Raw genomic sequence first — 143,427 nt, 5'->3', positions numbered from 1 at the left:
TCAGCTCTTACACTCACCTCCTGCTTTTCCTGACTCACTCTACCTCTTCTGGTAGCTACTTTAAAACACCTTCCCAGACCCTGGCCAGTGCTCAGTTGGTTTAGCATCATCCCATGGACACGGTGGGGCACATGCTCGGGTTTCAGGCTCAGTCCTGCAGAAGGCACCCGATCAATGTTTCTCTCTCACATTGATGTGTTTTTTTTTTTTCTCTCTCTCCCTCACCCTTCCTCTGTCTCTCTAAAATCAATATAAAACATATTTAAAACAAACAAACAAACAAATAAAACACCTTCCCGCTCTGGACCTGGGAGTTTCCTCTAGACCGGGGAGTTTCCTCACCTGTCTAGGACCAAAGAGCACGTGGAAGAATTGAGAAGGAATGAAACCCAGCTCCAAAAATTCCTAGTTTGTGATTTTAAGAAAGTCACTCCCCCATCTGAATCTCAGTTCCTCATCTCTAAATGGAGGCATGTGACTGGCCATCTCACGAACCTTCAGAGCAGGGCTCAAATTTCCCTGATCTGGTATTTCGTAGGACAGGCTCAGCAAACTCTGGAAACCTTGCCTCCTCCCCTACCTCCATCCCACCCCACCCGGACCTCCATCCTGGCCCACTCTTGTTAATATTTCTCTTTCCAAGGCCTCAAGGAGGCAATTTTCCCTGCCAAGAACCTTCTAGATTTGTCTTCCAAACCCTGACTGCCAAGTCACCTCACCTCAGTGTTTCTGACAAGGAGAAGCTGAGGAAGAATCGGACATTGGTCAGAGAGGAGGACAGGGTCAGAGGATGGAGCTAGCTCACTGCCCAGAGGAGGCAGGTGTATAAGGACTCTTGTTATGTGTTCTTCATCCATCTATGCACCCATTTCTCCATTTGGCCAACACATGTACATTGCATGTCTCGTGTGCCAGGCATGTGCTACGGATGTAATGTGACAAGACAGATGTGGCAATTGTCTTTGAAGGCATGTTGCTAGACAAAAAGTTATGTCCAAACAGTTATGAAAAGTGCCATGACGGGGATACAGGGACCCTGCCCAGGAGCATTTCAACCAGGACTTGAGTCAGATGTGAAAATTGAAAACTACTGTGGTTGTTTTTCCTGTGTGTTTGCAGGAGTCCCTCTCTGTTCCAGATATCGATCCTTTGTTAGTTCTCTAGGTTGCAAATATCTTCTCCCAATCTCTAGTTTGTCTATTAATTTATTGCAATTTCTTTCCTATATGTTTTGCATTTTTATGTAGTTAAAATGTATCTATATTTTTCTTTATGGTCAGTGCTGTGTGTGTGTGTTTAAATAAACCCTTAGTTTTTCGGAGGCAATAACTTTTTTTTTTTAATATATTTTATTGATTTTTTACAGAGAGGAAGGGAGAGGGATAGAAAGCCAGAAACATCGATGAGAGAGAAATATCAACCAGCTGCCCCCTGCACACCCTCTACCGGGGATGTGCTCGCAACCAAGGTACATGCCCTTGACCGGAATCGAACCTGGGACCTTTCAGTCCTCAGGCCGATGCTCTATCCACTGAGCCAAACCGGTTTTGGTGGAGGCAACAACATTTTTCTCTGAAATTTTAAAATATTGTGTAACTATTTTCTCTCTTTTCCGCATCCAGCGTGGAAAGAGAGTGGGTCCAATTCCTGAGTAGAGGCAGCTGGGGATTGAGAAATAAAAGAAAGAGACAAGACACAGAGATAGAAAGAAAAGCTGAGGCCAGGTGGACTGCTGCCCTCTTCTGATGGGAGACAGTGACCCAGAGCTGATGCAGCGTGTTTATTTTATACCCCCAAATACCAGGAAGTTTCACCAAAAGGTCAAGATAAAGGAGATTATTTGCATTCTTGAGTAGGCCCTGAGCATTCCTGGTGCTAGGCTGGATTTAGATATCAAAACCCACTTCCCCACACCAAGGGCTGAAATGAAGGTAAAGCTGACAACACCCTTGCCCTTTTGGCAAGGTGTGTTCCCAGGGCATGGCTTTGCCTTCGCCACTGGGTTCAGCTGACAATAATTAAAGAATGCCCATGTGCCTCCCCAGGGGGCCCTCTACATATTGTCTTTGTCTTTAGGTCACTTACCCATCTATTACATGGTGTGTGTGTGTGTGTGTGTGTGTGTGTGTGTGTGTGTGCACGTGTATTAGGAATTTAATCTTATTTTACTTTTTGTATGAATAGTCAGTTTCCCAGAAACACCTTTTTAAAAATCATAGTAAAGTTCATGTAACATAAAATCTACATTTGTAATGGTTGAGCCATTTCTAAGTATACAGTTCAGCGGCAACTAGCACATTCATAGCTGTGCTATCTAGTTTCAGAGTGTTATTCGTCACCCCAAAAGGAAACCCTCATTCCCTCTCTCCCTCCCCAGCCCCTGGCAACTACTTATCCGCTTTCTGTCTCTGTGAATTTGCCTATTTGGGATCTTTCATATGAATCAAATAATAATATATGGCCTTTTGTGTCTGGCATCTTTCACTTAGCATAACGTCTTCAAGGTTCATCCGTGTTGTAGCATGTGTCATTGTGTCAGTATTTCATTCCTTTTATGGCAAATACCATTGCATTGTGTGGATGTATCTCATCTTGCGTATCCATTCATCAGTTCATGATCATTTGGGTTGGTCCCATTTTTTGCTACTGCAAATAGAGATCCTATGAGCAAGTCCTTGTGTGCACAATTCTTTGGGGTCCAGCATCACTTGCTGAATAGTCTGTTCTGATCTGCAATCCCACCTCTGTCCATCCTGACTTTCCACAGAGGTATGGGGCTCTTCCTCGGCTCCATGCTCTGTGGCACTGGCCTAATCACCCACCCGGGCACCAGCACTACTAGTGCACTGCAGGTTCATTGTTAGAGCTGCACTGTTAGGGACGTCTTGAGAGCTGGTGAGCACGTGCCCAGGCTCCTCCCCCTGCTTTGTCATAACTGTCTCGATTCAGTTGGGCCCTTTGCTCTTCCCTATGAATTTTAGGAGCAGCTCATCAAGTTCCACAAAAACTCTGTTGGGCTTTGAATTTTTAGGTTGATTTCAGGAGAACTGCCTTTTTTTTTTTTTTTAACTCATTCATTTTATTGACCACGTAGTTTTAGTTTTAAACAAGCTATATCTGTACTCTATGAAGCTACTCAGTTTACATCATAGTTTACATAGTTTACATACCGACTAGGGCTGAGAATTGCTATTTTCATGATGTTGAAGCTTTCTAGAGCGCGCGCACGCGCGCGCGCACACACACACACACACACACACACACACACACCTCGGTGTTTTTCCTCCACCAGGACTTTTGCACATGACTCTGCTTGGGTTGCTCTCCCTCAACTCTTCACCTAGTGAGCTACTCCATCCCATCTCAGGGTCCTCTGCACCCTGCGTTTCTATTGTCCTGAGATCATTAGTTAGGGGTTCTGTTATCATCATACTTAGCTGGTTAATATTAATAGAGGAAGAGAGCGAAGGGAAGTCAGACATTGTAAGCATGGTTACCTGGGAGCTTCACCGGGGATTAACACCCTCCCTTCCCCCTTCCGGTACTGGATTGTTGCGGGGAGAAGGGAGAGTAGGCAGATGTGCAGTAGAAGTTGGGGTGATGCAGGGGAGTTGCTTGCCTGAGGGTCTAGCCTGGGAACAATGAATTGGCTAGGGGTGGATCCCATCAGAAGCCTGGGAAATCTTGGAAAGTTAATTGGTTAGTTTGAAGAAGCTCCTGGTTAAAAGCCTAGACAAGGAGTTCTCATTCCTTCTCTCTCTTTCTCTCTCTCCCCACCCCCTCACCCATGCATTCACCCATGCATTCACACATTCTCTCTCCTTAGCAGATGCATGGCCTGTGGCTGTAAGGACTCCACACACAGGAAGCTGGACTGGACTGGACTTTAAAATAGAGCAGAGACTATGGCAGGGGCCTTTATTCTAGATCTGCTGAAGACATGGTGGGATTTTTCCATTGTGGGGTGGAGGGAAATGGGACATTTCCACCCAAATAAATATTGCTCATCCTCCCATGCCAGTCTCAGGAAATTCTTTTCCTCTGGATATCACAAGAACTCCACTTCCACCCTAGCTGGTTTGGCTCAGCCTGTGGACTGAAGGGTCCCGGGTTTGATTCCTGTCAGGGGCACATGCCCTGGTTGCGGGCTCAATCCCCAGTAGGGGGCGTGCAGGAGACAACCGATCAATGATTCTCTCTCATCATTGATGTTTCTATCTCTCTCTCCCTCTCCCTTCTTCTCTGAAATCAATAAAATAAATTAACACACACACAAACAACAACACCAAAATGTTAAAAAAAAAGTATGTTTTTTTTTAAAAAAGAAAAAGAACTCCACTTCCACTGATAACAGTTCTTAGTTTAATGCCTGAGCTGTAGGCTCCTCCAGGGCTATGACGCTATCTCGCTTGTTGGCTTTTGTGTCCTCAGCTTGAAGAACAGGGCCGACAGATAGCAGGATCCCAATAAATATTGGTTAAAAGAACGGAGGAGGTACAGGGAGGAAAGTCTTCTGGCCCCAGAACACTTTGGCCATACCTAGAGGGACGGTAAACAAAGTTACTTACCTTGGCATGCCTTGGCTTTCTTTTAAATATATTTTATTGATTTTTTACAGAGAGGAAGGGAGAGGGATAGAGAGCTAGAAACATTGATGAGAGAGAAACATCGACCAGCTGCCTCCTGCACACCCCCCACCGGGGATGTGCCCGCAACCAATGTACATGCCCTTGACCGGCATCGAACCTGGGACCCTTCAGTCCGCAGACCGACGCTCTATCCACTGAGCCAAACCAGTACCGGCATGCCTGGGCTTTCTTTCCTGGGATGTGATTAGGGTGTGCTGAGGACTACGGTGAGCTCTGATATGTGTGAGACATTGGAGCAAAGCCTGTCCAGTGGTCAAAGCTACCTGTGTTCACTGACCTGCCTTCCCCCTCCACAAATACTCCTGTAGGCGCCAAAGTCTTTCCACCATCAGTTTTCTCATTCCAATTTTACTTCTCCCACAGACTAGTCAGCCCCATTTTGCTTTATAGGCAAATGAGCCTCAGAAGAGAAGAATAACGTATCTAAGGCTATAAGCCTTTAATTACTGACACCAAACCCAATATATATAATCTTTAAGGTGTTTTCTAGCTCACTCAGTCAATAGAATTGCTAGTTAGATTTTGAGAACTATATGGCTCCTCTCAAAACAAAACAAAAGAAGTCCCGACCCAGTGTTGACTTAAATTATGTTTATTTTATTGTTACTGAAATATAAACCTAAAATTAAACATGAAGTCCTGTCACTCACAGTTCTATAAACAAACCATAAAACCAGAACACATCTTCTAATACAAACATAACCACAAAACCAATAAAATCCAAATTAGCAACATCAAACTAATGTGACTGACCATGTGTTGCTGAAATCAAGACCATGACATCAGGTTTAACGGGAGCAGAGTAATGTCTTTACATGTTTTATGTTTCCTGTGTCATCATATTTGATTTTGATCATGATGAGTACCATCACTTGAGCCACTGTCAGTCATTGTTTCTTTTTTTTATCCTCACCTGAGGGGAGAGAGAGAGAGAGAGAGAGAGAGAGAGAGAGAGAGAGAGAGATCCTTGATCAGTAGCCCGAACCTGCAGGCAACTTTTTGGTGCATGCGATGACACTCTGGCTGGGCAGTCATTTTTTCTTAAAAAAACACACAAACAAAACAAAACAAACAAACAAACAAAAAACTCGTTTATAATTCAGTTTGATGTGCTGAGCAATGTAAACAATACATTCTCAAATGCGATGATGAGAAATGGAGATAATGCACTTCCTATGACATCGCTCAGTGCATATTTACTGCGATACTCACTATTAATGAACTATTACAGTTGTGTTCACCAAGGACAATAAAGGCACGATTTATACTCTAGCAAAGGACCCATTGTGCTCACTGTTATGGCGTTCCTCGTTCCAGAGGCGCTATGTGGGCCTATTCTCCCATCTCCTTCCTTCACTGCACCCATCAGGAAATTTCACTCTCCCAAGCCCCAACAGGACACCTGGCCCCCACGGGCCGCCGTGCATCCTTCACATGTTCGATCAGTTCCTTTCTTTTCTTGTTAGCATGAAACAATAAAAATTAGTGCGGACGAAAAAGGGGCCACATACTAAACCTGACAAGCTCAGGGGAGGCCTGCATGGGGGCCTTACAAACTCAGAGACCTAAAGTAACCACATAGGATGGTCTGAAAGTAAAACTTTCTAACTAAAAGCAGTGCATGGTGGGTAGTCATGTCCTAGGCCTGTATTTTTCCCTAATAAAGGTCAATCTTCACCTTAACTGAGCCTGCCTGTTGTCTTTTTTTTTTTTTTTTTGCTTCTACAATGATAACAGTAACTGGAATATCAAAGTAATTCCCTTGCCCCCCAACCACACTCCTACCCCTCAAAACACAACCACCTCACCAGAGCAGAGACCACCAATCTCCTCATTGTTATTATCATGCTAATTGCTGTTAATGAACCTATATCCACCTATGTAAAAAAAGTATGTTTTTACTTTTATCCAATCCCAGAGATGTTCCCCACTTTGCTTTCCCCACTCCCCCTAATCTATCACCAGTGAATTTCACGTAACCCCTTTAGCGCCTCTTCCTTTGATTGTTTATGTATAAAATAAGGTGCAAAACGGCCATTTTCCGGAGCATTTTCGCAATCTGTTGAGAGTTTGCTTCCCTGGCAATTGTTCTCGGCTCAAATAAACTCATAAAAATTCTTACAGGTTTGGATGTTTCTCAAGTTGACATTATTCATCAGGCCCATGCTCTGCTTCACTTTTCCTGGTGTCAACTTACAGTCCCAATGCACTAAAATATTTAAGAAGCTAATCTCCCAGTCTCCGAAATTAATGTTCAGTGGAAATGATCCTGGCAAAAGGAAGTTTTGAATTTCCACCAGTAAACAGAGGGTCCTGAGCCCCAGGCTGGGGCTGAGATGACTGTTGTCCTCCCAGCTAAGCGAGGGCAGTCGCATGTGCCTACATCTACTCACCAGAAGTGGATGGCTGTCACACTGGGCACAGAAGCACCCGCTCTGAAATATACATAATTTTGTTCCCTCCGAGACAATTGTTGTGGAGAACCCCAGGGGGGTGTGGGGAACCCAGTTTGAGAAACTCTGGGCTCCCAGATCACTAAGTCAGTGAACAAGTAGGGGCAGGACCGCGCTAGGTGCCCGGGGGAAAAGCCCCTCACTTCCGGAGCTCAGGGCTCGGGGGGCCCCGGCGAGGAGCGCTCGAGCCCGCCCGCCCGCCAGTCGGGGTCGGCCTGTGCGCGCTTCCTTCCCCAGGAAACAATGGTGGCGCGGACCTCCCAGGCTCTCCGCTTCCCCCGAGCGAGGCGGGGCGCCGGGGCGCTGAGGCCACTCCTCGCAGAGCAGGGTGACAACAGACCCCACCCCAGCCTCCGACTCCCGTCTCCCATCCCCATCCCCACCCCCACGCCACCACGTGCAGGCCCGAGGGGGCAGAGGCCCAGCCACCGTCGCCGTCTTTTTTTTTTTTTTTTTCTGCTGGTTTCAGGCTTTTTTCTGCCTGAGTGGAATGAAACAAACACCCTCTCCGCAGCCAGGCCGTCAGCCTCGCACCCACCGGCAAAGGAGCCCCGGCGTGGTCGGCGGCTCCGCTGTCTGTGTCCGGGGCGGGACCCGCTTTGCATAAATAGCCTCGGGCGGTGCCGAGCGGGGAGTGCGCCGCTCGCTGCCGAGAGCTCCCCGCTCCTTCGCGCCCCAGCCCGTTGCGCGCCGCCCGCTGCCTCGGAGGAGAGCGCCGGGCGTCTGGCCGGAGCGCAGGCGGCACACCCGCCGGGCTCGGGCGGAGGCGGCCCGGCCGCTGTTCGCACCGCCGAGGGCGCCCCCGCAGCCGGGAGCCGAGGCGTGGTCCATCTCCAAGCGCGCCCAGTTCTGCGGATCAGGTGGGTCCCACGGGGTCGCCGCCCGAGCCTCCCCGAGGCCGCGAGCGGGGCCCGGCCCGGGGGGCGCTGCGGACTGGGGCGCGGGCGGGGTGGGGAGAGGAGAAGGGCCCCCGCTCCGGCCCTGCCCGGTTTCTGCCTTGATTGCGTCCCTGCTTTTGTTCTCGTCGCTGCCTTCCAAACCGGACCCCGTCGCTGTCCTCATCCGGTCCCTGTCGCTGCCTCTGCCCAGCCTTGCAGACTGGGGCCTCGGGGGCTGCGGGCCGAGGTGCCCGCACCGGGTCCGCGGGGAGGAGGCGGGAGAGGGGAGGCTCGGGGGTATGGGCAGGACCGCCGAGGGAGTCTCTGAAGCATTGAAGGGTCTGTCCCCGTCCCTGGGGCAGGAAGGAGACATGGCTCTTGCCCAGGACTGGATGGGAAGAGGATGGCTCTGGGAAGAGGAGCTTGGGCGGCGGAGTGAGGGGCGCCTGAGCTCCGGGGCGCAGGGGCGCAGGGGAAGAGGTGAGAGCTCGCAGAGCCCAGCGCCAAGCCAAAACCCCGGCATGCGGAAAAGTTTCAGACTTTGTAACTTTGGCAGCGAAGGGCCTACGGCATTTGGGGTGATGGGAGGTGAAAGGGCCCCTTCAACTTCTTCAGATAACCCCGTTCTCACCCGCAAGGGACACCACCCCACGTTTGAAAATGGCAGAAAAACAGCTAAACAGAAGGATTGCACAAACTCTTGACAGGCGTCCAAGAAAGAGTAAAGTGGAAAAAAATGTCAGGCGTGGGCAAAGAAGAACAACTTGAGATTCCCCAATCTTCCGGCAGGGAGGGCGGGAGGGAGGGAGGAGGGCCGTGCGAGGGTGTCAATGCCACTCTTCCCCGCAGGGAGGAACCCAGGCCCAGGCGACTGCTCTGGTGGCTTCCCTGGTCCCTGGCCCTTCTCTGGCTCCTCAGTAGGCAGGCGCCTGTGGCCTTCTCCATTCACCTGGAAATAGGTGTGTCTCCGGAGGCCGGAGATGCAGGGAGGAGCCCTCCTCCCTGCCTCCTAGCTGGGAGATGCTTTGCCAGACACAGCCTCAGTTTCCACAACTCAGGGAAAAGGAATATTGCTCTGAGTAAGGAAATGCCAAGTGTGGAGGGGCGCCTGTGTTTGGGGCGTGGGGGAGAGGGTAATAGGAGATGGATATTCTTTTCCACTTCTGTGCTGCTTTGGCTATGCTAAACCCTTGTTTGGAGTTATCTCTGGGTGTATCTTGCCTCCCCTACCAGATGGGGGGGCAGGTGCAAACCCCAGTTATTGTTCCAAGTAACAAGTGTTTAATGATGGAATAAGGCAGGGTGGAAACAGGGAAAGAGTCTCTAGGGTTTACGGGTCCAGGAGATTTCAATTGGTGCTTCTAGGATCCTGGCTCAAGGACCAACACGGTGGGGGAGGGGGGCCCTGGGGGCAGGGTTCTGGCTTCCCTTCTTTATATTGGAAAACCCCAGGGGCTGTTTTGCTATCAAATTCCTCAGATCCAGCCTGGATAAACTGAGTCAAGAGGTGTGCAAAGTGATTTGGGCAAGATCCTCCAGTAGCTAGACCGGATCTCCTAACTCAGTGGTCGGCAAACTGCGGCTCGCGAGCCACATGCGGCTCTTTGGCCCCTTGAGTGTGTCTCTTCCACAAAATACCACGGCCTGGGCGAGTCTATTTTGAAGAAGTGGCGTTAGAAGAAGTTGAAGTTTAAAAAATTTGGCTCTCAAAAGAAATTTCAGTCGTTGTACTGTTGATATTTGGCTCTGTTGACTAATGAGTTTGCCGACCACTGTAGGACCTGACTTTTAGGTGAGGGAGTACCTTTCCCTGGCCGCTGTGCTCTAAGCCGTCATTTCTCCAGCTCACAGCACCAGCTCGCTTAGGACCCTAACTCCAGGGCCCAAGGGTTGCCTCCTTACCCTTCTGGCAGAAGAGGCCAGTGAGTCTCATCCTCTGAGCTTTTCCAGGACTTTAGGGGGACCTTCATATGTGAGTTGGTTTCATAGGCTGAGGTGAAAAAATAAAAAAAGACTTAGGTTCCTCAGGAGCTAGTCAGCACGCTGCCCCGTCTTAGCCCAGCCCAGCAGGGTAGGGGAGATAACATGAACCCATTTCACAGTTGAGGAAGAGGAGGTTCATTCATGGGTGTTCAGCTCTTAAATTGCAGCCGAGTTTGAAGGCAGCTCTGTCTGGGTCGAAGGTGTGTGCCCTTCCGTTAAGTCATCTCTTATGATGGCCAGAAAGTGGCTAATGGACAGATGTTCTCAAAATGGGGACAAGGGTGCAAGAAGAGTGGCTGAAAGGGGGCAGCATTAAGTGGGGGGGACTGGGCACTTATCTAGGTGCATTCATAGTATAAATATAATTGTATTTGAAATGAATGCTTTCTACCCTTTATTTTTATTTTAGCGTTTATTTTACAGATACTTTAAAAGGATTTTGCCCTGGCCGGATATCTCATAGCTCATTTGGTTAGCGTATAATCCCATATGGATCCCCATCCTCCCGACCCCCGTCAGAGCATATGTAAGACTCAACCAATGAATGCATAAATAAGTGGAACAACAAATTCTCTCTCCCTTCCTTCCTCTCTCTCAGATCAATCAATCAATAAAGTTTTTAAAAAGTATTTTATTTTTCTACTTTTAAAAGTGTAATTTATGTACAATAAGATCCACAACTCTGAAGTGTTTAACAAGTTTTGACAGTTATTTACACGTTTGTAACCACCACCCGAAATAAGATATAAAATATTACATCATCCTAGAAAGTTCCCATTTTCAATTAATTTTCCCTCTGCCCTTCTAGGTAACCACTTTCTGGTTTTCTCACCACTGATTAATTTTGCCTGTTCCTGGACTTCATGTAAATGGAATCATACTGTATGTCTCACATCTGGCTCATTTCACTGGACAGAATGTCTTTTAAATTCGTCTGTGTTGTTGGGTATATGAGTAATTGGTTCCTTTTGGTTGCTGAGTAGTGTTCTATTGTCTGAATGTACCATAATTTGCTTACTTAATCTCTTATTAATGGACATTTCGATTATTCTCAGTTTGGGCTGTTATTTCGTATAGAATTCTTTTGTGGACATTTGCTTTTTCCTAGCAGTAAAATTGTTGAGTCACAGGGTATACCATAGCAATGTATTAGATGTGTGCTTATTCCACATCCTTGACAAGAATTGGTATTGTTAGTCTTTTATTTTGGCTGGGCAGTGGTATCTTTACCTTTTGTTTCATGATGGACTTTTAAGAGTTCTTGGAGAAGACAACATGAGCAGGGGGCAGATATGAAATAAGATGATGGTGTGGAGGCTGCTAGGAGCCATGACCTGGGAGGGAAGCAATTAAATGATGGTTGGAACTGTGACCTTAGGCATAGGAATTTCTGGCTTAGGAGAGCTCTCTATATTACCTGAGATTTAAAGACCTGGTATTTGTATTCTGAAAACTAGGCAATTTCATCCAGACTTATGGCTTTAAATGATACCTCTCTAACAGTCATCCTTATCTCCAGTTCAGATCTCTGTTTTGGGCCCTCAGCTCATTGTTTAACTGCCATTTGTGCATATCTCTTCTTGAATGCTCAAAGGCAAAGTCTGAAACAGAATTCATTATCTTTGTTGGTTTTCTGTCACTGGATAAATAATGGAACCACTAGCTGAGAGACTAGTAAATAGGAATGTTTGAGGTGGGGAGATAATGAATTTACTCCCAGGCTAAATTGTGCTGAGCAGTCGAGGAAGATGAGGACTGGAAAATGCATTGGGCAATTTGGGGATTACTGAAGTATATACTGAGAGCAGTTTCAGTGGAATGTGGGGCAGGCAAGCTAGATTGTTGATAGGTGGGAGAGGAAAAAGTAGAGATGGTAAGTATATTCAACTCTTTCCAGAAGTTTGAGAAGGTCAGGAGAAAGATCCACCTGTAGCTGTAGGAAGACAGGATGAAGGAAATAATTTCAGATGGAAAAGACAAGTGAGATATGGGCTCGGGGGGAGGATTCAGTACAGGAGAGCGAAGGGACGGCCAATAGAGCAATAGAGGAGCAGGAGGGAATGGAGAGGGCTGGCTCTGAAAGAGGATGGCTGGTCCCCACCTCTGAGATCAGATGTGAATGAATGGAGATAAGAAAGCTCATCAAAATTCCCTGTTGACTCTCCATATGCACAACTAATCATGGCATGTAAGGGTTCTTCACCACCTGCTCCCTTAGCCCACATATAAAGTGTGTATCAGTTAGCTCTTAGTGCAGCTATGCTGCAGGACAAATAACCGCCTGAGTCTTAACTTGTGCACGCCAAGGTTTATTCATGGTTCACATTGCATGACAGCTGTAGGGCAGTTGCAGCTGCATGGTTTCTGTGGCCCTGCTCCAGGTGCCAGCCAGACAGAAGATCTGCTCCATTTGCCTTCTCATCACAGGACCCAAGCTGAAGGAGCTATTTGTTATTTTTGTGGTGAGAGCTGGAGAAAGAAGGAGGTGATGTGATACCTCTTAAAGCCTTCACTCTGGACTGGCAAACTGCCACATTTACCCATATTCCATTGGTCAAAGCCAGTCACTTGGCCAAGTCCAAAAATCAATGGGTCAGAGGTATATACTCTGCCTATTGGCAGGGAATGATACTTGGAAGCCATAATCCAGTTGACCACATAGATTTGTTAATAACTCTCCTCTCTAAAGGAATCCCCATCACAGCCTAGGCTTTGGTACAATTGTCCCCGTTTCCACACACAAGGCAATGCCCTTTCAAGTCTCTATATCTTTGCACACATGGATCCTCTGTCTGGGAGTCATCCTCCTACCCTGCCTTCCTGAATCTAAGTCATAAAATCTGTGACCTAGTCCAGTTAATCCTACCTCTTTACCAACTCTTCAAATCGTTCTTTCGCTCCCATCCCCACTGTTCCTGCTCAGTTGAGGTGCACCCCTCTCCAGCCTAGCTCTCCGCTCTATGCCCTCCCCATTCTCCACTCCAGGCTCATGTCTTCTAGTACATCTTGTCACCTAAGTCTTCTTTCCAGACATCAACTGATTGGGTTTTTCAGTCTTTCCAAGCCTCCCCTCTGACCTCAGGATAAAACATATATTCTGATAGGTGACATTCAAGGTCCTGAATGAGGTGTTCTCTACACTTCTCGTCACCCTCATCACCTCACTCCTTAGAATTTCTGCTCCGGCCTCAGGGAACTATTACCATTCATGAAACCCTCTCCAGGTTTTATGCCTCTGGGCTTTCCTCTCTGTGCTTGGAATGCCCTCCCTATCTCCTCCCCAAACCCACCTGCAGATTCCTATTCATCGTTCAAGACCCAGCTTCATCATCATCATCTTTTCGAACCAATCTCTTCATCCTGCCTCCCATGAATTAGGACTCCTCATGCTCCCCCCCAGCTCCCTGGGCATCTTCCAACACACGCCCCCAGTTATATTCTGTTGGGTTCATTGAGCGGCTGGAGCAGAGGGCACCCTGTGCGGGACCACAGCACTCCTCACTTGACCCCCTGTGGTGAGGAAGTGTGGCTCTGGAGTCCCACTGCCTGAGCCAGCCTCCCTCAGGACTGTCAGACCTGGGACAAGGTGCCTCACCTGTAGCCCAGGCTGAAAGGGCTGCTGACAGGAGCTTTCCTTTCGCTCTGAGAGAGGGAGTCCGGGTGAGTTTGTTTGGGAAGTCAAAGAGTGGTGTATGTCTGGTCCATGGACTGAAAGCAAAAGGGTTATCATTTAGTATATTCAATCCAGAATTATTTCTAAAAGTACTTCAGTTCGGAGTTGTGGAGCTGGGTGAAAAAGGTGAAAAAAGTAAGAAAACAAAAAACCCTCAAAGACACAGATAGCAGTTTGGTGATTACCAGAGGGGAAGAGGACGGGGGAAGGTAGAGAGGGTAAAGGGGAGATAAATGGTGACAGAAGGAGACTGGACTTGGGATGGTGAACACACAATACAATACACAGATGATGTATTATAGAATTGTACATCTGGAACCTATATATTTGGTTAACCAATGTCATCCTAATAAATCCAGTAAAGCCCCCCAAATAATAATTTTTTAAAATGTCCTTCAGTTCTAAAAAAAGGAAGTAAAAATATGTCATCTAAATCTCCAGCTAAAGAGCTGATCTGTTCAGCTTGTCCAAGTCCAGGGTGGAGGCCAGAGAACTCGGACGCATGCCGTCCAGACCTGGCTGCGGGGCGTGCCCAGACGAGCTCCTGGGGGTCATTGCATGATTTTTACTGTCAGAGAGCATCTTATAAAGGAGACGTGTTGGTGGCAGCAGGCTGGAGATCGGAGGCTCAGTGCTCACATTTCTGAGCACCCAGGAAACCCCATGCAAGCATTTGCAAGGGAGCTGGGGGTAGGGCGTGTGCTTCCTGTGGTTCTCTGAAGCCATGTGACCTTGGCAGATGTGAAAGGCGGGGAAAAGTATGGAGTTGCCACTTGGGCCAGGTCCTAACTGAGAGAGGGCGTGATCTGAGATGGAGGAGGAGAGCCCGGACCGAACACGTCTGGGAAGTCGGAGGAAGAGAGGGTTTCTTGGTGCATGTGGTCAGCTTGGTTGAATGTTGTCATGAGGTTGGATGAGAGAATGGGCCCTGGGATAGATCAGCTGGTGGCTATGGGTTGACAGCAAGACCCTGGGGGAAACAGAAAAATAATGATAGGATTATTAATATTAGAGTTCTCTGCACTAGTGGACAGGTTTTTTTTTTAATTAAAAAAAAAAACATTTTATTGATTTTTTTACAGAGAGGAAGGGAGAGAGAGAGAGTTAGAAACATCGATGAGAGAAAAACACCAATCAGCTGCCTCCGGCACACCCCCTACTGGGGATGTGCCCACAACCAAGATACATGCCCTTGACCGGAATCGAACCTGGGACCCTTGAGTCCACAGGCCGACACTCTATCCACTGAGCCAAACCGGTTAGGGCATAGTGGACAGTTTAGAAAGTGAGATCATAGATCCGTCTTGCTTGAGCCTCACAAAAACCCCATGAGCTCTGTAAATTGGGAGTTGTTTTACTAGTACATATGGCGATACTGAGGCTTAAAGTTTTAATGTTTTGGCCAAAGTCTTTCAAGAATGAAGTGGCAGAACTAAGGCAGGAGAGCCCTGTTCTGACTCCAACCATGGTGTGGTTTGGAGACTCGGGTGAGGTGCAGGGGGTGGGGGTTGGTTTCGAAGGTGGAGGCAGCTTCAGAGAAGATGCTTGGGTACAGATCCATGCCCAGCCCAGGAGAGGGTCCCTGCCTGGCGCTGCTCGAACAGAATTCAGTCAGCGAGAGCACAAAACAGCAGCTGGAAGAGGCTGAGGAGAGGGGCTGGGACTTGTGATTAGTTAATAGAGCTAATAAGTGTTTTTAATTCCTTCCCGGTCTGGGTGCTCTTGTCTTCAGGAGCCTTGCTTTAAGTGCCCTGGACTTGGCCCCTCATAGGGGGGGATTCTGAAAAGAGCTCTGAGCTGAAAGTGAGCTGATCTTGTCTCACCCCGTGCTGGTGCTGCCCGCGATGGGAACTGTTGCAGCCTCAGTTTCCCTGCCAGCAAAATGGCACGAGGCTGTGATCTAGCGAACGTCTCCCTGAGCAACACCTGCTATTAGACAGCAAGTCCAATCCTGTAGGAAGTGAACACTGAAACTGAAAGCCTACGAGGAGAAGCAGCTGTTGCGCCTGGAGGGATCCCACGGTTTTGGCCCCCACTCGCCAGCTTGGGCACCAGGAACTGTGGTTCTAGAAAAGGCACCTGTTCCAGAGACTCATGTCTGAATCCGATATTTATTCAACATTCACCGAGCCACCGTCATAAATTCACTCACTTATTAACGTGCCCGGAATTTACTGAGCACCTACTATGTGCTGCGCCAGAGACCGGAGACGTAGCTGTGGACAGACACAGTCCCTGCCCATCCAGGGGCTAGGATTTAGCTTGGGAGATGGTCATGAAACAACCACTTGCACAGCTGGAGCAGTGAAGGACAAGGGCAGAGCGGGTGTCACAGGGGCCAGACTTGTTGGGGGAGGTGGTCAGGGAGAGCTTCCCTGAGGAAGTGACCTTTAAGCAGAGTTAGAGGGAAGTTTCAGGCAGAAAGAAGAGACTGAAAAACCTGTCATTCTGACATTCCCCTGGCTGTTGCAGAAGCCAGGCGGCCCTGATGGCTGGAGGGGCACAGCGAGGACACAGAGGAGGGAGCAAGCCTAGGGCGATGGGCCCGTTGCCCAGAGGGGTGACTTTGAGTTTGGCAGCAACTGCGTGCAGAAGTGCAGCTGCCCTCTTCTCTCCTCCCTCGGGGAAACCACGCGTCCTCAAGCAGCTGGCCAGCTGCCCCTGAGAGGAACTTGCTTGGCATCTGTGGGGAAAGACAAGACACTTCTCAGAATCAGGGGCAGGATTTTCTTTAAGGGGCAAATGCTCCCTGAGAGCAGGGACTGAGTCTGGGCTTGCTCTCCTTTGACTAATTCTGTGGTTGTCCATAGAGGAGACAGCCTGGTCTTAGTCAAGTTACTGCACCGCTGACCCTCAATGTTCTCATGTGGGGTTTTTGTATAGCAAATTTTTACATGTTATTCCGGAGCTGTGCAAAGGAAAGGAGAACTACTATTCCTGTGTGCAGATTTAACTGCGTGCTTAGGAAGTCATTCTGCAGCATGAAAATATTCACTAACCATTTGGGTTTGATATATGCAGCAGCCGGTGAGAAGCTGTCCTGGTCAGAAATCATGGTCGCAGGCAACAGATGGAGATTCCAGCTCACTGAGGCAGAAAGGCACGCATTGGAAGGATTTTTTGGTTGTTCACAGTCTCCCTGGGACAGCTGGAAAACCAAGCTGGCCAGAACCACTACAAGTCGGGCAGCAGACAACATGGTTAGGGGTTCGCAGGGGAGCTAATTATAGATCGTGCTGCCATGGAGCTCCTGCAACGTTTCACCGGCATCCAGACCTTCATGCCACTTCCTTAGGATGCAAAGCTGCCGACTGGCCGGGCCCCGGTCACTCGCCTGCATTCCGGGCGCACCTGCGTCGCTCTGCTCTGGTGGTGGGAGGGGGCTCCTGGCACTAAGCTCAGCAGTCACCAAGCCCACCAAAGCCACCAGAAACAGGGGAGCCCTCAGTGCCACAGAATCCTGCAGGTGTAAAGAGAGTCCCAGAGCTGCAGTGCAGGAAGGAAGCCTGGGGACCGCTCAACCTCAATATTCTCATGTGTACAATGGGCTGGTGTGGATTTTAGAAGTAATTTAACTGCCTCCTGCCTGACATGTGGTACTATTAAATGGCACCACTGTTATCATCAGTAGTAGTGAAAATAATAATAACTTCACTCTGCTGCTAGGAGAACAGTTATGTCCTGGAGGAAGGAAGCCCAATGTGTGCCAATCTAGAGGAATTCAGAGGGGACCCTACACATTTATAAAGAGCTTCTCTCTAGCGTCCCTTTAAATCTTTACCTCCTGTGGATACTCACAGTAGGATTTCATTGATCAAAAATAACTACATGAATGAGCCACCATCTTACAGACCCTTGATAAATAGTGTTGGAGAGATTCTTTGGTAGGAAGAGACAGGCCTGTTTAGAGTTCCCAGATTTGCTTCCTCATGGTGGAAGCCTTAAAAAAGGAAGAGGAAAGTTCACGCCTACGTGACCGGAGGCTCCGTCCCCCCACACACATCTCACGCCCTCCCTCTGGAAGCGCACAGACTGCCACAAACACGGGGCCTGGGTTCATGCCGGAGGCCGGTGTGCTGCTCCTCGGTTCATGATCAGCTCTTTGAAAAATGAAAGCCCCGAAAGGTGGTAGTTGCCATATTTCATAATATAAATATTTCCACCATAACCAGTCTCGAGCTGCGGCCTGAGGAACCGGGAACATGCTGTTATTTTCCACTCTGGTTAGATGCAATCGGGTTCAGTGACCTCAAGAGTTTACCGTGTCGTAAAACTATTAGGAAGCGATGAGTTTTGATGATTACCTTTGTTCTTAATAGAATTCATTTAGCTGTGAGTTTATATAACTTAATTTTTAATAATGGCTGTGCAAGTTTATATAATTTAATTTTTAATAACGGCTGTGTTTAACAACCTGCTTGCCAAATTCCTGAAAATTTGACAATTGGCCCTTGCAAGCCAGCATGAGCCAACTCCAGCACGTGACCGGGTTGGGAGGTCCTTGGGGACCCCGGAGAGAAGCCAGCACAAATAGGCCATCCCCAAACTGCAGTGCCCCCACCTCACCGCTGTTGCTATAGCGTGTTCGTGTCTTTTATTTGCTTTATAACCCCTTTCACCACCTAAAATTATTTCCTTAATGATTTGTTAAATTTTAATGTTATTTATTTGCCAACGAGAATGCAAGCTCTGTGAGAACAGAGTACTTCCCTGTTTGGTTCACCACTGAACACTTAGGCCCTCAGTATCCATGGGTTGACCCAGTGAATGGAGGTAGGGCAAGGAGCCTTCAAGGGTTCAAACCCTGCCTCCGCTCTAAAGTACACTTGCTTTGAGCCCTTTTCTTCATCTGTAATGGGGTTTGAGCAGAGACCCCCAGCGTTCCCTTCAGCGACAAAAAGTCTCTATAACTGGTAAAGACCCTCTATGCAGCACGGCCAAACATCCTCCCCTGAGCATCCTCGAGGGTCGGAGCAAGCACACTGGTTCTTAGGTTTTCCTCTTTTCCCCTGTGGACACTTTTAACACAGTGCAGATGGCTTCCCTGAGTGTCCCTGCCTGTTCCCTGTGCAGCCTCTGGGCTGTCCCGAGAGAAAGCCAGGCCCTCCCAGCCTGTTCAGTGGCAGCAGCTATTGGGAGGCCCAAGGTGCCACTGGGTGGCATGCTCTACCTTGAACGCACTGGAGCCAAATGGGGGGCCCTAGCGGGCAGGACAGTGTGTCCGTGGGCAGCAGGTAGAAGGCCAGTCCTTTCCTCCTTCCTTTATTCCTAGTGCTCCATGGGCTGATACTTTGGTAAAATACAGTAAGAATGAATTACTATCCATTTCTGTGCCTCCCCGTGGAGGGGCAGACAGCATCTGTCTGAGCATCTGTTGAGAGGCACACCCCTGGGGTCGTCCCTTGGGGCTGTGGTCAGGGCTCCTTTCATTCTCACAGCAGCTGGCCTGGCAGAAGCAGGTATTGGAGTCCCTTCTCTTTGCAATCTGGGCTGGCACCCAGACCTTCCCCTTGAGGACCCAAGGGAGGTGGTGCCACCCACATCTCTATGTTCCCAGGGGTCGGAGGCCAACAGTCCTGTCAGCCAGAATTATCTGTTGGGTCCGAGATGACTGGGTCCAGCCTCCTCTTTATCCGAGAGGTCCAGGGCAGAGGTAGCCACAGAGATGCTACCGGCCGGCATCTGTGTCTCACTGCTCTCCTCTCCTCTCTGAAAGGCCGTCCTCTCCTCGGGAGCCGGGGATGGGCCGGACCCTCCCTCTGCCACTGAGTCTGGGTGTGGCCTGAGGCTTCGGCCCGCGAACCTGGGGCACATCACAGGGTTTTCTGCCTTCCGCTATAGTTTCGTTTCCTGCCTTGTTTGTCTCAAACCGAGATTCAGATGTGCCTTCTCTGAGGGGTGGGGCTTGGACCTGGTCTACGGGGCTCTCCTTGCCCTTCTGCAGGTGGTCAGACCAGGAAAGGGACCCGCTGCCGAACCAAGAGTAATTATAAAACAAAAAGAGCTTGCGCTTCCTGGGCACACTCACTCCAGATGCTATTCCGGGAGCTTTACAGGGGCCCTGCCTTTTCGTCAGTGTTACAAATGAGGATAGCGAGGCACAGCAAGATTAAGAAATTTCCCAGGCCACATGGTAAGGGAAAGGTTTGGGACTCAGACACGGGCAAGGAGATGGTGCCCTTCGCTATGGCACCACGCTGCCTTCAGAGAGAAAACATCAGAGTGGGGGGAGCGGGCACAGCCCCAACTTCAGCCCCCTGGGAAACCCAGGCCCAGGGCGCGGCCGGAGCTTCCGTAAGGCCACAGGGGCTCGCTGGAGCCCAGGAGCCCTGCACCCCATCTTCTGCTCTGTCTTGCGGTTTCACCACCTTCGATCAATCATCAGAGTAGAAGTCTGTTCCTCTGCAGGGGCTGGAAGGTAAACCCTGTGAATGCACCAGGGGGACAGTGGCCTGGGAGGCCCAGCAGGTACCAACAGCGCCCTCCCCACACACCGTTTGTGAAAAGTCTTGGGCATGGAGTCCTGGCTTTAGCTGCAAAGTTGAGAAACTCTGCTCCCCCATCGGTGCCCATGCTGCAGAGAAACTAGCAGCTGTGCGGCTCCTGGATGTCACTTCCTGTTTGTGTGCCTGGACTGAACTAAGAGCTCAAGGTGTAGGGCAAGGGGAGGGTGGAGCCCTCCTTGTAGGAATTGCGATTGTTAGAGGCGGGAAGATCCTAGAAGATTGAGCCCAAGTGTTTTGTTTGATAGACAGGAAAACTGAGGCCCAGAGAATGTAAGAACCTGTCCTGGGTCACACAGCGTGCTGGAATCACAATGGTTTGGGGTTTGGTTTGGTTTATTTTCTTTGTTGTTGACTTTTTTGGTGGGGAGGGGTGGATGATAGAATCACAGACTGTGTGAGCTGGCAGAAATCTAACAAGGGCCCTAACCACCTCCCATGTTTCAGACATGAGAGTCTGAGAAACGGGGTAGAGGTGGATGGGGAAGGTAGTACTTCCTTAAGACTATAGAGTTGGCCTTTGAATCAATGTTTATGGAATCAACATACAACAAATACCATGGATTCTGTGACTCAGATAATCACACATGTGCATCCAGATAGCGGTCAGTGCCCTAAAGGACAAGAACAGGGTGCTACCCAGGAGAATTGGGAGGCCCTGGGGAGACTCCCTTAGGAATGACCGTGTGGCTGAAACCAAAAGCACAGGTGGAGGGTGAATGGCTATAAGGGGGGTTGGGAAAAGGTGTCCCAAGAAGAGAGGGAAGAGCATGTGCAAAGGTCCTGAGGCAGTATTCTCATTTTGTAGATGAGTTGGGAAACCTATTGTTTTTACAGGAAAGAGGCAGGAGGTAAACAACTAACTAAACAAATGAGTTAGTGGCTGAGCTGGTATTTCCGGGACATCTCCCCGGCCCACGCCAGGGGACTTTTAGAAAACCCTAAAACTGGCTGTTTCCTAACTGTGTGGCCTTGAATACACCAGTTAACCTCTTTGAGCCTCTGTTTCTTCATCTCTGAGGTGGAACCCGCTTTTCTGCCCTTGGATCTCACACACATTGCCTGTGAAAGGGCCCTGTGCCTGCTAATCAATGTCAGAGCCCGAGCTTCCCTCCCATGCCTCCTCCAGGGCCTTCCCTGAACCTCAGGTCTGAAGGATCCTCTCTCCACCCCATTGTTTTACCAGAACCCTGCAATTTGCCACTCAGCATTAACTACACTTGGTACATGCCAATGCCCTGCAGCGACCCACCAAGACACATGTGAATGTTGGACAGTGAACTTCTAGGACAGTGATGGGCAACCTTTTGAGCTTGGTGTGTCAAACTTCGCCAAAAAACTGAGCATAACTCGGGTAGTGTGTCACTTTGAGGAAAAAACATTATTTCGCAAATGTTTCATCCTCGGCATGCGGCCGCCTCAGCGGCCACGTGTCATCAGAAATGGCTACGCGTGTCAGTGTTGACACGCGTGTCATAGGTTCGCCATCACTGTTCTAGGACATAAAGAAGGAAGTTAATGAGCACCTACTATGCATCCAACATCTTAGCAGACACTCAGGCAACCCTCACAACCATCCCGCAAGGGCAACCCTGCGTGCCCTTCTTCCCACTGGTTTGAGAAGGACACTGAGGCGCCAAAGGGAGGCCACACTTGGGTGTAGCCACAGTGTCCTCCTCCTGGGGGCTACCTTTTGGTCCATCTGCCCTTGAGCCAGCCCTGAGCAGAGGGCACCCTGGCAGGCAGACACACTGGCTGCCCTGCAAAGCAGTGTTCTTTAAACGTTAGTTCCACATTTCTCTGGGGTAGGGTGTGTTGGAGGAAATGGATTTGCATTGTTTACAAGTGGTGGGCCCCTTCTGGTTTCTGAATTCATTCCATACAAGAACGTTTTCTGGAAATCGGAGGATAGAAATTCACTGACAGTGTCCCTCTCCCAGCTGCAGTGAGTTAATATCCTAAAAGAACATTGGCCATCCCCACTTTTCTGTAGTTTTCTTTCTCTCTTCAGTTTGTGTTTGAGCTTTTACAAGCCAGGCAGTTTTTTGGGAGGCTTGTTAGAGGATTTATTTTTGGTTCTGTTTTTATTTGAAATTCATTTAAATATATACGAGAACAACTAATCTTAGGAAGGAGGACCTGTTATAATAATGTTATGGTCATAAGGAAACCCCTTAACAACAGTGTGAAATTATTATTGGGTGAAATGTTTGCTGTGTGGAGACCCCAATACTCTGTAACTTCCAAATTGGTGAACACCCCACTATCTTGATGTGAACACCCTAAGCCCTTACCATAACATTATTATAACCGGACCACTCTGCCTGTCATTTCTTTTGGCTGAGCGGTTTGTGGCATACTTTAGTTGGCATCCTTTTATTAATTAAGTACAGAAAGTATTGCTTACATTTACATGAATTACAGCAATGCAGTTTTGGAAAGTGTCAGATATATTTAATTAAATAGCTTTTTTGTTTGGTTTTAAAAGTAATATATTCTCATTGTAGAACATTTGGAAAAAGCAGAGAGGTAGAAAGGATAAAGTGATCACTCTCACAATCTCATTGCACAAAATTCATCACTATTACCACACGACTGTAGTTTATTGTGGTAAATTATCTATAGCATAACATGAAAGTTACATTTTAAACTCTTCTGTCTCTGAATTTGATTGCTCTAGGTAACTCATCTAAGTAGAATCATACATTGTTGGTCCTTTTTTGGGATGGCTTATTCCACTGAGCATACTGTCTTCAAAATTCTCCCATGTTAAAGGGTGTGTCGGAATTTCCTTATATTTCATTGTATGTATGTGTGTACCACATTTTGTTTATCCAATCATTCACCGATGGGCATTTGAGTTGTTTTCCACCTTTTTGGCTATTGTGAATAATGCTGGTTGGGCATTGGTATACAAATACCTCTTTGAGTCTCCTTTGAATTCTTTTTTTTTAAAATATATTTTATTGATTTTTACAGGGAGGAAGGGAGAGGGATAGAGAGCTAGAAACGTTGATGAGAGAGAAACATCGACCAGCTGCCTCCTGCACACCCCCCACTGGGGATGTGCCCGCAACCAAGGTACATGCCCTTGACCGGAATCGAACCTGGGACCTTCCAGTCCGCAGGCCGATGCTCTATCCACTGAGCCAAACCGGTTTCGGCTGAATTCTTTTATATACATACCCAGAAGTAAGCTGCTGAATTGTATGCTAATTCTATGTTTAATTTTTCGAGGAACCACCACCCTGTCCAATAATTTTGATGTGTAACATCTATAGTTGAGATCATAGTCTATGTACAATTTTGTATCTGACTTTCTCACTTAATTTTCCATTTTATTAACTATTCTGCAAAAACATTGTTTGTTACAGGTTGCATGGTATTCCATTACATTGCTATGCCACATTTCCCCCCTCCACCCGTTGGATTTCTGGAGCACAGCAAAATATTTTAAATTATGATGATAAAATAACTTGCTTCTGGTAAACAGCCTAATGGTCTCTGTTCATACTTGTTTGAGAAATACTCAACAAAGTTAGATTCCTGCCTTTAAGGAATTAAAAAATTTCTCCTTAGCGGTTCCTGGGGGTCATCCAAGTCATTGGTTTTAAAAGTTCTTTGTCGCCAGGGAAACTTGACTACAAACAAAATACCAGATAAAAGCACAGTGTACAGTGTAATAGCAAGCAGATAAAAGGAGCGAAGACCTAAGAAGGGTAGATAGGGGCTCAGAGATTTGCTCTCTCAACCTTCGCTTCTCCTCTCTGAGGGAGAGTCTGGGAGATCTAGGGAGATTCTGGGGTTCTCTGGCACACAGTTTGAAAACCACCAGTCTGATCCAGCACTTGAAAGATGGGTAGACATCTTGAGAAAGAGGGACTTGCCTGGGGTCAAGTTCATTTTTGTACACTTATTAATTTTCATCTCAACACAAAGCAGCCACTGCCGGCATGTTGGAATCACTTTGGGAGCTTGTTAAAAATACAGGTTCTCAGAATTCTTCCTTCATCTCCAAAACGGGGGATGTGGATGTGACCAGGACTGGAACCCCCAGCTCCACAGTCCACACTGGCCTCTGTGTGGTGCTCGCCATTCCAGCTCCCTGCATTTACAGGTGCTTGCCCTTCGACCCCACCCACGGAACTCCTACTCATGCTTTGAGGCCCAGTTCAAAAATAGCCTCTTCCTCTTTGAAGCTGCACAGCCCCATGCAAAACCGCTGACTCCCTCCTCTGTGGCCCCAGAGCACAACATGGGACATCCGTCTCCACTCAGACTTACTTCTTTCTGCCGTGTGTAATAGCTAATTGCTTTCCGGCCAGGATCCCCGACTAGAATGTTAGCTCCTCTGCATTCCTCACAGTGCCAGGCACACAGTGGGTGCTTTGTGGTTGTTTGTTGACTGGACTTGGATCTGGTACAGCCCCATATTTGGAGGATAAGATAGCCAAGGCTCAGATTGTCAACAACTTACAGAAGGTCATACAGCCCATCAGGGCAGTGCCAAGACAGGTACCCGGTTGTCCTGAGGCTCAGCCCTTGGTCCTGCCCAACTGGCAAGGAGAGCAGCTGTCTGGTCTGAGCAGGGAGCACTGGCCCCCGCTGCCTTGTCTCTGAGTCCCGCAATAGCCCAGGTTGTCTGAAATCCAGAGGGCTCTGCCTGGTTTGTGAATGGTGTATCTGTTTGGTTGTCTGGAATTTACTTTATAAACTTTAGATCATAGTCTGTGTATAATTTCGTATCTTTCATATACAGTAGGGGATACTACATGAGCACCACCTGGACTGAGCCAGTGTGCAGATGCTAAGAAAGCAAGTCCAGTGGGGTGGGGTCAGCCAATCAGCTCTCCAGGATGCAGAGTCTGGGGTGGGGGCCAGCCAGCATCATAGCCAGAGGTGGCTGCTGCAAACCCTCCTGTGATCCCAATTTGCAATCAACAACTAATGCTTTTCTAATTAGTATACTGGGAGCTAACATTGTTTTTCAGTTGGGGAAAGAAGTGACTTGTGTATTATTATGAATATCACAATGGGCTCACACTGCTGAAATAAAAGTATTCATGATATCTATGTATTTATGATGTGTGGGTGGGTTAAAGTAGCTAGTATTCACTCCCATCCTTGCATGAAGATGGGATAGGGTCCCTTATGCAGTACCAGCCAGGAGCTCCGGGTTCTGTGGCATAGATGGGAGACAGAATCCTGCCCCTGGAACCCTAGCACTTGCCTCCACAGGGGTGCCTGCCCTTCATAGTGCTGTGGACTCCTTTCACATCTGATGAAGCCTGCAGACAGACCCCTTCTGAGAATGTTTCAAAATGGAAAAATAAAATGGGATTATAGAGGAAATGAGTCATATTGAACTATATAGTTATAATATTAATGAATTATGTTCATTATAATTTCAGCTCAAACTTAAGTTGCCTCCTCATCTGTACAATGGGGATGATTCCAGTATTTACCTCACAGAATTTAGTGAGACTTGAATAATGAGTGTAAAGTGCTTAGAACATGGCCTGGCATGTAGTAAGCGTTCAATAAATGGTAGCACTTGCTGTTGTTGTTGTTGTTGTTATTATTATTATTATTATTAAAGGTATAGATTTCTGCTCTTCAGGAGTTCACAATTAAAGATAGAATGAAAGGTGTAGGACTACAGCCCGATGAAGGGCTAGAGAGAGTGAAATGGCTTCTGGCTAAGAGTGCACCATGCTTTTGTGTCAGCCCGACTTGGGTCAGTTCTGGCTCTGACCTTAGCTATCTGAGCATGGGCAAGAGATATCCCCTCTCTGAGCCTCGGCTTTCTCCCCTGTAAAATGGGGACTCTGGTAGAATCTACTTGACAGGGACACTGTGAGCTACACCTCCTTCCCTCCCATCAGCCAGTTAAATCATATGTCCCTCATTAGCCACATCTCCCTCCTTCACTTTCTGCACCTCCCCTCCCCAAGTCAGTCCCTAACTGCCAGTGAATCCAGCGGATTGTGTAGCTGCTCTGTTACAACCTCAGCAGGGTTGCAGGGCTGCTTGGCACCCTGTGTCCTGGTCCCTGGTCAGTGTCCTCGTCTCTTGTCTCTCAGTGCTCATGGCATCTGCTCCTCACCTGGGTGGCTCTCAGGCTGCTAGCCCCACCTGCTCTCATCATGCATCACCTAGCTTCCTAGTTCATAGGAAAAGTGAGGCCAGAGAGAACAACACTCTGAACTTCCTTCTCACTCCTTTAAAATGTGACTGAATGTTCACCCATCGTTGGGACGTAAGGAGAAAACACTTCTACAGGACAATGGGAAAGTGTTCTTGCCTCTGCTTCACTTTCCTTTATTCTTGCAGGGCTCTCATGATGAGGAGGGTAAAGGTTTTATAGGGAAGTGGGTAGACTAATATCCAGAGAATATGCTACTCTGTGTAAGATGGATGGAGTAGGTTATGCTGCAGTAACAAACAACCCCTAAATCTTAGAGGGCAAATCCACAAAAGTTCATTTCTGATTTTAATTAATATGAGCATCCTGGATCAGCTGGGGGCTGTGGTCTTCATTTAAGGAGCCAGGCTGATGGAGCAATCACCTTCTTTTTTTTTTTTGGTAGATGAAGGCTACTTTTATTAAATGACTGAACCATGTAATTGCCAAGGCCACTATGTACTGGTGTACAGGTAAGAGAGGGGAAGCTTTATTTCTTGGTCTCTTCCTCCTTGGACAGAATCTTGATGATCTCCTCCTTCTTGGCATGGAACCGCTCTTCACGGCGCTTGCAGGCTTCCTTGGTCTTAGACCTGCGGGCCTCGGCCTGGTCAGCCAGTAGCTTCTTGCGAGCCTTGTCTGCCTTCAGCTTGTGGATGTGGTCCATGAGAATCCGCTTGTTTTTTAACACGTTACCCTTCACTTTGAGGTACAGGCTGTGGTACATGTGGCAGTCAATCTTCTTAGATTCGCGGTATCTTCTGAGTAGCTGGCGAAGAATTCTCATCCTCCTCATCCAGGTTACTTTCTCAGGCATTCGAGCATTGGCAGTACCCTTTCTCTTACCTATGCCCATATGCCTGCCCTTCCTGTGGGCCAAGGTGTTTTTCCGGCATCGAGCCCGGGAATGGACAGTCACAGGTTTTCGGATGATCAGCCCATCTTTGATCAGCTTCCGAATCTGCTGCCAGGAGTTGGCATTGGCGATTTCATTGGTCTCATTGGGGTCCAACCAGACCTTCTTTTTGCCACAGCGGAGGACGCTGGAGGCAAGCCTCTTCTGAAGCCTGAGCATACTCTTGGCTGCTGCCGCAGCGGCGAAAGGAAAGCAGCAATCACCTTCTTGAATGTACTCCATGGCAGAGAGAAAGAGAGCCCTCGAAGGTCTTTCACTGGCAATGAAATGCTAGTCACGTGGTCCTATCCAACCACAAGGAAACCAGGAAATGACACCCTCCTGTGAAGGTGGAGAGCCGGAAATGTGTGGTAGTACATTAGGAGTACCCCAGGTAGAGTATTCCCCCTGTGCTTAGCATGCTAACATCAACTCGGCAAGCTGCTGCAGTCACCAACCTGGTTGCACAGACAAAACAGTCTCTAGGCTTTCCACTGACTGCCGAGAAACCGCATGGAGAGAGGACAAAGTCCAAAGCCACCTCTCAGCCCCAAGTGCTCAGCAGAGGAACAACAAGGCACCGACAACTGCCAGTGTCTCACAAAGAATGCAGCAGCCATGAAAAGAGAGCAGGTGATACTGCCAAGAGCTCTAGGTGCTAGACCCGTGGGGAAGGCAGAGGCAATGGGGTCCAATCAGGGTTTCCACACTACATTTTCCAGAACAGACCCGTGTGATGTTTCCTAAGTGGGGCACATATTTTGGTGTTTTTACTCCATTTCTGAGCTATTTTATGTCTGTGTTTGAGTGAGTGATGTTCTGAATTGAATAGCTGCAGTCCACACACAATGCTCACCTTTTTGCTGTGGCATTTCCGTGGCATTCCCCAACGCATTCAAGAGCAGTGTGGGTGGGGAAGGGAAGTCGTGTGGCCACCCTGGCAGTTGCTTCTGGAGGGTTTTCAGGTGGGTCCAGATAAGGGAACTCTGGAAGAAGACCGTTGACTGCAGGCGCCCAGCCCTGTCCCTGCGCTCATCAGTTTCCTGTGCTGTGGTTAAGAGGCAACTTGTCCGGGAGAGATGTCATACCTGGACACCCGTCTCGGGCTCCTCCTGTCATTGCTGAGTGGCCTGGATAGGTCATTTCCCTTCCTTGGTGCCTCAGTTTTCTCATCTGTAACATGAAGCCGTTCAGAAGACTGAGGACATACTTAAGAGGAGAGTGACCTCCAGCCACGTGGGCAAGGTGGCATGTGCGGCTGCCCTCTGAGTCCTCCAGAAGTCCATGGAGCTTAGAGTAGGGAAGGCCTGAATGTTTGGGGGTCACAGGACATTCACCCCAGTTTGCATGCATTTGGTGGCGGGAAAGTTGTGTTCTGGGCTCAGCTTCCCACTAGAGGCCATATTGGCCGATCCTTGTGGACCTAGCAGTCTGAACAGTGCCTGGCACATGATAGGTGCCTATATTAAAGACATATTTATTGAATGAATGAATAAACAAATTAACACATTACTCCCTTCAACTCTGAATCAGTGACGTGCAGATTTTCTGTGGGGCAGGAGGCGGTTGGAGAAAGTCGTGGCTACAGTCCCCAGCTAAGTCACCTCGGGCAAGTCACCGGACTCCTGTGCACGTGGTAAGAGAAGCACCCACCCTGCCTCACAGGTTGTTGTAGGGGCTCCAGCTGGCAGGAGGATTTGAAAACACCTTGTATAAAGGAGACGGGAACATAGTGCACTCTTTGTGGACACAGAAAAGTGGTGCCAGAGCCTGTGAGGTGGAGAGTTCTGGAATAATCATTAATGGGAATTGAATAGCTACAATTTATGGGCTACTTGCTCCAATACCAGGCCCCATGCCAAGCACTTTATGTGACCATCTCATTTACCGTGGTCTAAGAGAGAGGCATTGTTATTCTCATTTTACAGAGCCCAGAAGACTTAAGTGATTGCCCAAGGTCATGCATTTCGCCAACCCCAGGCCTATCTCTAACTTCTATGGGAGCCTGCCTCCTGCCCCATGAGGAGGTGGAGACAGTCCCGTCTCTTAGGCACCAGTGATAATAATACAGGTTGCTTCTTTCTAAGTACCTAGTAGGTGCTAGACACTTTACAGATGTTATTGGTCATCCTTTCAACTTCTCAAGGAGTAGGAATTATTCTCCCCGGTTCACAGATAAGTAAACAGAGGCTCAGAGAGAATGAAATGATTTATCCAGGGTCACACAGCAAGAAAGTAGGGGCAATAGGATTTGAACCCAGAAGACTGTGCCATTGGCCAGCCAGATGGGGGCAGGGACTGAGAGCTGGCCCCTTGAGAGCCTGAACCTGCCTCTGGGAGGGAGGACAGGAAACAGCCTGAAAACTTTCACTTCCGCCATGTGAAATGCTCCTGGCTAGCTCCAGGCCTTTTAGCTGGGGAGGAGAAGGCTTCTTTAGAACTTGACTCTCAGCAGTTCTGATGGTAGCTGGGTAAGCCTTGGATTAGGCAGTCCTTCTGGTCTCCACCCAAAGCCACGCTCTCCTCTCCTGACTTCTCCACCAGAGCCTCATCACGTGCCTGCGGCTCAGGAAGCACCAACAGCTCCCCTGTAGGGAGTCTCCACCTGGAGTCTGTGGCTGGGTGTGAAAGGTGATATGAACCCCAGAACTGGGATACAATGCAGAGTAAGACACACTAGTTCAACCGTTCCATCCAACAGAGGGGGCGGGTGGGAATCAACCAGGCGTAGCAGAGAGCCACCTGGGGCTGGTGGCAGAGCAGGGAATAGAACTTCTGTGTGTGCCACACCTCTGTTTGCCTGGCAGTCCTTGGGGTTCTTAGATCACTGCAGCCTTGCCAGCACATGTCTAGGCCTCCTTCTCTCTTCCATAGGCAAATAGGGCCACAAGTGGTCTGATAAGAGCGCTGCGGGGGCAGGAAGGCAAGCTCAGAACCTAGACTGGACCAAAGCGCAGCTTACCCAACTCTGCCCTGCAGCCCTCACGCTGTGTCCTGGCAGCCTTTCTAGTCTTGGCCCTTTTGTTCTGGTTCTCCTGCTTCTGGGCTGTCCCACTCACTCAGGTTTCAGGGAGGTGCCCGTTAAGGACGCCCCGCTTTGCCCTCAATCAGCACACGTCAGACCTGCCCACTCTTGCCTTCTGCTGGCAACTTCCAAATCGGGCTCCACCCTGGTTGTCTCTCTAGGATGTCTTTGCTGAGCTGACTGGCCCCAGCAGGTTCTTCAAACTCAACACATGTAGAAAGGAACTCATCAGCTTTCCTCCACTTCCAATTCCTTCCACTCCATTTTCCAGTTAACAGCAACGCCATCCACTCTCCCACTTCAATCAGAAACCTGGTAACCAGCCCAGGCAGTTGGGCAAACTTCAGTGAGCTTTGGGAGACCTCGGCAGACACAGATTCCTGGGCCTTCCCTGCGCGGTCTGATTGGTTGGGGCTGGGTGGGCTTGATCTCTGTATTTCTCAGGCTCCCAGGTGATGCGTTCACAAGCCACACTTTGAGTAGCACTGGACTGGACTCATGTCTGTTTCACTCCCTTGATCCCGCTGCTCACTATTATTGTTGATATCATTATTGCCGTCAATTTTAAAAGTAGTTCACATGTACTGAAGGCTTGGGTGCCAAGCACTGTACTAGGCATGCATTTAGCCTACGGAGATGTATGAGAACCAGGTGCTATAATAGGTACTTTCACGTGGTACAAAACATACAAAAGTATCCACCCATGGCATGGACATTCTGGTAGAGGAAGAAAGAAATTTAAAATGTAAATAAGTAAACTACAAAAGGAAAGTCATTTTAAATCCAGGAAGTTCTCGCCAAGAAGGTGACATTGATGCCAAGTTTGAAAGATAATTGATTTCATGTAACCCCAGGTCTCAAGATGCCCCTTCCTTCATTTCTCTCAATGCTGCTGTTTCCCATCTCAGTCCCTGGGTTCAGGTCTCCACTCCTTCACCTGGACATCAGCCAGCAGTCCCCTGGCTGGTTTCCTTGGCTAGAGATTTTCCTTCTCTCACCCACACTCAGCCTGCAGCCACCTAATTCTTCTAAATAAAGCAAATCGTGTCATTACCCTGGCCTAATGTCACTGAAGGAGTCCCAGCACCATCAGGATGAGATGCAGATTCCTCAGCACAGTGGGGATTCAAAGCTCCTGGTGATGATTCTGCACGCCCCCCAGCTTCTCTGCCACCTGCACACCCCACCCACTTTGTCTCCATTCTTCAACAGTTCTGAATTAGAACTTGCCAACTGCCTACTTTGTCCCCCAAACTTATCACCAACCCTCCCATTCCGTATCTTTGTTTTGAACAAGGGGAAGCACCTTCTGCCCGTCTTAGGGGAACCCCCTCCATCCTCCCCCAAAGGGTTGCTCTTCCTCCCTGTCCTTTCCCTCCTCTGAATCTCCAAAGCCCTTCTCTCCTTGACTCTGTCTCCTCAAGGCATTCCCACTGCCCGCAGTGTACTCCGGAGGGAGTCATCTGCCTTTTCCTCTAGGACCTCTCTGGCTGTCACCCTCTGGTAAGAAAGGGGTCCTTACACTTACTGACATCACTGCCTCACCCGAGGTTCATTCCCTGACCCACTGCAACCTGGCACCTGGCTTCAGATGTAGAAACAGAGGCACTGAAAAGTTAAGTTACCCAGGATTGCATAGCATAAGAGGCAGAGCTGGGTACGCAAATCCAGCCAGCCTGGCCTCAGGGTATCTGCTTGTAAGCACCACATCTACCACCCCTCATCCACCTCGAGAGGTGGGGATGATGGTTATCCCCGACACAGAGGAGGAAACCAACCAAACTGCTCTGTCACAGGCAAGCATCAGCCAACGTGTCGTTTGTGGCTGCCCTAAATATGTTTAGGATTAAACAAATAGCGACAGCCTACAACGTTTGGTCTGTAGTGTTCTTTGCCAAGAACAGTGAATCCTCGTATCCTCACAGGTAAGCAAGGTGGGGATCTTGACTTCATTTTCCCCAACAAGAGGTTGTTTGGGATGTAAGCCAGGGTGACCCACACCCAGGCCGTAGCCTCCTTGGCCGCAACTCCCAGGCCCTGCACTTGTTTGACTCGGGGTCTGGCAGATGGGCAGATACTGCATGCTGGTTGCTATCTGTCAGATCCAGATCCATGGCTGTTTAGACTGGAGGGGGCCTTAGTGACCCATCGAATGATAAGGTTAGAATGATGAGATTAGTCAGCCCTGCCAGGCACCTTGCTAAGCTCTTACCTGGAAAGCCTCTGGCCTCCTTTTATCAGCAGAGCTATATGGCCAAGGCTCATTTGCTGTGGTTCTCTGCCTCTCACTTAAGGAATAGCCAAAAGTGTGTGCTCCTTTTTGGGGAATCTGAGCATGAGAGTATGTCAGGGAAGGAGGAAGATCAGGTTGGATACTCTAGTTCAATTAACTGCCTTCCAGTTTGCAGGCTCTGTCCAGCTGTGGTTAAACAGCCTGGAGTCCACTGCCTCTAGAATGTCCCCTGGACGCAGCTGAGGGAAAGAGCAATGCCAGACCCACAGCTGGTGACAGTGAGCAAGTCACCGAGGCTGCCAGAGCCTCCCTTGCTCCCTGACCACCAGTGGGGGATCCCGAGGATCACTCAGAAAAGGAGAGGCTGCTTTATAAACTGAAAAAATGGGAGACCCATCTGACCCATGAGCCGCGCTCGCTCGTCAAAAGGACCAGTTTATCTTAGCCCAGCTCCTTATCCTCCAAACTCTGTTATCTTTCCTATTGCATTGACCTTAAGTCCAGATTCATGGATGGATTAATGCAACAGATCTTCCCTGAACCCCTAGTGAGGTGCTTGGTGGTGCTTGGTATTGGGGCAGGGAACACAAGTGAAGGAAAAGGCAGGGCTGTCCATTATCCTGTGGCCCTTGCGCCAGTGTCAGGGGAAGACAGAATGCCCCAGAGAAGGCAGCTTTCAGCAGGAAGGTCCCTGGCCATTTTTGTTTTTAACATAGACATGGAAAAGTCCCATGTGTGATGAGTAAGTGGACATAACCGTGTAACTACTACCCAGCTCAAGAAACAACATGATCAGTCCCCTCTCAGTCCACCCCCCCCCCCCCACCCTGACTTCTAACACCATAGATAGGGTTTGCCTATTTTTGAACTTTATAAAAACGGAACCTTCCAGGGCTTCTTTCACTCAATGCTGTGTGTGTGAGATTCATCCTGTTGATGTTAGCTGTCACTGGTTCATTCTCAGTGCTGTGTGTCGAATCCCAATGCGATCACAAAGGATCTGCTTTTTGGAGTTTTGTTTTGGTTTTGATAACTAACCATGTTTAAAAAGCCATAGCCAGTATTACAAAAACAAAACATTTAGAGTAATATTTATGAATGCAAGCATCATTTATTTTTTTTTTGCTTTCTCTACGTAATCATCTTTGCAATGCTCAAAGTAACTTCCAACTGTGGTTCTTTTGAGACGCTGCAGGTGCACACAGATGATCTACTGATTTACCTTCTCCAAGTATTCTTTGGAAGCAGTCGGACGTGGCTTGATCGTAGGAGAATCCAGGGTCCAGTTTGCTAAGCAGACTTCTCCATGGACTCCCACAAACTGGAATGCTTTCACCAGGCAGAGGCCCACGGGGAGATCATTGGCTTTCAAATGCTTGATGACTCCATTGGGGTCAGCTAGGAAGAGACCTCTTAGTGCAAGACCCGGACCTTCTAGCAGCACACCTTAGTCTCGGGAAGTCTGTTTAGTCAAATCTGACAGTAGTTCGATGTTCATGCGGCCCGAACAGCCATTCTCCCTCAGTGCAGTGATCCAGGCTAGATGGCTACAGTGGGGAATCCGCTGACCCTGCAACAACTTCACAGTTCTCATCATGAAACTCATTGGCTTTGTCATGAAAAGCAATAATCTCTGTAGGGCCCACCAGGTGAAATCCAAAGGAGAGAAGAAGAGCATCAAATATTAGTATTTCTCCCTTAAGTCGTCCAGGCTTAGTTCTTTGAACTCTCCTTTGACAAGGCTGTGCCCTTAAAACAGGGTGTGTGCTGGGTGACCGCAGGAGCACGGGATGAGGAACTAGTGTTAAAAGCAAATTTTGCTCGACTGCAAGGAAACCACAATACATTTGTCGAGCACATTCTGCTAGAAGCAGCAGGCCTACGGGCTGCCAAGGCAGAGATGCCCCCAGGAATGGCCCTCACAGACTAGCCACTGAATTGAGCAACCTCCCTCACCTAGGGGAAGAGGAGGGAGGGGAGGACCAAAGCCTCAGGGAGAATGAGATAGGGGCTGTGGGGGTGGGGCGGAAAGTTGGATCTGTTCCACTGAGGGCCTGGGGTTGCTTTCAGTTTTGGGTGCCCTATTAATGTTCCAGTCCATGTCTCTTGGTGAGCTTATGTGAGTTTTATTTGCCGTGTAGACCTAGAGTGGAATGACTGGGTCATAGGTATGCATTTGTTCAGCTTTGATAGATACCAGCAGGAAGGATTTAAGCAAGTTGGTAGAATTTCCAGACCCTAAAGGTCCTGGTCAACCAGCTCCTGCCCCAGGGGAGGAGCTGTGAAATGGGCTTTGGAGAAGGGGAGGGAAGATGCTGGATTAGGCAGCCCTTAGGGGTGGGGGTGGCCAGTCCTTGGCTCCTTCCTGTGGGGTTTTGGTCCCCTCTTCTTAGTCTGGGGTTTCCAGACTGTACTCCTGAGAGCTGTCTGGGGCTACTTGGGAGGGGAGGCGTAAGGGGGCTTTGAGCTTCACTTCCCTGCTTCGGCCACAGCACTCCGTTGACCTCTGTTTCACACAGAGGAGTTCTGAGAATGACTTCATGTGTTTTTGAGAGTTTTCCTGCGGTGTTTGAAAATGCACTGCTCTAAGGTCCCGTCCAGCCGGAAAATTCTATTTTGGGAGCAGGAGGTGGGTGTGGAAAGGGTTAAGCATTATTCAGCCAAAGAGCCAGTTGGCCTTTTAAAGTTCTTCTAGCTCGGTTTGCAAAGCGGGAGATCTCACTCATAACGTTCTATAAAAATAGTGTTCAAACAAAACAGCTTCCAAAGTCTAAGGCAGCGGCCGCCAACCTTTCGGACCTCACAGACCACCAGTGGCCCGCAGACCACTGGTTGGCGACTGCGGGTCTAAAGGATGCGGAGGCCAGGCTTCACTCTGAGGAACATATAGGCAGCATTTCAGCGACAGTCTTGAGGACATTGTATTTCACCCACCCCTCTACATTAAAAAGTTTATTTTAGTTTAGTTTAGTTTAGTTTGATTTTATATCTCCATTGGCTGTTCCTAATAGTAGTCACTTGGGGTTGTTTGGGTTCAGGACAGTTCCCAGTTTTGCCAAGGAGTGGTGACGTGGGCGGCCTGTGTGTCCCTCTCTGGGGTGGTGGCCTTCCCTCCTCCGACAGCAGGCCTAGTTTGGACCTGTAGTTTCACTTGAAGGAGGCCGGGCTGTTCATGGGCCCAGAGAGAAATATGCTCTGCCTTGGCATGTAGCTCGTAGTCAACAGTCTGATAAACAGCTATTTCCCAGGGCTAGCAGGGAACAAAGCCTCTAGCTGCTCTGGGATTTGTCTGCCCCACTCTTCCTGAAACAGCTGTTTATTCTTTTGACAGGAGTTGGACCACAGCACCTTCCCTTCCTCCCAGCCCTGCCTCCTTCTGTAGAACGGAGCTCAACAGGACTTGGTTATTTTGCCTTTTACTCTGAGGGGAGAGAAGCAGACGATGAGGTATGTGAAATGTTGGAATGATTTACTTCTGTCTTGTTGGGGTCACTGGGGGAACTGAGCAGGCAGCAGTGAGGATCTACCTGGGGGAGGACCCTCGCTCTCCCCTAACCTCTTGCTGGTCCCCCCCTCAGTAGTTCCAGAAGAAGCCAAAGTCCTTCTGTCCCCGGCATGGGATCTAGAAGTGGGAGCTAGTGGATGTTGGCTCAGGGACGTCACTGTAAGTTTTCCTGGATTTGGCTTCCCCTGGCAGGACCTCTCGGGCTGTGGCTGCAGCCTGGGTTTTTTTCTGCAGGACGCAGGGTGATAGTGCAGGGGCCACGTAGGAGGATGTGGAGCCCTCTCCATGCAGTAGACTCTTTGTTTACTTTACCTTATTTCTCTTGGAAAAACCCTTGCACAATGTTGGGGTCATGCAGCAAGGCAAAGCTGGCTGGATCCAGGCTTCAGATTTCAGAAGGGACTCGAGAAAAGATACGACAAGATGTATCTCAGAGAACAGGTTGTACTGTCGGTGACAGCTGGAGTGACACTTAGCCTTGTATTTAGTCTGAGACTTGTCTGTGAGTTTCCTCCGTCTGTGTTTACCCTGACCCTCATAATGAAAAATATAACTGGAAACAGCCTTCTATGCACTCTTTTTTTCCAGGAATTATACCATGTTTCTTCCAATGGGGAGCATTTCCCTATAATGCCCACCAATTAATTTATTTATGTAAACATTTAATTATTTATTTTAGCAAGAAAGGAGACAGAGAGAGAAAGAGAGATTGACTTGTTGTTCCAATTATTTATGCATTCATTGTTTGATTCCTCTATGTCCCTGATGAGGATCGAACCCAAAACCTTGGTGTATTGGGACAACACTTTAGCCAGTTGAGCTACCTGGCCAGGGCCTACGCCCACCAATTTAGAGAAGTTTTTGGATAAAGCAGCACTCTCCCTCTTCAGCTTCAGCAACAGCCCCCTGTCAGGAGCGGGGCCTGGGAGTCATAGGGTCTGCTTTTCAAATTGGCATCTCCTTCTGGGTGAGCCTGCCATCTCGGCCTCCGCTAAAGCTCAGTTTCCTCAGTGAAAAAGCCGTGGCAGTGACCATGAGGAGGGATGGACAGATGGAGTGAGTGAGTGAGTGAGTGAGTGAGTGAGTGAGCAAGACCTGCACCAGGCACACAGGAGATGCCTGGGAATGGCAGAGGAGCCAGTGCTCATCAGCAGGTCAAAGGGGAAGCCAGCCCCTCAGTGAGGCTAGCCCCTGATTGGCTAGCTTTGGGCCAATCACTATGTGATAATCAGGAGAGGCGAAAAGAGAGAATGCCCCAAAGAGACTTGAGTGATTAGTCCATTGTAAGCCCTCAGGTTTTCTAAGAACAGAGTGGTGAAAATGGTGGGCACCGGAGGCCAATGTCCTGGATCTGGACCTGAGTCCCGGCTCTACCACTTTATGCTCAGTGACATTGGGCAAGTTACTTAACCTCTCTGAGCCTCTATTTTCATATATTTAAAATGGGGATAATTCTAGAGTGACTTCACAGGGTTGCTGTGAGGCTTACCTTGAGAAACTGCTGACAAAGTGGTTAGCCCAGAGCCTGGCCTGATTTAGTCTGAGAGCATCCAAGTGTTGTTAGGGCCTGAAGCTTATTCAATTTTCAGGGTCTTCTTTAGAGAAAGAATGAAAAATTGCAAATACAATATTAGTAATGGAAATGGATATAGTTGACCCTTGAACAACAAGGTTTTGAATTGCGTAGGTCCACTTATACATGGATTTTTTCCCCAATAAATACTGTAAACATATTTTTCACATTTTCTTTTCTCTAGCTTATTGTAAGAATCCTATCTAATAATAGACAAATATGCAAATTGGTCGTACCTTCGCTATGCCCACGATTGGCCAGGAGGCGTGGTGGGGGGCGGGACTCGGGGTGGCTGGGGTGGCTGATTGGGCCGGCCAGCGGCGGCGCGAGCTCAGCGTCTGTGCCATGGCTGTGCTGTGGCACAGAAGGGGCCTCTGGGGCAGTGAGCTCACGTCCCACCGTGGACCATCAAAAGCGGGGGAGCTGGGTGCCTGTCCACTCAGGCACCAGGCCTTTCAGAAGCCTCTGCCGCACTGGAGGCTTCTGAAAGGCCTGGTGCACCAGCGATTAAAAGCAAAAGCGTGGGAGCTGGGTGCCTGTCCACTCAGGAACCAGGCCTTTCAGAAGCCTCCGCCGCACTGGAGGCTTCTGAAAGGCCTGGTGCACCAGTGATCGAAAGCGAAAGTGTGGGAGCTGGGTGCCTGTCCACTCAGGCACCAGCGGACAGGCACCCAGCTCCCCCGTGATCGAAAGCGAAAGCGTGTAGGGGACCCTACACGTGCATGATTCAATCATGCACTGGGCCTCTAGTACAGTATATAATACATATAACATACAAATATGTGTTAACAGTATATGTAATTGGTAAGGCTTCCATCAATAGTAGGCTATGAGTAGTTAAGTTTTGGGGGAGTCAAAAGTTATATGCAGATTTTCAGCTGCAGGGGTTCAGCACCCCTAATCCCTGCATTGTTCAAGGGTCAATTTTATTTAGAATATGAGCAGACATATCACAAAAATTACAAAAACTGACAGATACTCCAAATAGGACAAAATCCAGACAACAACATCATAATGAAATAATGTGAAAACAATGTAAAAATGATTAGCATTACTTAAGTGTCTAATGCACCAGTCATATTTTGGCTGCACACTCTTGGGTTGCCTTGTCCGACAGTGATTTTGTAGTATCATTCTTAATAGAGACAAAAGAAAGACAAGCCAGTTTTGCCTCTGGCAGTGGTTAATCAGCGGTTGCTTTTTATTACTGAGCGTTTAGAAAAGTTTCAGCTTCACAACTTGTTATTGGAAGTGCCTCATGTGGAAGCCTTTTGGCAGTTTCTTGCTCAGGTGGCTTCAGGCCAGAGCACCAGACAACTCAACTCTTGATCCTGGATGGGGTCGTCTGGAGGGTGTGGGCATGAGGTCATGGCCATCAAGACCCCTGAGGGGGTAGCAGAGCAGCCTCTAGTTCAGCTCTTCCTCCTTTCGATAAAAGGAAGGGCTCCTGTGTGTTACAAGGTCCACCCAGGTTCAGTTGTTACAGGGACCCAGGCGGGTGTGCAGCCCCAGACCAAGCCCCAAGCCCCAAGGCTGGAGTGACTCCCCCAGGCAGGGGGCATTCCTCACTCTGGGAAGCATTAAGGCCTTGCCCACCCTCCCACCCCCACCCTCCCCCCAACCCACTCTGCAAGGGGCCTGATGCCAGGCTTTATTAGCTTCTGGGTAAGTAGGCCTCTTGGCTCAACTCCGGTTGGCCAGTAATCTTATCATCTGATCGGTACTTGAAGGAACCTATGGGGCCATTGCAGCGAGATGTGCTCCACGTGGCTAAGTGAACTACCCTCTTATAATGAGACTTCCCGCCGTGGCTGACTTCTCATCCAGGGCCTGGTTCAATTAGGAAGGTCTCTCATGGAAAGTTAGTTCCGAATGACTTGTTTCAGGGATGGGGAGACTAAGGCCAGAGAAACCCCTGACCCCAGTTTCCAACGAAGGTTAGCCTCAGCTTCCTTCCCCGCCCAACCTGAGTTCCAGGCAGTGGGGCAAATACGGGGAGCAGCTGAGCCCCGAGTCCTGGGCGGTGGTGAGGGCAGCTGACTGTCACAAGTCACAGTGGGGATGGGGGTGGGCTTGCCTTGAGCTTCTGTGTGGTGCTGCCCACCGCCTCTCAGATGAAGCCACCTCTCTGCCTTCAGAGCCACATTAAAAAGCGTCATCACTGTGGCTGCCATCAGGGGAGCAATTACTGACCACGGGCACAATGTGCTTCCTACACCCAGTGTCCTTTCGAACTTTCGAGACCCCCAGAGGAGGGTGCTTGATGCTGCATTTTTTGTGTGTGAGTAGCGGCTCAGAGAGTTGGAAAACGTGCCCAAGGCCTACAGCCAGGACTGCTGATATGATTCAGTGCTGGCCTCATTTCTACCTGGAATGCTGGATCTAAACATTGCAGTGGAGGGTGTGGAGGACAGTAGACAGTTTTTCCCAAGGTCTTTCATGCCCAATTCTCCTGCGCATTCCCCGCCCCTTACCTGTTCACAACACTTGTCACTCAGAATCTTTGACTCCATCTCCATTGTCGTCCGTCCGGGAGTGAGTGAGGCTGGAGAGAGCAGGGGATGGGGTCCAGGGCTGGGGGAGGGGCCACGGGCAGCGGAGGATTCTTCAGCTGCGGGAAGGTTTGGTTTCCTCTGCCACTGCTGTCCCCCTGCAATTCCGGCTCCTGGAGATAATGGCTTTTCCAGGGCTTCTGAGCTGTTACTCATCTGAGACCTTCACCTTTCCCCTGACTGGAGATGAAGAAAACAAGGTCCACGGTCCACTCCAATTCCTTTCAGAGAGGGTTTCTGTTTGGAATCCCAGAAGGAAGTTGTGTGTGTATGTGTGTGTGTATGTGTGTGTGTGTGTGTGTGTGTGTGTGTGTGTGTTTTGTTCTGTGTGGGACAGGTCGGGGAGGAGGGTAAGGAAGAATTAATTTATGAGCCACTCTAGGGAAATAGAAGCAGAAAAGGGAGAAGGGTAAAGCTGGGAAGGTGGAGAAATAACAGGCTTTCCAAGGTGACCCTGCCCTTAAGAAATGCCTCCAGGTTTTTAGCACAATCTGCATGTGTTCCCGGAGGTGGAGGTGGGGGTGGGGGTCGGGGTGGAGTGGGTGTGTGTGTGGTTTCATTTGTGAACCTGTGCAGGGGCTGAGTTCTGGGAGTGGCCCAGGAGCAGCCCAGTGGGAGGTAAGATGGATTCAGAGAGAAACCTGAGCGCCTGCCAAGGGCCTGAGAGATGGTAGGAGGGCTCTGGTGGGTCTGGGTCTGGCTGAGTTCACCAAGTCCTCTCAGGGGTGGGGGCCAGGTGACCCAGTTACACGCTCCCACGTGAGGCAGGGTGTCAGTATTCAGCAATCCTATTTCTGTGCTCTACCCCTTAAATGGGGAATTTAGAAGCAACCCCATGTTTCCTAGTTGGTGGCTAAGATAGTCAACCACCCATCTTCAGAATTACAGTTTTGAAAATCCTGAGAGATAAACACATAAGAGAAAGACTTTTAGACCACGCGCTAGCTGCCAAATGCCTCATTTTTGTCCAGAGAGAAATAGGAAAATGTTTTAAAAGACCCATTGGCCACCCTGCCAACCCTTCCTTTCCTGAGACGTGCATTCCAGATCCCAGGAATCACATCTACGCCCACTTCTAGTGCTTCACTAAAGGATGCGATATTGGCTCATTTGGGTAGCTTCCAATCATGATGAATGGCCAGTGCAAGCAATCTATGAAGTCCAGAAAGAAAGGGGCTTCATGAATTATTTCTGATGCTAATTTGCAAAATGAAAAATCATAAACACTTTGCATGGAGAGGCGATTAGGGGATGTGTCTGATTTTGCCTCTCCTGCTCGTAGGCCTCGGTGTTCTCTACCGTGAGAGTTTGTGTGCTTCTCTGGGAGACAAATTGCATTTGGTCCTCAGCAGGTGGGGTCGATAAAGCCTGGGCCGTACATCCGGCAGTGTGATGGCCTCCTCAGCACAGGCAGGGTGTTGTAGCAGGACCCCCACCTTAATCAAAGAAAATCGAAGTCTCCCACTCCCGAGGAGCTATTTCTGGGGCTGCAGCATAGAACAGATGGATAAACCTTTAGAGTCCCTGATCTACATCTCCCCGCACTTTACTTATTCCCAAACCCTCATTCCTCTCCATCAAATATGTTTTGAGCTCTTGCTAAATACCGGGCACTGGGTCCTCCCGGCAGCCTGTTTTATGGACACCAGTAATAAGAACGAGCATTTTTTTTTTTGTACATTTATATGGTTCTGGGCACAATACTAAGTATTTTATGGACATTATCTCTTGCAATCATGGCCATTTTTATCCCCATTTTAGAGACGAGGAAACCAATTTAATATGATCCGTTACAGGTCCATAATCCTTTTTCTGAAACCCTAGGGCCTGGAGTGCAGAATTTGTGTGGTGCAGATTATATATCATATATTATGTGAGACCCCTAGTGCAGCAGCGCCAAATAATAAAATGCATCAATATTTATGCAAAGAGACGTTTAAACAGTCTCGCTCAGCGGGATAAGGATTATAAATAGCCTCATGTCATTGAGGGCCATGATGCCAATTGAATTAAAAAAAAATGTTTTTTTTGGTTTTCAGAGCTTTTTGGAGACATGGATAAGGGACTGCCACGTGTCAGGGCTCCCCGGTTTCATGAGTATCGGAGCTCGGTCTCCAGTCGCTGCCTCATTCCAAAGCCCATGTGTTTGACCACTAGCCACACTTCTCTCTCCAAAGTATAACTGACTTCTCTCATTTATAGCACAGGCCACTGGAATAACCTGCCGCTTCACTTTCCCAGGTCTGCCCTTGCCTCCACATTCATTCCCCACCCCAGCACTCCCCAGCCCCAGTGGGGCCTCTGAATGAAGTTGGATCAGGTGATAGCCCAGCTTTAGATGCTTTTGTGGGTCCCCACCCCCTTTCCGCACCTTCCCAGGCTCTGTCTGCCCTGCCCACCCCGCCCTTGTTCCCGTTACTAAGTTGAGAGAACTTCACTATTGATTCTCATTTATGTTTTTGCTTTTGTCTTTTCTTCAAACACAAGAAGCTTTTTCTCCTGTCATAGTTGCTGTCCCAAATATTCTCATGGCACACTTTTCACCCCTCTCCATCCTGTCTTCGTTCCTTCAGAAGCTTCAGTCACTTCCCCAGTGAGGTCTTCCCCGGCCACCGAATTAAAGTACTTCCCAACCTGCTGTTTCCTACCCAGCACCCCTACCCCTTCAATCACAATTCCACGCAGCAATCAAGAAATACTCATGCGCTTACTATGCACCAGTCGTTTACTTGCTGTGGATGTGGAGGGGAAAGGCTGGGTGGGGGCGGGAAGTGCGTGAGCCTAGATTGTCAAGGACTGAGCAGTTTCCCCTCTGAGCACAGGGCATGTAGTCAATGTATTAAGGGAATCAAAGCCAGGAAATGGATGGTTCCTTGCAGACACTTGCTGAGAGGTGGGCCATCTGAGTACCGGCAGCTGGCAGCCATGGGAATCACTTCCAGTTACTCCCTCATGCCCCCCATTCATGGCGGACCTCATGATCGTCCAGGTACTTATTCCTCTGAGCCCCAGAGTGGCCTTAGCATCCTTCCCAGCAGAAGAGCCCTGTCAATTCATCAACCTGGCCTGATTTGCCATTGCAGACCTATGCAATTTAAGGTAGAGCACACTCCTTAGCTCTAGTTAAATATTCATAAACATTTCCTTTTAGAGAGGATATAGGTGGAAGCATTTCTTAAAAACTGTATCTTGCTCTATATTTATTGAGTCTATTTCCCCCCCCCCCTTTTTTTTTCTTTTCCCAGGAGAAAATAATGAATGTCAAAGGAAAAGTGATTCTGTCAATGCTGGTTGTCTCAACTGTAATTGTCGTGTTTTGGGAATATATCAACAGGTAATTATGAAACATGTTGAAATGATGTAGATGAAAGTGACTCTGATCTGCTAGTGTTAGCCAAGTCACCAGGTTGAATTAAAGGGAGATTTAACTGAAACCATCAAGAAGAGATTCCACCCTTCCGGCGCCCCTGAGCCCTGAACTGTCTTTATAAGCCTTCGAGCTCCAGGTACCCTCTGGCTAATTCACTATCTTCCTTCCTGCCATGTTCCCAATGTCTTGATTTTTGTACTTAGGCAGGCTAAGCACAGAAATAGTAAGGTCTTATTAAGCCCAAAATGTAATTTAGAATTACCCATATGGCCAGATATAGAAATTACCTTTAAGAAACTTCAGACACAAATTCCATGAGAAATCCACCCTGGATTTTGCAATCCTGGATATTTGCAGAGTTTAATGGAGCAACTCAAGTTGTTGACTTTTGTTGCAAAATACACTTGAATCACTGGTGATTCATTTGTGCCTGGCTGAAACTTCCTTTCTTTTCTAACTCTGGAAAGCAAAGGGAATGAAACATTCCTGAGCGCATTCACCCAAACGCACTGCTTCTGTGCTTTTGGAAACTACAGTGCCTCAGAGATTCCAGCTGGAGAGGCTTCTGATAGAAAGAGGGCTCCGCAAGCAGCTGCAAAAATGCACGATGCCTTTGACTTCAAAGGCCCTGGTACAGCTCGTCCAAAAAGTCCATCGTACAGCTAGCTCTAGGCAGGGAGAGCTGTCCGGGCACCACTAATATGCTCATGGTGAAGTGTTTTAGTAGCCCCCACATTTCACGACGACAGCCTGGATTAACATGCGAATGTCTTCCAATTCTTAAATTCTAAGATGAGCCACAGGACCATTGTGGCTACCAAAAAAAGGAACTGCACCTTGAGGTCCATCAGTAGAAGAATAGCTCCAGAATTTGGGAGTCTTCCCCCTACACCCTGGGGTGCTGCATAATCTAACTGCTTTGGGAGTGTCATTCTAAACAACTCATTTTAAGAAAAACAAAATGAGTGTGACCAAGTTAGGAGGCCTACAAACCAGGTCTTTCAAATTGAGGAAACTGGGGGTACTTAGTCCAAAGAAAAGATGAGTCAGAGTTAGGTGAAGGGACCCTGAGCCTGCTTAGGTACTCCAGGGCTGAGTCTGCAGTGAGGGCTGCCTGGGGCTGGTCCTGTGCCACCACTTATCCCCTCGGTGACTTTGGGCAATTTACGCAGCCACTCTGTTCCTCATTTTCCCTATTTTTAAAAGTGGTGATAGTGCCCTAACCGGTTCGGCTCAGTGGATAGAGCATCGGCCTTCGGACTCAAGGGTCCCAGGTTCGATTCCAGTCAAGGGCATGTACCTTGGTTGCAGGCACATCCCCAGTAGGAGGTGTGCAGGAGGCAGCTGATTGATGTTTCTCTCTCATCAATGTTTCTAACTCTCTATCCTTCACTCTTCCTCTCTGGAAAAAATCAATAAAATATATATATTTTTTAAATGGTGATAGTAACAGTACCTGCTTCATAGGATTGTTGGGAGGATTAAATAAGATATTGAGTATAAAGCAGGTGGAGCAATATCTGGAACTTAATAAGCACTCAAGAGATGCAAGCTGCTATGTTCATCGTCTTCATCATCATCACCATCACCATCACCATCATCCTCTCCTCCAGAGGCAGACTAGGACAGGGGATTTTGGTAGATGGCAGGAAGCTCTAGCAGTTCCAAGAATCCAACAGAACAAGTAACCTTTGGGGTCCTGCCCTGAGTTAGGATGCTTGTGTGGGTAACCTTCAAGCTGTGAGTGCTTGATTGGATAACCGTGGTGCTTTGAATTGCAGCCAGAGTTGTGTTTCCATATTTTGAGGGTTCACAAATTAAATTATTGGAGCCAAAGGCACAAATGTGCATATTGGTAATAGCATCCCATAAAGAGGGCCACTTTGCAGTGCCGGGCACAGACTTTGCTCAGTAGTCGGGGCAGGTTCTGGCTGCTCTTCAGGCCATGTGGCACCCAGACTGTGGCCACATCATTCTTCAATGTGCAGAGTCTGCTTGCATACCTGCAAGGGGCTTAAAGGGCAGCAGATCCTTTGCCACCTTATGAACTGGCTGTGTGATGATTGGAGGTGAGCTGAGGGCACTAACCTTAGACAGGTGGGCGGTGATGGGCTAAAAAGGGTTTTAAAATAACTGAACACATCAAACGATTAGTAAATAAAACTGCTGTCAGCAGCGCATCGGAACAAATGTCACCCAGGACAGCGTTTTGATGCTGGATGGAAAAAAAAACCTTAGAATTTTAGAGCCAGAGGAAACTTTAAAAGTTACAGTAAAAGAATGATGATGATGATGGCGATCATGCTGATAGCAGCTTCCAGTTACTGAGTGTTGGTTTGCGAGTCCTAGGAACTGTGCTGTGCACTCCCTCCGGCTCTTACTCCAAGTTTCTAGCTGAGGGAGGAACAGTGTGTCTCTGAAGCTCTGAGCTGGATGCGGCATTAGGCTCTGCAGTCATTTTGTTTTCTGGGGGAAGAAGGTAAATCCTGGGTGAGGGGTGGCTGGGCCGTGGTGTTCCTGAGGAGATGGCAGGAGGGAACCCATCTGTGAGCCTCTCTCCCTCGTTGAAGCCACAATGAAGAGCTGTCGTCTTTTTTATTTACTAAGATTTGAGTCTCCAGAGACCTCCTTACTGGGTAAATACTGACGTGACTGCAGTGCAACTTCCCATTATCCTGAGGTCATTGGTTTTAACTCAAAGGAAGGTGGAAACCTAGGAGTAGCTAAAACCAGGCTCTCAACTCAGCCCGGGGCTTCAGTGATAATGGCTGCAAAATAGCTTTTCTCAGAATTAAAAGTAACATGATATGTTTTTCTTTCCCTTTTGCTTTTAGCCCAGAAGGCTCTTTCTTGTGGATCTATCACTCAAAGTAAGTGCTTTGAATTCTAGAGGTCTCTGGGATGGCCCACGGCCACTCCTGCACCTCCTACAGTCCGTTCTTAACCTGGCAGCTGGTGATGGCGCTGTGCTCAAAGGTGGAGGGCAGAGGCGGGTCCCCAGAGATCTGGAGAGCATGCCTCTGGCCTCCTAGACATGCCTTTATAGAGCCATGGCTGAGTTTTGCCCTTGCTTCTTTCTCATGAAGGGTTTCTTTAAGTGGTGTCCTTCACAACATTCCTACCTTTCCAATAAAGAGAGTCAGGGTGGATAATGGTTCCTTCTGCTAAATTTCTTTGGGAAAAAGGATCATGGAAAAAAGTTTGGAACTCTGATGAACTAGTGCAGTGGTCGGCAAACTCATTAGTCAACAGAGCCAAATAGCAACAGTACAACGATTGAAATTTCTTTTGAGAGCCAAAATTTTTAAACTTAAACTTCTTCTAATGCCACTTCTTCAAAATAGACTCGCCCAGGCCGTGGTATTTTGTGGAAGAGCCACACTCAAGGGGCCAAAGAGCCGCAGTTTGCCGACCACTGAACTAGTGGGTGTATTATTATTATTGTCATCATCATCGTTGCCAGTAAGAACTATGTAAGCCTTCATTTTTCTATCTTTGGCTTGGTTGCCAGGAAGCCCAGAGCAATGTGGTTTGCTTAACTGCTTGTACTTTCCTCAGGCTTCATTTCTGATACAGCTTATCTCGTGGCATTAGGTCTGGGTTTTTATGCTTACAAAATGCCATGGGATCTTGGCAGTTTTCCCAAACCCACTCAGCCAATAATATTTCAGCTACAAATGAAAATAGAGGTACAACCTTTATTCTTGAGAGTTGCTGGGATGACCAGGGTCATGTGAAAATACGTACCTGAATGACTAAGTAAATGTTTCTCTTTCTGTTCCCTCTTGTTTGTTTTATTCTGGTATTATTTCCCTGGTTATTGTAACTGTAGTTCTTAATCATAAACAATCTTAAATGCTTCCTGAAAGTAGATGAGCTTTCAAACAGGTTTCTTAATATTATCATGTCTGTTCACACCTGAGCGCTCAATTTGTCCCAACAAAAGGCCTTACATTGCCTGGTTTCCCATTTCCCCTCCCCCAGAAGGGCCCTACCTTGGGGAGACTCTCAAGATGAGTGTGGAAACTTCTGCATGTAGTTGGGGAAGGTGGCTTCTGATTATAGGTTTCTGAGTTTCTGGTTCAGAGACCCTCAGATATCTGCAACACATTAAAAAGATCATACGCCATGATCAAGTGGTATTTATTCCGGGGATTCAAGGTTGGGACAATAGCTGCCAAACAATAATGTGATACACCACATAAGCAGAGACCCTCAGATTTCCGAGGCTGTGACTGCTGACTTTGTAGCAACCCGAGTTCTCCTAGTTAAAGCAAAAGAAATCATTCTTGGAAAGGTGCTCTGTTTTCTTTATTAAGGTCACAACCTGTTAAATTTATTTTCAACTTAGAAAGCTCTTTTATGTATGCTATTTCATTTAGCTACCTTCATGGTAGGCTTATTATTGTTGTTATTATTATTATTGTTATTATTATTATTATTCAGGGTGGGGAAAAGTAGACTCACAACTATAAACTTACTTTTGCCCCACCTGTATTAGTATTATTATCTGACTTTCCAGAGGAGAAAAATAGAGATTCAGAAAGGGGGAAATGGCCTATCATAGCCATACAATAGTAAGTGGCAGGTCCAAGACCTGAGTATTACTGTCCGTCATCATGGTCCCGCCCCCCCCCCCCCGCCCCCCCCCATCATTCTCTTTCTCTCCTCCTGCCCCGGGGGCTCCCTGGATGACGAGCGAGTGCTGGGGCTGTTCCAGGAGGAGAGGTCTGGGCACTGTCAGGTCTGGCCTCTCTCATTCACCCAGAGCAGCTTCACTTCTGTCTGTTTTACCAGCTGACAGTTTTTAAATTTTTGTTTAATCATTTTCTGTCATAAAAAGAATTTGGAAAAACCCCAATCTGGGACTGCCTCATTTTCTAAAAATGTTATTCATCTTTTTCATTTCTTAGAAACCCAGAACTTGGTGACAACGGCAATCAGAAGGGCTGGTGGTTTCCGAACTGGTTTGAAAATGGGTAAGGCTATGAGACACTGGTCTGTGTTTCCACCTACTGAACATGTGTAGAGTCCAGATAAATAGTGTCATGGCCATGGCCGTCTCAGTCACTCATGTTCCTGGCTTACTGAAATCATACAAGGAATCTATTTCATGGTTGGGAATGGAACATTAAAGGTTTTTGTTTTTGTTTTTTAAGTTGGGGGTGAGTGGGGCTTGGGCTGAAGTTCAGGTTGTAGGAAAGATTATCATAAGATAAAATGTCCTTATGTGGACTATTTGATAAAATTCTCCCGCCCCTGAAATAATCTGAGGGCTGTTGTGTCATTAAACTGCTAACTATGCTGTCTTGAATCATCATAACAAAGATGGATACTGTGCCTTTTCATCCAAAATATGTCCTTATGAATAACCGTTTAGTATTATGAACCTTCTCCTGCCAGTCACTGACTTCCTGACACCATAGATGCCCTCCCTGCCTTACTCACCCTGCTTTCCCTTTGTACATAGGACCCACAATTCCCAAGAGGAAGAAGACATAGAGAGAGAAAAGGAAGACAACGAAGAGCTTCAGCTCTCCGACTGGTTTAATCCAGAGTAAGAGTGTCCCTCATGTGCAGTAAATCCATGGGTCAGCGGGAGGTGGCAGGGGGCTGTGTAGGCAACCGTGCCACTGAGAACATCCCTCAGTGGGGAGACAGAATCTTAGACCTTTAACGACAGATTAGATGAGAAACAGAGTCTGGATGTTTTGACTCAATTGCTGGAACAATAACACGGTGACTGGCCAGTGGTAGCAGGTGAATCACAAAATACTCAGCTGTGGTCTTAGAGACGGCATGTTGTGGAAAGCCACAGGATGGAGAGTCAGAGCAAGAAAAATCTCTCTGAGATTCAGTTAAACTCATCTGTAAAATGGCAACGGTGATGCAAAATCTCAGGGCCACGCATGCATCCTTTCAGCAAACATGCAACAAATGTTTACCCAACACCTATGATAGGCTAACTGGTGTTTTTCAAACTACCGGTCACTCTCCATTACTATGTTCAGATAGTAGCTTAATGGGTCAATACCAGCTTTTTTCAAAAAAATTGAAAATAAATAGGCAATCAGAGGGCATAACAATGGGGATTAGGTTTTAACTTATAAATTGGGGGGTGGGAGGGTGGAGCACACAAGCAGTGTGTCCCATCTATTAGCAGTACCCAAGCTCAGCAAAAGATATATGGTGGAGATGGAGGATGAGAAGCCATCAGAATACAGGTGGCAGTGGGATCTGTAAGCCTGACTAAGGCCACCCTCTAATGAGGGTGGCACACTTTTACGGTGACACTTGTGCTTTGCTGAACAGGATTTGAGTGGCGGGTCAGAGCTGAATTACTAGGAACAGAGAGGAGGGTCAGATGAGGGCCACCAGCTGTCATTCTCTTCATTCTCCCCCATGCATGGCTCAGCTTCTCTCTAAAGGAACGGCGAGCAGATATTTAAAGAATATTGGTTTGAAGCGGCACCAAATTTAAGCCTTCTCAGGGCACCAGAGTGCGTTTCTCACCTAAATGACTAGACTAACAATGGAATAAACAAATAAATATATTTATATAAATGTATTCTTTTCTGTAAACTACCTAAAACATCACAGTATGTTGTGTATACATTTCTACATCAAGATCTCTCAGCTTCTTTGACACCAGATCCTCGTACTTTTCCTCCTACTCCCCATTCTCCCTTCTGTCTCCTTGACAGGGGCTTCTCCGTTCCCGCCTTCACAGATGAGAGCTTCTGGAGGTTGAGTCCAGTATCCTCATCTCTTCTTTACACACCATCTTCCATGTGCTCTCATCCATTCCCAGGGCATTAGAGACCACCTGTGTGAGACTGATTCCCATGTATATCTTTAGCCCAAAGGTTTCCTCTGAGCGCTGACCGTGTCTAACTGCCTGCCTGCTGTCTCTGCATGTCTCACGTGATCCCACCCCACACTTGTTCTCGTTTCTTATCTCAAGCCAGGGTCTGGGACAACTCTCTGATTCAGTCTCCTCCTCCACCCATCCTACAGTCTAATTCATTAACGTGTTCTGTTAATTCTTTCTCCAAAATTCTTCCCACATCAACTTAATCTGCATTTCACAGCCCCCACCCTTGTCCCTGTTGCCATAGGCTCTTTGCTGGGTCTCTCCAGCAGCTGCTGCCTAGAAGGAGTTCACTAAGTAATGTGTGCATTCCACATCTTTGTTGACCTGCACAGTTAATGGAATTTTAACACTTCCTCCACCCAACACTTGGATAGATACCACAATGTTCCCATAAATGAGTACATACAATGAAAAAGCTACCTCTCTCACAAGTGAGTATAGGTTTTGGTTCTGGAGCCCTTTTAATTTGTGGGACGCCTTTGGCCTATACTGGTGAACTCGGTGGGTACCCTGCTTGGAAGGTTTTGGGGGCAGCTCCGAGTCTTTCCCAGCAGCACTTCCCCTCCTTTTAGAGCCCCATCTTTGTGACCTTGAACATGTTTGGCAGTTGAGAGTGGCAAAGGCTAGCTCTTGCACATGTGTGGCCTGCCGTCTGTCACTTCTTGTTTGCAGGAGGGAGGTTTGAGGGTTTTGATGACTAAGACACCTTGATACAGAGGTTCATTCAGGAAACTGATCTCATCCTGTCCCCCATCTCCTCCCCACCACTGCCTGCAAGTCATCTGGCTTCTTTTCTTAGTCAAGGCCGCTGACTTGTGGAATTTAATAGTTAACAGATGGGAAATAGGACATTTTTAATTAAACATTAATTTTTAATAGTGCTACTTTTTTTTTTTTTCTTTTCCTGCTCAAAGGAACTTTCCCAGCCAAGTAACCAAACTGAGCACTGGTTTTCTGACTCAGTCTTTCTAGAAGTTGTGGCCTGAGTGGTCATGCAGTTGAAGAGTGTGCAGCAGGCTGGCCACCTGTCAGGACTGAGATTCTCAAGGGGTAGTAGGGGGTGGGGAGTTCTCATTTCTCTGATCCCCGTGCTCAGCACTGGGCCTGGTAAAGGAGAAGGAACTTCCAAAATGTATATCGAGAGATTGAGTGCCCTGGTTTGGCCCCTCCTATAAATTAAATGGCTAAAGACCAAGTTCCTTTCTCCTATCCTACCCCTACTTTATTTGTAAAATGGAGATGACGACAGCATCTATTTTATAATCCAGGGTAAGGATTAAATGAGGCAGTGAAAGTCAAGTACTTAGCCCCTGTGTAGCATAAGTATTCACTACACCAGTTCCCTTCCTTTCCTCCTCCTCTTTTCCTTTTTAAGAAATATTACCTGCCTACCAGATGTCCAGTTCCTACACAACTGCACGACTTAGGCTGGGTCAGAACTGTTAAAAGGTCCTTGACACGCTAAAACAGGACTGCAGTGAGGTGACAATGCATGGGAGAGTTTAAGTTCAGAAATGTTGGCTATGGCAGTGGTGTGTGTGTGTGTGTGTGTGTGTGTGTGTGTGTGTGTGTGTGTTTTGAAATTCTGTCATTCAACAAAGCTGGGGGTTTTGTGTGACTAAAGCATCACATAAGCTTCTAAAAACAAAAGGAGGGAAAGCTCATTTCTCATTCTCCAGTGATAAAACTACTGAAGTCGCTAAATTGAGTGTAAGTAATGGCAGACCCAGGTTTTAGCCCCAGCTTCATCAGTATAGCAAGTAAATGGCCACATAAGAAGTGATATAGGGTGGTGGCTCAGGGCGCAGACTCCAGATTTAGCCTATCTGGGTTCAAATCCCATCTTTGCCCCTTACTAGCTATGGGACCTCAAGCAAGTTATTTAACCTCTCTGTGTACAGTTTCCTCATTCATAAAATGAGAATCAAAATAACATCCACCTCTGAAGGGTGAAACTCTTAGCACAGTACCTGGTCCCACAGGAAGTGCTCAGTGTGTGTTAGTTACCATCATCCATGGCCAACTATGTGGCCTTGAACAAGTTAACAAACCTTTCTGAGCCTTGGTTTTCTTACCTGTACAATGGACATACTACATGGCAGGCCTGTTGCAAGGACCAGAAGAGAAAATGTATGAGAAGGTGCCTGGCACAGGTTAGTGCAGAATCCAAAATAGCTTCTTTCATGACTGAAGAATCTGTCCTCCATGTGGCCAGCACATCTCTTATGAGGGCAGAGCTGAGTCTCAATTTGAGACTCCAGACAAGATGAGGAGGGTCGGGAGAGCAGCCTGAAAGTGCCCCCCACCTCTGGAGGCAATCCCAGCTGTGCAGGGGGGAAGAAGGAAGCAAGGCACAGGGCTGGGGTGGGAGGGCAGTCAGCTTAAGAATTAGAGGGCAGAGCAAGGTGACAGAGGAGTAAGAGGGATGAGGACCAGTCTGCTGAGGTTCTTTTTCACTCTGGGGCTGGGGCTGGAGTTGGGACGAGGTAGGATTGATCCAGCCTTGCCCATCCTCACTGAGGAGAAACCTGGCTTTGCTGATGGGGTGGGGGCAGTTTTATGAAAACCTGCCCTTACCCATGTGCGATTGGGGGTTGGGGGAGAGTTCTCATGGCGCTGATGTATGTATTCTATGTGCAAGCCATCTCCCTAATAGCCTCCCCAGGGCCACACAGCTAGCAGGGACCTGACTATGGGGGCCACCAGGACTTTGCCCCCAACACTGGCCTTCTCCCTGCAATGGATGAAGTATAAGCCAATGCCTAGCAGGGTCAGGCCTGTGTGTGCTGGAGTTTACATAGAAATGTCTGTTTCAGTCTCTGCTTCCCAAGGGGGGAAATGCTGCTACTTCCTGAGCAAAAGAGGGTCAGAGCTGAGTCTCCACCGCCCGCTCCGGGCTGAGTCCCAGCCTCGAGCTGGGCCTCAGCTGCTCCTGAGCCTTTCTGCCTTTACCTTCAGCTTGTTGTAGCTCTGACATTGCTTCCTGTGTTTGTGTTGGCTTTGCCAAGTTCCTTTCAAGTGTTCTGAGTGCAGAAAGCATGCTTTTCCCCTCCTCTCTGTGCTCCTAGTCAGGAGGCCCAAGGTCTGAGCTGGGTGCTCCAGCCTGGGCTGGAGGGGCCTCTACTGGGTCCGTTCTTTTCTGGGAGGACTCTCTCCTTGTTTGTGAAGTAAATAACAACACCAGAATCCCCTAGTCTGGGGTCCTTTTGGGCCTCTAACCAGGTTCCTACTCAGAAATCCTTTTCTGGTGAAAGGCACATTGAAATGGTTTTCTCTCTTTCAGCTCATTGCCCTTTCTCATCACCCTGTGTCAAGGATCAGGTCTTTCTTAGGCTCAGATGGTACCCACAGGGATAATAACACCCAGAGAGGCCACTATGGCTTAGGAAAGGCTGAGGAGATAGGAAAGAAAATTAGGAGGAAAAAGAGAACAAGGAAAGCAGGAAAAGGGAAAGAGAATATGAGATGAGCAGGGAAGATCCCCATAACGGCCCCCAGGGGCACCTAGGCCTCCCATCCCACACCCGGAAGAGGCTGCCCCTGAAATGTCTTATGACCCAGCCAGGATTCAGGGACAGTGACTGCAAATCCCAGCCGAGCCCAGGTTTTCCGCAGTCTCTGCCCCACCTCAGCAAAGCCGTCCCCACTTACAGGACTCTGTGTTTTGTCACCAGGAAACGGCCAAAGGTGGTGACAGTGACTAGTTGGAAGGCACCTGTGGTGTGGGAAGGCACTTACAACAGAGCCATCTTAGAAAATTACTATGGCAAACAGAAGATTACCGTGGGTTTGACGGTTTTTGCTATCGGAAGGTAGGTATCACTATTAAACTTGACCTTGACTTCTTGTTCCAACCGTCAAAATGTTTGTGAGGGTCTCCCTGGGCCTACAGAGGCTGTTCATGACTTGTTTGAATGGTCAGATGGGAGGATGTTATAATGGGACCATTTCAGTCTCATTTCTGCTGTGAGACCCTCAAAAAATGAGGACAAAAACCATATGAGTGGACTCCTTCCCACCTCAAAGTGAGGTCTCAGGATATAGGTAAAAATGTCTGCTACACACACTGAGCCCAGAGTGTACAGCTCACCCACAGCCACCTTCACCCCGATCTACATGGCTTTCTCTGGACATTCCAAAAATGCCAGCAGTTAGTGCATCGTTCTTTCTTTCCATGCTCTCAAGACCCAGGACCAAGGACAGAAGCTCTTAGAGCAGGTTCTCAGTGATCTAAGTGTGGTGGTTTTCCACGGAGGAGCTGGCCGACCACTCTTCCTTGGGTTCCTCCTGGAGGACTTAGGCCCGCAGAGATTTGGCTGGCCAGAACTTCCTCTTGTAAAAGTTGGATAGGTTCCTCTTTCCGCTTCCATTTCCTTGTTTAGAATGTTTCTCCCCGCCCTAACCGGTTTGGCTCAGTGGATAGAGCGTCGCCTTCGGAATCAAGGGTCCCAGGTTCGATTCCGGTCAAGGGCATGTACCTTGGTTGCGGGCACATCCCCAGGAGGGGGTGTGCAGGAGGCAGCTGATCGATGTTTCTCTCTCATCGATGTTTCTAACTCTCTCTCCCTCTCCCTTCCTCTCTGTAATCAATCAATAAAATGTATGTATTTTTAAAAATAATGTTTCTCCACAAATTTCAATCATTCTTACTTGAAATTGGTAGCTCGTAATATTGGTTTTAAATTATAATGCATTTCACTCTTTTGGAGATTTCCCCCCCCCCAAAAAAAAAAAAAAAAAAGCAAAAGTTCAATTTTCCTCTTTCTTTCCCATCCCCACCCCCCAGCCCCATGTCCTGGCTTTCTCATCAGTACCTTTTCTGAAAGCCATGTGGAAAGTTGACCCCTTTGCTCAGTACAAAGAGTTGAAGGTCCAGGTTGATCTGAGCTCAAGCTCTGCCCACCATAGCACCTAAAGGAGATCTCTGTAGATCTGATAGTCCTCCTAAGTCCCAACCCAGAGGTCAGAAGCCATCGCCGGCACCATACCGATTAAGTCCTAATGTCACTAACTGTATTGATCCCAGGGACCTAGGTAGCATCTCTAACAGAAAGAGGTAGCTGTAGTTTTGACATTTTTACTAGAAGAATCAGTATTGTTGAGTCGGGAGCCAATGCTTACCCAGCTCACCTAATCCTCTGGCACTAGAGGGGACAAGCCAGCCATGCTGCAGGTTGATTTGATCCTGGTGTTTCCAAAGAGAACAGAACTGCTCCACATGACTTCAACCAACAGTTATGTCAATGAAAGAAACATCTAAACCTATAAAGAATTTTTATAGGATTTTATTTGACCCAAACTGATGACAGTTGTCTGGAAGCAAGACCTCAAATGTTCTGGAGAATGACAGTTTTGCAGTTTCTTTTATGCATTTGAAATTAAGGAGGGAACATAAGAAATGTTACATGAGGGTGGAAGAAAGCATGGTGTATGGGATAGTTAAGATTATGTGCTCTCTTGAGGGTGGGACTCTTATTTCAAAGGTGTGTTAACCTAGAGGCACAGAAACAATGGACAGGGCTTGCTTAAAGTTAAAAATAAACCTTTTACTGAAGAAGTGATAGCCTGGGGCATGACTACCCACCATGATCTATCCAATTAGGAATTTATGATCTGATAAACTAGTTTACATTCTGTATAGCCCCCTTTTATGTCCACAGTTGCAACTGCAGAACTAAAGGGTAAATGACATGTCCAGTGAAAGCCCTGTGCTCTCCACTCTGAGGCAGGAGAGGAGTGTATTCATCGGCAGTAAATCTTCACAAGAGTGGATTTGGACTTTTAGGAGGTGTGATGTTTCGTTTATTTTCAAATAACAATGCAACCTCAGTGCTTCAATCTCTAAACAATGTTAGACCACACAATGGTCCTCCCCACAGGATTGTCTCCCAGCTTCAGAGCACTACAATTTTTTCTTAAAGGTACTAAACACCAAAGAATTTCCTGGCCATCAGCCACAGAGCCATGTCGAAGTCCTTTATGCTGCTCAGATACATGTTCTCCATTTAAAGACTCAATACTGTAAACGCTTAGGTTTCTAGCGGCCACCATTATAAGTATACTTTAATTTGGTAGTAAAGAAAGGGATCCAAGCAGCAACCAAAGTGAAAAGTACCAGTTATTATTACTCACAAGACATCATGATTGGCCAGTACTGTGATCAGCCCATGAAATTCAGTCCACATTCACTGAGCATAAGTCTGGGGTTTGCATGAGTTGGGTCAAGCCATCTTTCTACTCCTTCCTCTTCTCTCTGATCCACATAGCTTTACAAGGGAGTGTGTAGCTGGGTCACAGAAGACATCAGCATGGTATTTTTTTAATGAACAGACAAATATCTAAAATACTACTACACACCTATTTGAATGGCCAAAATCCAAAACACTGAGAACACCAAATGCTGTGAAGTAACAGGAACTCATTGCTTGTGGTACTACTACTTTGGAGGACAGTTTGGCAGATTCTTCACAAAACTAAGCATACTTTACCATGCAATCCAGCAATAGTGTTCCTTGGTATTTACACAAAGGAGTTGAAAACATGTCCACATAAAAACCTGCAGACAAAAGTTTATAGCAGCTTTATTCATAGTTACCAAAAGTGAGAAGCAGCCAAGATATCCTTCAGTAGGTGAATGGATAAATAAACTGTGGTACATCCAGATGGGAATATTATCTGTATTAGTGACACAGAGGAACCTAAGTGCATACACTAAGTGAAAGAAACCAATCTGAAAAGGCTACATATTGTATGATTCCATACTGTACGACATTCTGGAAAAGGTAAAACTATGGAGATAGTAAAAAAAAAAGGTCAGTAGTTGCCAGAGCTGGGTTGAGGGAATGAATGAATAGGTAGAACGCAAAATTTTGGGGACAATGAAAATTCTGTATAATACATAATAATAGATACATGTCCTTATAGAATTGTCCAGACCCATGGAATGTACACCAAGAGTGAACCTTAATGTAAACTATAGACTTGGGGTGATAATGATGTGTCAATGTATGTACACTGACTGCAACACATGTTCCATCCTGGTGCTGAATGTTGTAAGTGGAGAAGAATGGGAGAGAGGAGGGACAAGGGAGTATAAGGAAACTCTGTGCTTTTATTTAAAAATTTTGAAAACATATTTTTTAATTGATTTCAGAGAGGAAAGGAGAGAGAGAGAAATGTCAATGATGAGAAACATTGATCAGCTGCCTCCTGTATGCCCCCTACTGGGGATCGAGCCCACAACATGGACAAGTGCCCTGACCAGGAGTTGAACCGTGACCTCCTGATTCAAGGTCTATGCTCAACCACTGAACCACACCAGCTGGGTGGGAACTCTATGCTTTTGGTTCAATTTTTCTGTGAACCTAAAAATGTTGTAAAAAATAGACTTAAAAAACAAACAAAAAAATAGTTTAAATAAGGCTAACTCAGAGGTTGTTTGCTTTGATATTTGGATGGAACTTATTATGGTGGTGTCTGGACAATGGGTTGGAGTTTTTTTTGTTTTGTTTTTTAATATATTTTATTGGTTTTTCACAGAGAGGAAGGGAGAGGGATAGAGAGCTAGAAACATCGATGAGAGAGAAACATTGACCAGCTGCCTCCTGCACGCCCCCTACCAGGGATGTGCCCGCAACCAATGTACATGCCCTCGACCGGAATCGAACCCGGGACCTTCCAGTCCGCAGACTGACGCTCTATCCACTGAGCCAAACCGGTTTCGGCTGGGTTGGAGTTTTGGGTGATCAGTGGGAGGCTCACAGAGTGAATATGTAATATGGAAGGATATCCATGTCCCTTTACCCATTCTCTGGGTTCCAGAGTGGCAATGGTTCAGCTTAATGCATCTCCATAGGACCCAAGGGTCACATCATGGTGCATCTGGTAGGGTAGTAGCAACATTGGGATATAGGTTGGAGTTTTTGAGGGAGGCTAAAGGACTAGTGCCCCCTGATGTTAGTCAAAGGGTGTAAACTTTAGTTATAACATGAGTAAGTTCTGGGGATCTAATGTATAGCCTGGTGATTACAGTTAACAATACTATATTATGTATATTTAAAAGTTGCTAAGAAAGTAGATCTTAAATATTCTTACCACAAAAGAGAAATGGTAATTATGTGACATGATGGAGGTATTAGCTAACTAAGGTGGTAATTATTTTGAATATATAAGTGTATTAAATCAACACTTTGTACACCTTAAACTTATACAGTGCTGCATGTCAATTATATACCAATAAAGCTTGGAAGAAAAAAAGAACTCACATCCCTTTTGCCTACCCAAAGTCTAAACCAAAACAAAGGGCTAAGGCAAATGGTAGTAAATATCATCTTCCTTACAGTTGAGGCTGGTATTGGAGAATGTGGCTTACATCTGTAGGCTCTAGGCCTCCTAACATTGAACCACAGAAGTAGAAAGACTCAGGCAACCAGGCAGCTATAGCACTAGAAACTCCAGGCCTCTGTACATCAGAGTGGTGTCTGTACCACTAAACATCCTGTAAGGCCCAAAGCATACATACTATCTCCAACACATACAGTTTCCAAGAGCGAGAGGAGAGGAGGGGCGGTGCCGTTCATGGCCAGTCGCCTTTCCAAAATTGGCAGTCAGATATGTCCCTCCACTTCCCCAAGGCAGAGTGGCTGAACAGTGGAGAGCAGTCAGGAATGTTACAGTAACAGATGTCTCTCCACATGAAAACATACATCTGCGATGAGGAAAAATAATTCTCTTGAACTTCAAAATACAAACAAAATGATTAGAAAGTACATGGTCTCCTACAGAGTCCCAGAGGTTACATTGATCCCATTCTTCTTTCTTTCAGATACATTGAGCATTACTTGGAGGAGTTCTTAACATCTGCTAATAGGTACTTCATGGTTGGCCACAAAGTCATATTTTACATCATGATGGATGATGTCTCCAGGTTGCCTTTGATAGAGCTGGGTCCTTTGCGTTCCTTCAAAGTGTTTGAGGTCAAGCCTGAGAAGAGGTGGCAGGACATCAGCATGATGCGCATGAAGACCATTGGGGAGCACATTGTGAACCACATCCAGTACGAAGTCGATTTCCTCTTCTGCATGGATGTGGACCAGGTCTTCCAAGATAACTTTGGTGTGGAGACCCTTGGCCAGTCAGTGGCTCAGCTACAAGCCTGGTGGTACAAGGCAGATCCTCTTGAGTTTACTTATGAGAGGAGGAAGGAGTCTGCAGCATTCATTCCGTACGGCGAGGGGGATTTTTATTATCATGCGGCCATTTTTGGAGGAACACCCATTCAGGTCCTAAACATCACCCAAGAGTGTTTCAAGGGAATCCTCCAGGACAAGAAAAATGACATAGAGGCTGAGTGGCATGATGAAAGCCACCTAAACAAGTATTTCCTTCTCAACAAGCCCACTAAAATCTTATCTCCAGAATATTGCTGGGATTATCAGATAGGCCTGCCTGCAGATATTAAGACTGTCAAGGTATCTTGGCAGACAAAAGAATATAATTTGGTTAGAACTAATATCTGACTTTAAATTGTGCCAGTAGGTTTCTGAATTTGAGAGAGTATTCTGGCTATTTCTTCAGAAAAGTAACACTTAATTTTAACTTGAAAAAATACTAACAAAACACAAACCCAGCAAGTACTACTCCTCGTAACTTTGAGCCTTGTAATATGGGAGCATGAACCTCTGATAATCAGATGTAAATTCCCAATGATTTCCTATCCTGGGTTTGGGGAAAATATATCAGATGAACTTAAAAAAAAATTTGTCACAGGCCATAAAAAAGCCAGAAACACTCTACATATGTCAGATAATGTACTGGAGAAAAGGGTGCTGAGTCTAAGGAAACAGGTTGCTTTGCAGCAGAACTTGCAGTGAGGACACCGTCTACCTGGCAATCCTCAAATGGTTTCAGTAGCAGATCACTTCAGGCCATTTTGGAGTACGTGTGTCTTTTTCTCGGGATGTTGTTTGGCTTCTGTGCAAAAGACTTACTGAGATTCCCAGTGGTTATCATGGTGGTAAATGTTTGGAGTCACAGGGAATCTGAAGGAAGTGGAAACAAAGCCTCAAAGTGAGTTTGCCATGAAATAGAAGAGAGTGGGAAGATCATGGTTGGGCCATGGCACCTGAGAGGTCACAGGAGATGGATTGGCACTTCAATATAGCATGGATCCAGGTGCTAAATGGGAAAGGGATAATGTGGATGGTCTCCAGCTTCCTTAATCCCATGACAACCAGAGCAGAGGGGACTTGAATGGAAGATACTTCTATGTTTTGCCCAAGTCACATTCAGTCTGCCAGATTCTGCAACAGTGTCTTCAGATCCTTGGCCAGAAAAAGTGGATGGTGTCAGAGAAGAGGCCTAGAATGGACTGAAGAGGCTTGCAAGGAACTTTCCAGTCTGGGGTTTCATGACAATCATCATCAGAAAGTCCAACTGCCACTTGCTCTAACCCTCAGAGTCCCTCAGCCTATTGTGCCCAGTTTGGAGGGCTGACATCAGGAATGGATTGGAGGAAAAGCCCTCCCTCCAAATAACCTAATTTCCCCTGCCTCATCTGCACTACTGAGGTGTAACAACCAGACGCATTTATGGTTAATTGATTTGATATCAAAAGCAGACGGGATGGCAATGGGAGACCCAGTCCTCATAACTGAACAGCTTAACATGCAATTCCCTTCTCTAAGAGAAGTTATAAAATCCTACCTATTATTTAAAGTTAAGCAATTCAATGTAAAGGAAGTTAGAAGGCAACATTTACATATTTATATTTTGCTTGTGTTCCAGTTAAAGTCATGTTTCGTTTTTTAAGTGATTTATTTGAAGAATCATTGTGCTGGCTTGACGTTCAGCATACTGGGCTTCTCTGATAAATTGAAACCTACATTTCTCTACCGTTGCACTGTGCCTTCTACTCTTCACTTTCTTGCCACAAAATAATCACAATGCAGCGAAGCAAAACAAAACCAACTAAAATCCTGAAGAAGTGGACTTTAGAGGTGATTACACATTCATTAGGACTCTCCTCTCTAACTCAAGTTTTCTGAAATACATTCTAGAGTACGGAAAGTTACTGGTTTAAGTCTTAAACCAAAGAAATTATACTGAAAGATTATATGGCTGATGTTTATGGGAATCTCGGTTTTTTTATTCATTTAAATTTTAATCCCAAACAGACAAATTCAAGATGTCATGAATAGTTGTTCTTAAACATAAAAAAACATAAAAATAAAATTCCTGATTTATAATTGAATAAATTATTTTTCTCAGTATATTCTTGTCATGGATTGTACCATTATCGTTTAAGTCCGTTGGAATTGAGCTTTCTCTTATAACTGAAAATATCCCCCACTGAACCCTTCTAGAATAATTAGTTCCTTATAGGCAGGCCTGTAGTATGTCTTTGCATCAGCTCCAGAACCTGTTACATCACCTATCTCAGAGGCACTGCTTAATAAATATCTACAAGATGAATCAATGAATCATTACATCCACTCCCATCGTGCCTCAAAGAAGTGCTTTTAAATTAAATTTAAAATTTTTTTCATTATGAACTCAGATACTTTTATATCTGGCACCTGGAAATTTTCCTCCTGTAGTTCACAGTACAGGAACTCGGGAGGGGCAGCTTGAGCTTTAGGCTCTAACCTGGTGCATAACCTACTGAGTTCAGTGCTGCTTAAGGTCAGTAGTGCATGAGACAAATTTGCTCCATCAATATAGAGCAGTGTTTCTCAATCAGGATTTTGCAGCACTACCATCACCACTCCACTCCCCAACCCTCGCCCTGACCTCAGGATACTTGGCAATGAGTGAAAATATTATTGGTTGTCACAACTTGGGCGGGAGGGTGAAGGGGGGTTACTACTCACATCTATTAGGTAAGGGCCAGGGATGCTGCTAAACATCCTAAAATGCACAGGAAAGCCACCACAACAAAGTAGTGTCTGGCTCAAAATGTGATGAGGTTGAGGAACCCTAATGTAAAATCCCTTTGAACTTCATTAAGAAAGAAATATGGGAGAGCCAATATGCATAATGCCCACCTGTCTATACCCTGGAATTAGTCTTTGATGAGTGTCAAAAGCTTCCAACTCACTTCTTAGTCCTTCTATAACATTCACAGCTAAGAAAAAAAGAATAGAGTAGTTCCCTGTACTGGACACTGGAGGGCAAGAATTCCCCAAGATAACACTGTTATTCTAAGCAACTGCAGTGATTAAAAATATATGTTTTCTGCCCTAACCAGTTTGGCTCAGTGGATAGAGCGTCGGCCTGCAGACTGAAAGTTCCCAGGTTCGATTCCGGTCAAGGGCATGTACCTTGGTTGAGGGCACATCCCCAGTAGGAGGTGTGCAGGAGGCAGCTGATCGATGTTTCTCTCTCATAGATGTTTCTAACTCTCTATCCCTCTCCCTTCCTCTCTGTAAAAAAATCAATAAAATATATTAATAAACATATATATATATGTTTTCTGGACCTGGTTGAAGACTGCCCCTTTGTAGAAACAGCTATGGATTTTACATATAAATGAAAATAGCTATAAATATTTAAAGTATGGGGCTTTGAAAAATCAGCCAAAGTTAGAACACTTTCAATGAATTGACTGTAATAGTTCAGAATAAAAGGTGGTTATGTTAGCTAGGTGTTTTAGTTAAAGACATTTTGGTTGCAAAGAACCGATATCCCCTGAGCTGTCTAAACCCAAAAGTGAATATTGAGAGGCTACTGGAGAGTTCCACTGAATGCAAGGCAGAATTGACACCCAGGCATTCCTGCTGTGAGAGCCTGTTGTACGTAATACTTCCCAACTTTCTGTCTAGTGCCTTTGCTGTGGTAGCTTGGTATTAGCTTTGGTGGGAGTATTTACACCATGGAAATCAGCAAACACTAGAAATCAGGTCTCTTTTTCCTTTTCTTTTCATCTTTCTTTTTTTTTAGGAGTTGGTTGTGTAAAATTTTAGTTGTTTACATCACTATACCAGCCCATGAAGAAGTGCCAGTGAAGTTCAAGGGCTTCAACAGCAGAAAAGAATGAACTTTCCCTAGAGGTCTGACAATATGACCCAGCTCCAACTATTTCCAGACTCAGAGTTTCTTCCTTCAAAACTCAACATTTCTGGAAAAGAAAACCCAAATGGCACAGCAGCCACCCCTGCTCCCAGCAGCTATGCCATGGGGTAGGTTTATTGGAGGGTGGATTATACTATAGAGCAGTTTCTCAGGCAAGGACCTATTATTATGAGCTGAATTAGATGCCTCTAAAACTGTCTACATTTCCACTTAGAGCTGCTTGGCTATCAATCATTTCTTCTCACACAGGTAAAATATGTCCTGCTACCATAATCCAAAAACATTATGTGCTACTCTAGCACAGCCCCTTTTCTGAATAGCAGACCATAGAATTCACGGATAATGCCAGAGGGCCAGGCTTCTCAGAGTCTAATATCTCCACATAACTTTCTCATTTGGTTCCTTAACCCATCTAACTATTCTTCAATCTATAAAATAAATAATAAATTCAGCACACACCCAAACACTATGAAGTCAAGACAAGGAAGGAAGAGGGGAACATTTTTTAGTGACTCTAGAAGAAAATGGTTATCTGCTCAATGGGCATTTCCTTACTGTAGAATTCAGTGGGCCCCTGCTGTAAGTTCTCAATCAAGGCCAGCCACAGTCTACCTCCATAATCACAGTCTACTTCAGACCCTTTGAACTATGTAAGATATAATTGGTCATAAGAGATCCAGTGGCAGGGCAACTTGCCTGCAACCTAGACCAGCGGTGGAGCTTTTGGTTGTCCAGGTTCCCACTGGAAGCTCGTTGCTTTTACAGTTATCAGTCAAATGGGAGGCAGCTGGATACCCTCATGTGTGGGACACTGCCTCCAAAATCCAAAGTACCCCAAAAGAGTTATGCCTCTCTTATTTGTAGCAGACATAAAGTACTAGTTCTCAAATTTGGCTGCATTCTGGAATTACCAGGAGAACTAATATTGATGCCTGGTTCTGACCCCAGAGAGTCTGACTCAATTGGTATGGGGTGGACACTGGAACTTTAAAAGCCTTCCCAGGTAGGCCTTGGCCTGGTAGCTCAGTTGGTTAGAGCATCATACTGATACATCAAGGTTTTGGGTTTGATCCCAGGTCAGTGCACATACAAGAATCAACTAATGAATGCATGAATGCAGCAGGTCGATCTCTCTCTCTCTCTAAGAATCAGTAAGTTTAAGATAACCTTTTTAAAAATACATTTTTAATGGATTTCAGAGAAGAAGGGATAGGGAGAGAGAGATAGAAACATCAATGATGAGAGAGAATCATTGATCGGCTGCCCCCTGCACACCCCACACTGGGGATCAAGACCACAACCCAGGCATGTGCTCTGGCCGGGAAACAAACTGTGACCTCTTGGTGTATAGGTCAACGCTCAACCACTGAACCATGCCAGCCTGGCTAAAAATCAATAAATTTAAAAAGTGAAAAGACCTTTTGGGGGGAAAAACCACACACACCTTTCCAGAATAAGAGGATTCTGGGAATATGGTAGAGTAGGAAGCACCAGGAATCTGTCTCCTCAGCTAGACAATAATTGCACTGGCAAAAATCTGTCTGATGTAACTATTTTGGAACTCAGGAGTCTATAGAAACTTGGATGGTAAACTAAGGTTAGTTTCAACTCTTCACACAGTAGCAGCGACTCATTCTCCACCTCCAGCCATCTGGTAGGCAGTTGTGCATGTGTTCCTGGAATAGTTTGCATGCAGCTTATGCAAGCCAGGGTAGGCGTAAAGGACCCTGTCCTCCAAATATCAGGAACCTGTGCTCTAATTGCTGATTGTTGCTTCTCATCATGGAAGTACAGACAAACAGTCAGACAGCCATTGTTGTTGCACCTTCTTCCATTGTTGCAATCCCTTTCCCCTCCAGTTGAGGTGACTTCCAGGGGGTTTAAAGGGCCAATGCCCCTTTGTCCTCCCTTCATTCCCCCCCACACACTTTGGAGGTATATATTAAAGAATAGAACATTCAAAAACAACTACATATTTGGGGAAAACTAGAAAATGACTATGCATACCCAGGGAAAGGCTCTGAAAAGACCTTAAGTTACACTTAGGCTGATCCTTGGCACAAAGACAGCTTACAACAACCAAAAAAGGCAAAAATCAATGAATGAAAATGAACAAAAAACAGCTAACCCTGGGGGAAGGGAGATCATCTTATTTACAGAGTTATCACAGTATTAGATTCAAATGTAGAATTTCAATAAAAAATCACAAGGCATACAGAAAAACAGTAAAGTATGGCCCATTCAAAGAAAAAACAACAGAAACTCTTCTCAGAGATGACCCTGACAAAGACTTTAAAACAACTGTCAAAGATGCTCAAACCTATAGGATGATTTGAAAAAAGAAAGTCAAGAAAACACTGTATAAACAAAATGGAACTATCAATAAAGAGTGAGAAAACAAAAAAATAAAAAAGCATTCCAGAGCTGAAAATTATAATTGCAATGAAAAATTTACTAGGGGGATTTTAAAAGCAAATTTGAGCAGGCAGAAGAAAGAACCAGTGAAGTTGAAGATTGGACAATGGAAATTATCAAGTCTGAGGAATAGAAAAAAAGATAGGAGAAAAGTGAATAGTGCCTAAGAGACCTATTGGATACCATTAAGTGACTCAAAGGGGCACAAGAAAAGTTATTAGGCGATGGAGGTGTTCTATATCTTAATTAAGGTGCTTTTTACATACATGTGTGCATGTGTAACAAACCCAGTAAAGTGTACAAGCTATGTTTTATTTTATGTAAATTATACTTCATGTCTATTTAAAATCTATATATATAAAAGGCTAATATGCTAAGTGTCCAATCATCTGACCGGTTGCTATGACACGCACTGCCCACCAGGGGGCAGACACTCAATGCAGGAGCTGCTGTGATGCGCACTGGCCATTTACAGAGAAACAGCACCGTGGACCTGACGCCGACAAAGCAACACTCAGCTTCTCCCAAGTGGGACACAGGCCCCGCCACCACCCTGGAGCGACACCCCACCAAATTGCAGTTAACGCTGTCAAGACCCCCATGGCACAAAATGTGGCCCACACAGCCCAGCTCAGCCAGGAAATGGTGGCTGTGGGCGCCAGGTAATGACATCACATAGCAACACCTAGCTTCCTCTCCCTAGCAACTAGCCTCCTTGGAGTTTCTTCAGCCCAGGAACACACTTGCTTTATAACAAGGTGGAAACATTTTACACTTTAACCAAATGTCTTTGAAGTCTTTTCCCATGCCTCACCTCATTTGATCCTCACAGAAGTCCTGGAGTAGGTAGATAGGAGACTAGGTGGAATCCTATTTTCTTTTCATTAGCCAGAAAATGGAGATTTAGAAAGCTTAGAAACTTGACCCAAATAAAAAGAAGAAATGATGGACCTTGAAAATGACTTCAGGTTTTCTCACTGAGCAGAATATAGTCAAACACTGCTGCAGTTAAATATTTTACCCTTTGTTCTCCCTGCATGATCTACAATAATAATCTGCTTCGTGTTGATATTTACTGCTGTGTTACTGACAATTACCTGAAAGAGAAGTTGGGGTGCTTCACTGGGCTGGAAAAAGTTTAGCTAAATCAGAAAGCAGGTTTAATTAAGCAAGTTTATCTATACATATAAAGCTCTCGCTGGCACCAAATCGCACGCGTGTGTTTCCATCTGTCATTGTCGTTCGTGAATTTGGTTGACAGTTCTATTATAGAGAAAGGGCGAATAGCTATATTAAAATATTTCTTCTAATTAATTTCCTTTCAATGTGCATAAATTCATGCACCAGGCCTCTAGTGTATTATAATTCTTTAAAAAACCGACAAGAAAGAAACTTATATGATCCTACTTTTTTTAAAAAAATGGGACAAAATCCAGTCCCCTGATAATGATAAAGAGAAGTTACAAGCATGTGAATTGTTATGATTACAAGTATCCAGTTATTTCATCATCAAGAGAATCTGATGACATCATCATTCACAGAAGACTGAAATAATAAACACAAAAACCAATAATAGGTTACCTGATTTATGATTTTTCAAAGGTCTCAAAAGTTGTTGCTTGAAAACTGCCCTCTTATGATTCTCTATATGTCTTCCCAAACCACTATACCATAATTGTTAAGTCTTCAAGGAAGAAACTGTATAAAATTCCTGTGTGATCTTAGGAAAACAAAAGGTAAGAGTTTGTTCCTAATTTCAACCAAATTAAGCCATAGCCAATTTCTTTTCTGCACACAATTTTATATCCCACAGATTATATATTACAAAGGAATTTTGTAAACTTGATGGCTAAAATTCCAAGGTCAATGCACAAATAATCTAAAAATTATAGTTTAGCCTCCAGTGAGTGCTCTGAACCAATTATATATTCAAATGCTTTGAGAAGGGGCACATATTTTCTACTGTTATCAATTCTATCACCTATCTTGGAATGATCAACTTCATAAGATTATTTAATTACAAATAATTAAGTTTTCTTTATAATTATACAACTCTTTAGAGTCCAAGTAAGTATTTTCATAATTATCTCTTTTCTCTGACACCCCATTCTGAAAGAGTTAGGAGAGAAAGTGGTGTAATTTTTCTGTAGAAAAAAGAGTCCTTTGTACTTTAGAAAAGATGAACGAAATTTATAAGATCTTTTGTATCAAGACCAGACCAGTTAATATCCTACAACTGGGCAGATAGTTCAAATAGATGCTGTCTCTTCACTGACTGAATTCTATTTCCATATAAAGCAACATCTAGTGACCAGAGGTGCCTTAAATCCCAGATAAAATCTATTAAGTCGTCTAGTTTAAGTCATAAGAGGGACTCAACACAGCTTATTCTCTATACATTGTACTTTATTTAATCTACTTTAATGTTTCTGTTTCCTCCCAGTAAAGGATGAGATACAAAAGAAAAACAGTTCTATTGTTATTGACTTTATTATCTCTATGGGCCTTGCAAAGAGAGTATCGATTCAGGTAACTTTAAAAAATAATGAACATTTTATTTTGGTGTTTGGTTTAATGATCTTGTTATGTCAGGAAGGTTCTATGTTCATCCTGATAAATCAGCATGCAACTGTATCAATCCAAATACACCCAGATATAGCCAAATGACATCCAAATATATCAGCTTAAATATTGCTTTCAGCATAAAAATTCTTTGTTTCTAATGAAATAAAAGCTAAATGTAATTTGTGTAGGCCAATATGTGTGAGGAGAAGCAACGTTAAACTGCCAAGACAGTTACTGTATAATTATGGTAATGTAATATTAGTAAATATTATGGAGAAATTTGTGCCATTTTTAAATAGGTGGCATCTTCTTTAAGAAACATCCTTAATATTGGTGTCTTCGGGCATTATGTATGGTATTTGCCCTCCACATACTTGAGACAAGCAGAAAGACTTCATTTGCTATTAGCAAATTTCATTGTTTTAATGATAAGTTTTTCTCATTTGTATCTAAAAATAGTTATTTTTTAAGATATAGCATATGAGTAATATTTATCAGTCAAATCACCTCAGTAACTTTTATCATGTTCATTACTGTAACCTACAACCAACAATGTACTTGGCATATAGTATGTGTCTTGGTCCATTCGGGCTGCTATGACAAAATATCATAGACTGGATGGCTTATGGACAACAGAAATTTATTTCTCTCAGTTCTGGAGGCTGGCAAGTACAAGATCAAGGAGCCAGCAGATTTGGTGTCTGGTGAAGGCCTGTTCCTGGTTCATAGAGAGCCATCCTCACACCAAGTCTTCATATGGTGGAAGGGGTGAAGGAGCTCTCTGGGATCTCTCTTAAAAGTTCATTAAATATTTGGTAATATTAGGTAAAATTAGGTAATAAAATGAATAGATTGACTGAGTATAACTCTAGTCATCTTAAATGTGAAAACCCTTCATATAAGTTTAAAAGTAAATAAATGTGTGTTGTTGTTTTTTTAATTTATCCTAAGCACAAGGAAACTACAGAGGACATATCAATGCTGGTAAGTATTTATAAATATGTTATGACCTCTTCTTTGAGGACAAAACTGGTTAGAGGGCACTGAAAAACCTGCAAGTCCTTGGTTCCTACAGGCAGGGTAAACCAAAGCAGTTTTACAAACACATGTTGGAAATATTCATTTAAGGTCAGAATACTAGGAGTCAAAGAGCAGACTGGCAGAGCTGCTGCCTCTGATAGAGGAATGGGAACTGGTCAGGAGAATGAGTTACAGGAGTCAGAATTCAGCCTATTAGGAACCTTGTGCCTTTTAAAGCTATGGGCAACACACAGGAATAAAGTTTTGGCTAAAAGACTCTCAGGAGATTGCATTAACCATATGCCACCTACCAAATTATGCCATCAGAATGTGTGCAGAAAGGAAAACTTCCCCAAATATTGTGCAAGATCCAATATCATTATATGTTCTTCAATTTCTTCTAGTCATGGGAACCCACATAGTGAAGTGAAAGCAACTTTCCTTTCTGATGCTTGTTGTGTCCAGGGGCCTTGTCTCTCTGGTAGTTCTATGATTTTGAAGACCCCCACTAAGACCATGACTCCATACATGGGTGAGCTGTGCTATGCATGAAAATAATACAGTAAGAAGGCTTTCATGTGCTAGGCAGAGTATATTTTCCCTGTATATAGCCATGACTAACAGGGGGCAGTAACTTTCAACCACCTGAAAATAGAGGAGGAATGGGTTAAAATGTTTTCTGGCAAAATGTATTCAATGCAATACAATCTAACAATTGTTCTATTACCTAATCAGAATTCTATAGCCCTATCATACTAATACTCATCATTCAAAGGCATTGTTGTCAATGGAAGTGGGTGTTAGGTAGAATGCCACAACTCATTCACACCTCTGATGTTGCAGCTACTCTTATCTGTGTACTAGGCACAAAGATAGTCCCCTGACATAAGATTTAACCCCATCCTCTTGTTAACTTAGCCCAGGGTCAGCTCTCCAAAGGTATCCTAGCCAGGATGCCATAGAGTGTAAAGCAAGGAGGAAAAGTAAGGACTCAGGCAGTTTCTACCCACTCTGTGATTATGGACAAGATAATAAAAACTCTTTGTGCCTTATTTCCTTATCTAGTAAAATAGGGATAATAATAATAATAGTTCCTATCTTATAAGTATGGATTAAGTTAGATAATACTTAGGAAAGTATTCAATATGTATTAGCATTTTTGGTTGGATGATGTCTTTAATTTTTTTAAAAATTTTCAATTATGGTTGGTCTGTTAGCTATTAATGAAAAGCATCTAACATCATCTAGCAGATCAGAAAATATTTCCCTTAATAAGGAATATTTAAAATGAGACCGACCTGAAGGCAATGTGGGAATTAGCAGGTTGAATCTGTGGCATGTTTAAGGAAATAAAATTAAAAAAAGGAAAAGGCCAATGAGCCTGGAAAATTATAAGTGTAAGGCTAGGTAGGAGATGTGGCTGGACAGCGTGAAGTGTGAGATCATGGAAAATATTATGGCCATATAAGAATGAGGACATCATCCTTAGACAATGGAACGCCACTGAACTTCTGTTAAACAGAATAATGACATGGTAACACTAGAGCTTCAGAAACATGATACTGGAAGCAGAATGGAAATATGGAGAATGGGTTGAAAAGGGCAATGCAAGGATAGGCTAAGAGGGTAATACATTGCTCATTGTAGGGAATGGGAATATGGAGGTTCATTATATTAGTCTCTTTTTTAAAATATGTATTTTTATTGATTTCAGAGAAGAAGAGAGAAACATTAATGATGAGAGAGAATCATTGATTGGCTGCCTCCTGCACGCCCTCTAGTGGGGATCGAGACCACAATCTGGTTATGTACCCTTGACAGGAATCAAACCTGGGACCCTTGAGTCCAAAGGCCGATGCTTTATCCATATTAGTTTCTTTACATTTGTGTACCTTTGAAATTTTTTGCACTAAAATGTCTTTTTAAAGTGTACAGTGAGACCAATTAAGAGGCTATTGCAGTAGCCCAGATAAAAGATGATGGTGATTTGCAGTCATGTGGTGGCGGGGAATGGAGATAAGGGATGGATTTGAGAGATGTTTTGGAGGTAAAACCAGCATGGTTTAATAATGAATTTGATGTTGGGACTTAGGGAGTGCTCTGAGTGTAGAATGATCCTCCTATTTCTACCTTGCCATTCCAAGTGGATCCGGAGAAGTAAGGCAACATATGAAGAGGCCCTACTTTGGGGAAGAGATGATGACTTTAACATCTTCATTTTGAAGTGTCTGTGTAACTTCAAGTAGAAGACTTCAGAATACAGTTGGATATAGAAGTCCTATAATCCTGGGAGAAGTCTAGTTGTACATGAAAATTTGAAGCCATAGGAAAATGCCCAAGAGAGTGTCAACTGATCAAATAAAGGGCCTCAGAGAAACCCTTCTGAGATTAATAATCAAATCAAGGCTTCTGAGCAGGATATTTAAGGCTAACCTTAGACAAAAGCAGAAATATATTTCCATTGTGGTAGAAGGGAAAAATATTCAGCACTATAGGTAAATTTGTGGGTTTTTTAAAGGTTTTTTTTTTTTTTAAATATATACTAGAGGCCCAGTAAACAAAATCTGTGCACGGGTAGGGTTCCTAGGCCTGGCCGGCAATCAGGGCCAATCAGGTTCCCCACCTCCCCACCTCCTCCTTCCCTAGCTCCCTCAGCACACCGCCGCCCACTGCTGGTTGCCTGCCATGTTTCACACCGCCCCCTGGTGGTCAGCACATGTCATAGCAAGCGACTGAACTCCAGGTCTCCTGGTCGAACTCCCGAGGGGACAATTTGCATATTAGCCTTTTATTATATAGGATATATTTCAGAAAGAAAGGGAGAGGGAAAGAGAGATAGAAACATCAATGATGAGAGAGAATCATTGATTGCCTGCCTCTTGCATACCCCCTACTGGGGATCAAGCCCACAACCACAGGCATGTGCCCTTGACCAGAATCAAACCTGAGGCCCTTCAGTCCGCAGTCTGATGCTCTATCCACTAAGCCAAACCACCTAGGGCACTCACTATAGGTAAATTTGGATGTGAGATGGCAGAAAGTTGAGGGAGTTTTCATCTGATGGCTGCTATTTTCCCTTATTATTAGAAGAATAAGAATGATAACTATGGGAACAAAGATTTCTGGGCAGCACACAGGGTTAAGTTGAGGTTGAAAATCATGATTTTTCCATGCCACTACTATCTAAGTTCATCACTGTTTTTCTTACTGCTTCGTGCTCACTTTGCATTCTGTATCTTATTATAAAACAGCCCATGATTTGATAGACACTCAAGTTATCTCAAACTCTAATAAGGTATAGAGTGACTCTTCACATTATTTTTCTCGATAGGTCTGTGAATACTCTACCAGAATTAAATCTATCAGACTGGTTTTTCCCCAGGTAAGAATGCCCAATCTAACATGTGAGATTAATCCATAGATTGCTCAATAGAAGGTAATGAATGGCAACAGTATCATGGCTGGTATTCCAAATGTGGGAGAGCAGATGGATCTTTGGTTACATTTGGAAAAATAAGCAGTGGCCTAGACCCATTGGGACATTAGGACCTGCATCCTCCATGAATGAGTGTGTAGATAATAAAAACTCAAAGGTCCTAGAATGATGGCAGGTCAAAAGTGTAAGGGTGCATTCGGGGGCGGGGGGGGGGAGGTGTAAGGGTGTATTTGAGACCATTTGGTTGATTCTTCTTGTTTCACCACTGAGAGAACCAAAGCCCAAATCAGATGGACTATCTGTGTACTTCATGTTTAATACAACACCTTTCCTCTACCTTCTCTGTCTCCATCTTGTTATTCTACCCATCTATCTTTCACTCTGATGCTATAGGGTTTTAGGACTTCACCTAATTAAAATTTGGAAGGAGACATCCATTTAAGATTATTATTGATATAGTCCCATAAATGGGACTGCCAGTGAACCAGTTCTTTTAGTTTGTGTGTTTTTAAGAATTTGTCCATTTCATCTAGGTTATCTAAGATGTTGGTGTATATGTTATTATATTTTCTTATAATCCTTTTTAATACCTGTAAGGTCTATAGTAATATACCTACTTCCATTCCTGATTTTAATAATTTAAGTCATTTCTGTTTTTTCCTTAGCCAGTCTAGTTAAAGGTTTCTCAACAAAATTGTTCAAAATATGATTTCTGAAAATAATCAGTGTCAAAAAGTGTACTTTTGTAATGATCTGGCCATTTCTGATACTCTGTTCCCCAAAAGAATCATCTTTTCTTTCACCGATTCTATCATTTTCCTTTCTCTGTATCAGTTGTCTCTGCTCCAGTCTTTATTATTTCTCCCTTCTGCTTGTTTTGGGTTTAGTATGTTCTTTTCTCCTAGTTGTTAAGGTGGAAAGTTAGGTTATTGATGTGAGGTATTTCATTTTTTTAAATTATAAATGTTTACAGCTATATATTTCCTCCTGAGTACTGCTTTTCACTGCATCTCATAACTTTTGGTATGCTGTATTTGTATTTTTATCCATCTCAATGTATTTCTCATTTTCCTTGTGATTTTTTTCTTTGACCTATTAGTTTTCTAAGAATGTTGTTTAATTTCTTCATATTTGGGGATTTTCCAGATTTTCTTCTACTATTAATTTCTAATTTCAGTCCACTGTCAATGCAAAGATGGTTTGTATGTTTCCAACCATTTTAAGTTTATTGAGATTTGTTTTATGGCCTAACATATGATCCTGGAGAATGTTCCATGTGTATTTGAGAAGAATTTATATTCTGTTGTTAATTAAGGTGTCCTGTGTGTGTCTGATTATTTCTTCTGTCTGATCAAATCTGCTGTTGAAATCCTATAGTGAGTTTTTTCATTTCAGCTATCATACTTCTCAGTTCCAGAAATTCTATTTGGTTCCTTTTCATAATTTCTGTCTCTTTATTTATACTCTCTATTTGTTGAAACAATGTTCTCCTGGTTTCCTTTGGTTTTTTTGTTCAAGTTACCTTTGGCTCTTTGAGCATTTTAAAATAGTTGATTTAGAGTCTTTGTCTAATAAGCCTAATGTCAGGGTTTCCCCAGGGACAGTTTTGTTATTTTTTTCCTTTGAATGGGCCATACATTCCTTTTCATTGCATGCCTCATAATTTTTGGTTGAAAACTGGACATTTTTAATATTATGATGTGCTCATTCTGGAAACCAGATTATTTTGCTCCTCAGAGTTTGGTTGTTCATGCTCACTTGAGTTGCAGGTGTTTGTTCATTTAGTGACATTTCTAAACAACTTTTTAAAGACTGTATTCTTTGTCTTCTTTGGTCTCAGAGGTCTCTGTTCCTTTAGTTTGTGGTCAGATAATGGTTTCACAGAGATTCTGTAAGTGCCTAGAGCCGGGGTGGAGGAGATGTTAGAGGACAGTAGAAGAAAGAGAAAAAAAATGAGAAGAAGAAGGAGGAGGACGAGGAAGAAGAGAAGCAGGAGAAAAGAAAAGAAAACTAAGAAAAGAAGAAAGAAAATCTCAGTCTTTGAAGACTGGCTCTGTATTTGGACTCTCCTTCAACACAGTCCAGCTATTTACAACTCTGCCTTAGCCTTCACTTCCTCCTTGCACTCTGCCTGAATATCAGCAGGAGATTAAATCATTGGGTCTTCGAGGATCTTCTTCTGAGCAGGCATCATGGGATCTTGTCAAAGCCCTTACTTGCCAAGGAACTCTCTTGCAAACTTTTCCTCCCAGGCTTTCAGCATATTTAATTTTTATTCCAATACATAACCTTTTGCCCCAGGTGGCAGGGTTTTGGTCCTTTTTAAAATATTTTCAAGGAGCACCCTCCACTTAGCATTTTGTGGGTTCCATTCTGAGAGTTCAGAATTAAGTGAAACAGTCAGTCCTTCAGAAAACTCTCAACAAACACAATTCCTTGGGAATTGGATCCACTCTTCTCCCTCTAGAATTAGATACTCACACTGAGAACATAATTTGCTGTTTCCAATACAACCACCATATGGGGAGCAACTTAGTACAAGGCTAAGTTAATAAATATCACAAAGCTTTCCTACTCCTCTATATTGAGTCATCTTTTTCTCGATTTAACTTTTGCTTGGTTCCTCTAAACCTTTGGCTATCCTTCGGAGTTTTGACAAAGTTGATTCTAGCAGTACGCAGTAACATTAGTATTGAAAACACTTGAGATTATGAAAACTGGGAAATTCTGTGTTCAAAATATGGTTCCTGAAAATAATCAGTGTAAAAAATACTAGGACCATGATATTTTGTCCAAATACAAGATAAATTGTTACTTTAGACTTTGGGCAACATTTCAACTATGTATCCTCAAAGATCTTGGAAACAGTATAACTAATGTGTAAGTGTACTTTTGTAATGATCTGGCCATTTCTGATAAGCTGTTTCCCCAGTTTATCATAACCATCAAGGCTTAGGGTTAACAGATGGTAGGGCACTAAGGATGGAAACTGACCCAGGTATAGGTGATCTCATCCCAAATCCATACACTTGCCACAGTCCCAATCAGCACGATTGTAGATGACTTAGGTTTTGGTGGGTTGTGGTGGAAGAGAGACAAATCAGTGGTTGCTTCAAATGTGGCAGTGAGCAGCACCACAGTGGGAGCCGTTTTTACATGCAACAATCTCTCCTCATCCCAAGGAATGACTAAGCACTTTAGAACCTGATCTGCTTTCTGACCAAGAATTTCTGAGCCAGGATTCAACTACTCTGAGATCGGCTGGAGGTAGTGAATAGAGCTCCTCTGGACACCTGCAGCCACTGGTCTCATAGGAATGAACCATTCAGGACAGAAAGGACAGTGATTTCTGAAGGTGCATCTGCTTCTCAGTGGAGGGATCTCCCAGAGTCCAATCTCCCGAAAAAAAATCCACCTCAGTCCAGTCCTTCATTCAGGGCCCAGTGGCAGTTGAAGCAGCTCTGGCAGGACTCCCGGCAGAAATCAACTGTCCCATCTGTCTGGATGACCTGAGAGACTCTGTCACCATCAAATGTGGGCACAGCGTCTGTAGCTCCTGCATCCAGCAGTCCTGGGCCGATGTACAATACAGGGTCCCTTGCCCTGTGTGCTGTCACTCATGCCAAGAGAGGTGCTTGAGGAGCAACACCCAGCTGGGAAGGATGGTTGACATTGTCAATCTCTTCCAGACCATCAGGGGCAAGAAGAAGCGGCAGGAAGAGAGGGGTTTGTGCGAGAAGCACAACAAGGTCCTGACCCTCTTCTATGAGGAGGACTTAGAGCTGTTGTGTCCCATGTGCACTCAGCTCCCTATCCACCAGGGCCACCAGGTGAGGCCCATGGGGGAGGCTGCCTGTCATCACAGGCTGAAGCTCTACAGTTACATCAGTAAGCAGATGAACCACGTTCAGAAGTTAATAAGCATTCAAAGCAAAAAACTCATAGAACTGAGAGAAAAGGTGCAAAAACAGGGACAGAAATTAGCCTCTGAATTTGAGTCTCAATTTATAGAGCGCAAGCAAGAGGAAGTTCTCTCAAGGCTAGCTGAAGAAGAGAAGGACATTCAACAGAAACTCATTGCAAACACAAGTGCATGTTCAGACCATCTTTCCAACCTCAAAGGTGTACAAAAGGAGTGGCAGAGAAGAAGAATGTGATGCCAAATGTGAAATTGCTGATGGATATCAAGAGTGTCCTCCACCGTTGTGATAACCTGAAACTCCCAGCTGTCTATTGGTACCAGTTAAGGAAAGAAGAATTCAGTCTTCCTCCACAGTGTTCAGCCCTGCAGAAAATTATACAGAGATTTAGAGAAGTTATCCTGGATCCCAAGACCGCACATCCTAACCTGCTTGTGTCTGAGGATAAAAAGTCTGTGAGATTTGTGAGGAAAAAGCAAAGTTTTCATCAGAATCCAAAGGGACTTGCAGTCGACCCAGTAGTCCTGGGTTCTGAAGGGTTTGACTGTAGCCGAAATTACTTGGAGGTCCAGGTAGATGACAAGCCTGAGTGGGCCATGAGGGTTTGAAAAGACTTCCTTAAAAGGAAGAGAAAGCAGCACCTGCCAAGACAAAAGAACAGATGTTGGACGAGTCAGCTGCAGAATGGTGATTATGTGGCACCAGGCTCTGTTCCTGTCACCCTTGTGCAGAAGGAAATGCCCAGAGGGATTGGCATCTATCTGGACTATGAGCTGCGTCAGGTTTCGTTTTATAGTTTGAATGACATGTCTCACATCTATTCCTTCATGGATACATTTTCTAAAGTGTTAAAGCCTTACTTCTATATCTGATGTGACTCCAAACCTCTTACAATCTGTGCTGTAAGAGATTAGGAAGGATGAACTGTGACTTTGCTTCATTTTTTCCCCTGTGATTTATGGAAAGTATGTATCATTTTTCACAACTATCAGTTACTCTAACACCAATAAAGAATATTATTTAACTTTACATACATGAACAATGTTTTTCTTATTTTGTTTCCTATTTTTTAAAATTTTGTTTCAATAGCAATAGAAATGTGGGAACTAACAGATGTGGGGGTTAACTGTTAAGTGTTTCTGATATAAATTGTGTATAAAGTGTATAAATTGTAAAAAAAAAGGCTTAGGGTTTAGAGGAAATGCTGCAATCAGACACAAGATTTATATATAAGTAATATCTACTGCAATGTTATCAAAAGGCATTTTGTTCATAAATCTTATGTCTTTCTTACAGAGCATCCACAAATGCAACTACCAACTGGTTAGCTCCAGTTGTGTGGCATGGCACTTATAAAGAAGAAGTACTGGAAAATTATTTTGCACATCATAAAATTACTGTGGGGCTGACTGTGTTTGCTGTGGGAAGGTAGGTAATACCATGTGTCCTATATATTCAGGCCTTTTATTGTAGAAAATGAGATATTATCAATAATTCCACCTAAAAAAACATCTAGAAAAAGTAGAGCAAAATAAAGCCAAAGCAAGCAGAAGTAAGGAAATAATAAAGATAAGAACAGAAATCCATGAAATTGAAACAGAAAAGCTATAGAGAAAAATCATGAACAAAAAGTTCGTTCTTTGAAAAAAAATTCACAATCATCCATTTATTTTCTGGCAAAGAAAAAAAAAAGACACAAATTACAAATATCAGGAAAGAAACAGGGTATATTCCTCAGACCTTCAGATATCAAAAGGTTAATCAGAGAATAGTACAAAACACTCTATACACATATATTTAACCACTTAGATAAAATGGGCTCTGAAACTACCATAACCTACCCAACATGAAATAGACTATTTGAATAGCCCTATAGCTACTGAGGAAATAGAATTTATAAATTTAAAAACGCCCAGAGTCTCCAGGCCGATATGGTTTCATTGGTGAATTCTACCAAATATTTATTGAAGAATTAACATCAATTCTATACAATCTCTTACAAAAAACAGAAGAGGAGGGAACACTTCCCAATTCATTTAATGAAGCAAGTGCTGCCCTGATAGTGAAATTATACCAAAAAAGTACAAGAAAGTATTACATAAAGTTGAACAATGTATCTATTATTTATTAAAATTATAGTTTTTAGTAACATGTTATTAAATAGATAGTTATCTATATATATAAAAGGCTAATATGCAAAGTGTCCCCTTGGGAGTTTGACTGGGAGACTAGGAGTTCGATTACTCACTATGACGTGCTGACCACCAGGGGGCGGCACGGAATGAAGGAAGGCCCCAGTCGGCAGCCAGGGAAGGGAGGCCCTGGCTGGTAGCCAGAAAGCCCTGATCGGCCCTGATCGCCATCCAGGCCTAGGGACCCTACCCATGCACAAATTTTGTGCACTGAGCCTCTAGTCCTATATAATAAAGTGGTAATATGCAAATTGACCCCCACACCATAACGCCATCACAAGATGGTGGCATGCATGGGGGGCAGGGAAGCGGGGGTGGGCCGGTGGCTGCTCTGTGCAGCTACCACCAGGGTTCCTGCAGCCCCACAGGGGCACAGGGGTCCCGGTGGCCGCTTCGAGCGACTTCTGCTGGGGTTTCCGCAGCCCCATGTGCATGCTGCAGGGGCGGGGCCCAGTAGCTGCTGCACAGGGCCCAGAGGCAGGGCATCAGGGCGGCACTCCAGGACTCGGGGCCATCCAGTGGCATGCCAGCCACATTGGGCGGGACTCTGGGACTCGGGGCAGTCCCATGGGAGGGCGGGGAGGGAGGTCCTGGGTCTCATGTGATTTTGCGTGACGGGTCACTAATTTTTTATAAGGAAAATCCACAGAAAGAAAGAGGAAGGAAGGAAAAGCCCATCTGGCGTGGCTCAGTGGTTGAATGCCGACCTATGAACCAGGAGGTCATGGTTCAATTCCCAGTCAGGGCCTGGGTTATGGGCTTGAGCCCCAGTGGGGGGGGGGGGGGCATGCATGAGGCAGCCAATCAATGATTCTCATCATTGATGTTTCTATTTCTCTCTCCCTTTCCCTTCCTCTCTGAAGTCAATAAAATTATATTTAAGAGAAAGAAAGAAAGAAAGAAAGAAAGAAAGAAAGAAAGAAAGAAAGAAAGAAAGAAAGAAAGAAAGAAAGGAAGGAAGGAAGGAAGGAAGGAAGGAAGGAAGGAAGGAAGGAAGGAAGGAAGGAAGAAAGGAAGAAAGAAAGAAAGAAAGAAAGAAAGAAAGAAAGAAAGAAAGAAAGAAAGAAAGAAAGAAAGAAGGAAAGAAGGAAAGAAAGAAAGAAAGAAAGGGGAAGGAAAGAAAGGGGAAGGAAGGGAGGGAAGGAGAGAAGGAGGGAAGAAGGAAGGGAGAAAGGAAGAAACAAAGGAAGGATCAAAGGACTTGTGAGCCTTGTTTTTTCAAAGTTCCCTGATGGCTGTTCTGAGGTGCATCTTGCAATAATAAGAACCACAAGCACTGAGCCAGCCACACTGTTGGTAGGGAAATGTCTGTGTGTGTATGAGGGGGTGGTGGTGGGGGATTGTCTCACCACTAGTAGAAGGGCTCCAGGTGAGTGGCTCCAGGTATTCCTAGCCCTTGAATCATTATCAATAGGCTGAGACTGATACAAAACAGCCCTATATCATGCCACACTCAAAAATTAATCCAAATGGGTAATAGACTTAAATGTGAAATATAAAACAATAAAACTACTAAAAGAAAATGTAGATTTTCACTACCTTGAGGAGGCAAAGCTTTCAGAAACATGACACAAAAGCACTAACCATAAAGAAATGTAGATAAATTGGACTGTTTTAGATTTAAGTTGCTAGCTTCCAAGATTTCATTCATTTTATTACTAACTAGAGGCCCGGTGCACAAAATTCGTGCACGGAGGGGGTGTCCCTCAGCCCAACCTGCACCCTCTCCAATCTGGGACTGCTGGCTCCCAACTGCTCGCCTGCCTGCCTTCTTGATTGCCCCTAACTGCTTCTGCCTGCCAGCATGATCACCCCCTAACCACTCCCCTGCCAGCCTGATTGATGCCTAACTGCTCCCCTGCCAGCCTGATTTGCCCCTAACTGCCATCCCCTGCAGGCCTGGTCACCCCTAACTGCCCTCCCCTGCAGGCCTGCCCCCCCCAACTGCTCTCCACTGCAGACCTGGGTACCCCCCAACTGTCCTTCCCTGCAGGCCCGGTCACCCCCAACTTCCCTCCTCTGCCGGCCTGGTCACCCCTAACTGCCCTCCCCTGCAGGTTTGATCACCCCCAACTGCCCTCCCTTGCAGGCCTGGTCCCTCCCAACTGCCCTCCCCTGCTGGCCATCTTGTGGTGGCTATCTTGTGTCCACATGGGGGCAGGATCTTTGACCACATGGGGGCAGCCATCTTGTGAGTTGGAGTGATGGTCAATCTGCATAATACTCTTTTATTAGATAGGATGGTCCATTGTATATGTATATATACCACATCTTGTTTATCCATTCATCTGTTGATGGACACTTAGGCTTGTAAATAATGCTGCAATGAACATGGGATGCATATATCTCTTCCAATTAGTGTTTTTGTTTCCTTTGAATAAATGCCCAGAATTTTAATGATTAGTATATAAACATTATCTGAAGCTGAGCACATATGATTACCTTTACTTTTAAAAATTTACCTGAGGCTATTTATTAATCTGAGACTCTTTTACTGGCTTGAGAGACTGGAAATGAGAAAGTTTATTTTCCAATCCAGTAATCTTAGCACAGTACTAAAGGCCAGAAAACAAAATAAGTTAGTGCAGATATTTGGTATGAAATATTTCACCTCTGACTGCTTATACATAACTGACTACTCATAAAGTGAGCCACAGACAGCAATAACTGGTCTTGCAATGACCCAAAGCCTTTTTCGCCTACAACCTTCAGAGCAGGTTCCCATTGCTCTGATAGCCCTGAAAACTCTGGCTCTCACCTTGCACTGGACTCTGTGCAGTTTCTAATCTCACCAAGTTTCATTCACTCTTGTGAGGAATTCCTCTTCTCTCCCATTGTCCACAGAACCCATCAGGAAGAGCAAAGGCAGATAATTTCACTTTCTTTTATACTACTTAAATACAACTCAAGAAGCATATCTAATATTTGGTTGCTTAGTAGCATTTTTGGGTAAACTATAGTTAGTATAATTCAAATAGTATGTGTTCCACTAAAATATAAGAAAATGAACTTGTTTCTTTTTTTACTTCACAGATATATTGAATTCTATTTGTTCAACTTTTTATCATCTGCTAATAAGCATTTTATGGTTGGCCAGAAAGTCATAATTTATGTTCTGACAGATAACTTGTCCAAATTGCCTTGGATAAAGCTGAGTACCCTCCGGACAATCAAAATTTTTGAAATTAAGCGAGAGAAGAGATGGCAAGATATTAGTATGATGCGCATGAAGACCATCAGTGAACATGTTGTAGATCACATACAATATGAAGTTGACTACCTCTTCTGCATGGACGTGGATCAAGTCTTCATGCAGAAATATGGATTAGAGACCCTAGGGGAGTCAGTAGCTCAGTTACATTCTAATTGGTATAATGCACATCCTATAAAGGTACCTTATGAGAGAAATAACTTATCAGAAGCATACATACCTATTGGTGAGGGCGACTTTTATTACCATGCTGCTGTATTTGGTGGCACTCCCATTCAGGTTCTCAACATTGCCAGAGAGTGCTTCAAAGGAATCATGAATGATAAGAAAAATAACATTGAAGCAGTGTGGCATGATGAAAGTCACTTAAACAAGTATTTCTTTCTCCATAAACCTACTAAACTCTTATCTCCAGAATATAGCTGGGATACTAGTGCAAAACATACCGGTGAAATTAAAGCTATTAAAATCCGTTGGGCTCCTAAGTATTATAACATTCTTAGAGCAACACATAATATTGAAGCCCTTCCTTTATAGTTCTGAATTTAAGAGCATCGTTTTGTCTTATATCTTAGATAATTAGCACTTGACAAATTTTAGCACTAAAAGGTCACTAACAAAAAGGCAAGCCCACCAAACAGCATACTCATACTTTCATTTTGAATTGTATAAAATGAGATGTAGCAGTTACAGAAAGAATGTGTTGGCATCAGATGATAATATAGTTATTTCATATTCTCTGTCAATGTTGAGGATATATTATTTGTTGGATCACATTCAACAAAATAGAACCTGTCACAAGAAAGTGAAACGAAATATTTTCATTGACCAAAGTAGGTATATATGCATTTCTCATTTTGTTTAAGGAAAGGGATTGTCTAAAAGTGTGGGTAAGGGAAAGTCACTGCAACTATACTAATATACTCTTTATGTAAAACTTTGAGGACATTAAAGCTGCCACCAGATGGGCAGACAATTACTTAGGAAACTTTGAGTCATTCAAAGAGAACTATGTATTTTAAAGCTTACAAAATTGTTTGTTATAAAAACCAATAAAAATAAAAATAATATACAGAGAAAATTTAAAGCCTCCCTTTACTCGCCCTTTGAAAACCTGCCCCTCAATATCCTATATAATAAAAGGCTAATATGCAAATAGACTGAATGGTGGAACAACCAGAACCACCAAACAACCAAACAAATAGTTGCTATGACGTGTGCTGACCACCAGGGGGGTGCGCGGAACATGGTGGGCGTTGGTCGCTGCAGGATGGTGGAGCAGGTGAGTGGGGGCACCAGACCAAGGCAGGGCACCAGTCACTGCCACCGGGGCAAGCCTCTGGTGGTTACTGAAAATTTTTTGCTCCTGCACATGCTGTGGTCCCGCCCAGCGCTTGCAACTATTGCCAGCACTGACCCTGCTCGCACCCACTGCTGGCTCCCAGTGCCAGCCCCGATCACTTGGTGCCATCAATGGGTGTGAGCAGTGGCTGCTGGCCCCAATCGCCCCTCAGGGCTTCTCCAACTCCTCCTGCTCCTGAGGGGAGATCGGGGCCAGCAGCCACCTCTTGCACCTGCTGCCATCATAGTGACCAGTTGTTCCACTGTCAGGCCAAAACTGGCTCTTCGACATCCCTCAAGGGGTCATGGATTGTGAGAGGCCGCAGGGCAGGCCAAGGGACCCCACCGATGCACAATCAGGGCTGGGGATGGATGTGGGAGATTGGCCAGTTGGGGAGGGACCATGGGACAGCTCCAAGGCGTGTCCAGCCCATCTTGCTCAGTCCAGATCAGCTGGACCCCAGCAGCAAGCTAACCTACCAGTTGGAGCATCTGACCCTGGTGGTCAGTGCACATCATAGCGATTGGTTGACCAGTCGACTGTCTGCCCCCTGGTGGTCAGTGCATGTCATAGTGAGCAGTTGAGCAGCCTTAGCATATCATTAACATATTACACTTTGATTGGTTGAACGGATGACTAAACACTTAGCATATTATGCTTTTATTATATAGGATACAGTTTACTAGAAAAAGAGTATTAGATGTATGAGATGTAATGGAATGATCTTCAAATGATATACTGATGAGTGAGAAATTCAAATTATTAAAGAGTGTTTTTAGTATGCTGCCATTTGCACAATAAAAGGGGGAATATACACACACTATATATATATATATATATATATATATATATATATATATATATATTATAAAAAAAAACAGTAAACTGTTAACAGTGGCTACCATTGGAGATGGGGGAATGGGAAGAGTCAGGTGATGAAGGGAGAAAATGATATAGTATACATTACATAACCTTTTTTTCTGTTAGAATTTTTTTACTGTGTGTGTCTTTCTTTTTCAATATGAAAAACTAATTTATTTTTAAAGAAGGACAAAATAAAGGTGCATGCTACCTCAAATTAAGAGTGATTATCTCAGGACAATATGATTACATTTGATTATTATTTTCTTGTTTGTGCTTTTTTGCACTTGACAAATTTAATAACATGAAAATATGGTACTTCTATAATCAGAAAATAAGTACATTCTAAGAAAGCATAAGAAGGAATTAGCTTTACCTTAGATAATTAGACAATGCCTAATGAGGCACTGAAGAAAAAATGTTGCACTTTTGTGTCATTCATATGCATGCATATACACACACAGCACACCAAAATATATTTATAAAGTTAAAAATCAGTCATTGAAAACAGCAAGGAAGTACAACAACAACAAAAACTAAAAGCAAAACAGTTAAAATCCTTGACTCTTTCAAGTGGGACAAAGTTCTGGTAACAATGAGAAGAACTTGCTAACAAATGTATCATTATGACTCTCTAATGCTTTCATCATCAAGAGTCTGATGACATCACCATTACCAGAAGATTCAAACACAAGGAGAATATTAGATAATATCTTTATATATATATATATGTATATATATATATTTTTTTTTTACGAAGACCCAAAATTATAATGCTCGGGAAACATTCTAAGACTTTCTCTTTACATCACCAAAACGAAAGGTAAGGCTCTTAGGAAGGAATTGTATAAACGTTTAGATGACCTGGAAAAATCATAGGTAGAGATCATCCTCAAACCTTGGCCTTAAAGTACAAGGTAGATGACATATAAAAATGTTTCTGGCTATAAGAATAATGTCATTGAGGGCACATTGTAAGAAGACAATCTGGTTAAACAGAATCTTACTTCATACATAGGGTATTTCTAATGTACTTAACTTTAAAAGTTGGTCATTTCAGCCAAAACCAGTTTGGCTCAGTGGATAGAGCGTCGGCCTGCGGACTGAAGGGTCCCAGGTTCGATTCTGGTCAAGGGCATATACCTTGGTTGAGGGCACATCCCCAATAGGAGGTGTGCAGGAGGCAGCTGATCGATGTTTCTAACTCTCTATCCCTCTCCCTTCCTCTCTGTAAAAAATCAATAAAATATATTTTAAAAAAATAAATAAATAAAGTTGGTCATTTCACATTTGTAGCTTTAAATATTCTAGTAACCGTATTGCAAAAATGTAACAAGGAACAGATGACCTTTATTTTTTTGAATCTTAAATTACCTTATTTTATTTCAGCTTAAAATGTATTTTTTAAAATTCTTTTTTTTTCCAATTAAAGTTGACATTCAACATAATATTAGTTTCATATGTACACTATAATGGTTAGACATTTATATAACTTACCAAGTGATCTCTCCAATAAGTTTAGAACATGCCTGGCCCCATACCAATTTATTACAACACTAGAGGCCCGGTGCACAAAATTCATGCAGGGGGGTTGGGGTCCTTCAGCCCAGCCTGCACCCTCTCGCAATCTGGGACCCCTTGGGAGATTGTGTGAATGCCAGTTTAGGTGTGATCGGGCCTAAACTGGCAGTTGGACATCCTTCTTGCAATCTGGAACCCCTGGTTCCTAACTGCTTGCCTGCCTGTCTGCCTGCCTGATCTCCCCTAACTACTCGCCTGCCTGCCTCATTGCCCCTAACCCCTCTGCCTGCCTGCTTCATCACCCCTAACCACTCGCCTGCCTGCCTCAACATCCCTAACCACTCACCTGCCTGCCTGATTGCCCCTAACTGCTCACCTGCCTGCCTGATTGCCCCTAACCACCTCTGCCTCAGCCCCTGCCACCACAGCTTCATTGGGAAGGACATCCGGAATGACGTCTGGAAGGTCATTCGGCTGTTCGGCCTAATTAGCATTTATGCTTTTATTATTATAGATTATTATAGATTAATGACTGTATTCCCTATGCTGTACTTTATATTCTGTGATTATTTTGTAACTGCCAATTTGTATTTCTTAATCTGTTCACTTTTTTCACCCAGCTCCCCAACCCCTTTCTCATCTGGCAACCATCAGTTTGTTCTCTGTATCTATGAGTGTTTCTTTTTTTATTATTTTGCTTTGTTTCTTAGATTCTACCTATAAGTGTAATCATATGGTATTTGTTTTCTCTGAGTTATTTCACTTATCATAATACTTCCTAGGTACATCTGTGTTGATGCAAATGCCTAAGTAATATTTCATTGTATATATGTACCACATGTCTTTATCCATGTCTAACAATGGACACTTAGGTTGGACCTTCAATATCTTGGCTATTGTATATGAAATATCCTTCCTTGTTTCTGGCTATAGTCTTTATTTTAAAGTCTATTTAAAATATAAATAGACTTGTCTGATATAAGTATTACTACCTCCGTTTTGTAATACTTATACTTGTCTGATATAAGTATTACTACCCCAGTTTTTTTCTTTATTTTAGTAATGTTTAATTTTTTCAATTAGTTAATGTACAATATTACTTTAGTTTCAAGTAATTAGACATTTATATAATTTTTGAAGTGATCACCCCAATCAATCTAGTACCCATCTGACACCATAGTTATTATCCTTTCACCTTTTTCACCTATTCCCTAACCCCCCTCCTATCTGGCAACCATCAAAATGTTCATTATTTACAACTAGAGGCTCGGTGCATGAAATTCGTGCAAAGGTAGGGTCGCTAGGCCTGGCTGGCGATCAGGGCCAATCGGGGCCTTCTGGCTGCTGGCTGGGACTTTCCTTCCCCAGATGCTGGCTGCCAGCTGGAGCCTTCCTTCATTCCACACCACCCCCTGGTGGTCAGTGCATGTCATAGTGAGCGATTGAACTCCCGATCTCCCAGTCGAACTCCCATGGGGACAATTTGCATATTAGCCTTTTATATATATACTAGAGGCCCGGTGCACGAAATTCATGCACGGAGGTGGGGGGGGTGTCCCTCAGCCCAGCCTACACTCTCTCCAATCTGGGACCCCTCGAGGGATGTCTGACTGCCCAGTGGGATTGGGCCTAAACGGGCAGTCGGACATCCCTCTCACAATCCAGTACTGCTGGCTCCCAAATGCTCGCCTGCCTGCCTTCCTGATTGCTCCTAACCGCTTCTGCCTGCCAGCCTGATCACCCCTAACCACTCTCCTGCCAGCCTGATTGATGCCTAATTGCTCCCCTGCCAGCCTGTTTGCCTTCAACTTCCCTCCTCTGCCAGCCTGGTCACCCCTAACTGCCTTCCCCTGCAGGCTTGATCGCCTCCAACTGCCCTCCCTTGCAGGCCTGGTCCCTCCCAACTGCCCTCCCCTGCTGGCCATCTTGTGGTGGCCATCTTGTGTCCACATGGGGGCAGGATCTTTGACCACATGGGGGCATCCATATTGTGTGTTGGAGTGATGGTCAATCTGCATACTACTCTTTTATTAGATAGGATAGAGGCCTGGTGCATGGGTGGGGGCCAGCTGGTTTGCCCTGAAGGGTGTCCCGGATCAGGGTGGGGGTTCCCTTAGGGTGTGGGGTGGCTTGAGCGAGGGGCCTGTGGTGGTTTGCAGGCCAGTCACGCCCCCTGGCAACCCAAGCGGAGGCCCTGGTATCTGGAATTTATTTACCTTCTACAATTGAAACTTTGTAGCCTGGAGTGGAGCCAAGCCTCCTGCTCGCTCTGTGGCCGGCAGCCGTTTCTGTTGGGGTTTGTGTATATCTTCTATAATTGAAACTTTGTAGCCTTACGTGGAGGCCTGGGCCGGCCAGGGTGTGCAGAAAGCAGGGGCAACCCTAGCCTCCTTCTCTTTCCAGCTCCGTGGCTGCCGACATTTGTTTGGATTTGTTTACCTTCTATAATTGAAACTTTGTAGCCTTGAGTGGAGGCTTAGGCCTGCAATGGGCCCGCAGAAAGCTTGGCTTCCTTTGTTACCAGGGAAACCCAAGCCTCCCTCCTGCTCTCTGTGGCTGTAGCCATCTTAGTTGGGTTTATTTGCATACTCGCTCTGATTGGCTGGTGGGCGTGGCTTGTGCATGTAGCAGAGTGATGGTTAATTTGCATATTACTCTTTTATTAGGTAGGACTAGAGGTCCAGTGCACGAAATTCATGCACTGGGGGGGGGGGGTGTTTGTCCCTCAGCCCAGCCTGCACTCTCTCCAATCTGGGACCCCTTGGGGGATGTCCGACTGCTGGTCAGACATCCCTCTCACAATCCAGGACTGCTGGCTCCCAACCACTCGCCTTCCTACCTGCCTGATTGCCCCCTAACCACTTCTGCCTGCCAGCCTGATCACCCCCTAACCACTCCCCTGCCAGCCTGATCGACACCTAACTGCTCCCCTGCAGGCCTGGTCGCCCCCAACTGCCCTTCGCTGCCGGCCTGGTCACCCCTAACTGCCCTCCCCTGCCAGCCTGGTCGCCTCTAACTGCCTCCCCTGCTGGTCTGGTCGCCCCCAACTGCCCTCCCCTACCAGCCTGGTCGCCCCTAACTGCCCTCCCCTGCTGGCCTGATCACCCACAACTGCCCTCCCCTGCAGGCCATCTTGTGACCACATGGGGCCGGCCATCTTGTGTGAGGGTGTGAGGGTCAATTTGCATATTATCTCTTTATTATATAGGGTAGAATAGCCAAGATATGGCAGCAACACAGATTTTTTTTACATTTACATTTGCATGAAATATCTTATTCCATCCCTTTACATTCAGACTATATCTTTTGAATATATATATATATATATATATATATATATATATATATATATATGGGTTTTATTTTCTTCTCTATTCAACCACTCTATGTCTTTTTGTTTGAAGCATTTAATCCATTTACATTTAAAGCAATTATTGATAGGTATGAAGTTATGTCAATTTTATTATTCATATTTTTAACCTTTTTTTTTTTCTTCTTAAAAAAGTCCCTTTGACATTTCTTGCAATAATGGTTTGGTGGTGACAAACTCCTTTAGTTTTTTCTTATCTGGGACAGATAACATTTATTTTAATGGTGTTTTTCATTTAACCCACTATATCTCTCAGTTCGATTCCCAGTCAGGGCATATGCCCGAGTTGCGGGCTCGATCCCCAGTGTGAGGCATGCAGGAGGCAGCTGGTCAATGATTCTCTCTCATCATTGATGTTTCTATCTCTCTCTCCCTCTCCCTTTTCTGAAATCAATTAAAAAAAACCCCACTATATCTGAAATTTTATTTCAACATGTAGTAAATATAAACAATATTAATAAGATATCTTACTTTTTTCATACTGAGTCTTCAAACTCCATTGTTTGAACTAGCAACATTTCAAGTATTCATTAGTCACTTGTTGCTAGTGGCCACAATATGGGAAGGTATAGATCTAAAATATCTTGCTCATTAATTATAAGTGTTAAAAAATAAGTATAAGAGACCTCCATTTACTCCAATACATAATTCAAAAGCAGGGCCTGTTCTTGGATCCTGCCTACTAAAAACCAGTTTACGCTTGTAAATAGAAATCTTAACACCTTGAACACAAGTTCAGTGCATTGGCTGGAGCCAATATTCCATTTTATTTATTTATTTTATTTTATTTATTTTTTATCCTCACCTAAGGATATTTTTCCATTGATTTTTATAGAGAGTGGAAGAGAGAAGGAAAGACAGGGAGAAATATCGATGTCAGAGAAACACATCAATTGGTTGCCTCCTGCACACGCCCCGACCAGCCCCAGGCAAGGGAAGAGCCTGCAACTGAGGTACATGCCCTTGACCGAACTGAACCCGGGTCCCCTCAATCCGCAGGCCCCTGATTCTCTATCAATTGAGCCAAACTTGCTAGGGTGCCAATATTCCATTTTAGAGTTTAATGCCTTTAATTTAGACTTTTAATTACTATTTACAAGGATATACCTTTAAGACAGCTCATATAATTTTAGATTACTAGTTGTATAGTCTTTGAATAAATTATTAGTCTTGGAATAAATATATTAGGAACAAATATGTAAACATCAACTTTGGGGAAAGAATACATTCCATTGCATAATGATGTCTTCATGGGTACCTCCTTTTATCTTCACAGAAGCACAAGTAAATAGAACTTGTTTTATTAAATTTCCTTAATGCAATCATGGTGGACTTTGATAAAGGTACACAAAATGAATGTCACCAACACTTTTTACCTAACCTAAAAAGAATCAGTTGGCATCTAAGGGAGATTTTTGCAGGCACTTCAAACAATATAGGTGGTTTACGTAATTCAAGTCTGCCTTCTTTCTAAGGCTGAGCAGCCTAGAATCAGACACTTGGGTTGGTGGCCAAATTTTCATAAATTAATATGTTATTAGAAGATGGCAAGGAACTTTTTTATATTCCAAAAACACCCACTCTTTTTCTCCTCTTTTTTTTTCCCAGCAGAGAATGAATTCTAAATGGAAAATACTGTTATTGGTTTCATTTGCTTTATCACTGACATTGATTAAACATCATTTCAGGTAAATATAAAAAAATTAATGAATCATTATCTTTAGTGATTGGCAGAGTTGATCTAAAATACTGAGTTTTGTCCAAAAAGTATTAATAAACACTCCCTAAATTAATTAAAAATTATCTTCCCTTTGGAAAATAAATCAAATAATAAATATACTAATCCTTTCATTTTTCAACATTCAATGATTATTTATTGAGTACCTTCTTGGTACCAGGCCCTGTTCTAGGTACCAAGAATTAACTCAAACAAAGTGACTGCTCCTATGAAACTTTACAGTCTAGGTGAAGAAAATAGACAATAAGCAAAGAAATATGTAATATATTATCAGGAGCATTATATTATCTATACAATAAAAGCCTAAGCGACCATAATGGCAGAACATCTGGAACGACCGGTTGCTATGATGCACACTGACCACCAGGGGCAGATGCTTAACACAGGAGCTGCCCCCCTGGTGGTCAGTGTGCTCCCACAGGAGGAGCGTCGTTCAACCAAAAGCCGGGCTCACAGCTGGCAAATGCAGTGGTGGTGGCGGGAGCCTCTCCCACCTCTGTGGCAGTGCTAAGGAGCAGCGAGCTGAGTGGTAAGGAGCAGCGAGCAAGCGGGTGGTAAGGAGCAAGGGGTCCTGGATTGCAAGCCTGCAGTCGGACATCCCCCAAGGGGTCCCAGACTGCGAGAGGGCACAGGCCAGGTTGAGGGGGACCCCCCCAGTGCACAAATTTCGTGCACCAGGCCTCTAGTATATAATAATGCTATGAAGAAAGAAGTAAGGCAAGATAACTGGATAGAAAGTGTTAGGGGCTATTTTAGATGTATCTTAAATTACATCAAAGTTCCATCTAATAGGAACAAGACTCAAAGTGACCTGCTGTAGAAACACAGTTGTACTGGAGAACAAATTTGCTAACCTGCTAGAATTCTCTTAGATAAATAAGTTCAAATTCTTATCTCAGCCATACATTCCTCCTTATGTTTTATTTTTTTAATAAGAAATGCATTGTTACTGAATGCTATTTGAAAATTAGCTATATTGTGGTAGCTAATATTTTAAAATTAGCCCCCTTGCTTTGGTATCATGTTCTACATGTTATCTGCCCTCTGGAGGAATATGCCTTAATAGGAAGGATCAATGTCATGTCAGAACTGGATGCCATATATTCCATATATTCTGTAGCATTCTGGCTGACGTATAGTAGGTGTTTAGTAATTATCTGGCTATAATTACAAGTGAGTAAATGAATCTGAATTCTAGATTTTTTTGATATTCTAATTGCAGTAGGGATTTGTTCAAATTTAACACTAAATGCATTTTTTTTTCATTTATAAAGAATAAAGAAGAACCTACAGAAGATAAGTCTCTGCTGGTAAGAATCTGTGTTTCATAAATATTCTACAAACTGTATTGAGAGCAAACTGGTTGGAGTCAAGTGGATCCTAATGCTAATGGCAATCAAAAAGTACAGAAAAATAACTAAGTTCTCTAGAGGCAACCACTGAGACATTTCCTGGGTATCAGTTCATAAATATTCTACACACACAATATAACTGTATATGTGTGTGTGTATGTGTACATCTCCAAATTTTTATCACTTCACACATTCACATGCTTATACACCAGACAAGTTTTTGACATTTGCTATAGTTTAAATATCTTTGTCCAGGATGATATAATTGATAGCCCTCATTAGTCAACACGTTTTCTACTATTGACCATTGTGTAGGACCTGAGAAATTAGTGAAATTTAGTCAAAATTAGTAAAAATTATGAATTTTAGAAAAATTCTTCATTTGTCATTGTATATTTTTAATGGAGTTCAGCATGAATGATTAGATTTTGATTAAGCATGAGGCCTGGACAATCCTAAAATAAAATATCTTTGGCTAAAAATGCCTCTGAAATGTCAAAAAGGGATGCACTTCTAACAGTTTTTACAAATATTTTATTTTGAAATAATTATTGATTCACAAGAAGTTGTAAAAATATTAAGTACAAAGAGGTGATATATACCTTTCATCCAAGTGTCTCCAATGTTACGTCTTACATAATTGTACAATATCAAAACGGGAAATTGATGATGGAACAATGTAGTATATAATTATGAGATTTTATCACATGTATAGATATGTGTAACCACCAAAGAAGTCAAATATAAAACTATTCCCTAACCACGAAGACTTCCTCTGAGCCACCACTTATACTCACACTCAACCTCTTTTTCCTCACCTTCCCTAACCTCTAGTACTAATCTAATTTTATCTCTATAATTTTGTCCCTTTGAAAATGTTTATAAATGGAGTCATACAGCATATGATCTATTTATTGAGATAAGTATTTTCCACTCAGCATAATGCCCTTGAGGTCCAGCCATGTTGTGAATATCAATAGATTATATACTTTTTTTTTAATCCTCACCCAAGGATATTTTTCCATTAATCTTTTAGAGAGAGTGGAAGAGAGAGGGAAAGACAGAGAGAAACATCGATGTGAGAGAAACACATCAATTAGTTGCCTCCTGCATGAGCCCCGACCAAGGCCCTGCAACCGAGGTACATGCCCTTGACCAGAATTGAACCCAGGACCCTTTGGTCCACAGGCTGACGCTCTATCCACTGAGCCAAACCGGCTAAGGCAATCATACCTTTTTATCCCTGGGTAATATTCCACAAAGGGATGTACCAAAGTTTATATAACTATTCACCTACAGAGAGACATTTTAATTGATAGTTCTTTTCTTACAGTGGAAAATATTGCTCCACTTCCTTTTGGGTTCATGATTTCTGATGAGAAACCCACTTTCATTCAAATTAGTTTTCCCCTATAGGTGAATCATTTCTCCCTCTGACTGCTTTCAAGATTTTTTCTTTAACTTTCAGAAATTTAACTATCATGTGCTTTAGGTTTACCCTGTTTGTTCACTCAGTTTTTTGAATCTGTATGTTAATGTCTTTTGTCAAATTATGGGGAGTGTTCAGCCATTTTTAAAATCACTTTTTCAGTCCTACCCTTTCTTTTCTCCTTCTGGTACTCTAATTGCATGATCTTTTGTTATAGTCCTGTTTTTCCCTGAGGCTGTTAATTTTTTCCCCCATTCTTTTTCTCTGTTGTTCAGACTGAGTGATTTCTATTATTCTATCTTTAGGTTCATTGATTCTTTCCTCCATTCTCTCCATGATGCTATTATTCAGCCTACCATTGAGTTTTTACTTCAGTTATTGTATTTTTAAGTTCTAAAATTTATATTTGGTTCTTCTTTATATCTTCTATATCTTTGGTAAGACTTTCTGTATCTTTGCTGTCACTTTCTATTTTTTTCATTTATTTCAAGTGTTTGTAATTGCACAATGAAGCATTTTTATAACGGTTGCTTTAAAATCCTTGTCAGGTAATTCTAACAACTGTGTTATCATGGCATTTGCAGACTGTCCTTTCTCATTCAGAGATCTTCTTGATTCTTAGTATGAAAACTTCCTGATTCTTGGTATAGTAAGTGATTTTTATTGAAACCTGGACATTTTGGGTATTATGAGGCTCTGTATCTCACTTAAATCTTGCATGTTCATAGGCATCCTCTTATACTGCTCAAGCTGGGACATGAGTAGCACCTGCTCATTACTGTCAGTTGAGGGGTGAAATTTCAAGTTCTCATCTCTGTCTCCATTGAAACCTGGAGGGGAGGAGCTCCCTGTTACTAATAGCGGGGATGGAAGTTCAGGCTCCCTATATGGTCTCCACTGACACCAACTGCAGGAGGGTGGCCACAATTGCTGAGCAGTGATGGGAGTTTTAACCCCCACTAACTTCCTCTAACTCTACACCAGTGAGGAGGGGAGGGAGCCTCATTACAGTCTGTAGAGGATGGGAATCTGAGCTCTCCACTTGCCTTTGCTATAAGGATGGACAGTTTTTCTGTGGTATTGGGCTGGAGTACAGTGAGTAGTGTTTAAGTGTTCTATCCTTCCTAGCTTGCCTTTTTCCTGGTCCTTTAGCTGTAAAGAGAAGGCTTTTCTTGGGGCTCTTTTTGTGTCTGTGCCCATTGGCATTTCTGGGCTGCTGGCTTCTCTACATGTGGCAGAAAACCCAAGGAATTCACTGTCACGTCAATCTTTGAGTCCCAAGGTGCCTACCTGATCTGTCTTCTCTCCACCTTTCAGAGTCTTTATATATGAATGTTCAGGGGTTTCAGCTGTACTTAGTGATAGGAATAGGGAAAAGTAGTACTATTTCATCTTTCTGGAAGCAGAAGTCGCTGAAAGTTATTTTACAAAATATCCCTGGTTTATAAAAGGGAAATTCCCTCATGATCTTGTTAATTAAATAATTAGCTTAAAAGTACAACAAACCCATAGGTGGGTCCTCTTTGAATGAAAATCAATGATGAATATCTGAGCCCTTACTTCAATCCTTTCATTTCAACACATAACAGAGTATCTATCACATAGGAAGCTACTAATGTTTGATGAATGAATTAAATCTGCATTTTTGCCTGAATATACATTATTCTTCCTGCTCTGTTAATTTTTAAAATATGTTTTTATTTATTTCAGAGAGAGGAAGGGAAAGGAAGAGAGATAGAAACATCAATGATGAGAAAGAGTCATTGATTGGCTACCTCCTGCATGGCCCCTACTGGGGATCAAGCCGCAACCCAGGCATATGCCCTCATGGTGAATTGAACAGTGACCTCCTGGTTCATGGGTCAGTGCTCAACCACTGAGCAACACCAGTCAAGCTGCTCTGTTAATTTTTAAAATATGTCCCCCATTCATGAACCATACTGTTCCTTGCCTTTCTACCTTTGGTCATGACCTCTTCACCCTATACCTTTTTAGTCCTTATCCTTCTAGACCCAGCTTATATATTTCTTTTCCAGCTGGTTTCCCTTAAGCCCAAATTTAGGTTAGAGGCCCTATTTATATGCTCCCATGGAGATCTGTTTTTCCCTATTAGCCCTTAACACTCTGTACTATGATTATCTATTTAATCTTGCCTTTCCCACTAGTTTATCAACTTCTTGAGGGCAGGAGCTGATGTAAATGTTCAGTTACCAAAACAGCACTAAATAGTGCCTGTCATATTATAGAGATGTAACATATGTTTGCTGCATAAGTGTGTTACTCTTAACTTGATTTTCTCTTTGTACCCAGGGATCATGAAGCAGAAGAACCTCAGCTATCAGACTGGTTTACTCCTAAGTAAGAACAAAAAATTCTGCTCACAATATAACAATAATAGTATAACTCAATTTTAACAGAGGGAATTTTTTCCCCCATCATCAAATTGTAGCTATTCTGAGAGGCTCCCAGGACTTAGAGTTCTTATCTTTAAGACTTTTATGTACAAAATGAGGGTCTATTTATAAAGAGTCAGGCATTTAAGGGTCAGAATGAGAAAGCTATTATCTGGTTTAACATTCCTGGTTTTATTAGGGGAAAGAAAAATGATCTCTCTTGTCTTTTTGTTTAAAATAAAATGATCTCTTCAATATTGAGTTATCTGGGGAAAAGCTCAGTTTTTGTTTTAATTAAGAAGAAAAAACTAGCCCTGGCCGGTTTGGCTCAGTGGATAGAGCATCAGCCTGTGGATTAGGGGTCCCGGGTTCGATTCTGGCCAAGGGCACATACTGGGTTGTGGGCTCAGTCCCCAGTGGGGGCGTGCAGGAGGCAGCTGATGGATGATTCTCTCTCATCATTGATGTTTCTATCTCTCTCTACCTCTCCCTTCCTCTCTGAAATCAATAAAAAAAAAATATTTTTAAAAAAGAAGAAGAAGAAGAAAAAAAAAAAAACTAGCCCTAACTGGTTTGGCTTAGTGGATAGACTATTGGCCTGTGGAATGAAAGGTCCTGGGTTCGATTCCAGTCAAGGGCACATGCCCGGGTAGTGGGCTCGATCCCCAGTAGAGGGCATGCAGGAGGTAGCCAATCAATGGTTCTCTCTCATCATTGATGTTTCTATCTCTCTCTCCCTCTCCCTTCCTCTCTGAAACCAATGAAAATATATTTTAAAAATAAAATAAAAAATAAAGAAGAAAAAACTATAAGCTTAAAGTAAATATAAAAGAATAAATATCTCAGAACAGCCAAATAAAGTGTGAAAAATAAATTTGCCTTAACAAATATGAAAACATATTCCAACACCACTGTGATCAAATCAACATGGAATAGATCAGAATAGTAAATCCAGAATTAGAGCACAAGAATACTATGTGAAAATTTATCCTATCTAATAAAGAGGGAATATGCTAATTGACCCTCACGCTGTTGCAAAGATGGTGGCGCCCACAGCCAATAAGGAGGAAATGTGCTAATTGACTGCCACGCCCTCAAAGATGGCATTGCCCATAGCCACAAGATGGTGGCATCCAGTCCCCTTAGTCCCGCCCGGGCGGCAGGCACGCAGCAATGCCAGGCCCGTCCCCAGGCGGCCCCGGCCACTCTGTGAGCCTGCCTCCAGCAGCTGCTCAGCCACCCAAGGCCACCTGAGGCTCAGGTAACCAGGGCCGGCCTAGACTTGTGCTGCTGGCAGTGGCAGCAGCAGAGGTGTGATGGGGCATCACCTTCCCCTGATCACCGGGTCACCTCCCACCCCAGAGGGCTCCCGGACTCTGAGAGGGGGCAGGCTGGGCTGAGAGCCCCCCCTCCAGTGCATGAATTTCCATGCACCGGGCCTCTAGTATAAGACTTTGCAAGGTTTAAATGAGTAATGCAAAGTACTAAATAATGGTGCCTGGCACATAGTAAGTATTTTATAATTATTAGCATATTCACTTGGACAATAACTTCTGCTGTCATAATTAAGTGGTGCCTGATTAATTTGTTTCTTGTTTGTTCAACAGAAAACGTCCTGATGTAATAACAACAACTGACTGGCTCGCTCCAGTCATATGGGAAGAAACTTACAATAGACAGGTCCTGGAAAAATATTATAAAAGAATGAACATTACCATAGGCTTGGTTGTATGGTCTACTAGAAAGTAGGTGGTACTAATATTCATCTTTTTTTATTTTGGAAAAGTGTAGTTAAGCACCCAAGTATTTTCTACACTCAAAGAGCTACTCATAATTAACCCCAATCATTATTTCTGGCTGGCTTGTATGTCTATTTATCTACTGTATCTATTTTCTCCAACAGTGGCTGAGTCGTTGACACTACTTGGGAATCTTTTCATTAATATTAATTTAGCTCTCTTTTTCTTTCTTCACAACAAACTTTGTGGTTCTTCTCAGACCCTCAAATCACTACAGTCTGTTTCATTAACTAATAGACTTAAGATACAGACCCAACTTCTCTATCCTTACCTACTGGCAGTTCTTTAGCAATAATGACATAAATAATGACAGCATGTTTAAATGATGTGTTCTCCTGATGATTTTTAGCAAAATAAGTTTTTCCTGTGTGTGTGTGTGTTTTCTTCATATCTTACAGGTTTACAGGACACTACCTGAAACAGTTCATCCAGTCTGCCAATAAGCACTTTATGATTGGCTACAATGTTATCTTTTACATCTTGATGGATGATTTCTCCCTGCTACCTCCCATAGAGTTAGGTCCCCTTCGAACATTTAAAGTATTGCCTATATTAAGAGAAAAGTTCTGGGAAGACTTGAATGCCCTATACATGAAGAACTTAAATGTGTACATCATAGAACACATCCAGCATGAAGTTGACTTTCTCTTCAGTATGAGTATAAACCAGATCTTCAAGAGTAACTTTGGAGTGGAAACCCTGGGCAAATCTGTAGTTCAACTTCATGCATGGTGGTATTTTGAGAATGTTAAAAAATTCCCTTATGAGAGAAGACCTAAATCAGCAGCTTTCATCCCTTTTGGAAAGGGAGATTTCTATTATCATAGTGCAATTTTTGGTGGCACACCTTATGAGGTTTTAAACTTCACTGCAGAATATCAAAAAGGAATAATTCATGACATTGAAAATGAACTTAGTAGCACACATGAACGTCACCTAAACAAGTATTTTTTTGTCAATAAGCCTACTAAGTTGTTATCACCAGAATACAATTGGGATCCAACTTTTAGAACTCCTCCACAAATTAAACATGTTAAGATAGCATGGCAGTCAACTGGGATTTGATTGTTATATCATTAGATTTATGGGTTAATAAGTGAATCATAATAATTACTTAAAAATAAAACATTAAAATTTTCAGTGTTTTAGAAACTTACCAAAATGTGTGATCTTTCAAAATAATTTGTTTTCTCCTTATAATTTTAAATCTACCTATGCTGAATAAATGGATAATTAAATGTTAGTGCACAGTAATGTTATTATCTACATACTAGGAGCCCGTTGCACGAAGTTTCATGCAATAGACTTTTCCTTCACCTGGCTGCCGGCACCAGTTATCCGCCAGCAGCAGTTTTCCTCTGGCCACCCGCCGATCAGAGCGCCTCCCGCTAGCACGATTGGCCACCCCGAGAGGAACTCCGATCGGACGGGTGGCCAGAGGAAAACTGCTGCTGGTGGAAAACTGGTGCCAGCAGCCACGCAATCGGCCACCCCGAGTTCCGCCACCAGCGTCTTCCGCAGCGCCGGCCTAAGCAGCGCCGGCCTAAGCAGCCGGCGGGAGGAGCAGGGGTCGGGGACTCGCGAGTCCCCACCTCCCGCTCCTACTGCCAGCCAATCGGCCACCCTGAGTCCCGCCCCCCACGGCCCAATCGTGGGCGTAGCGGAGTGATGGTAATTTGCATATTACCATTTTATTAGGTATGATTATAATTAATGTGGAAATATTTTTGGAGGTATAAAAATGAATGTTTTATGAAGACATACACCCAGACTCTAGTTCTGAAAATACAGATAGATAGATACCCACAAAATGTCAAAGGGCTATATGCAAGGAAAAAGATAAATACTCATCCACTCACTCATTAGATATTTACTGTTTTTCAGTGTTGTGATATATATTGCTATGACTAATCTCCTCAAATAGCATTTGATTTCTGTATATCTAATTGAACATAGATGAACTAGAGACATTCTACCAAATATGCATCTTACCTTACTGTTAGAGATATTGAGTTTATTTTGTTCATGCTACAGGAATTTTATTTTTTTAAAATAGATATCTACTGAACTCCATGATATTCTTCTAGGTACAGTCAGGGAGGGATAGAAAAATGTTTTTTAAAAATACATAATTTGCCCTCAGGAAGCCTACGGTCTAGCAAGGGAAATAAAACTATTTATAAATATCTCTTTTGCAAGTATAAAAGTGCTAATATACATAAAGAAGATATGGTTAAAATGTCATGGTAGTTTATGAAAGGGAGTAATCACCTCTATAAGAACCTTTATCCTACCTAATAAAAGGGTAATATGTAAATTACCATCAGTCTGCTACGCCCACGATTGGGCCAGCGGGAGGCACAGGGGGCGGGACTCGGGGTGGCCGGGGTGGCCGATTGGGCCAGCCGGACGCTGAGCTCACATCGCCAGCGGCAGCGCGAGCTCATCGTCTGCGCCATGGCTGTGCTGCGGAACAGAAGGGGCCTCTGGGGCAGCAAGCTCACGTCCCACCTCGGACCATCAAAAGCGGGGGAGCTGGTTGCCTGTCTGCTCTGGCACCAGGCCTTTCGGAAGCCTCCGGCGTGGCGGCGGCGGCGGAGGCTTCCGAAAGGCCTGGTGCACCAGTGGACAGGCACCCAGCTCCCCCTCGATCGAAAGCGAAAGCGTGTAGGGGACCCTACACGTGCATGATTCAATCATGCACTGGGCCTCTAGTATAGTCATATTGACTGTGTTTCCATAAATTAGTGATGAATTACGACATAGTCATAAAAACTGGAGAGTCTAAAGTCACAATGAGTTATTATTTTAATCCTTTTTTATGGGAGGAAAACTGAAGCTTAGTAAGTATTCTATAAAAGATAAGTATTATTGGCTATTAAACACTAAAATTATAAAGGATATTGATAATGACTGTGGCAGGCAGACCTTACAATGGCCCCTAGAGATCCACCTACCCTGGTATTCATGTACTTGTGTAATCTACCCTCCCTCTTCCCCAACCCACCTAAGGTGTAGAGATTTATCTCCAATTGAATTCTGCCAACAACCAAGTAAATTATGTTGGAAGCAGCTCTTTCCTCACCTGAGCCTTCAGATGAGACTATGACAAAGGTGATGGGATGTTTACTGTCATGATTAGGTTATATGAGATTGTGACTTCTGTCATACTAGCAAACTCTCTTTCTCACCGCCTTTGATGAAGCAAGTTCAAACGTTGGAGAGATCCTCATAGCAAGGAATTGAAGACAGTGATCAGCCAACAGCCAGAAAGGACCTGAATCCCCGAAGTCCAACAACTTTCCAGGAACTGAATATTGCCAGCAACCATCCAAGTGACTTTGGAAGCAGATCTTTCCCCAGCTGAGCCTTTAGATAAAACCTCATCTTCAGTCAAAACCTAGATGGCAGCCTTGTGATATCCCCAGAAATAGAAGATCCAGATAAGCCACGCCCATATTCTTGACCCATAGAAACTGTCAGATAATAAACATGTGTTGTTTTAAACTAGTAAGATTTAAGTTAATTTGTTATGCAACAGTAAATAATTATTACACATTTCATACCTGAAAGTGAGGTGATGCCATAAAAATACCTAAAATTGTGGGAGTGGTTTTGGAAGTAAGCAGTCAGTGGATGGAAGCTGGAAAGATTTTTTGCAGCATGATAGAGAAAGCCTAAGTTTCTTTGAACAGATGGTTAGTAGACATCTGGACCTGGAGGGCACTGCTCAAAAGCAAGTAAGGAACATATTATTGAAATCTGGAGAAAAGGGATCTTTGTTACATATTGGCAGAAAGCATGACATTGCCTCCTCCACTTATATGGAAAACAGAACATGTATCTGTGAGCTTGGTTCTGTAGATAAGTTTCCAAGCTTTATTAGTATTATTTTTAAATGTATCATTATTGTTGAAAGTATTACAAATGTCCCCTTTGTTTTTGTTTGTTTTTTCCCATTGATCCCACCTCCCTACACCCGCCCCTCCCAAGCCTTAGCCACACTATTGTCTGTGTCCTTGGGCTATGCATATATGTATATAAATTCCTCGGTTAATCTCTCCCCCCTCACCTCCCCTCACCCTCACCTTCCCTCTGAAATTCATCAGACTGTTCCATGGTTCTGTGTCTCTGGATCTATTTTGTTCATCAGTTTATTTTGTTCATTAGATTCCATATATGAGTAAGACCATGTGATACTTATCTTTCTCTGAATGGCTTTTTTCACTTAGTATAATACTCTCCAGGTCAATCCATTCTGTTGCAAATGGTAAGAGTTCCTTCTTTTTCACCGAGGCTTAGTATTCCATTATGTAAATGTACCACAGCGTTTTTATCCACTCATCTGTTGATGGGCACTTGGGCTGTTTCCAAATCTTAGTTATTGTAAATTGCACTGATATGAACATAGGGGTTTATATATTCTTTCTGATTGGTGTTTTGGGTTTCTTAGGATATAATCCTACTAGAAGTGGGATCACTGGACCAAATGGGAATTCCATTTTAATTTTTTGAGGAAACTCCATACTGTTTTCTACAGTGGCTACACTAGTCTGCATTCCCACCAGCAGTGTACTAGGATTCCCTTTTCTCCACATCCTCACCAACACTTGTCATTTGTTGGTTTGTTGATGATAGCCATTCTGACAGGTGTGAGGTGATACCTCATTGTCATTTTAATTTGCATCTCTCAAATGATTAGTGACTTGGAACATTTTTCATGTCTCTTGGCCTTATTCTTTTTTAAAAATATATATTTTTATTGATTTCAGAGAAGAAGGGAGAAGAAGAGCGAGAGCGAGAGCGAGAGCGAGAGCGAGAGAGAGAGAGAGAGAGAGAGAGAGACATCAATGATGAGAGAGAATCATTGATCGGCTGCCTCCTGCTTGCCCCCTATTAGTGATCGAGCCTGCAACCCGGGCATGTGCCCTGGACAAGGAATCAAACTCGGGACCTCTCAGGCCACAGGCCCATGCTCTATCCACTGAGCCATAACAGCCAGGGCTCTCTGGGCCTTCTGTATGTCCACTTTGGAGAAGTGTCTATTTGGGTCCTTTGCCCCGACCCCCCCCTCCTTTTTTTCCCCTCACCCGAAGATATTTTCCCATTGATTTTTAGAGAGAGTGGAAGAGCAAGGGAAAGACAGGGAGAACTACTGATGTGAGAGAAATATATCGATTGGTTGCCTCCTGCATGCGCCTGACCCGGGTGGAGCCTGCAACCGAGGTACATGCCCTTGACTGGAATTGAACCCGGGGCCTTTTCGTACCAGTTGAACAAAGTGGACCCGAATAATGTTGTATAGGCTCTGAAACCTGTATTGTCATCGGAACCACAGCCCAAAAAGTAAGCCAAGAACTATGCACTAAACATAAATAGGTGACTTCTCCTGCTGAAATAAAAGATTTAAATAGGATCTAGGGTCTTAAAACTTAATATACAAAATGTTAGAATTTTTAAAAAATCACTCATAATGCCAAAAACCAGAAAAATCACAACCCAAAGAAGAAAAGGCAATCAACTGAGGCTAATCTAGAGATAAATCAGATGCTAAAATGATCTGACAAGGATTTTAGAACAGCCATCACACACAAAAATGTTACTATAAGCAATTCCAAATTATCTTAAAACAAATGAAAAATAGAAAACTTCAGCAAAAATATTTATTGAGTGAATGAATAATGTTTAGCAAAAAAACATCTGTAGAAGGACACATCTCATAGGCTATCATTTATACAGGGTGGGGCAAAATAGGTTTACAGTTGTTTGTGTGGAAAATAATACAATAATTAATAAATAACAATATAAGAATGAACTCTGTGTTTTGCATATTCACAACTGTCAACCTACTTTTGCCACACCTTGTATATTACTTTTGTAAAACCATGCCCCTCTTCAAAACTCTGTTATGATTTCCCATCTTACTCAGAATAAATGGGGTAGTCCTTACTATAATTCCAAGACCCTCATCTCCTAATACTTTCCCCCTAGTTCAGTATATTACTTATTGCTGCACCTTAAACTCAGACATGCCTTCATCTCAGGGCCTCTGCTGGGAATGCTCCCTCATTATTCTGTTTTGTTTTGTTTTTTACTCAGAAGTAGTCTTCTCAGTGAGGCCTCCCTGTTCATCTGATCTAAATTACAAAGCTCCCTTCCCCCAAAAAATTTAAACACAATTACTCCTTCCTTTACTTATTTTTTTCCCTTAACATTTATAATTATATAGCATAGCATATATTTTACTTATTTTTCTTATTTATTGTCTTTCTCCCCACAAGAATGTAAGCTTCCATGAGTTCAGGATTTCTGTCCGTTTTGTTCACAACTGTAATCCCAATGCCTAGAAAAGTAACTGGCATATAGAAAGCATTCAATCACATGAACAAATTTAAAAAAATGACTGATGACTTTGGAAACTGTCCTCAGATTCTTAATTCATCTGTGTGTGTTTTTTATAATCTAACTGGAACAAAGGAGAACATGAGAATTAACACTAGATGGCGCAATATTACAAAGAAAGTAAACTTAATCAACCTATCCTGTCCACGAATGGCTTCAAAAAAAGTTCAAAATGTTGCCGCCCCCTCCCCAGCCTATTGATGTTATGTTTGCTGAACAACTCAAACTTCACTAATTTATATCCATCTGCAAAAATGTTATTCTGCCTGCCAAGTATTTCAGCTCTGCAGTGTGCCAGTACGTTACCAAATTCTTCCTCCCTATCCTTTGTAACCCCCAACCTATCTTCAACTGAAGTCACCAATACACTAGAGCATTCAAGTTTCCAGAGCCGTGGTGTTGTCTGTGGTGAGAAAGCATCTGTCCAGTCTGGGTTGCACCATTAGAAGCAGTCACCGATTTTACTTCCAACATCCTCTCTCCCTAGAACCCATACTGGATCCATGGGTTACAAGGTTTGGGGACATATTTGAATGGCCCCATGGAGTTTTAAGAACCACCATTTCCCTGTATCACTAAAGGCTCTCTTACTGGGCCAAGTTAAGGCATCTTGATTGCTCACTTCCTAAGGACTGATTATTCCAGAAGATGACTGATTCAGTGCTCATGCCAAGAAGCTCCTATCGCTAATCTGCCCTGATAGTTCATGTTAGGCTAGGGTGACCAACTGGTCCCGGTTTGCCAGGCACTTTCCCAGTTTTAGCAAAGGAAGTCAGTCTCAGGTTTCAGGAAATCTCTCAGTCCAGGGCAAACCAGGGCAGTTGGTAACTCTACATTTAGCCCAGATCTATCTGAACTGTGTCCCATAGTATAAAATTATTAACACAAGTACAGATTTTTCTTCTTTCCTCCCATTCCCTATGTTGTCAGTCACCAAGTCTGTCAACTCTAACTCCTTTGTGGCAAGTATATTCATTTCCTCCTCTATATTCTCACAGTACAAGTTAGTGTAAAATTACTGTAACAAAACAAAAGAAAAAGAAAGAAAGAAAAGAAAAAGACAAGACCACTGCAGGTTCAGAGCCTTCAGGAATGAAGCTTTGGATCACACCACCTGGTATAGCTGCTGGCTCAGCGCAGGGAACATGAAATGAGTAGGGGAAGAAGGAAGTGACAAATATCAACTACAGGGTCATGACTAGATAGGAAAAAGGTCTATACCTAAACATTAGTTTCTTCTTTGCTTAATGTATATGTGTGTGTTTGTGTATTTTTATATATATTAACGTTTTTTTCTTCTTCTTTCCCATTATAATTTTACAAATTAATGGAAGTGGTTAACTTTACAATTTCATCTTTAGATTACTGAATATTCAAGAGGGACTCTAACCAAAATTGAGGAGTAACTAACATCATCTAGAGATTAATGTAATGACAATTGGGACCTTTTCTTTCTTTCTTTCTTTCTTTCTTTCTTTCTTTCTTTCTTTCTTTCTTTCTTTCTTTCTTTTTTTTTTTTTTTTTTTAATATATTTTATTGATTTTTTTTTTTTTTACAGAGAGGAAGGGAGAGGGATAGAGAGTTAGAAACATCGATGAGAGAGACATCGATCAGCTGCCTCCTGCACACCTCCTACTGGGGATGTGCCCGCAACCAAGGTACATGCCCTTGACCGGAATCGAACCTGGGACCTTTCAGTCCGCAGGCCGACGCTCTATCCACTGAGCCAAACCGGTTTTGGCCTTTCTTTCTTTCTTTCTTTCTTTCTTTCTTTTTCAATCCTCACCCAATGACATGCTTTTCATTGATTTCTTTTAAAGGGAAGAAGGAAGAAAGGGAAGAAAAGAGAGAGGAAAGGAGGGAGGGAGGGAGGGGAGGGAGGGGAGGGGGGGAGGGAGGGAGGGAGGGAGGGAAGAGTGTAACACCGATCCATTGTCCCCTGCATGCATGTGCCCCAATTGGGGATTGAACCTGCAACCTGGATATGTGCCTGAATCAAACCCTCGGTGTACGGGACAAAACTCCAACCAACTGAGCCACACCAGCCAGGGTTGAGACCTTTTATTTTGCGGGACAGGGGAGGTGAGAGTGCCTATTTCTACAAAGGATAATTATATCTTGTTAAAGAAAAGCTGAAATTTGTTAGTGCCATATGGGAAGTTGAAATAGATATAGAAAGTTGTGCATGGATATTGAGAAGGCAAAGTGATGAGCTGTTTCAGTTATTAAACCATTTGTCTTTTGGTCCAAACCCATACTTTTGTATTCTGTTTTGTGATGCTAGAGCAGACTATGAGAACTATATTTCTACTTTGCCAGTTGACTTCCTGTTCAATTCTGCAAGGCAGATGAGAGAGAGAAAAGAAATTTCTTTCCTGACTATTAGTTATCAATGATAATGTTCAGCTTTTGAGGGAAGAGGAGCATTCCTAGAATCAGCCTCATCACACCTAATCAAAGATATCAGCAACAGTTGAGCAGTAGCCCCCTCCTCAGAGGCCTGAGAGGCCTCTCCTTCAAGCTCCCTTTTGTCTCCCCTAAGCTAGGAGTGGTAGCTTCATCCCATAGTTCCTATCTCTGGGTTAGCTCACTATCCCCTTTTTTTGCTTTTTCAGTTCTCCAAAACTGTGTAACCAATTCTTTATATTAAATTCTCTCTGTTGAAAGACCAAATCTGTGTTTTTTGTTGTTGTGAATGTATCCTGACTTAGACAGCCTGCCAACTACCTGCAGTTCTAGCCAAAAACAAAGAAATATGGAATAAATGGTAGAAGAGGGAAGTGATGAAAATCAACTCTGACCTTGTGACTTTTTACAGCAACAAAGACTTTAGAACGAATGCACCTTTTTGTTATGTAACCAATGATTTCTGTGCTTTTCCCTTCCCCTTCTCCTATAGTTTTGTATGGAGTGCTAGTTAGTGGAACTTAATCTACAATTTTAGTTCGTAAGTCACCAGGCCGCAAAGTCAAATCTGGAACTGCTGAAGAGGAATGAGTATCACCAGTAAATCCTGAACTTGAGAAGGATACAATGACTAATAGGACTTGGAGTCTGTCTTGGCTTGGGAGAAGGAGTGTCTTTGTTTGTATAACAGGCAGAAGTATGAAGGTATTAAGCATGGGTAGAAGGGTGTACTTAAATGTTGAATAGCAAAAGCAGTGGGCTACATAGATTCTGAGCCCATATCTCCTCAAATCCATCCTTTGCCCTTTCATTGCTCTGCTCTGTACTATATTAACCGATCTTCTTATTGTCTCCATAGAATTACCTCTATTAACCAGCTCACTATCAGCTGATTTCTGAAAGGTTGGAGGACCAGGAAGGGAAGGAATAAACCAGGATCTCTCTCTCTCCCTCTCTCTCTCTCTCTCTCTCTCTCTCTCTCTCTCTCTCTCTCTCTATTCTAGGGAATTCTTTGGTAGTGACTAACTCCTTAGGGGCCCTCACTCCCACTAGAGATCCTAGCCTCCCACAGATGATCCCATCTCTGGGATTCAGTAACACAGCCTTCTTATCTTTGTCTTTCCAGGTTACAAGCAGTGGCTCTTCTGCTGTTACTAATATCTGGGTTGCTTTACTTTCTCAATAAGCACTCAGTTCTTCTATCACCTGGTAACCACTTCCCTGAATTACATTTTCTCTGTTGCAAACACTAGAAGTGGTTGCTATTTTCCTGGTTGTCCCTGACTGTCAAAATAGATGACAGCTAATCCCTCTGTATGTGCATTGTAATATTAGTTCAATATTCTGCAACTCTCCCACTTCTGGAACTGTTTATACAAATATACCTACACACCTACAGGGGTTATACAAATAATCTAACTGGAGGGTTGTACAAATTATCTAACTGAGGGGTTGTACAAATAATCTAACTGGAGGGTTGTACAAATTATTCAAAGCCAAAAAATGAGAAACAAACCCAAGTCAGTCTCTATAGGGAATTGGTTAAATAAACATTGGGACATCCGGAGAGCTATAAAAAAGAACAAGGAAATTCTCTATGCTCTAATATATATTACTAGAGGCCCAGTGCACGAATTCATGCATGGGTGGGGTCCCTCAGGCTGGCCAGTGATCAGGGCCGGCTGGCCAGGGGGAGGGCCCATAGGAGGTTGGCTGTGGAAGCACACTGACCCCACCAGGAGGCAGCTCCTGCATTAAGCGTCTGCACCCTGGCGGTCAGTGCATCCTCATAGCGACTGGTCCACCGGTCATGCAGCCGACAGGACATAATGGTCACTTAGGCTTTTATATATATAGATTCACTGAAAAAAACAGAGCATAGAACAATATAAATAGTATGTGATCTTTCATGTAGGAAGGAGAAGAAAGAACACACCAAAAAGACACACAACAAACTGATCAAAGTGGTTACTAATAAGGGCAGGACAAAGGAGAATAAGGTAGACAGAGACAGGATAGAGAATTCTCAATATAGGCTCTATATTGTTTTGGTTTTGAGCCACATAGATGCATTACCTATTCAAAAAGTAATAAAAATTATAATAATGCATATAAAGAAAAAATTGCAGCCTAGTCACTAAATGGAAATCAATATCAACACACACATAAAATTGTAGGAAAAACAAAAGATGAGAAAAGAATACACTCTTTATGATTTCAACTACATTCTGGAAAAGGTGAAACGATGGAGATAATAAAAAGATCAGTTGTAGTCAGGGTTGAGGGGCAGAAATGAATGTGTTGGGCACAGATGATTTTTAGGGCAGTGAAAATACTTTATATGATATTATGATAGATACACGTTATTATGTATTTGTCCAAACCCACAGAATGTACTACACCAAGAATGAACCCTTTGGGTGATTACAATGTGTCAGTGTAGGTTTGTCCGTAGTAAAAATGTACTACTCTGGTGGGGAATGTTCCTAATGGAGGAGTCTATACATGCGTGCGGGCAGGGAGTACATGGGAAAACTTTGTAGGTTCCTCTCAATTTTATTGTAAACCTAAAACTGCTCTAAAAATTAAAAAAAAAAAGTGACCCCTGGCCAGTGTAGCTCAGTGGATAAAGCATCAACCCACGCACTTGGGTCTTGGGTTCGATTCCCAGTCAAGAGCATGCACCTGGGTTGCAGGTTCCATACCTGGACCCTAGTCAGGCCCGTGCATGAGGCAACCAATTGATGTGTCTCTCACATGAATGTTTCTGTCTCCCTCTCGCTCTCCCTCTCTCCCTTCCACTTTCTCTAAAAATCAATGGGGGAAAAAAAACCACTCGGGTGAGGATTAAACAAAAAATTTTATATAAAAAAGTGAAAGATGAGAGGGAAAGAGAAAGAGAGCAAATATACAGAGGGCTACAGTAGATCAGAAAACTGGCCCTTCAGCCATCCATGTAATGCCAACTTCTGCAAGAGGTCAAGTTCCTTATCTGTCATGAAATACCCAGGATCTCTTGGTTCCCTCAACTAGTCAACTAATATCTTTGAAATTTCTCTTTCAATCTGAGCCTCTCTATCCTTCCACATACAATGTTGGAAAATATATTTTTTAGTGCCCTGAGAATAATAACCTGTTGAATAGAGAATCCCTCCTCCAACATACTCCCCCTTAATTCATTTGTATAACTTTGACAAAAATAGTAGAATACGGTAGACACTGGATGGAGCAACATTCCAAGGAGAGTAATCTTCCCTAATCAAGAACTTTCTTTCAGTATATATTACAAATAAATCATGTCTAGAAGAATAATTACACATAATTTTAGGCCACCTGTATACATTTGTCAGGGAAGCATAAATGTATTTGCATATCTCAGAGATGCAGATATGAGAAAATAAGCAGGACAAAGATTTGGATACACATTAGTCATATGTGATACTATGAGCTGAATTGTAAACCCCTCAAAATTCGTATGTTAAAGTCCTAAACCCCAGTACCTCAGAATGTGACTGTATTTGGAGATAGGGTCTTTAAAGAGGTATTTAAGTTTAAATGAGGTCATTAGAGTGGTCCCTAATCAAATATGACTGGTGTCCTTATAAGAGGACATTTGGACACATAAAAAGATACAGGAAGAAGATGGCCACTTACAAGTCAACAAGAGAGGCCGGGAATAGATCCTTCTTCAGGCCCCTTAGACGAAACCAACTCTGCTGAACCTTGATCTTGGGCTTCTCACCTCCAGAACTGTAAGAAAAATAAACTTTTATTGTTTAGGCCATTCAGTCTGTGGTACTTGGATATGTAAGCCCTAGCAAACCAATGCATGTGAAAAGGAATACTAGAACATAAGTTCCATGAGGGCAGGAACTTTTTACTTTTTTGTTCATTTCTGTATCTCAAGCACCCAGAACAATACCTGGCATATAGTAGGTGTTCAATAAATATTTGCTGAGTCAACTAATAAATAAAGCAAATTAATAAAATTCTTCCCATAGATAACTCTATTAAATACCAACAATGTTTCAGTAATGCTCTTTTGTTTTCATAACACCTGAGAACCTGGACTCCCAGTGTTCTGACCAAGTGCTGTGGTGTAATTCATCTGCTGCCACAGCCCAAATCTATAAAATCCTCTGGTGAAACTCTTGTTATGACTCAATTTCTGGAGTAACTTCCTTATGAGAAGAACTAAGAAGACAAAAAAGCTGCTGTAATACAATACATGTAAATTAGTTCACATAGAGAAACAGATTAAATTTATTAGTCCCATCCTGGGGAAAATACCACAAACAGATGTAACTTGCTGGTATTACTGTTCCCTCAAAAGTATCAGGTTAGCTGATTTCACTAAAGGTATTAAGAACAGCCTAGACTTACAATTTAAAGGAAAAAATAAATAAGGAGTTTCCTGTTGTTCTTATTAAAGCATTTCTTGTGTGGACACAGGAAAAAAGACTAATTAAATTTCCTTCTGACTTATTCAATTATGGATTCATGGTGCATGTCTGTTTTCAAATTGATTTCCATGTCTTAATGTCATCACTGTCACCATCAATCAATACTTAATTTGATACCCTGAATATGCTAGGATAATGACATTAAAATAAAACACAAAAGAAATATGGAATATATAAAGTACTCTGATTTTAACTTATATGCAAACAGCCTTTAAATAACAGCTAAAGAAAAAAATCACCATAATTATAATAGGTCTGTTAGAAGTTATAAGTAATTCTCTCTTCAAATTATTTGTAATTTTATATGTCTCTGTTTCTAAAGCATAAAGTTTTTGAAATTCATTCTAACTTCTAATCCAGGAGTCCTCAAACTACGGCCCGAGGGCCACATGCGGGTGTTTTTGCTGTTTTGTTTTTTTTTACTTCAAAATAAGATATGTGCAGTGTGCATAGGAATTTGTTCATAGTTTTTTTTTTAAACTATAGTCCGGCCCTCCAACGGTCTGAGGGACAGTGAACTGGCCCCCCGTTTAAAAAGTTTGAGGACCCCTGTGAAAAAAATTTAAGGTTAGAAATTCCCCCCAAGGGAGAGGATGATATGCTAACATTTATTTTTTAAAGTATGTTTAATAAAAACATTTATATAGAATATACATGAGAAAGCCAGAATCCACCAGTTTCATGGGCAAGTGGAATTCAGCATTTTGAAATCAAAATCTGGAAATTCTCATCCATTCTGAAAGTAATTTAAAAATCAAGTCAAAACTTGTTTTCAGTGTTGAGCCTGGAATCAGCTCCCAAATTGAGGCAATCTAAAACTAGAGCCAACAGGTGTTTACCAAAGTCTTTGCCCCAAAGGGAGATGCCTTTTCTAATTCTCCAGAAGTGATGCTTGCTTAGGGCTTGCTTAGAGACCTGAGCCAAGGCAGCAGGTAGGAATACAAACATGAAATTCATTTTGAAATATTTTCCTTTCCAGCAAAAATAAAAGTTAAACACTTTTTTCCCACAATATACAATTTGCAACCAAGCTCTCCTCTACTACATTTGCTCCTCTTTCTTGGAACCACAGCATAAACAGGAAGTTCATGCCTCTGGGGCTTTTCCATGGCAAATAGGAAAAAAACAATGAAGCTGTAGACTTTCTCAAGGAATGATTTAGAAAAGAAAGGCAATTAAATTACTACACGCTCCTCTTTATCTTATCTAGCAGGCTTATAAACCAAGTGATGATCCAAGCTGTACTCCACCCTCATGAATATAAAGCTATTTGCCCTTAAGTGACTGGAACTCACTTGGGGAGCTCTCCATTAGGCTTTTCTCACACAGTCAAGTCTGCACCCCAGAGCAATGATGATCAGCTGCTCTCAACACCTGTCACAGTTGTGTGTACTCCAGTTTCCCACGGACAGCCACAAGGCTCCAGAGCTAAAACCAGAGAGTCTACCATTTCATATTACCCAAGCACCACCAAGTGTTAGGTATTATACAGCCAAATACGGAAGGAAGGAAGGAAGGAAGGAAGGAAGGAAGGAAGGAAGGAAGGAAGGAAGGAAGGAAGGAAGGAAGGGAGGGAGGGAGGGAGGGAGGGAGGGAGGGAGGGAGGGAGGGAGGGAGGGAGCTCCTCACAAGGGAGATCTCTGAGTCGATGGAACAGCTGTGTACCTCGATTGCCGTGGTAATTATACAAGTCGATGCATGTGATAAAATGGTGTGTGTGTGTGGGGGGGGGGTTGATGACAAATATAGGATACCTTAATCAATAAAGTAATTAAAACAAAAAATAAAAATAAATAAATAAATAAAAATAAAATGGTGTAGAACTATACATACATATTATGCCACTGTCAATTTCCTGTAAACTATTTGATGTAACTATTGGGGGAAACCAGGTAGAGGATACACATAACCTCTCTGTACTCCCTTTGCAACGTCCCGCGAATCGGTATTTATTTCAAAATAAAGTGTTTTTAAAAGTGCACCTTGCGATGTACATCAACATGGTACTTGGAACCATCTGCATTGGGACAACTCGTGGAGAATAAAACACAGCCTGGCTTCCAAATGTGGTTTCAGCCACAACCCAACGGGTAGCCTGGGGTTGGGAATAACGTGCACCTGCTATTTCCGTCTGCCTGGGGTAGCCTTTCCGGCCCCCCGCCCCCGCCCCGCCCGTCCCCCTCCCCAAGGCTGGCACCTTCTCACCTGTCAGGTCCAGTCTCCATGCCACCTCCTTCCTAAGGCTCCCCTCGCCCCCTCACTAAAGGAGGTGCCATCTGCTATTCTCTAGGTACCTTGTTCCCTTCACCGCCTTCTTCGCCCCGGGTAACGGTTTGGTTAGTTCGTTAAACAAATTAACCGGTCTGTCCACAGACTATCAACTCCATGGGGACGGCACCCGGTCTGTGCCTTGCCCGCTGTCCCCAACACGGAGCACGCCGCCAGGCAGCCGGCAGGTGCTCTCCCAGGATGCTGTTTGAATTAACGCACCTCACTCGAGTTCACTTCCAGGCCTCGAGGGTGGTCGCGTCGGTTCCCTCCCCTCACAACATTGGTCCTACAGACCCGGGGTGGCCTCAGCGCCCTCACTTCGCCCCCCGGGTGCCCCTCCTCCACTCGGACCCACCCGTCCAGGGAAGGCGCCATTTTCTTCTCTCATTCGTCGGCCCAGAAGACTGCCTTTTTCTGATTCGCACCTTTTCCTCAGGCCATCCCGTCAGCCCCCTCCCCAATAGCTTCAGACCCGGGCTTGCAAGCTTTGTGATAGCCCCCCCCCCACTTCCGCCTTTCCGGAGATGCCCCTCGGCCGGACCACCGACCTGGAGAACGCCTAACCCCGCCGGCCACGCCCCTCAGCTCGGGGGCGCAGCGGGTCGCGCCCACCCACCATCTGCGCGGGAAGAGCGGTTGGGCGGAGCTGGGGGGGCGTGTCCTCCTCGGACTTGGCGTTGATTGGCCCGGCCGCGGGAGGGGCGGGGCTTCAGCTGGAGTCCCGTGCCCGGGGTGTGCACTGGGCATTCCTTGAGGCTCCGACTACGTCTTCGGCGATCGCGACGCTACAGCAGTGACTTCGCTCAGACAGCATGTCTGAGAAGCGGCTCGGAGAGGAAACCCAAGTCCGGAGGCTCCCTGACAGCTCCAAGGGTGAGCCCCGCGCCCCTGGCGAGGCCCGTGGGGTCGTCCGTCGCCCCCCCCCTCCCCCCGCCACCCCTTGCCTCCGGGACCTGCCCCAGCCCGGAGGTCCCAGGCCCGTCTCCGCTGCTTCGTGGCTGTGCGACCGCTGCTCAAAGCCGCGGTTTCTTCACTCGTACGCCGGGCATGATGAACCCGACTTCGCGGGCTGGGGGTCAGGGTTAGGGTTGTCAGGGTGCAGAGTGAACGACGCGTGCCCCGCACACTGTGGGCGCGCCGACCGCAGGGCGCGTTTCCAGGGCGCAAAGCCATTGCCGCCAGACTCGCGTTATCCGGCGGTTGCCAGATGCCAGGCCCGGCGCCAGAGCTTTCGGTTCGTTATCTCCGGCTACGCGCGCGGACGGGGAAATGCACCGGTGGCTCGGGGCCGGCGAGTGCTGGAGGCGGGCTCAACCTGCATTCCACGCCCGGGACCCCGCGTCTTCCCTGCCTCCCGACTCCCCTTTCCTCCCGCCCGTCCCCTCGGAGGCCACCTCCCACCTAGCCTTCGCCCCCCACCCCCAATGAGCCCCCTCCTCCAGAACTGCAGAGAATTCCTGCTCTTCCCCCCCCCCCCCCCCCGCCCCCACGCCCCAAAACCTTGGCCACTTTCTTGTAAGAAGCAAAACCGACCTGGGGGTTTCGCCCCCAGCTCCCCAAACATAGTGGGCCATATTTGCGGAAGGAAAAGGAGGAAGTCTCCTTTTGGCATTCTCCCCGGATCTCTCCCCAGCTTCACTTTCTGCCCCATCCTGCCCCCTCCACTCTACTTTGCCCCAGTGACCTCGCTCTAGGGGCTTTTGTCCCTCACAAGGAATTAATTCTAAGTTCCCTACCCTCATTCCCATCCTCTCAGGGCCTTCCTAAGTCTTGAAAGCAGAAACTGTGAGTGGCTCAATCTTGTTCTCCTGTGAAGGAACTAGTGCCCTTGGGAAAGCTGTCACCTTGACCCATTATCATCCAACTCCTTAGGGGGTTCATAACGAGAGCCCACAAACCTCTCAGGAGTACTGGTTCCCTCCCAGGGGCTCTTGGCGACCCCAAGGAATCACTTCTATGGATGGAATTTCAGACCGGATGACATCGGGAAAGAAATGTAGGGGACTGGGTGGGCTTTGCCAGCACCCCCACAAAGAACACTACTATAGTGAACTCATCTATACTGATTATTCGTAAAGCCAGCCTTGTCCGCCCATCCCCTATGAGCTGCATTTCCCTTGCTCAGGGATCCTTGTCTTTAGTTCCAGGAGTATCAGAAGAATTACAGAAACCTTTATCCCCCACTTTTCCCTAGTGAGCATTTTGTAGAGTTATCTTCCCAAATTAGGGGTGTAACCGATGGAAGGTGTGCAGGTCCTGTTCCCGGTTCCCTGACCTTTTGGTGGGAGACAGAAAGTTGGGTGAAACTGCGGTGGGAAATCTGTTGCTAGAAGTTCTTTGGGAATAAACATGATCTTTGTACTTAATGTCCCTTTAGTTGTTGCCATGGTCACAGACCAGTTTTCACGTCCATGTTCTTTTTCTTGGTTTTAGACTTTATTTTAGAAATCTTTTAAGAATCTAATGAAAACTATGCAGTCATTGTTTTATTTTCACTGGATTGTTTCAATACATCGGTGACAACTGTTGGTAATCGTGTTCTTACCAGTGCAATAATCATGCATGTTGATCCCCGTTTCGTCTACAAATGCTAAAAGAAAACAAAACCTCTTGTTTTGCAGTGAAAATGTTTTCAGTTAGTGGACTTTTTTTGTTAATGTAAACCCTAGAGATCTGACATTGGTAGGAATGCCATGACTAGAATTTATTACTAAATAGAATTTATTGAGTGCTTACCACAGTCTGAGTGCTTTCAAACATTATCTAATTGCAATTCTCTAACAATTCCACAAGGAAGACATCATTATCCAATATTTTACTGCAAGGAAACTGAGGCTCAGAATGGAAAAATGGCACACACCTGTGTGTGATTAGAGCTAGGTTTCAAACTTGGACTATCTGGTTTTCCAAACCATTTTTTCTATCCTAGAGTTACCTCCAAAATGCATATCCAAACTGAGGATCTTGTTCAGTATTTCACTGAAGGTGAGAGACAAAGAAATAAAGCAAGCCCAGAGGAACCTAGCTTCAATCTAGATCTCTTGAATAAGACAGTTCCAGAGGGGTGCTTCTGAGGGAAGTAGTAGAATATAAAAGCCCTAACTCTGTCCCTTTTATGCTTTTGCTAATAATTAGCAGTAGGACCGTGAATATGACCAAACCTTGGGAAGGACTCGTTTTTCTTAAAGCCAGTGCATTCATTTTGTAATGAAGTTGAATGCAAATGGATTGTAAAGAAATGATTATAATTAAGAGTCATGTCAACAGAACAAATCCCTTTGGGAGCATGCCTGAAAATAAGTAGAAGCTAGGGACTAATTGTTTATATCAGTTGGTACAGACATCAGATTGGGGGGGGGGGGGGGAACTTTGTAACTTCTTCAGTAATTAATCTAGTTAAAAAATACTTTTATGAAAAAAATAATGAATCTAGTTAAACCATCAATGGTTATAAGTTAACTCAAACAAAAGACTAAGTATACAAAAGCTGGCATTTATTTTTTTAATGATTAAATAGGTTCTAGGTACCACCTGATGGGTTATTCCCAAAGAACTTCTAGCAACAGATTTCCCACCGCAGTTTCACCCAACTTTCTGTCTCCCACCAAAAGGTCAGGGAACCGGGAACAGGACCTGCACACCTTCCATCGGTTACACCCCTAATTTGGGAAGATAACTCTACAAAATGCTCACTAGGGAAAAGTGGGGGATAAAGGTTTCTGTAATTCTTCTGATACTCCTGGAACTAAAGACAAGGATCGCTGAGCAAGGGAAATGCCGCTCATAGGGGATGGGCGGACAAGGCTGGCTTTACGAATAATCAGTATAGATGAGTTCACTATAGTAGTGTTCTTTGTGGGGGTGCTGGCAAAGCCCACCCAGTCCCCTACATTTCTTTCTCGATGTCATCCGGTCTGAAATTCCATCCATAGAAATGATTCCTTTGGGTCGCCAAGAGCCCCTGGGTGGGAGCCAGTACTCCTGAGAGGTTTGTGGGCTCTCTTTATGAACCCCCTAAGGATCTCAATACCATCTCTTACTACCTGGGTTACCTTGGGCAACTCCCATAGTCAATTCCTCAGATGTAATTGGGCATAAACTTACTGCAATATCTATCTCCCAAGGTTTTGAATATCAAATGAGAAAATTTATGTGAATGTCCTCTTGCAACTTTAAAATGTAAATTATTACGATATTTAATGGGGAGAAGAAAAAAAGTTAATGACTTTTCAGAAAGCCTAGTGATTATACAGGAAAATTTAAAAAGTTATATGAAGACAGTACAAGAAAGTTTAGAATTCTGACTTACCTACCCCAATGTGGTCTGAGTCCCCAAGGAAATAGTTAGTCTTGATATTTTCTCTATGGTGTGCAGGTCCCAGAAGGTAATTCGTTTAGTAAAAAGTTTATTCCTATGAACTATATCAATAATGGTCTTAAAATTGTGATAATAATAATGGCTACTATTTAGTGAATGCTTCCTAAGTGTCAAGCACTTTACATAGTTTCTCTTTTAATCTTCATTAACAACTGTATAAGTACTGTTCTCTTCCCTCATTTTACTAATGAGAAAATTTAGTGCTAGAATTGGAATCTGACACCAAATCTCCAAGCAAGCTCTTGGCTACTGCTAAGCTGTTGGGCCTCAGCTAAAGAATTAGGAGCCTTATGATCTAGTTTCTTAATGCTTCTATTTCCCATTTTTTTAAAAAAATTAAAATGATGGTAACCTCCAAATACTTTCATAAGAAAAATTTAGTTAGCGATACTTTTAAGATGTTCAAGTGAAAGAGCTGAAAAAGTTAAAAAAAAAAAAAAAGTAGGGGGGTTTTGTTTTGTTTTAATTTATTTTAGGCCTAATATATTTCAGGCTAAATTTAATTAATACCATTATGAAATTGTTTTTCTTTCACATTTTTCTGAATGTAACTGTTGCTATTTTTTTCAGACATGGGTCATATTCAGCCCTTTCTGAATTCTCTAACTTCATGGATGGGAAAGGTCTTATTTTATTTATTTTTTTTACATTTGTATTGATTTCAGAGAGGAAGGGAGAGGGAGAGAGAGATAGAAACACCAATGATGAGAGAGTCATTTGTTAGCTGCTTCCTGCATGCCTCACAACTGGGTTCGAGCCCACAACCTGGACATGTGCCCTGACCAGGAATCCAAATCTTATCTCCTAGATCATAGGTCAATGCTCCACCGCTGAGTCACACCAGCCAGGCAAAAAGGTCTTATTTTAAAAAGAGAAAAGGACACATTTGAGGAAAGCAATACGACAATGCTTTGGGATAGAGGATGATTCTGAACTGATTTCTTGGATCCTGTCTGCTGACATGTAGTTTCAGTTTCACTTATGTAATAGGCCGTCTTCCTCCCAAAGAAATGGCAGAATCACTCTACTCATTCAACAACTATTTATTTAACAATTATTTTTTTTAGTACCTGTTAGGCACTAGGTATCTTCCATATTAGCTTATTTATTCTTCACACTAACCCCTGAAGAGGTCCTCTTTTTTTTTAACCTTTTAAAAAATGTTTCAAGTACAGTTTGCATTCAACACTATTTTATGTTAATTTCAGATGTACAGCACAGCAGATGGACATTCATATAACTTCACAAAGTGTTCCCTCCAGTAATTCATGTGCCCACCTGGTACCATAGACAATAACCACAACATTATTACTATATTCTCTATGCTTTACTTTACATCCCCATGCCTACTTTGTAACGACCAATTAGTGCTACTTAATCCCCTCACCTTTTTTCTCTCTGCCCCCTAAACCCTTCCCATCTGGCATCTGTCCGTCTGCTCTCTGTATCTATAAGTCTGTTTCTATTTTGTTTGTCCTTTTATTTTGTTCTGTATATTCCACATATAAGTGAAATCATATGTTGTTTGTCTTTCTTAGTCTGGCTTATTTCACTTAGCATAATACTCTCTTGGACCACCCATGCTGTCACACATGGTAAGGTTTCATTCTTTTTTTTAAAATATATTTTATTGATTTTTTACAGAGAGGAAGGGAGAGGGATAGAGAGTTAGAAACATCGATGAGAGAGAAACATCGATCAGCTGCCTCCTGCACACCCCCTACTGGGGATGTGCCCGCAACCAAGGTACATGCCCTTGACCGGAATCGAACCTGGGACCTTTCAGTCCGCAGGCCGACGCTCTATCCACTGAGCCAAACCGGTTTCGGCAGGTTTCATTTTTTTTTATGGTGGAGTAATATTCCATTGTATATATGTACAGCAGCTTTTTATCCACTCATCCATTGATTGGCACTTGGGTTGCTTCCATATCTTAGCTATCCTATATAATAAAAGGGTAATAGACAAATTGACCCTAAGACGGAACAACAGGTCACTATGACACACACTGAACACCTGGGGGCAGAAGCTCAATGCAGGAGCTTCCCCCTGGTGGTCAGTGCGCTTCCACAGGGGGAGCACCGCTTAGCCAGAAGCCACCTATGGCTGGCCAGCACAGCAGTGGTGGTGGGAGCCTCTCCCGCCTCCAAGGCAGCACTAAGGATGTCCGACTAATGGCTTAGGCCTGTTCCCCATCCGACATTTGCCGAGGGCTCCCGGGCTGCCAGAGGGATGTCTGGGGAGCGGGTCTAAGCTAGCAGGTGGACATCCCGTGAGGGATCCCAGACTGCGAGAGGGCGCAGGCTGAGTGCACAAATTTTAGTGCACCAGGCCTCTAGTTGTAAATAATGCTGCAATGAACATGGCGTGCATATCTTCTTTCAAATTAGTGTTTTGGGTTTCTTTAGATATATACTCAGAAGTGGAATTGCTGGGTCATAAGGCAGTTTCATTTTTTAGTTTTTGAGGAACCTTCACACTGTTTTCCATAATGGTTGCCACAATCTGCATTCCTACCAACAGTGCACAAGGGTTCCCTTTTCTCCACATTCTCACCAGCACTTGTTATTTGTGTGAGGTGGTGTCTCATTGTGGTTTTAATTTGCATTTCTCTGATTATTAGTGATGTTGAGTATCTTCATATGTCTATTGGCCACCTGTATGTCCTGTTTGGAGAACTGTCTATTCAGGTCCTCTACCCACTTTTTAATTGGGTTGTTTATTATTTTGGTGTTGAGTTGTCTGAGTTCTTTAGACATTTTGGATATTAACCCCTTATCAGATGTACCATTGATGAATGTCTTCTCCCATTCAGTAGGTTGTCTTTTCATTTTGTTGATGGTTTCCCAGATGTCTGAGATTTTACTGCCTATGTTTTCTTTTCTAGGAGTTGTATGGTTTGAAGTCTTACATTTAAGTCTTTAATCCATTTTTAGTTTATTCTTGTAAGAAGGTGACCTACATTCATTTTTTTGCATGTATCTGTCCAATTTTCCTAAAACCATTTATTGAATAAATCGTCTTTACCCCATTGTATGTTCTTGTCTCCTTTTTCATAGATTAATTGACCATATAGATGTAGATTTATTTCTGGGCTCTCTTTGATTCTATGTGTCTGTTTTTATGCCAGTACCATACTGATTTAATTACTATGGCCTTGTAGTATAGTTTGACATTAGGTGACTTGATACCTCCAAATTTGTTCTTCTTTTTCAAGATTGCTGTCACTATTCGGGGTCTTTTGGGTTTCCACACAAATTTTTGTTTTGTTTGTTCTAGTTCTTTGAAAAAATGCCATTGATATTTTGATAGGAATTGCATTAAATCTATAGATTGCTTTGGTACTATGGACATTATAATGGTGTTCATTATTTCTATCCATGAGCACAGCATATACTTCTATTTATTAGTATCTTCTCTGATTTCTTTCTTCAATGTCTTATATTTTTCCGAATTTAGATCTTTTATCTGCTTTGTTAAATTTATTCCTAGGTATTTCTCTTTATTTTTCAGAAATTGTATATGGGATTGTTTTCTTAGTTTCTTTTTCTGATAGTTAATTATTGGTGTGTAAAAATGCACCTGATTTCTGAATATTTATTTTGTATCCTGCTACTTTACTGAATTCATTTATCAGTTCTAGTAGTTTTTTGTTACAATCTTTAGGGTTCTTTATGTATAGTATTATGTCATCTGAAATATGACAGTTTTACCTGAGGTACTCTTTAAACAAATTTTTTTAATTGATTTCAGAGAGAGGAAGGTAGAGGGAGAAAGAGATAGAAACAACAATGATGAGAGAGAATTATGTACTGTTGTCTTTGACTACTTTTGTACTACTGGGCAAAGTATTCAGTAATTGCAACAGACTTATGGCCTACCACGCCTAAAACGTTTATTTTCCCACCCCTTACAGGAGAAGTTTGCCAAATCCTGACATATAATTTCTGATGAGGAATAGTAACAGTCAAAAAGAACATATATCCTAATGTATATGCTTTTAAGAAAAATTCAAAAAGTATTTCATTTTGACCTACTGGTGCTGTTAGAACCAGATAGCATGTATTTTTTAGACTAAACTCCTAGCCATCCTCTCTTTCCCCACCCAAACTATTCTTAGCAATTTACAACATCAAGTGTTTCACCTTTGTTCCAGGAAAGGGGAAGGAAACGGTTGTCCTTTACAGGTTGCTACTTAGGTATTTCTTTGGCTTATCCGTTCCTTGCTGTGTGTGTAATCATGCATATGAATCTGTGTCAGACTTTCAGATATTGTGTAAGACATGTTTCTGGCCTTCCCCTGAAGAGGAAATCCAGTATCTTTTAAGTTTTAGAATAAAGTGGCATTACTAAATGGAAAGTATTTTTCCATGTGATTGCCAGTACACAGTGCCAAGTTCAGTAGACTTTAACATAAATCAGCTGACATGGGATCATTAATACTATACAGTGCTCTGAAATTATGCCTGTTAACATATTGAAAAGAATATTTTACTACTTTTCCGGAAGCTAACCAAACAAAAATTACTGTACAACTTTTTTCACTCGTTTCATGTTTTTTGTTTGTTTTCTTTAGTCTCTTCCAAGAAAGTCTTTTGCTTTATTACTTTGGGATTCCTGGGAGGAATACTTTATACATATTTACAGATTTTTGTAAACATTAGAAATAATGTATATAAGAAACAAGAGCTTGTGGCTGACGTGATAGGCATTCAATAAATGGTTTTTATTAGTAGTAATAAAAGATACCTCCAAAATAAGAGAAATTTAAGAATTATGCAATTTCATCTCTTTAGCAAAATTAGTATATATAATAAGGATTATGAAAATTTTGCTAAAAGTATATTAAATGCAGCAGAGTTTGTAATTGAGAAAACTGGACACAACTGAAATGTTCATCATATAAATATTCCATGAAACAATGGGATATAAATATATATTTAGATGTGAACATGTTGCTGTTTAGCCCATAAGTGGTAGGTGACTAAGGTTCATTTATGGCCTGGTGGAGTTTAAACCTTACCTCTCTGAGGAATGTGATTTGTGGAGTTTTTGAGCTATGACCAAGTGAAGAATTCTGAGGCTTGAAAATAGGATAGTTTTATTTTAAAGGCACTAGAATAATATGATGGCATTTCCCCATTGTATACACTTTGATTACTTCTAGCTGAGCATTTGAAATGTGAAAGTCCAGGCCCAGTTTTCAGAATATCCACTTAATTTCTTTTGTTCCTCTTGATTTATAATTCTGAATACTTACAATGTGACAATGCAAACTGAGTATACACACACACAAACACACACACAAACTGGACTAGACATTCTGGCTTGTCCTCCTGTAGATAATTTTTCAAAAATTTAGTAATTCAATTAATAAATGAGATTTTTGAGGGTCTTGGAATGTCCAAGCCTAGTCTGATAGGAGGGAGGCATAAAGTAAGGGGAAAATTAAGTACAAGTTTTAGAGGCTTTTATCAAAATAGGTAAATGCTACCTATTTTCCCATTTTTATTGGGAAAATTTGAACACTTGATTAAATCAGGAGGATTACTGCAAACTGCCATCCATATTTATTGAGCACTACCTCAACACTACAAAGCCAGTCTACTAGTAATTATCCTTATACTAGAGGCCCAGTGCATGGGGGTCCCTCAGCCCGGCCTGCCCCCTCTCACAGTCTGGGAGCCCTCAGGGGTGGGAGGCAACCCGGCGATCAGGAGAAGGCAATGCCCCATCATACCTCTGCTGCTGCCACTGCTGGCAGCGCAAGCCTCAGCTGGCCCTGGTTACCTGAGCCTCAGGCGGCCCTGGGCAGCTGGGCAGCTGACATCTGAGGCTTGCCTGTGCCTCAGGCATCGGCTGGGCAGCCGCCATCCAAGGTTTACCTGCACCTCGGGCCAGCCCTGGGCAGCTGGGGGGCTGAGGAGACTGGGGGACTCCGGAGGCCTTGCCACACGCCTGCCACCCTGGCAGGGCTGAGGGGACTGGGCGCTGTCATCTTTGAAGGCGTGGCAGTCAATTAGCATATTCCCTCCTTATTGGGTGTGGGCGCCACCATCTTTGCGACCACGTTAGGGTCAATTAGCATATTCCCTCTTTATTAGATAGGATTACAGGTGAAGGAACTAAAGTCCAAAGAGGTAAAGATCACACAACTAAGAAGTAACAGAATTTAAATGGAAACTTAGATGCTCCCTATTCTCAGGAAATCTCAGTCTAATAAGGGATATGAATAAACAATAAATTAAAGTATTAGGCATAATATAAGTGTCATAAGAGAAGTTAAAAAAGTGCTATCAAGATTCAAAGGAAGGAAAACACATCTAGTTGGAAAGCTTGGTAAGATTTTATTTTACACCCACTATATTATGGTTACTGTGCTAGAGATTGAGAGTAAAAAACAAATAATAAACATTCCTACCCTCAGAGAGTCTGTAGTCTATTCTATTTGAGACACAGATAAGGGAGACTTGGAGCAATACAGGGGTATTTTAGAAAGCACCGAGAGCTGTCACATAAGTCTTTGTGGCCAATCTGTTCCTTGTTTGGAATCCATTTCACTTTGGAAACCTAGACCTGAGTCTGGCTAAGAGCCTTGAGACTAGTTTTCTATAAATAGACACGGCTGGAATTAAGAGAGCTTCCTCTGTAGGAATATCAGATTTCACTCTCAGAACTCCTATCTTGCTTTCCTAGTTTGAATACTGTCTTAAGAGAGTGCTCCAAACACGAAAATTAAATGAAGATTTATTTTATTTTATTCAGATGGAAAGGGTCAGAGTGAGTTGATTTAGAACATGGGCTTTGGAGTAAGATGACCTGTATTTGAGTCCCAGGTCCTCCCTGTGTGACCTTGGGAAAGTCATGTTGCTGCAGTCACCTCATTTGTAAATGGAATTAAAAATACTTTACAGGGCCTTGTAAGCAGTAAATGAGATATACATCTAAAGTAATTTGACACAGTGCACCTAGTGTATAATGAACCATTTAAAAATGGCTAGGGCGATTTCATAGTAACACCTGATAGAGGCTGCTCCACACGCCTCTACCAGGTGTTATTATTAGTATGTGGCCTTGCTGGGTATATTCTCTCAGTGAATATGTGTATACCCCCCAAAATTACAACTTAGAAACCTCCAGGATTAACTTAGATCACTTTTATTTAAGCATGCATAAGGATGTTTACCTCACACTAGGACACAGGATCGAAGTCTATGATGACCAAAGTACTCTGTGCATTGGAGCACTTGACCTGGATGCAACTTGTGTCTCTCTTTTTTTCCCCAGGCGCCCAGCCTTAACTTTGTTTATTTTTTGGCCTCCTATTTATTCAGTTCTGTCTCTGCCATCTTTGCCCTGATCAGTGACTGGCATACCTGTTCCCCTCTTGCCAGTCTCCCTCCAATGATTAAAACAATTCTTGGAAATAGAGCAGGAGCCTTCTGTAGTTGATAAGAAAATTGATGGTATCCCTTGGCCTACTCATTCCCTCTGTTCTTCACAAACAAAGAAAAACAAACTAAAAACAAGGAAGACACTAGATACAGGAACTAAAGGGAATTTCCCAGGATGATAGTGAAAGGCAATCACAGTGACAGCTGGCCACACCAACTGAGATAATGAGTACAGACTTTGCTCCAAGAGAGACTCTTTCTCGAAAGATGGAATTGATAGAGTACCTGACCCTTCTGAGAGATTTACACATTTGATGAAAAGTTTGAGGTTAAATTAATAAGCACCTGAAAACTAAGCAAAGGGGGGGGGGGGGCGGGGAACCAAGCAAAGGGAAAAAATAAGACAATGACTCCGGGGGGTGAAGGGGGGGAGTTGTATAGGAAAGGAAAACTATTCTTTACAACATAGCGTAGCTTTGAATTGCATTTTGATATTCATAATATAAAATTTGATATTGATCTAATCAAAATTATGATGTTATTGAAAGGATGGGTATATTTATATGGGGAAGGGGAGGAAAGAGAACTAAATTCTCTTCCATAGTGGAAAGTCGGTAGATAATGCTCAAAACTGAAAAAGCAAGAAGTAACAAAATAAGCAAACTAATTGAAAACATGGAGGTAAATACCAAAATAGCCCATAGCAGTTGCCGTTGAGGAAAGAGAAATTGGAAGAGGTGGACAGGGAACTGCTCTCTTTTTGTGTTATTCTTGTAGAACTATTTGACTGTTTTAACTTGATGCAAGTATAACTGATAAAAAAAAAAAAACTAAAACAGGAAAAGCATGAATGCATAGCAATAAAGGCTGAAGGTTAGGGTTACATCTATAGGGAAGAAAAATAGGTTACAAATCATACCTAATAAAATGGTAATATGCAAATTACCATCACTCCACTACGCCCACGATTGGGCCAGCGGGAGACACAGGGGGTGGGACTCGGGGTGGCTGGGGTGGTGATTGGGCCGGCAGGACGCTGAGCTCGCGTTGCCAGCGGCGACGCGAGCTCAGCGTCTGCGCCATGGCTGTGCTGCAGCACAGACGGGCCTCTGGGGCAGCGAGCGGCATTTTGGAGGTTTGGAGGTGGCGCAGGTGGGCGGGCGGCGCGGCTCCCGGGGGAGGAGTCTGGTGGCAGTTGGGCCGCAGGAGCGCGCGGCGGTGTCCCGGTGTCCCTGTGTCCTCAGAGGACGCGGGTTTCCACGAAGGCAGAGGAGGCGGCGGCGGCCCCAGCATTCCTGGGTGGGAGGCGAAGGCAAGACCCCGGCCTGGGCTTCAGCTGCAGGAGGACCATGCCCCCGCCCTGCCTCGCCCTAGGGGCCCAGGGACTTCGGAGCTGCCGGCCACACCGGGTCCCGACCAGCGGACAGACAGCCTACACGTGCATGATTAAATCATGCACTGGGCCTCTAGTTTTATTATAAAAACATGTACAAGGAAAACATTTAGAAGAATATTATCTTTGGATTATGTAATGTTTCCCTTTTTTTATACCCTTTTATTAGATAGGCTTATTAGGTAGGATTATCTTTCCCACTAAACGTTCACCTTGATAGCTAGGATTAGTCTTATTCACTTTTATGACTGCAGTGCAAAGTACAGTGCATAATCAATATTAGGTGCTGGATAAAGAAAAGAATAATGTGAAAAACACTTGTGTTATCATGTTAAGTATATTAGGGAAAGTAGCATCTACACTTCAGGTTGTTATGAGAATTAGATGGGAAAATTTATGTAAAACATCTAGTATAATGCCAAGCATAGGTGCTCAGTGAATAAGAATGAAGATGGTGGCGATTGTGCTGGTAACAATGATAAGAGCTGTGTATTTTTTGTTTTCACAGAGAACCCCGATACAGGCCTTGGAATTTGTGGATGGATTTTGGTGTATGTCTCATTCTTTTTAGTAATTATAACTTTCCCATTATCAATATGGATGTGCATAAAGGTAAATAATATTTCATCTACATCGGGAAAGGTGTCAACTCCTAACTACATAAACCCACTTTGTGTGTACATGTGTGTAAGAGAAATAGAGACCATACTGGCTTGCAATTCTTTTTCCTTCATCTCTCTTTTGGAAAATTCACTCTGGTCACCTATTATAATAGAATCTTAATGGTTCTTTTCAGCCATAGTTTAGTCAGTCTCTCCCAAGGGTTTAAGATCACCATTGGAAGTTGGAGTCAGGGATATGGGGTGGTCCTATGAGAATTTCTCCGTCAGGATGCTGAGGTTTGACTGCTGGCTCCATTGTTTTTGGTGTGATCTTTACCATGTTTCCTCACCTGTAAAACGGGGGGGAATAATAACACCCACTCCATAGAGCCATTGTGAAGATCAAATGAATTAATGTAATTAAATGTGGTTGGCACATGATATGTGCTTCCCAAATGCTGCTTATTTTTTCTATAAAGTTATTAATACTTTAATAAATTACTATAATTTATATATTCCTAAAATGATAAGAATGTGCTCTAAGAATTTTCAGGTAAGTTTATTATTATAATTTAAGTAATCAAGAGACAAACTATGAGAAGTTCAGCTTTTTTTTTCTATATAACAATGCAGGAGGTAATCCTATCTAATAATAGACAAATATGCATATTGACCATACCTCCGACACACCCACAAGCCATGCCCACAAGCCACGCCCACCATCCAATCAGAGCGAGTATGCAAATTAACCCAAACCAAGATGGCTACAGCCACAGAGAGCAAGGTTTCCTAGGTAACAGAGGAAGCCAAGCTTTCTGCCAGCCGTTGCAGGCCTAAGCCTCCACTCAAGCTACAAAGTTTCAATTATAGAAGGTAAACAAATTCAAACAAATGGCGGCAGAATGGAGCTTGAGAGAGCAGGCCAGGGTTGCCGCCGGCAACAGGGGAAGCAAAGCTTTCCGCACACCCTGGCCGGGCCCACCCGCTTAAGGCAACAAAGTTTCAATTATAACCCCAACACAAATGGCTGCCGGCCTCGGAGGGAGCCCCAGGCTTGGCTCCGCTCCAGGCTACAAAGTTTCAATTGTAGAAGGAAAATAAATTCCAGATACCAGGGCCTCTGCTTGGGTTACCAGGGGGCGTGGCCGGCCTGCAAACCACCACAGGCCCCTCGCTCAGGCCGCCCCACACCCCAAGGGAACCCCCACCTTCAGGGCAAACCAGCTGGCCCCCACCCCTGTACCAGGCCTCTATCCTATCTAATAAAAGAGTACTATGCAGATTGATCATCACTGCAACACACAATATAGCTGCCCCCATGTGGTCAAAGATCCTGCCCCCATGTGGACACAAGATGGCCACCACAAGATGGCCAGCAGGAGAGGGCAGTTGGGAGGCACCTGGCCTGCAAGGGAGGGCAGTTGAGAAGGACCAGGCCTGCAAGGGAGGGCAGTTGGAGGTGATCAACCCTTCAGGAGAGGGCAGTTAGGGGTAACCAGACCGGCAGAGGAGGGAAGTTGGGGGCAAACAGGCTGGCAGCAGAGTGGTTAGGGGGTGATCAGGCTGGCAGGCAGAAGCGGTTAGGGGCAATCAGGGAGGCAGGCAGGCAAGCAGTTGGGAGCCAGCAGTCCTGGATTGTGAGAGGGATGTCCGACTGCCCGTTTAGGCCCGATCCCAGGGATCGGGCCTAAACGGGCAGTCGGACATCCCTTGAGGGGTCCCAGATTGGAGAGGGTACAGGCTGGGCTGAGGGACAACCCCCCTCCGTGCACAAATTTCGTGCACCGGGCCTCTAGTATTCAATAATGTTAACAGCTGAGGAGTGAGGTTATAGATAGATTTGCTTCTCTATACTATTCTATACTTTCCAGATTTTATACAATGAATATCTTTTGCTTTTATAATTAGTAAAAAATAAAGTAAATAAATATCATAGTGGAGGTACTAAACATTGGACATATTTGTAGATATAATCTGGATTATAGAGAAGAAAACAAAATGGAGGCATGTAACCTGTTTAAAGCAGAAATATAAATTTTAAAAGCTATGCATATAAATATTTGTACTCTTCATATTAAATTATTATTTATTTGTATTTTTAATCTAGATCGTAAAAGAATATGAAAGAGCAATCATCTTTAGATTGGGTCGCATTTTACAAGGAGGAGCCAAAGGACCTGGTCAGTACTCGGATTCTAGATTTGAAGACTGACATTCTTCCTTTTATTGATGTGATTTCCCTTATAGTTTCTCTTCTCTGTTGACTTAGAAAAGAGTTCTTCATATAACAAAAGCTGTATAACAAATAGCAGGGGTGCTAGACAGTCTTGCTGTAACCACCCTTTCCTTCCTCTCCCTTCCCCTTCCCATTTGAGATAAGTGTTGGAGCATGAGAATCCCTACTAAAAGAAAGGCTTTGAGTCATTGTTTTTGGCAAACTTCGATTAAGTTCCTACCATGTTCCAAGCTCTGGGAATTCACGGGAGACTATAACACAGTTTCTGCCCTCAAGGATCTTACTGTCTAGTGGTGGGATACCAAGGGGACAGATAGTTACAGTCCCCTGTGATAAGTATTATGATCCAGGTAGTTGTGGAAACCCAGAGAGGAGTGACTAGTCCCAACTAGTAGGATGAGACAAGGCTTCCTGGAGGTGACCACTTGGCTGAGTCTTGAGGCATGAAAAGGTATTGGGGGAGGTGTTCCTCCCAGAAATAGCAACATGTTCAAAGCCATATAGAGGAGAGTATTTCAGGTTCCAGGAACTGCAGGTCGCCCAGCCAGAGAGGAGAGCATGAGGAGAGGGGAATGAAAGAGAGGTAAGGGGAGCAGGTCATGCAGAACCTTGTGTGATTCATTCAGGAGTTTGTATTTCAGTAAAGATTGCTCTGCTTGCAGCTTAGAAAATGGATGGGAGGAGAGGCACTGGAAGAAATAGAAAGATGACTTGGAATCGATTGCATTGGTCTAGTGAAAACAGTGACAGTCACAGTGGAGTAAGGAAATGAAATCCATTGCCTTGGTGGGGACAGTTAGGGTTGGGAACTGAGCAAGAGGAGTAAAGAATAACACTCCTAGCTTCTGGCTCATTCACTGAGATGAACTGGTGACTTACAGTCCATTAGGTTGCTGCTATTAGAATTGAAGGGTGAAGTAAACCGTTTAGATGCTGGTATCTCTCTGTAATCTTCTACGGATCTTTGTTGCAGGTCTGTTTTTCGTCCTGCCGTGCACTGACACCTTTGTCAAAGTGGACATGAGAATTATTTCATTTGATATTCCTCCTCAAGAGGTAAGGTGGACTTTTGCTATGAGTAACTGAAATACCATGTGTGAAAGCGCTTGACAATGAGAGGCAGCAGGTGTAGTGGTTAGAGCATAGGTTTAGAGCCTGTCTGCCTTTGACCTTTTCTAGCTGTGTGACCTTGAGAAGGTTTTTAATTTCTCTGTGCCTCAGTTTCCTAATCTATAAAATAGAGATTATAATAACAGCACCTATTTTATAGGATTTTTGTGACAACTAAATGAGTTATGTGTAAAGCGCTTCGAATAGTGGCTGATAGTTAAGTGCTATATAACTGCTTATTATTTATAAAATGCAGTGTAATGTGAATGTAAGTATAATGTTAACATCATCATTGTCATTTTTACTACCACATTTCTCCTCTCTGTGTTTTCTGGCAGAAAATCCTGTTTAGTATAATATTCTTCTTCCTCAAGTTCTTGATTTTATTCTAGATAAATTGGTTAAAAACCAAAGAATTAGAAATTGCTCATTTTTAGATTAGTGATTATTTCATGCTTTTTCAAACTACTTCACAAATATTATCACAGCTGAAACAGCAGAATCCCTAGAAAGTATATAGTTGCTGTGAGACAAAGGAATTCCTCCAGACTACAGTTGCAGAAGCAGGACGGAAATCCAGCTCTTTGTATTCCCTGTCTGGTGCTTTGTGCATAACTCTATGTTAAATGCATTCTGCATTAGCCCCCTGGTGGCCCTTTAAGGGAGAGGTGGCCATGCTGATACTTATGTCTAAGGAGGATAATAACTATTGCAGACAGAAAGCCTAACGTCACGATGAAGTGAGGCACAGAAAAATACTGTCCGTATTTCCTGGCCAAAAGCAAGGTATCCAGCAGGGTGGTGGAGCCTGGCCAGTTTGCCTTCTCTTGTCACAAAATCCAGAAACCAGCTTCAGAACTTCCTTGCTGCTACAGAGCCAAGTAGTCAGTGAGGTCAGACCTTATAATCCACACATAGTTATGACATCAGAAATCATTTTTGCCCCCAAGAACAAGATTGAGAGCATTGCTGTGTTCTCTGCATGTTTTCCCATCTTTCAGGAAAGACTGACTCTCAGAAGGACTCCCCTTTCAGGGTAGCTGTTTCCTCTATAAACATTGTAGGCATCTGGCAGGCTCGCTCTCTGCTTTCCTGCCAGCTGCTGAAGGCAGAGCAGATGGGAACTTGGCAGGCAGGCCTCTTTCCGATCCCCGTGAACTTACTGCGAGGGAGGTAAACACGCTGCGATGGTAAACAGTAGGCAGAGAGGCTGCAGCGTTAGAAAGCTCCGGTTGTGGCAAAGTCACTGTCAAGAATTTGTTCAGAAATGATACACATTTTCCCATCACATCATGGGAAAGAATTAACTTTCACAGAAGATGGTGATGTACATGCCATTTGTAAATACATTTATTTATAAATCTCCCACTTCTCTTTCAAGTTAGAAGTATATTTAGATCCCTAAAAAAAGGATTACTACTTTGATCTGGCAGGACTAAACAGCTATGTAATATAATTGTCATTACTATTTTCTATTTCCATAGCTCTTAACACTTTCAAGAGGGCTTCCTTCACAAACATGTTCTTGTTTGATCTTCAAAGAAATTTATGTAGAATTGGGCAGTATTATTACCCCCATCTCACAAGTGAGGAATCTGTAAGTCAAACAGTTTTTTAAAAAAGTATTTTTACTGATTTCAGAGAGGAAGGGAGAGGGAAAGAAAGATAGAAACATTAATGATGAGAGAGAATCATTGATCGGCTGCCTCCTGTACGCCCCCCCCCCCCCCCCCCCCGGAGATTAAGCCCGCATGTTCCCTGACAGGGAATTGAACCGTGACCTCCTGGTTCATAGGTCGACGCTCAACCACTGAGCCAAGCCGGCTGGGGGCTGTAAGTCAAACCGTTTAAAAGCTAGAGATCACCAAGAGGTGCAGGCAGAGTTGAAACTCCAGGTCTCCTAACTCTCACTCCCGTGCTCCTTATCAATCACTGTGTTCCTAGGACCACGTTTCAATTTAATTCATCTCTTGTTTGTTGACGACTTGCTATGTATCAAGCATTCTGCTGGTGATAGAGATACAGAGACAAACTGCCCTCAAGAAATTCATAGTCTAATAGAGAAATAGTATCACTGCAGTGAGATGCAAAAGGAAGGGCATACTCTGCCAAGTGGGTCAGGGAAGTTTCACAGAGAAAAGGACACTGGAGCCGTGTCTTGAATGATGAGTAAGAAGGTGCCAGTCTGATGTTATGAGGGAGAGAGGACAGGACATCCAGGCAGAGGGGACATGGAACATGCTGCACCTCGTCTAGTATAGTGTGGGCAGGAGGGAGTGGGATAGAGTGAGGCCAGAGAGCCAAATGCCAAAGGGCCAGGCATCAAAAGACTTTGGACTTTGCCCTGCAGCGGGTAGGAAACATTGGCACATTATGTCCAATGAAGAATTTTTATGTAGCATGCTGTAGAGATATTTTTACCCTGACTCGCCCTGTAAAAACATTCCCCATTCACATTTTGTTCTAGTAATACTGTGCTACTTATAGTTCTAGTAATACTTACAAACCTAGGCTCTCCCATATACATTATTTTCTCTGCCTTGAATACTCTTTCACTCTACACTTCACCCTCTGAAAACTTTTATTCCTTCCTTCAAGACTCAGTTCAAGCACCACTCCTGCCACCTGCAACTGCCCATGTTTTGTTCCTTAAAGTCTCCCTGGGTTCCTCAGCCTCTTTGAAAGTAGGAACCAAGGTTTTTCCTACCTTGGTTCATAGAACATTGCCTGCTACTAAGTGGTGTCTCATTTGTTGAATGATTTAGTCAAGTAATGGAATTACTGAATAACTGCGTGTGTTTTATAAAAATTTAAAGAATCTCTGATGCTTTACTATTTTAGGCCGTCTGATCTGCTATAACAAAATAACATAGACTGGGTGGCTTATAAACTTATTTCTCACGGTTCTGGAGGCTGGGAAGTCCAAGATCAAGGCATCAGCATATTCGGTGTCCGATGAGGGCCTGCTTCCTGGAGTATAGATGACTGTCTTTTCCTGTGTCCTCATGTGGCAAAGGGGAGAGGGAGCTCTCCAGGGTTTCTTTTATAAGGGTAATAATCCCACTCATTAGGGTTCTACCCTCATGACCTAATCACCCCATAACCAAATACCAACACATCGGGGATTAGGTTTCAACAAATGAATTTTGAGGGAACACAAACATTCAGTTGATAGTACTTTCTAAAGAAATCAGCTAGCGTTATAAGAGGTTGTATAGAATAGCATTCCTTGCAGTTACATTAAAGGAAGAGCTGGCTGACAGATGTAACATTTGCTTCCTTTGCATTGTAGATCCTCACTAAGGATTCTGTGACAGTTAGTGTGGATGGTGTGGTCTATTACCGCGTTCAGAATGCAATCCTGGCTGTGGCAAATATCACCAACGCTGACTCGGCAACCCGTCTGTTAGCACAGACTACTCTGAGGAACGTCCTGGGCACCAAGAACCTTGCTCAGCTCCTCTCTGACAGAGAAGAAATTGCACACAACATGCAGGTGAGGAGTGCGCCAATGCTGTACCTCACGAGAAAGTGAACATTGAAGCAAAGGCTCAGTGGTTGAGAACTCACCAATTCAAGTTGGGGAACCACTAGCCTTTTTTCCTTGTAGAAAGGTTTTCCCAAACTTGGTGGAAGGGGCTGTTTTTCCCACAAATAGTTCATGGGTGATAACACTCAGATGCATGCATTTCCCCCCTCCTTGTGTATTTTCCCCCAGAATTAGTATTTTTTAGCATAATAGTTCAGAGGCCATTTTGCATAGCATGAGTGCAGTTAAAGCTGTATTCTCTGTGTGAGTCCCATGACTTCCCTGGCAAGTCTTATGCTTTCCAATGTTGCATGAGTAATAGATGATGAATTAAACCTGACCTGATCAAAAGCACTGTAAATCTGAACTCATTATTTGTTTAGACTTCATTGTGTGTAAAATCTATGATCTGATTTGATACCCACAATAACTATAGGAAATAGATAGTATCATTTCTTTCCTACCATTGTAAAGGGAGAAAGTCGAAGCACAAAGTAACATGGCTTGCACAGAGTCACATTAGCTTGGGAGTAATACTGAGCTACTATAGTTTTAGTAATACTTATACTAGAAGTGATACTAGTTTTAAGAAGTAAAGTTTTATTGGAATACAGCCACACCCATTGGTTTATGTATTACCCATGGCTGCTTTTGACCTACAATGGCAGGGTTAAATAGTTGTGGCAGGCTGAGAATCAGTAATTAATATCTGGTCTTTTTAGAGAAAGTTTGCCTGCATTAGCTTATTAGTAACAGAATCAGGATCAGTTCCTCAGTGAGCCAGCGCCTTATCTGTTCCCAGTCCCAATGCACACAGCAACCTTCGGCCTCTGGATTGGGGCTGAATGTCTTAGCTTGCCTTCTCTCTTCCCATCAGAATACCCTGGACGAAGCCACTGATGACTGGGGAATCAAGGTGGAGCGTGTGGAAATCAAGGACGTGAAACTACCTGTGCAGCTCCAGAGGGCTATGGCTGCAGAAGCAGAAGCATCCCGGGAGGCCCGAGCCAAGGTCATTTATTTTTTTTTTTTTTTAGTTTGTTTTTCCTATTGAATTTTCTTAATTACAGAAAGTAAAACAAGTTTGTCATAAAAATTAGAAATAATCCTGAATATTTCGTAAAGATGAAAGCCCTCCCTTCCAGGGTATTATTTGGGGTTTATTTGGGTTTTATTTGACTAGGTTGTTAGACTATTGGCTTATTTGTTTTACAGAAGTAGGTCACACTATGCATATTGTTCTGCACCTTGCTCTTTTCGTTTAACATCACGTGGGCATCACTACACACAAAGTTGCCTCATTATTTTATTGACCGTGTCCTGTACTTTAGTCTCCCAAATGCCTATAAAGGACAGATTACAGTTCTGACTTCAGAGCAAATGGGCAACCTCATCAGTTTGCTTACCATTCATTTCTTTCATCTTCTTTCATTCTCTCTTTTCTCTGTATCTTCTTTCTTCTTCCTGTTTCCACCTCCTCTCTCCTTGTTTTTCACTTTTCTTTTTTTGGTGTCTGCTCTTTCCCCTCTTTCTTTTCATCATCATCCCTGCCTATGTCTGAACCCTGCATCGATGCATGACCCTCTGAGAGGTGCTGAAGGCAATATTTGCTAACTTAAGCTAAAGAAGAGGATCCATTGAGAGGCTAATGCTTAAGGACCCAGGGATATCTCACCAAACCCAAGGGTAGGAAATAGAGTCGAGCCTCATCAACATTGGAGCCAGGGACCTGAAAGGAGTCAAGACTGAAGGGAGTGAGTCATTTCATTTCCTGGGCCGCATCTCACTGCAGATGGTTTGATGGGGAGACTATCTGGCTCCAGATGAACACTGACAAGAGACAGACCAGCCCTGATTCCAGATTCAAGGCAGAGAGATTATCTTTGGTCCAACTTTGGTCAAAGGGTAAAGTCAGGTACTAACTAATCAGGTCACAGAGCCCCTTGCCTGGAATGTATGGAGGAATAGGGGCAGTTTTGGTAGGAGGCGTTACTGTGGACTTGACAGAGCTCCCAAGACACAGGAGCAAACCGATTTGTCACTGTTGTTGGAAAAATAGCAGTAGCTGGTGATAACTGGCTAACCACAGAATCCTGCCCTTCTCTTAGAATGCTCTTTAAGCCACAAATAGGTCACTATAATTTCTTAGCCAGCCCCAAATAGAATAGTAGCTCATTTGACATAATACATCCAGAATTTTCTACTAACCAGACACTTTATGTTTTTCTAATGTGGTCACTGATGCTTGTGATGCTAACCTGATGATACTACAGAACCCCCAAGTGCTTCCTCTCAAAATCATCACATAAGACTAAATTATATTTGTGATAATGTTAAATATGCCAGAATCTACTCATTTTGAAAATTAGGAATCACTTATACCTGGAATATGTCATTAACCAAAAGCCCCATTTTCAACTCATATTGAACAACAAAATTTGTCATGCACAGACTACATAGAGTATCAGCCCAAAGGGCCCTTAGGGATGATCTTCTGAAGGTGACAAATAACTGGCCCAGAAGCTGCTGCTCTACCCTCCTATTCCCATGCCAGTAATTAACCACAGCACTGTTTTCCACTGAGCTTAGACCTGACCTTCTATAGCACTCTAGGCAACAATCCTCAACTGCTTGGAATTGGCTCTAAGAATCTTTAGAACTTCATAATTGAAGTTCTGCTGGGAATATTGGAAACTACCCCAATGTCCATTGGTAGTTGCATTTCTTCATTCCAATATGGCTTATTGGAATGAAGGAATACTATATAACAAAGTGAATGAGTATACAAGTGCTCCCAAAAATAATGAGAAAGGAGCCAGTCACAAAAGACGGACTCTCCCACTATGTTGGCTGAATCTCTTTAAAGTTTTTAGATTAACTCTTAATGACTTGAAATGTAATCTCTTTTATGCTGCATTCTTCCTTATTTCCTTTTTCACGAACCCTCAGAAAAATGTTTGACGTGCTTTCAAGCTCCTATTTCCTGGCCTGGTCATCTGTTAATTGAGAGGATGGAGTGCAAAAATACAGATCACCTTTCTCTGCCCTTCTCCAAGCCCAGCCCACCTGGGCTGCCGAAGGAGGCAGCAGTACCAATCCCACGTACTTGAAAATGCCACATTTTAAAACGATGGTCTATAAGTACAAAGTGTTTATTGACAGGGATTATTGCACATTTGGCAAAAGCCCCACGTGTTTCTTGCTTCGCTTTCTAAGATCCTATCCACGGTGTATACTTGGCTTATATTTAGACAAAGCCAGTGGTATTGGGTTCACATCTCTGGCAGCTCCCTGGGAGCAGCTTTTCTATTAACAAAATGTGTGTCCATCCTGGTGGGTCTGGCTTCCATGCCAAGAGATTGTGTATTGATTGATAGTGGGAGATGAGGTATCTTTGCAGTTGGTCTATGTCCAGACAAAAAACAACAACAAAGTACCTAATTGGACATCTGAGCTGACATGGAAAAAAATCAGAGCCCGCTGACCTCATGGCAGGTGTATTGTGTACTCTCTATGTGCTTGCCATGGAGCACAGTTACAGGATTCCCTTGAGCACATCTGGCACGTGCCCCATCTCACAGACTTAGGTAGGACATAATGGTTTGTCTTGATAAATTAAGCTCTTTAGCCCCTAAACAGTCCTTTCTCTCAGTAAGTACCATATCCTGTATCCCCACTCTCACTGAATGGCACTATCCAGGCCGCCGAAACCTAGAAACCTGGGACTCAGCCTCTGTGCCCTCTTCCTCCCCATACCCAGTCAGCCTCCAGAATACTGTCTCCCTCCTGAATAGCCCCCCAACCAGCTCCTCCTCTGTCCCCAACACCAGTGAATTGCACCAACCACCCTGAAGCACTTCCACTAACAGCTTCTCATCGATCCTCAGACATCTGTCGGTGTGTTCTCAAACCTGCATCTGATGAGGTTATCTACCGAAAATCTTCCAGTGGCTTCCCACTGCCTGTAGAATGAAGACCAGTGCCCTGGCCTCCACTGGCCTCCAGACCCTGTCCGTTCACACCCCACCTTTCCCCTCTTCCTCATGCACTATTCAGCACCCAGAGTTTTTTTTGGAATACACCAGCTTTTGCAAACCTCATCTTAATCCAAACAACAATGCTTTCATTCTATAATGTTGAACTTCTACCACTTCACCACCTCACCCTCTGCACAAAGTGCTTTCCTGGTGGTGCAGCACTGTGCCTCATACAGATCTCTGTCAGTATTTGCCGCACTGCAGTGAAGTGACTTGTTTCCATGGCTGTCTTCCCTACTTGTCCAGGAGCTGAGGGAGGCAAGGAAGTTCATGCTTTATCCCTAACCCCTACATGGGGCTTGACACCTAGGAGGCCCCCAAAGTTTACCAGAGAAGCGAATGAAATTTCACTGCTCATAAGACCATGGCTTTCAGTTCTGATATTCACAGGAGCATTACAAACCATTAATATTTTTAGATCCATAAAAATAACCTAGTGAAACTGTACTTTTAATATTGGTGATTATGGTATATTTATACTTCCTCTCCTAGGATTATGAATTAAAGCTAACTGCCTTGATTTGGCATGCTTTAATTCATAATCCTAGGAGAGGATATATATATATATGCCAATACGATTGATTTTTAGAGAGAGAGGAAGGGAGGAGAGAAACATTGATGTGAGAACACAACAGTAATCGGCTGCCTCCTGCATGCCCCCTACCAGGGATCAAGCCTGCAACTTGAGCATGTACCCTTGACTGGGAATCGAACCAGGAACCTTTTGGTGCACAGGATGACAACCAACTGAGCCACACCAGCCAGGGCTGATTTGGCTTTTGAATCTTTTATGAATTGAAGCATTTGGTAGATCCAAAAATCAAGTCCTGACTTGTCACTTGCCATTCCTATAGAATAGCTTCTGTTCATACACCAACACTTAATATACCTTCTCTGGCTTCCTCCTATAAAGTAGGTGCTATTCTATTTTAAGAATAAGAAACTGAGGCTCAGAATGTTAAATAACCTTTCTGAGGACATTCAGCTAGTAAGGGGTAGGTCTGGTATTTGAGTTCAAGTTCATCTAAGTCCAAAGGCCCTACTCTCCACACCACTTCAGAATCTTAAACATTTTTTTCCTATGTAACCCTAAAAGAATTTAGGAAAACGGTATGTTTCATCACACATTATAAATAGAATATGAAATTTCTCATTTTAAATTTATATACTGTCAAGTGTGTAATTCCTGGCATGTTTTAAATATTGATATTTTAAAATAAACTGCTAACATCATTTTAAAAAAATGTATCCAGTGAAATTTAAATGACATAATGACTTCATCATCTATTTAAAAATATGTGAATAAGCTCTTTTTTAACAGCCAAGAACTTTTCATGGTTCCTTTTTCTCCTTGAACTGATATTTCCATTTCACCGCTACCACAAATTCTTTTCCTAATATGATCTATTTTTTCATGAATTATTTTATTACCCTACTGCAACACATTTAGTCTATAAGTTAAAATTATTTTATTTCCTCTGATAACAAATAAGGCTATAAATGTTTCAGAATTTCTCCTAAACATGTAAGTTTTTACTAGAAATGCTTCTCTTAATGAGATGAATGAGAAATGAATTCATGTAGATGCCCATTACTTATGGTTAGAATGAGATAAGACTCAGAATCAATTTTATTACTTTTCATTTTTATAGGTATAAGGACTAAGAAAACTTGTTTAGATAAATAAATAGATGGAAGTGGAAGGTTTCATGTCATGCAATTCTTGGCATTGCCTCTGAATTTATGTGCTAAAAAATAAAGTGCTCTTTCACACACAAAAAAAAATATTTTTAATGATCTAGCATCTTTCAGTTCGATAAGGTCTTCTTTCCTTTCTTTGAAATACCTCTGACTTGCAAATATATTTGTATGCAGTCATAAGAGTCATTCACTTTCTCAACCCATACACAGTATTTTGAATTGTCTTTGTTTGGTACCCTGAAAAATGGGAGAAAGGCAACAGTAAAAAAGGATGTCTTGACCTCAGGCACATACACAGTTATAGGAAAAAAAATATGGAAACTAGTAACTGGAAGTGGATTTCCTTAAAACTATTCTGGCCTACTCCCTGGAAAGTTTTGCGATTGCTGCTTTGCACCTGCCGTTTTCTCCATTTTGATCCCTCCTTCTGCTGTTCCACAGGTCATTGCAGCCGAGGGAGAAATGAATGCATCCAGAGCTCTGAAAGAAGCATCCATAGTCATCAGTGAATCTCCTGCAGCCCTTCAGCTCCGGTACCTTCAGACACTAACCACCATTGCTTCTGAGAAAAACTCCACGATCGTCTTCCCCCTGCCCATAGATTTGCTGCAAGGCATGATGAGGGGAAAGTAATGAGGCACAGAGGCCAACACAGAGATGAGCTCGTCCCTTCCGAGGATGACGTGGGGGACCAAATTAGCCTTTAACCCATAATGAGAGGGTAGGGTGGGAACCTTGACTATTCTCTCTCCCTTTCCTTTTCCATATATTGAGAGTGATGTTCTTAGAATGTACAGGGATCCTAGCAACAGGTAAAGATTGTTAGCTTGTAAATACTGTGTGTGAGATTTATATAAGATACTCTCTTACTCTTTAAATATTTAACTCCACATTTTTAGATCATTATGTACCAGGTTAACGCCCTCTTTTTTTGACTTTCATGGAATTATTCTACACCCTCTATCAGGAGCCGGGCCAAAGGAAACCACCATCTGACACCCTTGGCTGGACAAATGCTTTCAAAAGACAGTGACCTTAAGCTACAACCAGCTTTTCTGGGCCACATGTGCCTTACTTGCGGAGAATCTTACTTAAGGCAATTTTGTAACATCCGTTTACTTTCTAAACCCAAACCATGTTTCAAAATAATCCTCACTTGAGACTAAGCATTCTCTTGCCAGTACCTGTCAGCTCTGGAGGAAGGTTAAGATCAATGAAAATGATTACCCTAACCTTTGAAAGACTTTTAAATCCACTATAATAGAGGTCCTTTGAAATAATGTGGCCCTTCAGATTAGCTAAATACCTGTCACATAAGTGCTTTTTTTTTCTCACTTTTGCCTATTTTCATATATCAGATCCTAAATAGTTTTGATTTTTTAAATAAAAATTTAAGTTCTACAAACAGTTGTCTTTATAGCCAATTGAATAGCTTAAGAACTAATACTTTTAAAAAAAAAAAATCTTCAGGAAACCATTGTATTTTACTCACTGCATGCTATTAACTGTTGCATTCTGGGAAATACCTCAGTTACCAATCTCATTCATTAAATGTATAAAGAATTCACAATATATTGTGACATCATATCCAATGAGCTTGGGAAAACACTGTCAAACTGAGGATATTTATATAGATGTCTATCTTTTTCATTTGCCTACTTGTTCTTTTTCTATCATGTATGTTGATGCTGAAAAAGGAAGTGATTAGCCCTTTTGAACCGCAGTTGCTTCATCTGTATTATTAGGAGGCACCTTTTACTTCACAAGCACCTGTGACTGAGCAACCTTGTATTCTTCTTACTGGTCTAGAATTCTGGCTGGTGACATTTGTGTCACCTCCTCTTTGAGGCCGAGTTCACCTAGAGAAGTCTAAGAATAGCTGCTTCCTTACCCAGAGCTGCTCTTCATATCTGTCCTTATCCGGATCACTGTCAATCCTAGCCTGTGAGGGTCCCCTTCCCTATACTCCATTTCCAAGTTTATTTTAGAAAACCTCGAACACCGTGTATCCTAATTCCCAGCTTAGTTTATGAGATATATATGATTGAACTCAAGTGGCATTTGTAATTTGAAAATAATGATTTTTATCTCCTTTGTGTGGTGGCTCATCCTTGACCACTGAGGACCAGAAAACAACCACATATCCTGGCTGAAAATCTCTTCCCAGACTTGAGTAACAATTCTTTCTGTTCCTTGAGTTTCCCTGTCTCCAGATACCAAGCAGTCTCTGCTTTTCTGCTTTGTGGCTTCAAAGCCCAGAGTCTGGAATGAAATCGCCTGGGAGGGAGGAGGCCTAGGATGAGAGTGTGAGTGCAAGAGTGTGTTCCAAGCAGTCTCCCCTCCCAATGCCGTACATAATAAAGAGCGAGCTTGTCCCAACTTTCTTCGGGTGCGAGCTGTTTCTTCCTGCATTTAGTGTGTGTGGTTTTCATTTTTCAGAAGTGGCACAGCAGATCCTCCGGTCTGGGGCTGCCTGTCTTGGCTTTATTACGTGCTCTTCCAGGGCCGGAAGAAGAGGAGAGGCTACCGTAGTCCATCTGCCATCTCTCCCTTTGTTGCACCTGCCCACACATTTTCCCTGGGAATTTGAGATCCAGGCATCCCCTGAATCCTTGGCTGCTTTCATTTCCCTTTGCCTTAATCCAAACAGGATAGGACTCACTTCTTGCCATCACCCAGCTAACCACACAGGCATACTGTCTACTTTAAAAAAGAGACAAATAAATTATATGAAATCAAATCATTTGGGTGTTACCTGCAACATTCAACCTTCGAAGAACTGTCTTGACTTAGTGGCTTCCATTTGTGAAGCACCAGGTACCCAGCTCTGTGCTCAAATACTTGTACATATTTTCTATCATTTTATCCTCAAAACAGCTTGATGGAGATACTTTATTATCCCCATTTTACAGATGAGGATACTGAGGCTTAAAGGTTAAAACTTATTCAAAGTCACATGGTTGGTAAGGAGCAGAGGTGGGATCAAACATGGAACTATCTAGTGCCAAAGGCTCAGGATGTCTAAATGCATTTCCATGGGACAGTTCCTGCCTCCAACCACCCCCATATACACCAGACTAGCAGCAGTCATTTATATACAGAAAGCACCTTCACAAGACTGACAGTTCATTTGATTAGTGAAACTTTGCACTCCAACCCAAACAGGCCTTAAATTTGAACTTTCATTTTGGGCCATCAGAGCTAGGCCAAAGTTCAGTCCAAGTGAGGGTAGTAGATTGGGGGTTTGTAACCATGACATGTTACAACACTAGCCTGAGCTGGAGGATACCCGGGTTCCATGGACCTTTAAGCTTATGTGGCCCTTTAAACTACATTATTTCTGTGATCTTCACAACACCGGGTCTTCCCAAGGTTGCTCAGCTAGTAAATAGTGAACCAGTAGTTTTCAAACTTTTTAGCAGAAACTCCATCCTCTTTTCTTTTCCCCAAAGGAAACTGTACACTGGTAAAAGATTTGAAGTGTCTTATCAGGATAAATTCTTAAATTCACATTTATAA

The 143,427-nt window shown here is 43.7% G+C and overlaps 5 protein-coding genes, 1 long non-coding RNA gene and 2 pseudogenes across 9 annotated transcripts; 5 read left to right on the top strand and 3 right to left on the bottom strand.

The window, feature by feature from the left end:
• The first annotated feature begins 7,729 nt into the window (after nucleotides 1–7,729).
• Nucleotides 7,730–61,620, top strand: GGTA1 (glycoprotein alpha-galactosyltransferase 1 (inactive)). Of its 2 annotated transcripts, none has more exons than XM_079789795.1 (8): nucleotides 7,730–7,962; nucleotides 35,808–35,923; nucleotides 43,352–43,440; nucleotides 46,311–46,346; nucleotides 48,390–48,455; nucleotides 48,947–49,033; nucleotides 54,025–54,162; nucleotides 59,175–61,620. In XM_079789795.1, the coding sequence occupies exons 3-8, from the start codon at nucleotides 43,361–43,363 to the stop codon at nucleotides 59,866–59,868; spliced, it is 1,101 nt and encodes a 366-aa protein (XP_079645921.1). In that variant the 5' UTR covers nucleotides 7,730–7,962; nucleotides 35,808–35,923; nucleotides 43,352–43,360; the 3' UTR covers nucleotides 59,869–61,620. The 2 variants fall into 2 exon arrangements, with proteins under 2 accessions (XP_079645921.1, XP_079645920.1); XM_079789794.1 differs by lacking the exon at nucleotides 7,730–7,962 and adding an exon at nucleotides 28,752–28,854.
• On the bottom strand, nucleotides 26,117–28,742 carry LOC307110602 (large ribosomal subunit protein eL19-like). The gene has a single exon (XM_079789797.1). It carries the CDS (start codon nucleotides 27,459–27,461, stop codon nucleotides 26,814–26,816), a length of 648 nt encoding a protein of 215 aa, XP_079645923.1. The 5' UTR covers nucleotides 27,462–28,742; the 3' UTR covers nucleotides 26,117–26,813.
• On the bottom strand, nucleotides 28,867–35,799 carry LOC307110601 (thioredoxin-dependent peroxide reductase, mitochondrial-like; annotated as a pseudogene). The gene has a single exon. The product of its transcript is annotated as a thioredoxin-dependent peroxide reductase, mitochondrial-like (transcript).
• Nucleotides 61,621–76,382: 14,762 nt separating the features above from the next.
• Nucleotides 76,383–77,725, top strand: LOC307110598 (tripartite motif-containing protein 75-like; annotated as a pseudogene). The gene has a single exon. The product of its transcript is annotated as a tripartite motif-containing protein 75-like (transcript).
• A 4,250-nt stretch (nucleotides 77,726–81,975) lies between these two features.
• Nucleotides 81,976–83,664, top strand: LOC307110600 (N-acetyllactosaminide alpha-1,3-galactosyltransferase-like). Its single transcript, XM_079789796.1, has one exon. It carries the CDS (start codon nucleotides 82,055–82,057, stop codon nucleotides 82,715–82,717), a length of 663 nt encoding a protein of 220 aa, XP_079645922.1. The 5' UTR covers nucleotides 81,976–82,054; the 3' UTR covers nucleotides 82,718–83,664.
• A 1,574-nt stretch (nucleotides 83,665–85,238) lies between these two features.
• LOC307110606 lies at nucleotides 85,239–113,980 on the bottom strand. Its single transcript, XR_013814455.1, has 3 exons — nucleotides 113,884–113,980; nucleotides 110,449–110,544; nucleotides 85,239–85,611 (listed from the first exon to the last, which is right to left on the bottom strand). It is a non-coding gene; the product is annotated as an uncharacterized lncRNA (long non-coding RNA).
• On the top strand, nucleotides 89,854–99,291 carry LOC307110463 (glycosyltransferase 6 domain-containing protein 1-like). The gene is made up of 5 exons (XM_079789588.1): nucleotides 89,854–90,962; nucleotides 92,287–92,322; nucleotides 96,104–96,151; nucleotides 97,794–97,931; nucleotides 98,384–99,291. The coding sequence occupies exons 1-5, from the start codon at nucleotides 90,889–90,891 to the stop codon at nucleotides 99,048–99,050; spliced, it is 963 nt and encodes a 320-aa protein (XP_079645714.1). The 5' UTR covers nucleotides 89,854–90,888; the 3' UTR covers nucleotides 99,051–99,291.
• Nucleotides 113,981–114,242: 262 nt separating the features above from the next.
• STOM (stomatin) lies at nucleotides 114,243–142,319 on the top strand. Its single transcript, XM_079791044.1, has 7 exons — nucleotides 114,243–114,401; nucleotides 127,202–127,305; nucleotides 129,403–129,475; nucleotides 130,505–130,587; nucleotides 133,934–134,137; nucleotides 135,048–135,182; nucleotides 140,350–142,319. The coding sequence occupies exons 1-7, from the start codon at nucleotides 114,341–114,343 to the stop codon at nucleotides 140,539–140,541; spliced, it is 852 nt and encodes a 283-aa protein (XP_079647170.1). The 5' UTR covers nucleotides 114,243–114,340; the 3' UTR covers nucleotides 140,542–142,319.
• Nucleotides 142,320–143,427: the final 1,108 nt, after the last annotated feature.

This window comes from Cnephaeus nilssonii, assembly GCF_951640355.1.
Source record: "Cnephaeus nilssonii genome assembly, chromosome: 14".
Taxonomy (NCBI): Eukaryota; Metazoa; Chordata; class Mammalia; order Chiroptera; family Vespertilionidae; genus Cnephaeus; species Cnephaeus nilssonii.
Note: the sequence above shows the minus strand (reverse complement) of the source record. Positions and strands in the feature narration are given on the sequence as shown.

Bases quoted from the DNA above. Each gene is read 5' to 3' on its own strand.
- LOC307110602 (XM_079789797.1), bottom strand. From the start codon at position 27,461: ATGGAGTACATTCAAGAAGGTGATTGCTGCTTTCCTTTCGCCGCTGCG.
- GGTA1 (XM_079789795.1), top strand. From the start codon at position 43,361: ATGAATGTCAAAGGAAAAGTGATTCTGTCAATGCTGGTTGTCTCAACT. The intron at 48,456-48,946 runs GTAAGGCTATGA...CTTTGTACATAG, and splicing joins CCGAACTGGTTTGAAAATGG to GACCCACAATTCCCAAGAGG. The intron at 54,163-59,174 runs GTAGGTATCACT...TCTTTCTTTCAG, and splicing joins ACGGTTTTTGCTATCGGAAG to ATACATTGAGCATTACTTGG.
- LOC307110600 (XM_079789796.1), top strand. From the start codon at position 82,055: ATGGTTGGCCAGAAAGTCATAATTTATGTTCTGACAGATAACTTGTCC.
- LOC307110463 (XM_079789588.1), top strand. From the start codon at position 90,889: ATGAATTCTAAATGGAAAATACTGTTATTGGTTTCATTTGCTTTATCA. The intron at 90,963-92,286 runs GTAAATATAAAA...TCATTTATAAAG, and splicing joins TTGATTAAACATCATTTCAG to AATAAAGAAGAACCTACAGA. The intron at 92,323-96,103 runs GTAAGAATCTGT...CTTTGTACCCAG, and splicing joins CAGAAGATAAGTCTCTGCTG to GGATCATGAAGCAGAAGAAC.
- STOM (XM_079791044.1), top strand. From the start codon at position 114,341: ATGTCTGAGAAGCGGCTCGGAGAGGAAACCCAAGTCCGGAGGCTCCCT. The intron at 114,402-127,201 runs GTGAGCCCCGCG...TTGTTTTCACAG, and splicing joins GCTCCCTGACAGCTCCAAGG to AGAACCCCGATACAGGCCTT. The intron at 130,588-133,933 runs GTAAGGTGGACT...TTTGCATTGTAG, and splicing joins TTGATATTCCTCCTCAAGAG to ATCCTCACTAAGGATTCTGT.